The sequence below is a fragment of the Macaca thibetana genome, chromosome 19 (genome assembly GCF_024542745.1).
Source record: "Macaca thibetana thibetana isolate TM-01 chromosome 19, ASM2454274v1, whole genome shotgun sequence".
Classification (NCBI taxonomy): Eukaryota; Metazoa; Chordata; class Mammalia; order Primates; family Cercopithecidae; genus Macaca; species Macaca thibetana.
The window spans coordinates 34,778,299-34,919,331 of NC_065596.1; the positions used below are offsets into that span (position 1 = coordinate 34,778,299).

Below are 141,033 nucleotides of genomic sequence, written 5' to 3' on the forward strand. Positions count from 1 at the left end.
AGTCAGGGCATATATATTATTATATTAATGTATTAGGGTTCTCCAGGGGGACAGAACTAATGGTGTATACATATGTGTGTGTGTATATATATGTCTGTGAATATATATTATTATGTTAGTGTATCAGTCAGGGCATATATATTATTATATCAATGTATTAGGGTTCTCCAGGGGGACAGAACTAATGGTGTATACATATGTGTGTATGTATATATATGTCTGTGAATATATATTATTATGTTAGTGTATCAGTCAGGGCATATATATTATTATATCAATGTATTAGGGTTCTCCAGGGGGACAGAACTAATGGTGTATATATATGTGTGTATGTATATATATGTCTGTGAATATATATTATTATGTTAGTGTGTCAGTCAGGGCATATATATTATTATATCAATGTATTAGGGTTCTCCAGGGGGACAGAACTAATGGTGTATACATATGTGTGTGTGTGTATATATATGTCTGTGAATATATATTATTATGTTAGTGTGTCAGTCAGGGCATATATATTATTATATTAATGTATTAGGGTTCTCCAGGGGGACAGAACTAATGGTGTATACATATGTGTGTGTATGTATATATATGTCTGTGAATATATATTATTATGTTAGTGTGTCAGTCAGGGCATATATATTATTATATCAATGTATTAGGGTTCTCCAGGGGGACAGAACTAATGGTGTATATATATGTGTGTATGTATATATATGTCTGTGAATATATATTATTATGTTAGTGTATCAGTCAGGGCATATATATTATTATATTAATGTATTAGGGTTCTCCAGGGGGACAGAACTAATGGTGTATACATATGTGTGTGTATGTATATATATGTCTGTGAATATATATTATTATGTTAGTGTATCAGTCAGGGCATATATATTATTATATTAATGTATTAGGGTTCTCCAGGGGGACAGAACTAATGGTTGTATACATATGTGTGTGTATGTATATATATGTCTGTGAATATATATTATTATGTTAGTGTATCAGTCAGGGCATATATATTATTATATTAATGTATTAGGGTTCTCCAGGGGGACAGAACTAATGGTGTATATATATGTGTGTGTGTATATACATGTCTGTGAATATATATTATTATGTTAGTGTATCAGTCAGGGCATATATATTATTATATTAATGTATTAGAGTTCTCCAGGGGGACAGAACTAATGGTGTATATATATGTGTGTGTGTATATACATGTCTGTGAATATATATTATTATGTTAGTGTATCAGTCAGGGCATATATATTATTATATTAATGTATTAGGGTTCTCCAGGGGGACAGAACTAATGGTGTATATATATGTGTGTGTGTATATACATGTCTGTGAATATATATTATTATGTTAGTGTGTCAGTCAGGGCATATATATTATTATATTAATGTATTAGGGTTCTCCAGGGGGACAGAACTAATGGTGTATATATATGTGTGTGTATGTGTATATATATGTCTGTGAATATGTATTATTATATTAGTGTGTTAGGGCATATATATTATTATATCAATGTATTAGGGTTCTCCAGGGGGACAGAACTAATGGTGTATATATATGTGTGTGTGTGTGTATATATATATATGTCTGTGAATATATATTATTATATTAGTGTATTGGTCAAGGCATATATATTATATTAACAGAACTAATGGTGTATATATATGTGTGTGTGTGTGTGTGTATATATGTCTGTGAATATATATTATTACATTAGTGTATTAGTCAGGGCATATATATTATTATATTAATGTATTAGGGTTCTCCAGAGGGACAGAACTAATGGTGTATATATATGTGTGTGTGTGTATATATGTATAAAATCATATGTATGTATACATATGTGTGTATATATACACATATGTGTGTATTATGTGTATATATATACACACATATGTGTATATATATACACACAGAGTATATATACTATTATATTAATGTATTAGGGTTCTCTAGAGGGACAGAACTAATGGTATATATGTATATATATAGATATGTGTGTGCATATATCATATATGTATATTATATATACTGTATATATGTGTGTGTGTATACCATACCATACATATATATACACCATACATATATATGTATATACACCATATATATATGGATGTTTATTAAGTATTAACTCACACTGTTTTACAAAATTAGCCAGGCATGGTGGGGTGCACCTGTGGTCCCAGTTACTCGTGAGGCTGAGGCAGAAGAATCAGTCGAACCCGGGAAGCGAGGTTGTAGTGAGCCATGATTGTGCCACTGTACTCCAGCCTGGCGACAGAGTAAGACTCCATCTCAAAAAAAAGTTAAAATTAAAAAATAACTCACACTATCACAGCATCCCACAATGGGCTGTCTGCAGGCTGAGGAGCAAGGAGAGTGAGTCCGAGTTCCAAAACTGAAGAACTTGGAGTCTGATGTCCAAGGGCAGGAAGCATCCAGCACAGGGGAAAGATGTAGGCTGGGAGGTTAGACCAGTTTCATTTATTCACGTTTTTCTGCCCGCTTTGTATTTGCTGGCAGCTAACTAGATGGTGCCCACCCAGGTAAAGGGTGGGTCTGCCTTCCCCAGCCCACTGACTCAAATGTTAATCTCCTTCTGCAACACCCTCGCAGACACATCCAGGATCAATACTTTGCATCCTCCAATCCAATCACGTTGACACTCAGTATGAACCATCGCACCCTGCATCCTGGTGGAACAATGCCCTGGCCTCCGAAATCAGCCATGTCTTCCATGCCTGAGCTAAAGTGACACCCTGCCTCTGGACAAAGTGGTGTCATGGCTGAGCTGAGCATCCCCGGGGTGATCTGACGTGTTACCCCATTTCCCAGGGAAATAGAGTATTGACTGAGCAGAGATACATGGCCCTGTAGACTGAACAGCTGTGGTAGTCCGCTTCCCTAGAATTAGACCAGCCCCCTTGAGTCCGCGCTGCAGATACGCCTCTCTTCCCAGGCAGTGAAGTAATCCTTATAACACTCCCTATTTCCCAGGGCCCAATAAGCACCTCCATTTGTCTATTCTGGGGTCCCTGCTGCTGCTGAACCTGGCCTCATATGCTGTAGGAGATTTATTTACTTTTATTTTATTTTTTTGAGACAGAGTCTTGCTCTGTTGCCCAGGCTGGAGTGCAATGGCTCAATCTTGGCTCATTACAACCTTTGCCTCCCGGGTTCAAGCGATTCTCATGCCTCATCCTCCCGAGTAGCTGGGATTACAGGTGAACAGCACCACGCCCGGCTAATTTTTGTATTTTTAGTAGAGACAGCGTTTCACCATGTCAGTCAGGCTGGTCTCGAACTCCTGAACTCAGGCGATCCACCTGCTTCGGCCTCCCAAAGTGCTGGGATTACAGGCATGGGACACCGGGCCTGGCCCATTTATTGTCTTTATAGCTATACCTATTATGTATATCATCTACAGCTTTCTATATCCCTGTTTACATCTACAGTAGCAGAACCCCCAAACTGCAGAGTCTCATTCACAAACTGTTCAATACATCCAATTTTAAGAGGCCATTTCAATGTTCTTTTGGTACCAGTAAAATCAAGCCACTGCATGGTACATATTTCAGGTCTTCCCCAGAATATCCTGTGGCCATGTTCTCATTCCCTCCACTGATTTTGTGGGCATCTGCATTTCCATTCTGAGAATAAGTCTTGGGCTATTTCGTTTAAACACGTCAGACATTCGGAGTCCTCACAGACTCCTTCCATGAGCTCCGACAAACCCATTTTCAGCACAAGTATCCACTGGACTAAGGGAGGTTTGCTGCCCCCTCCTGGGTCGAATGTGTTCCATGTCATCAAGTCGTTACCAGGTGGATTGCTGGTCCCTTCTATGGATGGCATCACATCCAGACCTCTCTACTGGTCACAGGTGAGACTTTCAGCTACAGTGGTGGCTACATGGTCCTTGGTGAGAGGGAGTCACTGGTGTTGGGTCCATGCATGTCCTCCTTTCTTGCCCCATGGCTATCCCATTCATGGGCCCCTCCTGCTTGCACTGGTACTGCTGACCCCACAGCTGGATGGACTCCACTGCATCCATCCTGTACTCCACCTGGTGCCTCCCCTCGCTGTGGACTGCTCTTGCTTGCTTCTCAGGGGTAGGCGCACGGTGGGGAGTAGAAATTTCTCCCGTCCTCACCCAGCCTCAGTCTTGGGCAATTTCTTTCTTTTTTTTTTTTTTTTTTTAATTATACTTTAAGTTCTAGGGCACATGTGCACAATGTACAGGTTTGTTACATATGTATACATGTGCCATGTTGGTGTGCTGCACCCATAACTCATCATTTACATTAGGTGTATCTCCTGATGCTATCCCTTCCCCCTCCCCCTACCCCACGACAGGCTCCAGTGTGTGATGTTCCCCTTCCTGTGTCCAAATGTTCTCATTGTTCGATTCCCACCTATGAGTGAGAACATGCAGTGTTTGGTTTTCTGTCCTTGCAATAGTTTGCTGAGAATGATGGTTTCCAGCTTCATCCATGTCCCTACAAGAGACATGAATTTGTCCTTCTTTATGGCTGCATATTATTCCATGGTGTATATGTGTGACATTTTCTTAATCCAGTCTATCATTGATGGGCATTTGAGTTGGTTCCGAGTCTTTGCTATTGTGAATAGTGCCGCAGTAAACATACGTGTGCATGTGTCTTTATAGCAGCATGATTTATAATCCTTTGGGTATATACCCAGTAATGGGATGGCTGGGTCAAATGGTATTTCTAGTTCTAAATCCTTGAGGAATCGCCACACTGTCTTCCACAATGGTTGAACTAGTTTACAGTCCCACCAACAGTGTAAAAGTGTTGCTATTTCTCCACATCCTCTCCAGCACCTGTTGTTTCCTGACATTTTAATGATCACCATTCTAACTGGTGTGAGACGGTATCTCATTGTGGTTTTGATTTGCATTTCTCTGATGGCCAGTGATGATGAGCATTTTTTCACATGTCTGTTGGCTGCATAAATGTCTTCTTTTGAGAAGTGTCTGTTCATATCCTTTGCCCACTTTTTGATGGGGTTGTTTGATTTATTCTTGTAAATTTGTTTAAGTTCTTTGTAGATTCTGGATATCAGCCCTTTGTCAGATGGGTAAATTGCAAAAATGTTCTCCCATTCTGTAGGTTGCCTGTTCACTCTGATGGTAGTTTCTTTTGTGGTGCAGAAGCTCTTTCATTTAATGAGATCCCGTTTGTCAATTTTGGCTTTTGTTGTCATTGCTTTTGGTGTTTTAGTCATGAAGTCCTTGCCAGTCTTGGGCAATTTCTATGTCTGTGGGCCTCGGGGGTGGGGCTCTTTCAGTGTTCGTGTCCTCCTTCCCCTTGGCAGCTGGATTGTACCTGGTAGCTTTGGTTGATTAGGGCAGGAATTTCCTGGCCTTCCCCTGACATTTGTATATCTGGGATTATGGTTTCAGAAATTTTCCACAGTACTCCTAGTGATAGACTCTTAAATCTACCTTGTTACATCCACAATGGGTTGTTTCCTGTATTGTGAGATTGGCAGGTTTTGCCCATCCTCTCCCGATGACTTAAGTCTTTTTCTACTTAAGTGGGAGAAGTATCTACACATGGGAGAAGTTTCAGGCCACGCACAGTGGAAGGTAATCATGTCTGACCACAAATTTCGGGTCTCCACCTTACTTCCAATCTATGTTGTGAACGTCCAGTTGAGATCCACGGAAAAGAGCTCGTGGCTGAATGTGAAGTGCTCCTCCGTCTTAAGTTCCCAGAGATCCTCGTCTCTTGGAGGCCAGCAAACACCGACTCTTGAATTCCTGACGATTTCATCTGATTTCTCTTTCCCAGCTTGTATGGGAGCCTCCCACCCTCTTGTGTTCTGCCTCTGTAGAGGCTGTCATGGCATCCTACTCCTCCTTGGAATTCAGGTTACCCCGTTGCTCCCAGAGCTCGGATTTCTGATGGTCTCAGGTGAAATATACATTATGGAGTTGATCTGAGTTTTACTCGTGGTTAGGATGGCAGTGAAGCTCTTTTTTTGGGGGGGGGATGGGGAGGCATGGAGTTTCACTCTTGTTGCCCAGGCTAGAGTACCATGACATGATCTCTTGGCTCACTGCAACCTCTGTCTCCCGGGTTCAAGTGATTCTCCTACCTCAGCCTCCCTAGTAGCTGGGATTACAGGCATGCGCCACCACACCCAGCTATTTTTTTTGTATTTTTAGTAGAGATGGGGTTTCACTATGTTTGCCAGGCTGGTCTCAAACTTCTGACCTCAGGCGATCCACCTGCCTCAGCCTCCCAAAGTGCTGGGATTATAGGTGTGAGCCACTGTGCCCAGCTAGTGAAACTCTTTCCAGCTTCCCAAACCCTGGGCAGAAGCCTGGATATACATCATTTATTTATTTACTTAGTTATGTGACATAACTCACACCATATGAAATGCACCATTTTTTAGTGTACAAATAAATGGATTTTAGTGTCTTCATTATGCTGTGCAATCACCATCCCTACCTCATCCCACAGCATTTCCATCACTTCAGAAAGAACCTCTTAAGTACTCAGTCCTAATTCTCCCCTTCCCTCAGCCTTAAATCACTAGTCTACTTTCTGTTTCTATGGCTTTGTCTATTCTGGACATTTCATATGAATGAAATCACACCAAATATACATCCTTTTGTAGCTGTTGATGGAAAAGAAGTGGTTACCATGAAGGAACTGAAGTTTTCCAAAGACAAAATTATAATGTGGCCTGACAGAAGCAGCATAGAAATTGATAACAAAAGCAAATCCATCGCAACGTATCATGAATCTGGTCATGCCATTATTGCATATTACCCAAAAGATGCAATGTCTATCAACAAAGCTACAATCATGCCACAAGGGCCAATATTTGGACATGTGTCCCTGTTACTTGGTGATGACAGATGTAATGAAACAAGCCCAGCTGCTTGCACAAATGGACATTAATATGGGAGCAAGAGTGGCAGGGGAGCTTATATTTGGAACTGACCATATTACAACAGGTGCTTCCAGTGATTTTGCTAATGTCACTAAAATAGCAAAGCAGATCGTTATAAAATTTGGAATTAGTGAAAATCTTGGAGTTATGACTTACAGTGATACCGGGAAACTAAGTCCAGAAACTCAATCTGCCATTGAACATGAGATAAGAACCCTTCTAAGGGACTCATATAAATGAGCGAAACTTATCTTGAAAACTCATGCAGAGGAGCATAAGAATCTAGCAGAAGCTTTATTGACCTGTGAGACTTTGGGTGCCAAAGAGATTCAAATTGTTTTTGAGGGGAAAAAGTTGGAAGTGAGAGGAGAACTCTCTTGATATGGATGCTTTACCGGTTTTATTGCAAGAATGTAAGTAGCATTGCAGTAGTCTCCTTTTTGCAATGCTTTCTCCTCATTCTCGACGTGGTGTAATTTAAGGGTGTGAAACATTTTGTCAATCTTTTGTCACATTTACTCAATTTTGGTTATTCCCATCGTGACTCCTATTGCAAATCAGCATCCTGTGGCAAATATATTTAAAAAAAATAAAGAATTATCAGGATTAAGGTCAGCTCATTTGGGAAATGTCAATTAGTTATTAAGTTGAAAGTAACTAATGATTTTATGGTTGATTACTCTACTAGATGTGAATAAAAATTCTCCTTTTTTGATGGGCGCAGTGGCTCATGCCTGTAATCCCAGCACTTTGGGAGGCCGAGACGGGCGGATCACGAGGTCAGGAGATCAAGACCATCCTGGTTAACATGGTGAAACCCTGTCTCTACTAAAAATACAAAAAATTAGCCGGGTATGGTGGTGCACGCCTGTAGTCCCAGCTACTCGGGAGGCTGAGGCAGGAGAATGGTGTAAACCCGGGAGGCGGAGCTTGCAGTGAGCTGAGATCCAGCCACTGCACTCCAGCCTGGGCGACAGAGCAAGACTCTGTCTCAAAAAAAAAAAAAAAAATTCTCCTTTTAGCCTTCTATATACATCAGTGGCAACTTAATTAAGATGCATTATGTTCCAGATTGACCATAATCTAAATGTAGAGAATTGTAAGCATACAGTTGCAACTTGAATTTAAATGATTATAACCTTTTGGCACGGTGTGGTGGCTCACACCTATAATCCCAGCACTTTGGGAGGCTGAGGCGAATGGAAGGCTTGAGGCTAGGAGTTTGAGACCAGCCTGACCAACACAGTGAAACCCTGTCTCTACTAAAATACAAAAAAAATAGACACCTGTGGTGGCGCACGCCTGTAATCCCAGCTACTTGGGAGGCTGAGGCACAAAAATTGCTGAAACCCAGGAGGCAGAGGTTGCAGTGAGCTGAGATCACACCACTGCACTCTAGCCTGGGCAACAGAGTGAGACTCTGTCTCAAAATAAAATAAAATAAAATAAAATAAATAATTATAACCTTTCAAAAATGAAAAAAAAACAACAAATGTATGTCCTTTTGTGTCATTATTCATGATAGCTAAATAGTGAAAGCAACTCAAATGTCCATCAATAGGTGAATGCATAAACAAAATGTGATACAGCTGTAGAATGGAATATTCTTCAGTCACATAAGGGAACAAAGACCAGTGACATGTTATAACATGCATAGACCATGAAAACATGATTCTACGTGAAATTGGGTTTTTGTCATTGTTGTTGTTAATGTGATAAATTTATTTTTATTTATTGGTTTTTTAAAAAAATTCAATAGTTTTTGGGGAATAGGTGGTGTTTGGTTACAGGAATAAGTTCTTTAGTGGTGATTTTTGAGATTTTGGTGCATTCATCACCCGAGCAGTGTACACTGTACCCAGTGTGTGGTCTTTTATCCGTCATCCCCCTCCCATTGTTCCCTGTGAGTCCCCGGAGTCCATTATATCATTCTTGTGCCTTTACATCCTCATAGCTTAGCTCCCACTTATGAGAAGAGACGATGTTTGGTTTTCCATTCCTGAATTACTCCACTTAGAATAATGGTCTCCAACGTCATCTAGGTTGCTGCGAATGCCATTATTTTGTTCCTTTTTATGGCTGAGTAGTATTCCATGCACACACACACACACACGCACACACACACGTTTTTCATATGTTTGTGGACCGTTAGTGTATCTTCTTTTGAGACTTGTCATAAAGGGAACTGGACTTGGAGGGAACAATTTTATGGCTATTTTTCAGTATAATCATCAGGTGAATATAGTGTCTCTTCAGCCAGTGTTACTTTAACCCATTGCCTGTAGCCAGGAAGGGAGACATTTATCACAGAGACAGGCACCAACCTGGGATGCTTTTCCCCGAAGGTGAGTGACTGTAGTGTGAGCCCTAAATTTCACCACAGGTAGGTCCTGATTTGGCACAAGATATGCTTTATCCACTGACGTGAAGTGTCCAGGTGTTTTTCGTATGGTTTTGTTGCTGAAAGACACAACTCCCTCTAATCTAAGGCATCCTCTCCAAATCCCACTGAGGCACAGGAGCAACACTAGGGAGGGGGTCCCGGAACTTACTGCGAGAGATTCGCCTCCTGAACCCTGGGCGGATCCTCCCCACCCTGGGATCTCTGCGAACCTCTGGGGTCTCCTATTCAATCAGGACCAAGTTGTGAGGTGGGATTCCCCCCAGGCTACAGTCTCCCCGCTCCCTCTTTCAATTTCATCAAGACAGATCAGGAGCGTGAGTGTGGGAGTCATGGCGTCTCCTCCCACAGCCCCTGGCTGTGGAGATGGACGAGGCCACAGTTCCTGGATGGAGTAAATCTACTGGAAGCCTGTGTTCTCCATCACGAGGCTGTCCCATCAGCAGCCCCACAGGAAGGGGAACTGCCCTCTCCGGGAGGCTGGCTTCCATTTCCCCAAGGCTGGGGCTGGGGCAGGCACCAGGCTCTCTTCAGATACTTCGTACAGAGATGGTATCTCCCTGACCCTTTTCTGCTATTTGCCCCATCGGTCCTCATCTCACCAAGGGTCAGGACATAGGAGCCAATAGACCCAGCACCTTTCTGAGTCTGTCCTGTCCAAGTGAGGGTCACTGGGGGCTTGTTCTTCTCCTTAGAGCCTCCCCGTGGGGTCTCCTTCCTTTCTTCAGCCCGTCCATCAACACAGCATTGTGGGATCCTTACCATGGCGGCCCAGCCCTGGGGATGCTTCAGGGAAGCTGCAGGTCCCTGCTGCAGGGTGGACTCAGATCAGCAGAGACGCGTCGCACACCTGGCTGTGAACTTCAAGTCGAGCTGCAAATGGCAATGAGAAAAAAGGAGAAATAAAGAAGGAGAAATAAAGAAAGAAAGAAAGAGGAATAAAGAAATAAAGAAAGAGACTCTTCTTTTGTCGTTGGAATATGGGTTTTATTTCTTCCCAACAGTTTCCTTCTTAGACTTTCCTCCTCCCTTTTTTCTATTTTTTAATAGTGTTCACCTCCCCCTCCCTTAAAAGTAACCTCTGAGTCATTCCCGCCTCCTCGGTGTCCCTCCCACCCTCAACCCCGCTTCCTTGGGCATTCCCCTGCATCTCAGTCTGCCTTCAAGGGTTTGGAAACAAGTACTTAGTCTTGAGTTCTGATTTCGGGTTGGGATAGGGAGTTAATTTTTTCTGAATTGCTGACCTTCACCCCTGCCTGCATGACCTTGGGCAGTAAGTCCCATCTCTGAGCCTCGGTTTCCTCATTTGGGGCCTGTTGTCATGAACTCCCCTCCTGAGCGGTTCGGGGGCCAGTTGTGCCTGGGTCATGGGAGGGCCTCGGTCATGGCACATTTCCAGACCGGGTTAAGACTTGAGGGGTGGACACATGCGTGGATCCTGGTGTTGGACTGTACAGTCACGGTGAGCGACTGACGTGCTCAACAGCCCACATCTGCTCCCAACACTGGGAAAACCTACTTACAATGTGTCTGAAATATGTAGGCACAGTCCTACGAAGAAAATGAGAAATGAAACTTCCTGTCATAGGCAGGAAACCTTAAGAAGCAGAAGAGGTCGGGGCTGAGCGGCTGCTGGTGACTTGCAATGTCAGGCGGTCACTAAGTGGGAGGTTTCCACCTCTGTATGAGACAGAGGAGAACCCCTGGGCCCTCACACTCAGGGAGGGGTCATGGTTTTGGACGGAAGTGGGGAGTTGTGGCTCCTCCTCCCCTGTGTTTGTGGATGGCACTGGGGTATCTCTGCCCATTGACTCAGGTCCATGGTCACCCCTGAGCCGCCTCCTCCATGTGTGCGAAACAGATTCACTGTAGCGTTATCACACATGGGCGTCTGTCCCGCATGTGAGCCTGAGGCTCACATTGGCCCCTCCCCTGCTGGTGACAGCCCTGAGCAGACTCGTGTGGCACTGGCGGGTGGCACCATCTCCCCTTTTCCAGCCTTAACTACCAGCACAGCCCTGGTAGAAACCCTCTCTGGAAGAGGAGGCATGTGGGAAGCATGTGTCCAAGAATGACAAGAAGGAGGAATTATCCTCATGATCAAAAGTGCTATGATGGGCCGGGCACCGTGGCTCATGCTTGCAGTCCCAGCACTTTGGGAGGTCAAGGCGGGCCGGTCACTTGGGCCCAGGAGTTCAAGACCAGCCTGGGCCACACAGCAAAACCTCTTCTCTACAAAAAATACAAAAATTAGCTGGATGTGGTGTCATGAATAATGGCCTCCAGCTCATCCAAGTTGCTGCAAAACTCAATCCCTTGTACAACTGTTGCAAAAAATTAAAAATACCTAAGCAGATACCTAACTAAGGAGGTGAAAGATCTCTACAAGAACAGTAAAATGCTGCTGAAAGAAATCGTAGATGGCACAGCAAAACAGAAATAAATCCCATGCTCATGGATTGGAAGAATCAGTATTGTGAAAATGATCATACTGCCCAAAGCAATCTTCATATTCAATGCAATTCCCATCAAAATGCCAATATCATTTTTCACAGAATTAGAAAAAACAATCCTAAAATTCATATGGAACCAAAAAAGAGCATGAATACCAAGCCAATCCTAAGAAAAAGATCGAATGTAAATTTAATACACATATCCTAGGCTGAATTGCGGGGCTTTTTTTATTTTTTCTTTTTGACAGAGTCTCACTCTGTTGCCCAGGCTAGAATGCAGTGGCATAATCTCCTCTCACTGCAACCTCTGCCTCCTGGGTTCAAGCAATTCTCCTGTCTCAGCCTCCTGAGTAGCTGGGATTACAGGTGTGCGACACCATGCCTGGCTAATTTTTGTACTTTTAGTAGAGACAGGGTTTCACCATGTTGTCCAGGCTGGTCTCAAACTCCTGACCTCAAGTGATCCACCTGCCTCAGCCTCCCAAAGTGCTGGGATTACAGGCATGAGCCCCTGCGCCTGGTCTGAATTGTGGGTTTTAAAATGTTATTTTTATATTACATAATTTTCAACTCATTAAAAAAATACAAAGAGGTCTGGCCTGGAAACAACAACAACAACACCACCACCACCACAAATCCTAAAATTATTTCTTGGTAAAAATGCAAATTATTTCCAATGGATTTGCATGCTCATTGGGATTGGAACTTCCAACACCAAATTCAGCACCAGGAGATACGAAAGAAATGCCTTCAGAAATTCATGGTGAGCGAAGAATTCTATGTTAACCCAAATTACTAAAGACAAAGGTAAACGACCTGTTGGCAGCTTGTCTCACACATTAAACCCAACACGTCAGGCTTCATCTTGAGAAACGGGGACGGGTTGGCCGTAGTCACCTTAACCATTACATGTACTTTCCCTTCTACATCTTTTTCCTTATGCTTTATTTAATATAATTCAGGACATAGGCACGGGCAAAGATTTCATGGCAAAATCACCAAAAGCAATTGCAACGAAAACTAAAATTGACAAATGGGATCAAATTAAACTAAAGAGCTTCTGCACAGCAAGAGAAACCCTTATCAGAGCAAGTAGACAAGCTACAGAATGGGAGACACTTTTTGCAATCTGTCCACCTAACAAAGGTCTAACATCCAGAATCTACAAGGAACTTAAACACATTTACAAGAATGAAACAAACTCATTAATAAATGGGCAAAGGACATGAACAAACACTTGTCAAAAGAAGACATTTATGCAGCCAATAAACATGAAAAAAAGCTCCACATCACTGATCATTAGAGAAATGCAAGTCAAAACCAACCACAATGGGATACCATCTCACACCAGTTGGAATGGCGATTATGAAAAAGTCAAGGAGAAACAGATGGTGGTGAGGTTGCAGAGAAATAGAAACACTTTTACACTGTTGGTGGGAATGTAATTAGTTCAACCAGTGTGGAAGATGGTGTGGCGATTCCTCAAAGATCTGGAACCAGAAATACCATTTGGCCCAGCAGTCCCTGGGTATGTACCCAAAGGAATGTAAATGATTCTATTACAAAGATACATGTACCTGTATGTTTATTGGAGCACTATTCATAGTAGCAAAGACATGGAATCAACCCAAATGCCCATCAACGATAGACTGGATAAAGAAAACGTGGCACATATACACCATGGAATACTATGCAGCCATAAAAAGGAACAAAATCATGTCCTTGTCAGGGACATGGATGGAGCTGGAAGCCATTATCCTAGCAAACTAACGCAGGAACAAAAAACCAGACACTGCATGTTCTCACTTACAAGTGGGAGCTGAACAAGGAGATCACGTGGACACAGGGAGGGGGACAACACACACTGGGGCCTGCTGGAGGAGGGGGGGTTGGGAAAGGGAGAGGATTAGGAAAAATAGCTGATGCATGCTGGGCTATACCTAGGTGATGGGTTGGTAGGTGCAGCAAACCACCATGGCACACGTTTACCTGTGTAAAAAACCTGCAGACCCTGCACATACACCCCAGAACTTAAAATAAGAATAAATAAATAAAAAATTTCACAAATCTTGATAGAGAGTGAAAGGGAAAGGAAGCTATTTCCAGAGCTACATTTAAATTTTTTTTACTGTTTTCACACTCAGTGAAAGCAATTCTAAATGATGAAACTTAGTTGGAAGATCACAGGGTTCAAAATGTGTAATGTGATACCCTCGAGGGAGGAAAAATGGGAAAAACCACACACGAAAACACACACACACACACGTGCACATGCACCCTCAGAGACACACACGTGGGTGAGTACTCAGACTGGGAAAACCACACACTGAAACACACACACACACACGTGCACATGCACTCTCAGAGACACACACGTGGGTGAGTACTCAGACTGGGAAAACCACATACCGAAACACACACACACACGTGAACATGCACCCTCACAGATACATACATGGGTGAGTACTCAGAGTTCAGCTAATGTGTAATTAGAGCCCGTTTTCTCTATAGGGAGAGCAGAAATGAATCCTTATTCAAAAATATAGAATTGTTTGTGAAACTTGGCAATTGTGAATCGTGCTGAACTTAGGAGTGTGGACATCTCTTCTGTGTGTCAATATCATTTCCTCTGGGTTTGCTGGATTACACGGTGGTTGCACGTTTAGTTTTTTGAGAAGCTTCCATACTGTTTTCTAAAATGGCTGTATTAATTTACACATCCACCAATGGTGTGTAAGGATTTTCTTTTCTCCCCATGCTCACCAATCTGATCTTCTACCATTTCGATAACAGGCAATGTGATAGCTGTGAGGTGATATCTCACTGCAAAATTTCACTTTTTACACATACATGTGTATACATATGTGTATATATATACATACACATGCATATATGTACATACGCATCTGCACATATGTGCATATGTATGTATGTATGGATCCATATGAATACATACTTTTTCATATATAAATATACATATATACATATAAACTTCAATAAGCTATAACCTCACGTCTGTTAGGATGGTTACTATGAAAAAGAATAGGCCGGGCGCGGTGGCTCACGCCTGTAATCTCAGCACTTTGGGAGGCTCAGACGGGTGGATCACCTGAGGTCAGGAGTTCAAGACCAGCCTAACCAACAAGGTGAAACTCTGTCTCTACTAAAAATACAAAAAAATTAGCTGGGCATAGTGGCAGGCATCTGTAGTCGCAGCTACTCGGGAGGCTGAGACAGGAGAATTGCTTGAACCCGGGAGGCGGAGGTTGCAGTGAGCCAAGATCACGCCACTGCACTCTAGCCTGGGCCATGGAACATGGGTCCATCTAAAAAAAAAAAAAAAGTAGAGTAGCAAGTGTTGGCGAAAAAGTGGAAAAATGGAACCCTGCACTCTGCTAGTGGTAATGTAAATGAGTACAATGACCGCAAAAATACCATAGATGTTTTTCAGAAGTTAACAGTCAGAACTGCCCCTGTGCTGTAACAATTTCACTGCCGGGTGCGTATCTAAAGGAAACGACATCAGTACGTTGAAGAGATGCCCGCCCTCCCATATTCATGACAGCTTTAGTCACCATAACCAAGACACGGAACCCGCCCAAGTGTCCACCAGCAGGCGAGTGGATACAGAAAAGGAAATGCTCAGTGTATGCACAGCGAAAAACTACTCAGCTTTCTAGAAGAAGGAAATCGTTTCATTTGTGACATGGATGAGCCTCGAGGACATCACGCTACGTGGAGTAAAGAAGACACAGGAAGACCCCTGCTGCCTGATCTCACTTATGTGTGGATTGCCCCAGTTCAGCTCATGGAAGTAGAGTTGAAGGTGGTTCCTGGGAGCTGAGGGGGCGGGGGTGGAATCAGAGAGCTGCATCGAAGGATACCGTGTTTCAGTTAGACAGGAGGAGTGAGTTTAGCAGATCTGTTGTACAATACAGTGACTACAGTTGCTCACAATGGATTGTATACGCGAACACTGGTAAGAAAGTAGATTTTAGGGCCGAGTGCAGTGGCTCACACCTATAATCCTAGCACTCTGGGAGGCCAAGGTGAGTGAATCACGAGGTCAGGAGTTCAAGACCAGCCTGACCAACATGGACAAACCCTGTCTCTACTAAAAATACAAAATTAGCCGGGTGTGATGGTGCATGCCTGTAATTCCAGCTACTCGGGGGGCTGGGGCAGGAGAATCGCTTGAACCTGGGAGGTGGAGGTTGCGGTGAGCTGAGATTGCACCATTGCCTGGGCAACAAGAGTGAAACTTCGTCTCAAATAAAAAAAAAAAAGTAGATTTTAAATATTCTCTTAACAAAAAGATAACTATGTGATATTACAGATACGTTAATTAGCTTGACCTACTGATTTCACAGGGTATTCATATATACTAAAATATCATGTTGTACACCCTCAATATGTAGACTTTTAAATTGCCAAATAAAATAAAGTAAAACATTAAAATAAAATAAAAAATATTATTTTGAAGCAAAAAAAAAACCTGTAGAGTTTAAAACGTGCCTTTTATAGAATGGAAAATTCCATTTTATATGTGATGACTTTTTTATTTTTTTAATTTTTTGAGACAGAGTCTGGCTCTATGGACCAGGCTGGAGTGCAGGAGTGGGATCTGAGCTCACTGCAAACTCCACCTCCTGGGATCAAATGATTCTCCTGCCTCTGCCTCCCCAGTAGCTGGGATTGCAGCGTGCACCACCATGTCTGGCTAATTTTTGTATTTTTAGTAAGAGATGGGGTTTTACCATGTTGGCCAGGCTGGTCTTGAACTCCCGGCCTCAAGTAATCTGCCACCTCTGCCTCCCTATGTGTTGAGATTTCAGGCGTGAGCCACCGCACCCAGGCACATTGCCTCTTTTTCTATTCTCAAGAAACATTTGTGACGCTCTGGGTGTGTTTGTGCATTTCATTAGTGTGTCAATATTTGTAAAAAAATCACCAATGAAGCTTCGTGAACTGGAGTTTATACCATGGGAACATTTTTATTAGTCAGTATATTTCACACACACACACACACACATCTAAAATGAGTCAGATTCTCTGATCACTCTTACGTTCATTAAGTAAACTCCAGTTTTGAATATTTCATCTATTTAATCTGCATTTTCTAGTATATTGGCATAGGTTTGCACCCTGTTCTGTTGTTAGTTTTTGAAAATGTGTGTAGGGTCTGCCGGGCTGTCTGCTTCTTCGCGCCCACATGGAAATGCGTGCCTGCTCTTTCTTTTTCTTGCTCAATGTAGTTAGGATTTATGAGTGTAATTAATATTTTCAAGAATCAGCTTCACTGGCTTTGTGGAATTTTCACGTTTTGGTGTTTCCTCATGAGCAACTCTGCTTTTTCTTATTATTCCCTTTCTCACACCTTCATTTGGGATAATTTGTTATTCTTTTTCTAAATTCCTGATACGAAAGCCAACGTCGTTCATTTCCTAGTGTTTTGTTTTGTTTTGTTTTTTCTTTTCTACTTTTTTCATTTGTGGTTTGTAGTTTTTCCATTTCATTGTGTGGTGTGTAATATTTATATTGTGATTCAGTTTCAAGCACATTCTTACTTCTGATTTTAGTTTTCTCAGTTAACTCATTGATTATTGAGAAGTCTGTTGTTTAATTTAAAAATGTAGGGATATTAGTTATTTAGACTACAGAATCAAGCGATTCCCAAAGTTCCCAGAGGTCCAGGCTGACTGAGGTTCATTGCTGTCCACTGGGGGCAGCTCCCGTGCCTTCAGCAGTCCCGAGTCTCCTTCTGCTGAGTGTGGGGTCTGGGTCCCCTCCAGGTTAGTGGATGGCCAGAGTGGCGTAGACGCTGGGCTCAGCTGGAGGTTCCCTTTCCTGGGTTGGAGGAGGCTCAGTTGCCTCCCGTCTGAGGGTCAAGCTCTGCAGCTGGGCATAGGTCACATCCTGGGGGTCTTCAGATGCAGCAGCCTGCAGTGGGGGAGAGTGAGAGGGAAGGAACGTGGTGGGGGTGGGGGAGGCCTGGGGGCCTGGAGAGGAAAGGACTCACCTCAGTGTCCATCTGCCTGTCCTCTTCCGCCTGTGTGTCCTTTGTGTCCAGGAATTCCTCGGACAGTGGGGAGGGAGGGGAGGCCATTTCTCTCCTAGGTCCGGAGTGTTTCACCCGGGCGTATGTCACTGCCTGGGGGTCTTCATCGTGTGGGCTCTGCTGGAGAAAGACACTGGTGGGGGGTGTCCTTGAGTCCCCCTGACCCCCTGGAGTCAATTTTCTTCACTGTTCCCAGGATGATTCGACTACATCCCTTTCCTGATGGAATCTCAGGGACGCCCTAAGGCCGTGGGAGCTCTGGCCGCTCCCTCGCTGTGGTTCTGGCCTCTCCTCCTCACTCTGACCTTGCCCATTTGGCTGCAGCCTCACACGGCCTTCCTGCAAGAGCTCGCTGCTGCCTCGGGGCCTTTGCACGGCTGTTTCTTCTGCCTGCAGGGGCTCGTCCATTAGAGGATCCTGTGGCCCTCTCTGTCCAGGCTTCTCAGATGACAGCTGAGCAGACAGCCCTCCCCTTACATTCAGACTGGCCCCACTGCCCCACACTCTCTGCCCTTTCCCTGGTTTATGTTTCTTACAGCACGCTGCACTGCTGGACACTGCATTTATTTGCATTTTGTTTCCCACCATGAGGTGAGCTCCAGAGGCAGGGGTGGCTCTGCTCCCTGCTGTGTCTGCAGCTCCCACAGGGAGCCTGATCCACAGTGAGCTCCCTGGGAACACTCGCTGGATGAATGAATGAAGGGAGCCCAGGGGACCGGGGTGGTTCATCTATTCCTCATCCTCCTGAGGCCTGGGGAGCGCTCTAACAACCAGACGGCCAAACAGAGGAGGAGGAGCGGGAAGGGGACCCAGAAGGAGGCCCGTGAGGTCCCAGGACAGCAGGAGAGAGTGAGGTCACAGCAGGCGGGAGGCAGCGTGCTGGACAAGGAGGGGTCCACCCCTGACGATGCTGAGAGCCAGGGGAAGGAGGACGGAGAAGTCCTGCAGGATTAGATCTGGCACCAGGAGGCCTTTGGTGCCCGGGACAGGGGCGGGGTCTCACCCGACTGTCCAGCTCCACCCTGTCCTCAGGCTGTGTGTCCTTCACGGCAGCATCTGCTGGGACACAGCAAGGGGTTTGTCTCCTCGGAAGGTTCCCTGAGACCTCTCAGTCCTGCGGGCCCCTGCCCAGCTCCCACACGGGGCCACTGTGATGCAGGGAGGGGCTGCGATGTCCCCGAGGTCCCACAGTGTGGGGTGAGATCATTTCACCCTGAGCCCCAGACCCTTTCCAGCCTGTTCCCCTTTCCCCATTGCTATGGAAACTTTGGGGCCCCCATCTCCTCCTGGCTGGTCGCCTCCCCCATCTCCTCCTGGCTGGTCGCCTCTTCCTGTCACTCACAGAGGTTTTCTTCCTGGGTGTCGGCAGCTGGACTGGACCTGGGGGAGGAAAGGGAGCTTTAGGGGCAGTGTACGGGGGCCCAGTGGGAGTCTCGGGTCTTCGGGCAGAATTACCTCCTCTGAAAGCCTCTGTCTCTGGGCTCTGGCTCCACAGCCCCTGCAGGATGTTGGAAATCAGCCTTTCTCTGGGCGGGGGGAAGAAGGACAGAGCCTCAGCCCTGGGAACATCGGAGCCCCCTGCCCCCCACACACAGCTCGAAGGTAAGGAAGGAAACCTGAAAACACTCCTGCCTCCATGTTCCAAACGCCCCATGAGATGGACAGAGCCCGAAGGACACTTTACATTTGTAGATGGGACTGACATTAAGTGCTTTCTCCATTCGCCTGGTGAGAAATGCTGGAACAGTTCCTCAAAGCTGCATTTGCCCAGTGGTTTGGATTCCCTTTGGCTGGTGCCCTGAGCCCACCCTTGGTCGGCCCATGGGGTGCCCCCTTCCCTACTCACCCGATGTCCAATGTTTGCCCTGACGTCGATGTCGGAGGACAAGGAAGAGGAGGAGGAGGAGGAAGAGCAGCAGGACGAAGGCCACCAAGATGCCAGTCACAACCCCCAGGTGCCTTCCCAGACCTTGAGCATGATGACATCAGAAATGGGGGTGATGTCATTGACATGAGCTCCTACTGTGTGCCGGACCTTCTGTTCACCACCTCCAACCCCCACAACAGTCGTACAGCACGGAATGGAAACACCCACCCACCTTACAGATGGAAAACTGAGGCTCAGAGAGGGGAATCGCCTGCCCCAGGACCCCCAGCCGGGAAGCGGCAGAGCTGGGAAGGGAATCCAGGAGTCTGAACTGCAGCCCTTGTTCCCTGCACCAGAGCTGAGCCCTGGAGCTGCAGGGAAAGAACCTGACCGTCCTGAACCACAGCCCTGCTCCCCTCCCCTGCCCCAGGTCACCGTCACTGCTGCAGGAGGGACAGGACAGGCCCCTGCGGAATCGGGTCTGGGAGGCTTCCCTGGGAGGCCTCCTCTCCCAGGAGGTCACAGCTGGGAGTCAGAGCTGAAAGGAACGTTCCCACCCGCAGGCCTCTCTCCTTTACACCTGGAGAAACTGAGGCCCAGGCAGGGGAGGGGCCTGTCCACGTCACCATCTTCAGAGGAGGCTGAACCTAGGACAGAATCCACCTCTGCCTCCCCGGACCCCGCCCACCTTCCTCTCAGAGCCCCCACTCACCACTCTGGGGGGCCGACCCCGTGGGGGTGAGGGGCTGGTCCTCAGGGCCTGCTGGGTCAGGATGGGAAGGTGAGGGCTGGGGCTGCCCTGCCCCCCACGTCAGCCCGGCTGCTCCTCCCCCAGGCTGGGCCCCAACACCTCCCTCTGCCTCGACCCCGCCCCTCACCGGCCCAGCCTGAGCCCCTGGGAGCCTGTGGCCCCTCCTCTGGCTCTGCCCAGCTCCCTGGAGGGAAGCCTGAGCTTGAGTCCCCGAGGGGAATGGGACTCTGGGAAATGTGGGGGAGGCCGTGATCCCTCCAAGCCCAGAGGCCTCAGGGACTCACCAGGTGTGGGGGTGGGACCAGTGAGTGGGAGGCTGGGACTCCCAGAGGGTCCTGGGTTAAAGAATGAGAGGAAGCTGAGGAGCGGGGCTTCCTTGCAGTCCCCACCTCAAACCAAATTTCTCTACACGGGCCATGTGGCCTCCTCAGGCCGCTCCCTCCACCCACTTCTCCTCTTCATGATGCTGGTGACGCCGCTGAGGGTGGGCATGCCTGGGAGGGCACTGTTGTCCTCCTTCCCTCTGAGGTGAGTGCCCTTCTGGCTAAGCCCCGCTTAGATCCCTGCTCACTCCATCCCAGCCCAGAGCTCTCCTGGGGCAGGACCTGAGCTGAGCCTTTGAGTTCAGAGAGGACAGGGTCAGGGCCCTCACCTGAGACCACGAGCTCCAGGGGCTCACTGGGGTGAGTCAGCAGGTAGGGGTTGGAGCTGAATGAGCCGTAGCACCTGTAGGTCCCCGCGTGGGCTGAGGTCACAGGACTCATGGGAAATTCAGCCTGGTATATGTAAGACCGGCGCTTTGATTTCAGACGCAGGGGGGCATCAGCTGCTCCCTCCTTGGTCAGAAGGAAAGTGTCCATCCATCCCTGTGACTGACACAGCAGGGTCACGTTCTCTCCTGAGGCCACCATGGGGCCCGGCTGCACTGAGAGGGAGGGTCTGGCCTGGGTCTGTCCTGGAAAGAAGACGGATGGCTGAGGGGCTGCCCCACCTTGTTCTGAGCTGAGACCTCCCCAGGCCTCTCTCTGGGGCCCTCAGTCTCTCTGTCTCTGTTTTCTCTGAGTCTCCCCCTCCCCACCCATCCCTGTCTCTGTCTGTCTCTCCCTCCCTTGGGACCCCCACCCCTCATCCCGGCCATCACCACATGGGATCCCCTGGCAGGGCCTGAGCAGAGCCTGGGTCCCTGACTGAACCCGCTGGGCTCCTCACTTGAGATCAGGATGTCCAGGGGGTCACTGGGGGCCGACCACTCGGAGGAGAGGTTGTGTGCACCGGAGCATCTGTACTGGCCCCCGTGGGAGCCCCACACAGGGCCCAGGGAGAAGTTGGCCTGGGAGAGCCCAGCCTGGGGTTGCTGACCAGAGCGCTGGAGGAGGTCACGTTCTCCCTCCTTGTACAGAACGAATCTGTCATAGCCGACATCAGAGCCACACTGGAGGGTCAGCTTCTCCCCAGGGGCCACGACAGGACCCGGCTGCACTGACAGTGACGGCTTCTTAGAAACGCCTGGGAAAAGGTGGTCACGGTTTCCAGGAGCGACCCTCAGGCTTCCCCACAAACCCTCCCTCTCCCCCTGGGCCTCACCACTGCTGATCTTCCTGTGTCTCTGGCCCCAGGAGCCCTGAGCCCTCTCGTCCCAACATCATCCCACCTGGCGCTGCCCTGAGATGCGGCTCCTCCCCACCTGCCTGGAGACTCAGGGAACTCCGGACAATGCTGTGAATTTCTCACCTGGGACCAGGAGCTCCAGGAGATCACTGGGTAAAGACCACACATAGGGAGAGCGTGAGTCATAACCATAGCACCGGTACGACCACCTGCGACTCGGGCTCACGGGGCCCACGGAGAAGACGGCCCGGGATGACCCACGGGTACTGGGCTGAGAGTTCAGGCATTGTGGGTGTTCATCTCCTTCCTTACACAGAATGAAGCCGCCAAATGCCAGCTGTGAGTCACACTGGAGAGTCACATTCCCTCCTGAGGCCACCACAGGGCTGGGCAGGGCTGAGAGGGTGGGTTTGCTGTAGACTCCTAGGAGAGAAGGAGGCACCGTGTTAAATGGGACTCACACCTCCCACATTATCCCCAGGGCTGGGCTGTGAGAGGGAGACGCCCCTGAGAGCCGACTCCCTTCCTGAGGACAGAGCCTGCGGCTGGGACCCCTGAGTGTCCTCTCACCTGTCACCACCAGCTCCAGGGGGTCACTGGGCTCTGACCACCAACTGTGACTGTAATACAGACAGCGATACCGCCCTGCGTCTTCCCAGGTGGTGGATGGGATGGGGAACTGGCCCTTCTTCACAAGCTCTGGTCGTACCAATGTAATCCAGGATGCTGATTTTTTCTCCCTATATAGATGGTACTCCCGGGCTTCAAGGTTTCCCTGACACCTGAGGGTCACGGGACTCCCCTGGGTGATCACACGGTCTGGCTCAGCCCAGAGGGTGGGCTTGGGGAGGATTCCTAAAAGGAAATCAGAGATCAGATTCTAAGTCATTTCCCACCCAACAGATCTCAGCTCTTGGCTGCAGGACCCTCCAGACGCCCCCATCAGTCAGCCCAGGTCTGCTATTCTCCATCCCCAGCTGCACAGGGGTGGCCCCTTGTCCCCAGTGAGGAGGAGGGACCTGGGACAGCTGGGGACAGACTCACCTGCCTGCACGCGGGTCCTGGAGCCCAGACTCAGCCCTGGAAGAGAGTTCCCTGTGAGAGATTTGCCCCTGAAGCCTGAGCAGGTCCTCCCCTCCCTGGGATCTTTGTGAGCCCCTGGGGTCTCCTTATGCACTAGAGTTTGGCTGTGGGGTGAGGTCCCTCCTAGATTAGAATCTCCCCTCCCTCTTCAAATCTCACCGAGACAGATCAGCACCGTGAGGATGGGTATCATGGCGTCTCCTCCCAACACCCTGCTCTGCAGATGGATGAGCCCTCGGTGCTGGCAGGACAGAGACACACAGAGAAAAATAGCCTCTCCTCCTTCCCACCCTGTGTGGACACTCGGAGGCTGGGTCCTCCTGGGGTGTTGTCATCTGCAGCCACACAGAAAGCAGAACTGACCTCCCAGGATCCTGACTCTCATTCTCTTGGGGCTGAGGTTGGGGCAGGCACCGGGCCCTCTGCAGACATTTCAGACTGTAATGGGGTCTTTCCTGACCCCCAGCCACTGTCTGTCTGGTTTATCCTCGTCTCACGGAGAGCCGGGATGTAGCGGCAAATAGAACTGGTGCTTCCTGTGTCTGTCCTTCCAGATGAGGGTAGCGGAGGCTTCCCCTTCCTTCTCACAGCTTCCCGCAAGGTCTCCTTCCCTCCTTCAGCCCGTCCATCAGCACACGTTGTGTGGTCCTTACCATGGCAGTGGTGTCTCCAGCCCTGGAGATGCTTCAGGGAAGACGCAGGTCCATGCTGCAGGCAGACTCAGATCAGGAGAGACGCATCTCACAACTGACTGTGCCGTCCAGGCTGAGCTGCATGTGGCAGTGAGGACAGAAGAGAAATGCAGGGAAATAGGGGAAGAAAAGTTGACTTCTTTCTTGGCACTGTACTGTGGGTTTTCTTTCAATAGTTCCCTCTCAACTTCCCCTTTTTATTTTTTTTTTTTTTTTTTTTTTTTTGCTACAGCGTCCACCCCCTCCCCCCTGGAACAAACCTCTGAGTCTTTCCTGCCTCCTCAGTGCCCCTTGCGTCCTTGGCCGTCCCTCTGCACCTCAATTCCTGGTCAACATTTTGGGAACAATGGCTTATGTTCGCGCTTTGATTTGAGGAGTTGAGGAGGGAGTTGATACTTATTTGATGACTGGTTGTCATCCACTGCCTATGTGACCTTGGTCTGTAGTGTCCCATCTCTGAGCCTCAGCTTCTTCCTTTGCAGGCTGTTGTCATGAATCCCACTCGTCACCGTGGTTGTGGGGTCAGTGGTGCCTGGACATTGGGAGGGGCTCATTTGTGCTTGATTTCCAGACCAGGGTAAGACCTGAGGTGTTTGGGACATGAGAGGATCTTGGTGTTGGACTCCACAGTCTGTGAAGGTGATTGATGTGTCCACTTGAGATGTCACATCTGACCCTAATGGAGAAATGTACATCAGGCATTTCTGAAATACCCAGAGCATCAATGTCATGAGCAGAAAAAGATGTGTGGAAGCACCAAGTGTAGAAGGATCCACAAGAAAGAACAGAGGCCAGAGGTGTGATGCCACAGGATCCCGGGACCATCAAGGGCTCATTAGGGTGTAGGTTTCCGCCACTGAGTGGAGCGGGGAGAGGAACCTCGGGATCTGCAATGACAGAGAGGGGCTCAGGGCTCCAGACCAAGGTGGGAGGCTGCGTCTTCCAGCCACACCTGAGGCTCGAGTGGACCCCAAGCAGCCCAGAGGAGTTCCCTCAAAGGAGTGCACCAAACCGTCCAGTGATAGAGCTGCTGGGATTTCATAGAAAGAAGCACTAAACACCAGGGTGTTCATAGAGCATTTATTAGGGGGACTGCCATAGAATGAGGCATCCTTGTCTCCTTGCCCAGTGTCTCCTTGTGGATCTCAAGGATGTGCTTCCACATAGCAGCATGTTCTTCAGATGGACAAGGAGACACTGGGTGTTCTATCCAAAGCTTTAACCTAAAATAAAAATAAACACAAAAATAAACCCCTAGAGAATATGATCTCTCAGTACAGTTGTTTCTTGGGATACACAGGCAATTCATTTCAGTACCCGCTACACTTAACAAAACTCACTGGTACTCCAGCCCTGACATTGTCTGTGCTGGACCTGCATATAGGAAAAGCCCGCTGTTCATATACACAAGTTTTGCTTCTCACAAATGCAATAGTTCTGATCCCCATTTGTTTGAAAAACGTGTGCACATAAGAGATCCCAGGAATTCAAGGTTGCCTTGCTCCAGGGTTGCCTGGATTTTGAGTATATTTGGGAATGAGAAGCAAGGATTACAATCTGGAGTGCATGGCATGGCAAGCCACAGTGCATCCAGGGAGGAAAGTGCGATGTTGGGATATATGCTGGTTTTCACCCGCGGTTCCTGGTTCATAACTCCCATAACGCTTGTTACAGTCTTTCGTTAGAATGTTGGCTGTGTTGGGCCTAGGGGAGGCCTCTGACCTCCTCCTGCCCTTCCTTCACCTGCCCAAGGCAAGACTCGAATGTTCCCTGCCTTTCTGATGATGGCTCTTAAGACCCATCTAGAAGATGGTCTCACCCTGTTCCTTGTGGGAGGAAATGCTGACATCATGAAGCTTCCATAAAAGCCCAAGAGGACTGGGTTTCATGAGTTTCTGGATGGCTGAGCTGTGGAAGCTCCTGGAGGGTGGCGCCCAGGGAGGGCATGGAAGCCCCGTGCCCCTTCCCCCATGCCTCCTCCTATGTGTCTCTTCATCTGTGTCCTCTGCAGTGTGCTTTGTATTCAACCAGGAAATGTCAGTGTTTCTCTGAGTTCTGTGAGCTGCTACAGGAAATTAATCAAACCCAAAGAGGAGGTCATGGGATCCCCATCTTGAAGCCAGTCGATCAGAAGTTCTGGAAGTCTGCGCTTGGGAATGGTGTGGGGGACAGTCTTGGGGACTTAGCCTTTAATCTGTGGGATGTGGGACTGTCTCTGGGTAGACAGCATCAGAGTTGACTTAGAGGACACCCAGCTACTGTTCGCTACTGGGTCTGGGGAAAAAAAAATCCCACACATCTGGTCCTAGAAGTCTTCTGTGTTGATGATTCCTGTGATGTGAGAGTAGAGGAAGAGCACTGTAGAGAGAGCTCTCTGTACCTAGAGAGGTAAAGGAAGTTCTTATCAGCAACAAGGGAGAGGCTGACAGAGCTGCCTAGAAACAGAGTTCCCTGGTTCCAGAGGTTCAAAGCCAGAGTTGCCGTCAGTCCTTTGGAGGAAATGGCATTGCTGAGCAAGTGTTCTCTCAAGAGCATCTTATCTGAATTCCTGACGTCCTAAAGAATAGCTAGTGATAAACCTTGTCAAAACAGGAGGAGGGTGAAGGACATGGAAGAGGGACAGAATTAACCTTAAACCTTTTGATTTATGATACTGGGATGACGTTTTCCTCATTTAGGTCTTTTGTTATTTCTTTGAGCAGTAGTTTTAAATTGTCAATGTGAACGTATTGCATCTCTTTGGTTAAATGTATTTCTCTTTTTTTTTTTTTTTTTTTGAGACAGAGTCTCACTCTGTTGCCCAGGCTGGAGTGCCAAGGCACCATCTCAGCTCACTGCAACCTTTGCCTCCTGGGTTGAAGCGATTCTGCTGCCTCATACTCCTGAGTAGCTGCGTTTACAGGCGTGTACCACCACGCCCAGCTACTTTTTGTATTTGGATAAATGTATTTCTATGCGTACTTTTCTTGTAGACACTGGTATAAATTGACTTGTTCCTCTAATATACATGTTGAAATGCTGAGCTCCATTAGCTATAAATGTGAACATAGTTGGAAATAGTCTTTGCAAATGCATTTAAGTCATGATCAAGAGATCATAATGAATTAGAATGGGTCCTAATTTGATCTGAGTGATATCATAATCTGAAGAAGAGAAGAGACACACAGAGAAGAATGGGTGTAAAGACAGAGGTACCCAGGTAGACGTAGGCACTGAGAAGATGGAGGCAGAAATTGGCGCAACACTACCCCAAGCCAAGGAGTGTCTGAACCAGCAGAAAGTAGGACAAGTCATTTAAGAATTCTTCCATCGGCCAGGTGCAGTGGCGTACACCTGTAATCCCAGCACTTTGGGAGGCCGAGGCGGGTGGATCACCTGAGGTCAGGAGTTCAAGACCAGCCCGACTAACATGGTGAGACCCCCCCGTCTCTACTAAAAATACAAAGATTAGCCGGGAATAATGGTGCACAGCTGTAGTCCAATTACTCGAGAGGCAGAGGCAGGAGAATTGCTTGAACCTGGGAGGGGGGATGTTTCAGTGAGCCGAGAGCGCGCCTTTGCTCTCCAGCCTGGGTGACAGCGAAACTCCATCTCAAAAACAAAACAACACAAAACAAAAGAACAAAACATTCTTTCATTGAACCTGCACAATTATGTCAACATCTTTCTTATGTTGTACTTAGATTTTTAAGTGAGCCGTGTTATCTCTCACATCAGATATTAATATGTCTGTCTTTTGTGGATATACTAGGATAGCAGTGTCAGAGTTTAATTTGGCCTGTGCCATAACACTGAAGCCGAAGTGATCATTGCCCCTGAATTAGAAAGGACTGTAGGTAGATGGGTGAGCTCTCAGTGGGATGTGCCACAGGCGCCTGGTGCTCATTAGTGAAGACACCTGTGTCACTCACTTCCCAACCCTACATTCCGTGAGAACCTATTGGCACCTTGATTTGGGCCATGAAAAGAAATATTTATGTCACAGAAACTGGTAGATACCACCAATAATAGCATTTGAAAGATGTCTTTTTTCAGAATCAGCATAGCTGTGGTGTCACTTGAAATGTGTGAGTGATGATTCCAAGTGGTGATATTTCAGGAAAAGTTGCACACAGAGCATCTGAGAAGGAGGGAAGAGCTCGAAGGGTGCAGAGAGGCTGTCAGGGTCTCAGGGTGGATTTATCTTTACCTGGTTGGAATTTGATCTGTCGTTGACTTAGTTGGTGGTTCAGGTTTGGATCTCTGAACTGAGGAGATGGCGGCTCAGTAAGGGACATCAAGGAGTGTGACAATGAGGAATAAGGAAGACTGTGTTACATGCCGTGGACCAGAGCACGCAGGTGTGTGGAGGTGTGGACCCAACGCTGCCATGTGGGATGGAGCCTCATGTCTGGGGATGGTATAAAAGGGGGATCCATTCGAGGAAAGTCAACATTCATAGTTAAAAAAATGTATCACAGTTTAATGATCTTCTAGGAATCACCACAGACAGTTTCCCTGCACACAAATATGGATTCCTGTCTCTAGAAGTGACCAGCAGAGAGTTCAGATAACGTAGGTCCTAGATTGTCCTCCAGAACTTCCTGGGATCATCAGATCTGTCCCTGAGGCTCCACCACTCTGATGGGAGCATTGTCATCTCTGCTGTTCACCGGCCGGCTGCATCTTGGGGGCTTTTCTGGCTGTGCTGAGCCTCAAATAGCAGAATCCCGAGGACCACCAGGACCAAGCCAGCCACGCCCATGCGGATGAGATTCTCCACTGTGTAATCCTGTGGGTGTTGGCCTAGGGGTGGTGGACAAAGAGGTCACAGAGGTCACGGCAGGTCAGAATCACCCCGGGACCCCTGGATGTCCACCCAGGGCACCCACCTCCCCTGGACAGTCCCTGGCCCTCTGTGCCAGCCCCATAACTGAGAGCATCTCCTCACTCACGAGTCTTGGAGTCTGTCTGGTTTTGTGACGGGTTGAGGGTCTCAGCTGCTCCTGAGAATCAAAACAGTGGAGAAGAGCCCTGAGGCCAGCCTCGCTCCTGGGTTCGCTGCATTCTTCTCTTCCCTTGTGTCTCTTGACATGAGTTTTATGGAGTTCCTCAGAAACCCTTCCTCTGCTGTAGCAGGGTTCCCTCCAGTCTCCTCATTAATTATGTCAGACTTCCTGTGCCCTACAAATCCAAGCTCGGCTCCCGAGTCATTCGGGAGAGTTTTCCTGCACTCCAGGAACTCAGCATCTATCAGGAAAGTGGTCCCTAGTCCAGAAATAACCGAGACCTTGTGTGCTCTCTGTATGCTCTCTGAGCCCTAACAGGCTGCAGGGAGCAGGTGCAGGACCACAGCAGTCAGTTTCCCTGGAGATGAGAGTCTCACGTATCCACCAGCTGAAGACGCAGGCTCCATGGAGGAGGGGTTGGACCTCAGGGGCTCCTGAATGTCAGGAGCACAGAGGGGTGAAAGTCTGGGCCTGCCTCCCCTTCATGCCCTCAGCCACTTCACCTGGGGTTTCATCTTCCGTTTAATCCCTAGGTAACGAATTCCTCATACAGGCAGGAACCCCTAGAATGCAATACAGGTGCACACACACCCACACACACAGATAAGCATGTGCTAAGTGGTGGTGCTAACCGAGCTTCATAAATCAATATTTCTGCTTTCAGGAAGTGTGAAACTAGCTGAGAAAACCAATAACAAACATGTAAAGATCTGTCACGTCAAATATATTAAGCATATGGATGAATACACATAAAAATGTATTTAGATATACCTACACACATTCAGATGTAAGTATATAACTGTACATAAACATGTATATATATGTAAAACTTCAGATATATGCTTAATATGAAGTTATATACATGTTAGTATTTGAGAAATATTGCTATACAATTTAGAAATAAATCAAATTTCCATGTTTTATAATTTATATAAATTTTACCAGAAATTAAAAGAGATCTACTGAAAAGTAATTAGAAACGAGTAATTCTGTAGTGAGTGAATACGAATTTAAAAGAATATGCTCAAACCAGTCGCTTTCTCATGGATACCTATCTCTTATTTTAAAAAAGATAAATCAAATATCTCACCTAAAAATTGTTAAAGATGTTGAATAAGTCTTTAAGTTAAAATGAGCATACAATATTCTTATGAGCAAAATTTCAAAACACTTCTTAAATTCATTAAGAAAATTTCCATTTTGAATGTCTAAAGGAGGAAGATTTGATATTAATGAGAAATTTGTTCCTACATTGAATGTGTGAATTAAATCAAGACCCAATTAAAGGGGGAGTATCATTCATGATTTTTAAATAATAAATGCATACAACAAACACAATTATAAATTTATATATTCAAATATTGTTTTAAAAGTTTTAGAGAAAAAGGAACGATGGACACGTGCGTATAGAAAACGCAGAGTAGAAATGAGTTGTACAAAGGATGAGCTGTGAATAATTCCCTAACTCGTTCAGGGAGCAGGTGCACAGCCCCTCCTTATTCTCAGGGGTGCCCTGAGCACAGAAGCCTCCAGATGGGCACAGGAGGGGCAGTGTGAGGGGCACCCACAGCCGGGGTGCTTCTCTCTAAAGGAGCGGGTCTGGGGCACACTCCAGCCTCATCACAGTCAGATCCCACCGAGGCCTGAGCAGCTTCTTCTCCAGTCCTGAGACGGCCCAGGGACCCCGCAGGTGTGGGTGAGGGGCTCATTCTCAGGGGCCCTTGGAAATGAGAAATGAGAGCTGCCAAGGGAACGTCTGTCTGTCCTCTCTCCATCTCTCCTGCCTCTCTTCCTCCTCCATCAGTCCAGCATCTTCCCCGTGTCCAAGTCAGACTGGGCCCCAGATCCTGCTGACCCAGCCTGTTCTCCTTTCTCTACTCATCACACATCCTGCAGGACAAGGTCGGAGTCTGGGGGTCCTGCAGAGCTGTGCCAGGTGTTGCTTTTAGTAGAAAAATGGAGAGATTTTCTCTTATACATGAGACAGGGGAGATTGTCAACCAGTGGGGTTTGTAAACATTTGTTGTTTCCAAAATATTGTGGCTTTGTCTTACTAAGCTGAGATTCCAGGAGGGATGAGCAAAACTGCATGCACCTGCCCCCGTCTCTGTTGGTTTTTTTTTTTTTTTTTTTTTTTTTAAACCCTTACAGTTATTGGGACAATCACGACAGGGCCTCAGAGGGCTGCAGGCGGGAGCAGATCTAGGATGAGCCGCATCCCAGATGCCCCAGAAGGTCAGAAATGAAGGGGCTTTGGGGTGGTCACATCCAGGCAGCTCCCCGTTATTCAGATGGGGAGTCCTGGGTGCGAGGGGAACCAAATTTTTCAGAAGTTCCACCTCCCAAGGAGAGGTTGAGCCATCACAGACCCAGCCCCACCTCCCCGGGCTCCTCCCACCTGACTCCTAGAGCAAGCACCTGCCTATGATCTCCGCTGGCCCTCGCTCCCCATGAGAGGTGATGGCTCCTGGGAATCCTGCTTGGGGAGGGGGAAAGTCCCCGCTGCTCCACTCATCAATGCCGAACCTCAGACACCTCCCTCCCCTCTGACCACCACGGAGGGAACACCTGCCCCAACCCTGGAGCACCAGGAAGCCACGTGGACCACACCCTACTGTCCACCCTGCCCTCTGCTGCCCCGAATCAGATCCCGAATATTGGAGGTAGCAATGAGATGAGTCTAGAAACTTCTCTTGAGCTGGGAGTGGCTGTTTTTGTCACCCATGAGTCAGGACTTAGAGGTTGGGACCCCAGAGACTCTGATTCTGAAGTGGAGACATCAGGAGGGGAGCAGGTGGGGCCTCCGTCTTCCACCCTCAGTCGAATCTCATCTCTGAGCTTCACCGCCGTCTCCTCCCAGCACTCCCTGCTCTTTACCCTACTGAGACTTCAGGGATGGGAGCCAGGGGTGGGAGGTCCCGTCTATTTCCACCCTCTCATGGGCTGGGCCCTTCCCTGTGGACCCTCCCCCTTCACTGCCCTCAATCATTATTGTTTCAGAGCTCCCCTGGAGGCAGGGCCTGAGCTGAGCCTTTGAGCTCAGAGAGGACAGGGTCAGGGCCCTCACCTGAGACCACAAGCTCCAGGGGGTCACTGGGGGGGCCGACCACTCGGAAGAGAGGTTGTGTGCACCGGAGCATCTGTACTGGCCCCCATGGGAGCCCCTCACAGGGCCCAGGGTGAAGTTGGCCTGGGAGAGCCCAGCCTGGGGCTGCCGGCCAGGGCGCTGGAGGAAGTCACGTCCCCACTCCTTGTACAGAGCGAATGTGTCATAGCCGGCATCAGAGCCACACTGGAGGGCCAGTTTCTCCCCAGGGGCCACGACAGGACCCGGCTGCACTGAGAGTGATGGCTTCTTAGAAACACCTGGGAAAAGGTGGTCACGGTTTCCAGGAGCGACCCTCAGGCTTCCCCACAAACCCTCCCTCTCCCCCTGGGCCTCACCACTGCTGATCTTCCTGTGTCTCTGGCCCCTGGAGCCCTGAGCCCTCTCGTGAAAACATCATCCCACCTGGTGCTGCCCTGAGACGCGGCTCCTCCCCACCTGAGACCTCGAGCTCCAGGGGCTCACTGGGGTGAGTCAGCAGGTAGGGGTTGGAGCTCAATGAGGCGTAACACCTGTAGGTCCCCGCGTGGGCTGAGGTCACAGGACTCATGGGAAATTCAGCCTGGTACATATGAGACCGGCGCTTTGATTTCAGACGCAGGGGGGCATCAGCTGCTCCCTCCTTGGTCAGAAGGAAAGTGTCCGTCCATCCCTGTGACTGACACAGCAGGGTCACGTTCTCTCCTGAGGCCACTGTGGGGCCCAGCTGCACTGAGAGGGAGGGTCTGGCCTGGGTCTGTCCTGGAAAGAAGACGGATGGGTGAGAGGCTGCCCCACCTTGTTCTGAGCTGAGACCTCCCCAGGGCTCTCTCTGGGACCCTCAGTCTCTCTGTCTCTGGTTTCTCTGAGTCTCCCCCTCCCCACCCATCCCTGTCTCTGTCTGTCTCTCCCTCCCTTGGGACCCCCACCCCTCATCCCGGCCATCACCACCTGGGATCCCCCGGCAGGGCCTGTGCAGAGCCTGGGTCCCTGACTGAACCCACTGGGCTCCTCACCTGCGATCAGGATGTCCAGGGGGTCACTGGGGGCCGACCACTCGGAGGAGAGGTTGTGTGCACCGCAGCATCTGTACTGGCCCCCGTGGGACACCCTTACAGGGCCCAGGGTGAAGTTGGCCTGGGAGAGCCCAGCCTGGGGCTGCCGGCCAGGGCGCTGGAGGAAGTCACATTCCCCCTCCTTATACAGAGCGAATCTATCGTAGCCAGCATCAGAGCCACACTGGAGGGTCAGATTCTCCCCAGGGGCCACGACAGGACCCGGCTGCACTGACAGTGACGGCTTCTTAGAAACACCTGGGAAAAGGTGGTCACGGTTTCCAGGAGCGACCCTCAGGCTTCCCCACAAACCCTCCCTCTCCCCCTGGGCCTCACCACTGCTGATCTTCCTGTGTCTCTGGCCCCAGGAGCCCTGAGCCCTCTCGTGAAAACATCATCCCACCTGGCGCTGCCCTGAGACGCGGCTCCTCCCCACCTGCCTGGAGACTCAGGGAACTCCAGGCAATGCTGTGAATTTCTCACCTGGGACCAGGAGCTCCAGGAGATCACTGGGTAAAGACCACACATAGGGAGAGCGTGAGTCATAACCATAGCACCGGTACGACCACCTGCGACTCGGGCTCACGGGGTCCACGGAGAAGACGGCCCGGGATGCCCCACGGGTACCGGGCTGAGAGTTCAGGCATTGTGGGTGTTCATCTCCTTCCTTACACAGAATGAAGCCGCCAAATGCCAGCTGTGAGTCACACTGGAGAGTCACATTCCCTCCTGAGGCCACCACAGGGCTGGGCAGGGCTGAGAGGGTGGGTTTGCTGTAGACTCCTAGGAGAGAAGGAGGCACTGTGTTAAATGGGACTCACACCTCCCACATTATCCCCAGGGCTGGGCTGTGAGAGGGAGACGCCCCTGAGAGCCGACCCCCTTCCTGAGGACAGAGCCTGCAGCTGGGACACCTGAGTGTCCTCTCACCTGTCACCACCAGCTCCAGGGGGTCACTGGGCTCTGACCACCAACTGTGGCTGTAATACAGACAGCGATACCGCCCTGCGTCTTCCCGGGTGGTGGATGGCATGGGGAACTGGCCCTTCTTCACAAGCTCTGGTCGTACCAATGTAATCCAGGATGCTGATTTTTTCTCCCTATATAGATGGTACTCCCGGGCTTCAAGGTTTCCCTGACACCTGAGGGTCACGGGACTCCCCTGGGTGATCACAGGGTCTGGCTCAGCCCAGAGGGTGGGCTTGGGGAGGATTCCTAAAAGGAAATCAGAGATCAGATTCTAAGTCATTTCCCACCCAACAGATCTCAGCTCTTGGCTGCAGGACCCCCTCCAGACGCCCCCATCAGTCAGCCCAGGTCTGCTATTCTCCATCCCCAGCTGCACAGGGGTGGCCCCTTGTCCCCAGTGAGGAGGAGGGACCTGGGACAGCTGGGGACAGACTCACCTGCCTGCACGCGGGTCCTGGGGCCCAGACTCAGCCCTGGAAGAGAGTTCCCTGTGAGAGATTTGCCCCTGAAGCCTGAGCAGGTCCTCCCCTCCCTGGGATCTTTGTGAGCCCCTGGGGTCTCCTTATGCACTAGAGTTTGGCTGTGGGGTGAGGTCCCTCCTAGATTAGAATCTCCCCTCCCTCTTCAAATCTCACCGAGACAGATCAGCACCGTGAGGATGGGTATCATGGCGTCTCCTCCCAACACCCTGCTCTGCAGATGGATGAGCCCTCGGTGCTGGCAGGACAGAGACACACAGAGAAAAATAGCCTCTCCTCCTTCCCACCCTGTGTGGACACTCGGAGGCTGGGTCCTCCTGGGGTGTTGTCATCTGCAGCCACACAGAAAGCAGAACTGACCTCCCAGGATCCTGACTCTCATTCTCTTGGGGCTGAGGTTGGGGCAGGCACCGGGCCCTCTGCAGACATTTCAGACTGTAATGGGGTCTTTCCTGACCCCCAGCCACTGTCTGTCTGGTTTATCCTCGTCTCACTGAGAGCCGGGATGTAGCGGCAAATAGAACTGGTGCTTCCTGTGTCTGTCCTTCCAGATGAGGGTAGCGGAGGCTTCCCCTTCCTTCTCACAGCTTCCCCCAAGGTCTCCCTCCCTCCTTCAGCCCGTCCATCAGCACACGTTGTATGGTCCTTACCATGGCAGTGGTGTCTCCAGCCCTGGAGATGCTTCAGGGAAGACGCAGGTCCATGCTGCAGGCAGACTCAGATCAGGAGAGACGCATCTCACAACTGACTGTACCATCCAGGCTGAGCTGTGTGTGGCAGTGAGGACAGAAGAGAAATGCAGGGAAATAGGGGAAGAAAAGTTGACTTCTTTCTTGGCACTGGACTGTGGGTTTTCTTTCAATAGTTCCCTCTCAACTTCTCCTTTTTTTTTTTTTTTTTTTTTTTTTTTTTTTTTGCTACAGCGTCCACCCCCTCCCCCCAGGAACAAACCTCTGAGTCTTTCCTGCCTCCTCAGTGCCCCTTGCGTCCTTGGCCGTCCCTCTGCACCTCAATTCCTGGTCAACATTTTGGGAACAGTGACTTATGTTCGCGCTTTGATTTGAGGAGTTGAGGAGGGAGTTGATACTTATTTGATGACTGGTTGTCATCCACTGCCTATGTGACCTTGGTCTGTAGTGTCCCATCTCTGAGCCTCAGCTTCTTCCTTTGCAGACTGTTGTCATGAATCCCACTCGTCACCGTGGTTGTGGGGTCAGTGGTGCCTGGACATTGGGAGGGGCTCATTTGTGCTTGATTTCCAGACCAGGGTAAGACCTGAGGTGTTTGGGACATGAGAGGATCTTGGTGTTGGACTCCACAGTCTGTGAAGGTGATTGATGTGTCCACTTAAGATGTCACATCTGACCCTAATGGAGAAATGTACATCAGGCATTTCTGAAATACCCAGAGCATCAATGTCATGAGCAGAAAAAGATGTGTGGAAGCCCCGAGTGTAGAAGGATCCACAAGAAAGAACAGAAGTCAGAGGTGAGATGCCACAGGTTCCTGGGACCATCAAGGGCTCATTAGGGTGTAGGTTTCCGCCATTGAGTGGAGCCCGGAGAGGAGCCTCGGGATCTGTAACACAGTGAGGAGCTCAGGGCTCCAGACCAAGGTGGGAGGCTGCGTCTTCCAGCCACACCTGAGGCTCGAGTGGACCCCAAGCAGCCCAGAGGAGTTCCCTCAAAGGAGTGCACCAAACCGTCCAGTGATAGAGCTGCTGGGATTCCATAGAAAGAAGCACTAAACACCAGGGTGTTCATAGAGCATTTATTAGGGGGACTTCCATAGAGTGGGGCATCCTTGTCTCCTTGCCCAGTGTCTCCTTGTGGATCTCAAGGATGTGCTTCCACATAGCAGCATGTTCTTCAGATGGACAAGGAGACACTGGGTGTTCTATCCAAAGCTTCAACCTAAAATAAAAATAAACACAAAAATAAACCCCTAGAGAATATGATCTCTCAGTACAGTTGTTTCTTGGGATACACAGGCAATTCATTTCAGTACCCGCTACGTGTAACAAAACTTACTTGTACTCCAGCCCTGACATTGTCTGTGCTGGACCTGCATATAGGAAAAGCCCGCTGTTCATATACACAAGTCTTGCTTCTCACAAATGCAATAGTTCTGATCCCCATTTGTTTGAAAAACGTGTGCACATAAGAGACCCCAGGAATTCAAGGTTGCGTTGCTGCAGGGTTGCCTGGATTTTGAGTGTATTTGGGAATGAGAAGCAAGGATTACAATCTGGAGTGCATGTCATGGCAGGACACAGTGCATCCAGGGAGGGAAGTGTGATGTTGGGATATATGCTGGTTTTCACCCACGGTTCCTAGTTCATAACTCCCATAGCGCTTGTTACAGTCTTTTGTTAGAATGTTGGCTGTGTTGGGCCTAGGAGGGGCCTCTGACCTCCTCCTGCCCTTCCTTCACCTGCCCAAGGCACGACTCGAATGTTCCCTGTCTTTCTGATGGTGGCTCTTAAGACCCTCTCAAAAGATGGTCTCACCCTGTTCCTTGTGGAAGGAGATGCTGACATCAGGAAGCTTCCATAAAAGCCCAAGAGGACTGGGTTTCGTGAGTTTCTGGACGGCTGAGCATGTGGAAACTCCTGGAAGGTGGCGCCCAGGGAGGGCATGGAAGCCCCGCGCCCCTTCCTGCGTGCCTCCTGCTATGTGTCTCTTCATCTGTGTCCTCTGCAGTGTGCTTTGTATTCAACCAGGAAATGTCAGTGTTTCTGAGTTCTGTGAGCTGCTACAGGAAATTAATCAAACCCAAAGAGGGGGTCATGGGATCCCCAACTTGAAGCCAGTCGATCAGAAGTTCTGGAGGTCTGCACTTGGGAATGGTGTGGGGGACAGTCTTGGGGACTTAGCCTTTAATCTGTGGGATGTGGGACTGTGTCTGGGTAGACAGCATCAGAGCTGACTTAGAGGACACCCAGCTGCTGTTCGCTACTGGGTCTGGGGGAAAAAAAATCCCACACATCTGGTCCTAGAAGTCTTCTTCTGTGTTGATGATTCCTGTGATGTGAGAGTAGAGGAAGAGCACTGTAGAGAGAGCTCTCTGTACCTAGAGAGGTAGAGGAAGTTCTTATCAGCAACAAGGGAGAGGCTGGCAGAGCTGCCTAGAAACAGAGTTCCCTGGTTCCAGAGGTTCAAAGCCAGAGTTGCTGTCAGTCCTTTGGAGGAGATGCCATTGCTGGGCAAGTGTTCTCTCGAGAGCATCTTATCTGAATTCCTGACGTCCTAAAGAATAGCTAGTGATAAACCTTGTCAAAACAGGAGGAGGGTGAAGGACATGGAAGAGGGACAGAACTAACCTTAAACCTTTTGATTTATGATACTGGGATGACGTTTTCCTCATTTAGGTCTTTTGTTATTTCTTTGAGCAGTAGTTTTAAATTGTCAATGTGTACGTATTGCATCTCTTTGGTTAAATGTATTTCTCTTTTTTTTTTTTTTTTTTTTGAGACAGAGTCTCACTCTATTGCCCAGGCTGGAGTGCCATGGCACCATCTCAGCTCACTGCAACCTTTGCCTCCTGGGTTGAAGCGATTCTGCTGCCTCAGACTCCTGAGTAGCTGGGTTTGCAGGCGTGTGCCACCACGCCCAGCTACTTTTTGTATTTGGATAAATGTATTTCTGTGCGTACTTTTCTTGCAGACACTGCTGTAAATTGACTTGTTCCTCTAATATACATGTTGAAATGCTGAGCTCCATTAGCTATAAAAGTCAACATAGTTGGAAATAGAGTCTTTGCAAATGCATTTAAGTCATGATCAAGAGATCATAATGAATTAGAATGGGTCCTAATTTGATCTGAGTGATATCATAATCTGAAGAAGAGAAGAGACACACAGAGAAGAATGGGTGTAAATACAGAGGTACCCAGGTAGACGTAGGCTGAGAAGATGGAGGCAGAAATTGGCACAACACTGCCCCAAGCCAAGGAGTGTGTGAACCAGCAGAAAGTAGGACAAGTCATTTAAGAATTCTTCCATCGGCCAGGTGCAGTGGTGTACACCTGTATTCCCAGCACTTTGGGAGGCCGAGGCGAGCGGATCACCTGAGGTCAGGAGTTCAAGACCAGCCTGACTAACATGGTGAGCCTCCCGTCTCTACTAAAAATACAAAGATTAGCCGGGAATAATGGTGCACACCTGTAGTCCAATTCCTCGAGAGGCAGAGGCAGGAGAATCGCTTGAACCTGGGAGGGGGATGTTTCAGTGAGCCGAGATCGCGCCTTTGCTCTCCAGCCTGGGTGACAGAGCGAAACTCCATCTCAAAAACAAAACAAGGCCGGGCGCGGTGGCTCACGCCTGTAATCCCAGCACTTTGGGAGGCTGAGACGGGCGGATAACGAGGTCAGGAGATCGAGACCATCCTGGCTAACACGGTGAAACCCCGTCTCTACTAAAAAAAAATACAAAAAACTAGCCGGGCGAGGCGGCGGGCGCCTGTAGTCCCAGCTACTCGGGAGGCTGAGGCAGGAGAATGGCGTGAACCCGGGAGGCGGAGCTTGCAGTGAGCCGAGATCCGGCCACTGCACTCCAGCCTGGGTGACAGAGCGAGACTCCGTCTGAAAAAAACAAACAAACAAACAAACAAAAAACAAAAGAAGAAAACATTCTTTCATTGAACCTGCACAATTATGTTAACATCTTTCTTATGTTGTACTTAGATTTTTAAGTGAGCCGTGTTATCCCTCACATCAGATATTAATATGTTTGTCTTTTGTGGATATACTAGGATAGCAGTGTCAGAGTTTCATTTGGCCTGTGCCATAACACTGAAGCCGAAGTGATCATTGCCTCTGAATTAGAAAGGACTGTAGGTAGATGGGTGAGCTCTCAGTGGGATGTGCCACAGGCGCCTGGTGCTCGTTAGTGAAGACAGCTCTGTCCCTCGCTTCCCAACCCTACATTCAGTGACAATGGCACCTTGATTTGGGCCATGAAAAGAAATATTTATGTCACAGAAATTGGTAGATACCACCAATAATAGCATTTGAAAGATGTCTTTTTCAGAATCAGCATAGCTGTGGTGTCACTTGAAATGTGTGAGTGATGATTCCAAGAGGTGATATTTCAGGAAAAGTTGCACACAGAGCATCTGAGAAGGAGGGAAGGGCTCCAAGGGTGCAGAGAGGCTGTCAGGGTCTCAGGGTGGATTTATCTTTACCTGGTTGGAATTTGGTCTGTCGTTGACTTAGTTGGTGGTTCAGGTTTGGATCTCTGAACTGAAGAGATGGGGACTCCGTAAGGGACATCAAGGAGTGTGACAATGAGGAATAAGGAAGACGGTGTTACATGCTGTGGACCAGAGCACGCAGGTGTGCAGAGGTGTGGACCCAACGCTGCCTTGTGGGATGGAGCCTCATGTCTGGGGATGGGAAAAAAGGGGGATCCATTCGAGGAAAGTCAACATTCATAGCTAAAAAAATGTATCACAGTTTAATGATCTTCTAGGAATCACCGCAGACAGTTTCCCTGCACTCAGATATGGATTCCTGTCTCTAGAAGTGACCAGCAGACAGTTCAGAAAATGTAGGTCCTAGATTGTCCTCCAGAACTTCCTGGGATCATCAGATCTGTCCCTGAGGCTCCACCACTCTGAAGGGAGCATTGTCCTCTCTGCTGTTCACCGGCCGGCTGCATCTTGGGGGCTTCTCTGGCTGTGCTGAGCCTCAAATAGCAGAATCCCGAGGACCACCAGGACCAAGCCAGCCACGCCCATGCGGATGAGATTCTCCACTGTGTAATCCTGTGGGTGTTGGCCTAGGGATGGTAGACAAAGAGGCCACAGAGGTCAGGGCACGTCAGAATCACCCTGGGACCCCTGGATGTCCACCCAGGGCACCCACCTCCCCTGGACAGTCCCTGACCCTCTGTGCCAGCCCCATAACCGAGAGCATCTCCTCACTCACCAGTCTTGGAGTCTGTCTGGTTTTGTGACGGGCTGAGGGTCTCAGCTGCTCCTGAGAATCAAAACAGTGGAGAAGAGCCCTGAGGCCAGCCTCGCTCCTGGGCTCTGCATTCTTCTCTTCCCCTGTGTCTCTTGACATGAGTTTTATGGAGTTCCTCAGAAACCCTTCCTCTGCTGTAGCAGGGTTCCCTCCAGTCTCCTCATTAATTATGTCAGACTTCCTGTGCGCTACAAATCCAAGCTCAGCTCCTGAGTCATTTGGGAGAGTTTTCCTGCACCCCGGGAGCTCAGCGTCTATAAGGAAAGTGGTCCCCAGTCCAGAAATAACCGAGACCTTGGGTGCTCTCTGTGCATCCTGGGACCTTGTGTGCTCTCTGAGCCCTAACAGGCTGCAAGGAGCAGGTGCAGGACCACAGCAGTCAATTTCCCTGGAGATGAGAGTCTCACGTATTCACCAGCTGAAGACGTAGGCTCCATGGAGGAGGGGTTGGACCTCAGGGGCTCCTGAATTTCAGGAGCACAGAGGGCTGAAAGTCTGGGCCTGCCTCCCCTTCATGCCCTCAGCCACTTCACCTGGGGTTTCATCTTCCATTTAATCCCTAGGTAACGAATTCCTCGTGCAGGCAGGAACCCCTAGAATGCAATACAGGTGAGCACACACCCACACACACAGATAAGCATGTGCTAAGTGGTGGTGCTATCCGAGCTTCATAAATCAATATTTCTGCTTTCAGGAAGTGTGAATCTAGCTGAGAAAACCAGCAACAAACATGTAAAGACCTGTCACATCAAATATATTAAGCATATGGATGAATACACATAAACATGTACTTAGATATACCTACACACATTCAGATGTAAGTATATAACTGTACATAAACGTGTATATATGTAAAACTTCAGATATATGCTTAATATGAAGTTATATACATGTTAGTATTTGAGTGAGAAATATTACTGTGCAATTTAGAAATAAATCAAATTTCCATGTTTTATAATTTATATAAATTTTACCAGAAATTAAAAGTGATCTACTGAAAAGTAATTAGAAAGGAGCGATTCTGTAGTGAGTGAACCCGAATTTAAAAGAATATGCTCAAACCAGTCACTTTCTCATGGATACCTATCTCTTATTTTAAAAAAGATAAATCAAATATCTCACCTAAAAATTGTTAAAGATGTTGAATAAGTCTTTAAGTTAAAATGAGCATACAATATGCTTATGAGTAAAATTTCAAAACACTTCTTAAATTCATTAAGAAAATTTCCATTTTGAATGTCTAAAGGAGGAAGATTTGATATTAATGAGAAATTTGTTTCTACATTGAATGTGTAAATTAAATCAAGACCCAATTAAAGGGGGAGTATCATTAATGACTTTTAAATAATAAATGCATACGACAAATAAAATCATACATTTATATATTCAAATATTGTTTTAAAAGTTTTAGAGAAAAAGGAACGATGGACACATGCGTATAGAAAACGCAGAGTAGAAATGAATTGTACAAAAGATGGGCTGTGAATAATTCCCTAACTCGTTCAGGGAGCAGGTGCACAGCCCCTCCTTATTCTCAGGGGTGCCCTGAGCACAGAAGCCTTCAGATGGGCACAAGAGAGGCAGTGTGGGGGCACCCACAGCCGGGGTGCTTCTCTCTAAAGGAGCGGGTCTGGGGCACACTCCAGCCTCATCACAGTCAGATCCCACAGAGGCCCGAGCAGCTTCTTCTCCGGTCCTGAGATGTCCCAGGGACCCCGCAGGTGTGGGTGAGGGGTTCATTCTCAGGGACCCTTGGAAATGAGAAATGAGAGCTGCCAAGGGAACGTCTGTCTGTCCTCTCTCCATCTCGCCTGCCTCTCTTCCTCCTCCATCAGTCCAGCATCTTCCCCGTGTCCAAGTCAGACTGGGCCCCAGATCCTGCTGACCCAGCCTGTTCTCCTTTCTCTACTCATCAGACATCCTGCAGGACAAGGTCGGAGTCTGGGGGTCCTGCAGAGCTGTGTCAGGTGTTGCTTTTAGTAGAAAATTGGAGAGATTTTCTCTTACACATGGGGCAGGGGAGATTGTCAATCAGTGGGGTTTGTAAACTTTTGTTCTCTCCAAAATATTGTGGCTTTGTCTTACTAAGCTGAGATTCCAGGAGGGATGAGCAAAACTGCATGCACCTGCCCCCATCTCCGTTGTTTTTTGTTTGTAAACCCTTACAGTTATTGGGACAATCAGGACAAGGCCAGAGAGGGCTGCAGGTGGGAGCAGATCTAGGATGAGCCGCATCCCAGATGCCCCAGAAGGTCAGAAATGAAGGGGCCTTCGGGTGTTCACATCCAGGCAGTTCCCCGTTATTCAGATGGGGAGTCCTGGGTGCGAGGAGAACCAGCTTTGTCAGAAGTTCCACCTCCCAAGGAGAGGTTGAGCCATCACAGCCCCAGCCCCACCTCCCCGGGCTCCTCCCACCTGACTCCTAGAGCAAGCACCTGCCTGTGATCTCCGCTGGCCCTGGCTCCCCATGAGAGGTGATGGCTCCTGGGAATCCTGCTCGGGGAGGGGGAAAGTCCCCGCTGCTCCACTCATCAATGCCGAACCTCAGACACCTCCCTCCCCTCTGACCACCACGGAGGGAGCACCTGCCCCATCCCTGGAGCACCAGGAAGCCACGCGGACCACACCCTTACTGTCCACCCTGCCCTCTGCTGCCCTGAATGAGATCCCGAATATTGGAGGTAGCAGTGAGATGAATCTAGAAAGTTCTCTTGAGCTGGGAATGGCTGTTTCTTTGTCACCCATGAGTTAGGACTTAGAGGTTGGGACCCCCAGAGACTCTGATTCTGAAGTGGAGACATCAGGAGGGGAGCAGGTGGGGCCTCCGTCTTCCACCCTCAGTTGAATCTCATCTCTGAGGTTCACCCCCATCTCCTCCCAGCCCTCCCTGCTCTTTACCCTACTGAGACTTCAGGGGTGGGAGGCGGGGGTGGGAGGTCCCGTCTATATCCACCTTTTCATGGGCTGAGCCCTTCCCCGTGGACCCTCCCCCTTCACTGCCCTCAATCATTATTGTTCCAGAGCTCCCCTGGAGGCATGGCCTGAGCTGAGCCTTTGAGCTCAGAGAGGACAGGGTCAGGGCCCTCACCTGAGACCACAAGCTCCAGGGGATCACTGGGGGCCGACCACTCGGAGGAGAGGTTGTGTGCACCGTAGCATCCGTACTGGCCCCCATGGGAGCCCCTCACAGGGCCCAGGGGGAAGTTGGCCTGGGAAAGCCCAGCCTGGGGTTGCCGGCCAGGGCGCTGGAGGAAGTCACATCCCCCCTCCTTGTATAGAGCGAATCTGTCGTAGCCGACATCAGAGCCACACTGGAGGATCAGCTTATCCCCAGGGGCCACGACAGGACCCGGCTGCTCTGAGAGTGACAGCTTCTTAGAAACACCTGGGAAAAGGTGGTCACGGTTTCCAGGAGCGACCCTCAGGCTTCCCCACAAACCCTCCCTCTCCCCCTGGGCCTCACCGCTGCTGATCTTCCTGTGTCTCTGGCCCCAGGAGCCCTGAGCCCTCTCGTCCCAACATCATCCCACCTGGCGCTGCCCTGAGACGTGGCTCCTCCCCACCTGAGACCTCGAGCTCCAGGGGCTCACTGGGGTGAGTCAGCAGGTAGGGGTTGGAGCTGAATGAGGCGTAACACCTGTAGGTCCCCGCGTGGGCTGAGGTCACAGGACTCATGGGAAATTCAGCCTGGTATATGTAAGACCGGCGCTTTGATTTCAGACGCAGGGGGGCATCAGCTGCTCCCTCCTTGGTCAGAAGGAAAGTGTCCATCCATCCCTGTGACTGACACAGCAGGGTCACGTTCTCTCCTGAGGCCACGGTGGGGCCAGGATGCACTGAGAGGGAGGGTCTGGCCTGGTTCTGTCCTGGAAAGAAAAAACATGGGTGAGGGGCTGCCTCACCTTGTTCTGAGCTGACACCTCTCCAGGCCTCTCTCTGGGACCCTCAGTCTCTGTCTCTGTTTTCTCTGAGTCTCCCCCTCCCCACCCATCCCTGTGTCTGTCTGTCTCTCTCTCCCTTGGGACCCCCACCCCTCATCCCGGCCATCACCACATGGGATCCCCCGTCAGGGCCTGAGCAGAGCCTGGGTCCCTGACTGAACCCGCTGGGCTCCTCACCTGAGATCAGGATGTCCAGGGGGTCACTGGGGGCCGACCACTCGGAGGAGAGGTTGTGTGCACCGGAGCATCTGTACTGGCCCCCGTGGGACACCCTTACAGGGCCCAGGGGGAAGTTGGCCTGGGAGAGCCCAGCCTGGGGTTGCTGACCAGGGCGCTGGAGGAGGTCACGTTCTCCCTCCTTGTATAGAACAAATCTGTCGTAGCCAGCATCAGAGCCACACTGGAGGGTCAGCTTCTCCCCAGGGGCCACGACAGGACCCGGCTGCACTGACAGTGACGGCTTCTTAGAAACGCCTGGGAAAAGGTGGTCACGGTTTCCAGGAGCGACCCTCAGGCTTCCCCACAAACCCTCCCTCTCCCCCTGGGCCTCACCACTGCTGATCTTCCTGTGTCTCTGGCCCCAGGAGCCCTGAGCCCTCTCGTCCCAACATCATCCCACCTGGCGCTGCCCTGAGACGCGGCTCCTCCCCACCTGCCTGGAGACTCAGGGAACTCCGGACAATGCTGTGAATTTCTCACCTGGGACCAGGAGCTCCAGGAGATCACTGGGTAAAGACCACACATAGGGAGAGCGTGAGTCATAACCATAGCACCGGTACGACCACCTGCGACTCGGGCTCACGGGGCCCACGGAGAAGACGGCCCGGGATGACCCACGGGTACTGGGCTGAGAGTTCAGGCATTGTGGGTGTTCATCTCCTTCCTTACACAGAATGAAGCCGCCAAATGCCAGCTGTGAGTCACACTGGAGAGTCACATTCCCTCCTGAGGCCACCACAGGGCTGGGCAGGGCTGAGAGGGTGGGTTTGCTGTAGACTCCTAGGAGAGAAGGAGGCACCGTGTTAAATGGGACTCACACCTCCCACATTATCCCCAGGGCTGGGCTGTGAGAGGGAGACGCCCCTGAGAGCCGACTCCCTTCCTGAGGACAGAGCCTGCGGCTGGGACCCCTGAGTGTCCTCTCACCTGTCACCACCAGCTCCAGGGGGTCACTGGGCTCTGACCACCAACTGTGACTGTAATACAGACAGCGATACCGCCCTGCGTCTTCCCAGGTGGTGGATGGGATGGGGAACTGGCCCTTCTTCACAAGCTCTGGTCGTACCAATGTAATCCAGGATGCTGATTTTTTCTCCCTATATAGATGGTACTCCCGGGCTTCAAGGTTTCCCTGACACCTGAGGGTCACGGGACTCCCCTGGGTGATCACACGGTCTGGCTCAGCCCAGAGGGTGGGCTTGGGGAGGATTCCTAAAAGGAAATCAGAGATCAGATTCTAAGTCATTTCCCACCCAACAGATCTCAGCTCTTGGCTGCAGGACCCTCCAGACGCCCCCATCAGTCAGCCCAGGTCTGCTATTCTCCATCCCCAGCTGCACAGGGGTGGCCCCTTGTCCCCAGTGAGGAGGAGGGACCTGGGACAGCTGGGGACAGACTCACCTGCCTGCACGCGGGTCCTGGAGCCCAGACTCAGCCCTGGAAGAGAGTTCCCTGTGAGAGATTTGCCCCTGAAGCCTGAGCAGGTCCTCCCCTCCCTGGGATCTTTGTGAGCCCCTGGGGTCTCCTTATGCACTAGAGTTTGGCTGTGGGGTGAGGTCCCTCCTAGATTAGAATCTCCCCTCCCTCTTCAAATCTCACCGAGACAGATCAGCACCGTGAGGATGGGTATCATGGCGTCTCCTCCCAACACCCTGCTCTGCAGATGGATGAGCCCTCGGTGCTGGCAGGACAGAGACACACAGAGAAAAATAGCCTCTCCTCCTTCCCACCCTGTGTGGACACTCGGAGGCTGGGTGCTTCTCCTGGGGTGTTGTCATCTGCAGCCACACAGAAAGCAGAACTGACCTCCCAGGATCCTGACTCTCATTCTCTTGGGGCTGAGGTTGGGGCAGGCACCGGGCCCTCTGCAGACATTTCAGACTGTAATGGGGTCTTTCCTGACCCCCAGCCACTGTCTGTCTGGTTTATCCTCGTCTCACGGAGAGCCGGGATGTAGCGGCAAATAGAACTGGTGCTTCCTGTGTCTGTCCTTCCAGATGAGGGTAGCGGAGGCTTCCCCTTCCTTCTCACAGCTTCCCGCAAGGTCTCCTTCCCTCCTTCAGCCCGTCCATCAGCACACGTTGTATGGTCCTTACCATGGCAGTGGTGTCTCCAGCCCTGGAGATGCTTCAGGGAAGACGCAGGTCCATGCTGCAGGCAGACTCAGATCAGGAGAGACGCATCTCACAACTGACTGTGCCGTCCAGGCTGAGCTGCGTGTGGCAGTGAGGACAGAAGAGAAATGTAGGGAAATAGGGGAAGAAAAGTTGACTTCTTTCTTGGCACTGTACTGTGGGTTTTCTTTCAATAGTTCCCTCTCAACTTCCCCTTTTTAATTTTTTTTTTTTTTTTTTTTTTTTTTGCTACAGCGTCCACCCCCTCCCCCCAGGAACAAACCTCTGAGTCTTTCCTGCCTCCTCGGTGCCCCTTGCGTCCTTGGCCGTCCCTCTGCACCTCAATTCCTGGTCAACATTTTGGGAACAATGGCTTATGTTCGCGCTTTGATTTGAGGAGTTGAGGAGGGAGTTGATACTTATTTGATGACTGGTTGTCATCCACTGCCTATGTGACCTTGGTCTGTAGTGTCCCATCTCTGAGCCTCAGCTTCTTCCTTTGCAGGCTGTTGTCATGAATCCCACTCGTCACCGTGGTTGTGGGGTGAGTGGTGCCTGTACATTGGGAGGGGCTCATTTGTGCTTGATTTCCAGACCAGGGTAAGACCTGAGGTGTTTGGGACATGAGAGGATCTTGGTGTTGGACTCCACAGTCTGTGAAGGTGATTGATGTGTCCACTTGAGATGTCACATCTGACCCTAATGGAGAAATGTACATCAGGCATTTCTGAAATACCCAGAGCATCAATGTCATGAGCAGAAAAAGATGTGTGGAAGCACCAAGTGTAGAAGGATCCACAAGAAAGAACAGAGGCCAGAGGTGTGATGCCACAGGATCCCGGGACCATCAAGGGCTCATTAGGGTGTAGGTTTCCGCCACTGAGTGGAGCGGGGAGAGGAACCTCGGGATCTGCAATGACAGAGAGGGGCTCAGGGCTCCAGACCAAGGTGGGAGGCTGCGTCTTCCAGCCACACCTGAGGCTCGAGTGGACCCCAAGCAGCCCAGAGGAGTTCCCTCAAAGGAGTGCACCAAACCGTCCAGTGATAGAGCTGCTGGGATTTCAAAGAAAGAAGCACTAAACACCAGGGTGTCCATAGAGCATTTATTAGGGGGACTGCCATAGAATGAGGCATCCTTGTCTCCTTGCCCAGTGTCTCCTTGTGGATCTCAAGGATGTGCTTCCACATAGCAGCATGTTCTTCAGATGGACAAGGAGACACTGGGTGTATTCTATCCAAAGCTTTAACCTAAAATAAAAATAAACACAAAAATAAACCCCTAGAGAATATGATCTCTCAGTACAGTTGTTTCTTGGGATACACAGGCAATTCATTTCAGTACCCGCTACACTTAACAAAACTCACTGGTACTCCAGCCCTGACATTGTCTGTGCTGGACCTGCATAGAGGAAAAGCCCGCTGTTCATATACACAAGTTTTGCTTCTCACAAATGCAATAGTTCTGATCCCCATTTGTTTGAAAAACGTGTGCACATAAGAGACCCCAGGAATTCAAGGTTGCGTTGCTCCAGGGTTGCCTGGATTTTGAGTGTATTTGGGAATGAGAAGCAAGGATTACAATCTGGAGTGCATGGCATGGCAGGACACAGTGCATCCGGGGAGGGAAGTGTGATGTTGGGATATATGCTGGTTTTCACCCGCGGTTCCTGGTTCATAACTCCCATAACGCTTGTTACAGTCTTTCGTTAGAATGTTGGCTGTGTTGGGCCTAGGGGAGGCCTCTGACCTCCTCCTGCCCTTCCTTCACCTGCCCAAGGCAAGAGTCGAATGTTCCCTGTCTTTCTGATGGTGGCTCTTAAGACCCATCTAGAAGATGGTCTCACCCTGTTCCTTGTGGGAGGAAATGCTGACATCATGAAGCTTCCATAAAAGCCCAAGAGGACTGGGTTTCATGAGTTTCTGGATGGCTGAGCTGTGGAAGCTCCTGGAGGGTGGCGCCCAGGGAGGGCATGGAAGCCCCGTGCCCCTTCCCCCATGCCTCCTCCTATGTGTCTCTTCATCTGTGTCCTCTGCAGTGTGCTTTGTATTCAACCAGGAAATGTCAGTGTTTCTCTGAGTTCTGTGAGCTGCTACAGGAAATTAATCAAACCCAAAGAGGAGGTCATGGGATCCCCATCTTGAAGCCAGTCGATCAGAAGTTCTGGAAGTCTGCGCTTGGGAATGGTGTGGGGGACAGTCTTGGGGACTTAGCCTTTAATCTGTGGGATGTGGGACTGTCTCTGGGTAGACAGCATCAGAGTTGACTTAGAGGACACCCAGCTACTGTTCGCTACTGGGTCTGGGGAAAAAAAAAATCCCACACATCTGGTCCTAGAAGTCTTCTGTGTTGATGATTCCTGTGATGTGAGAGTAGAGGAAGAGCACTGTAGAGAGAGCTCTCTGTACCTAGAGAGGTAGAGGAAGTTCTTATCAGCAACAAGGGAGAGGCTGGCAGAGCTGCCTAGAAACAGAGTTCCCTGGTTCCAGAGGTTCAAAGCCAGAGTTGCCGTCAGTCCTTTGGAGGAAATGGCATTGCTGAGCAAGTGTTCTCTCAAGAGCATCTTATCTGAATTCCTGATGTCCTAAAGAATAGCTAGTGATAAACCTTGTCAAAACAGGAGGAGGGTGAAGGACATGGAAGAGGGACAGAATTAACCTTAAACCTTTTGATTTATGATACTGGGATGACGTTTTCCTCATTTAGGTCTTTTGTTATTTCTTTGAGCAGTAGTTTTAAATTGTCAATGTGTACGTATTGCATCTCTTTGGTTAAATGTATTTCTCTTTTTTTTTTTTTTTTTTTTTTGAGACAGAGTCTCACTCTGTTGCCCAGGCTGGAGTGCCAAGGCACCATCTCAGCTCACTGCAACCTTTGCCTCCTGGGTTGAAGCGATTCTGCTGCCTCATACTCCTGAGTAGCTGCGTTTACAGGCGTGTACCACCACCCCCAGCTACTTTTTGTATTTGGATAAATGTATTTCTATGCGTACTTTTCTTGTAGACACTGTTATAAATTGACTTGTTCCTCTAATATACATGTTGAAATGCTGAGCTCCATTAGCTATAAATGTGAACATAGTTGGAAATAGTCTTTGCAAATGCATTTAAGTCATGATCAAGAGATCATAATGAATTAGAATGGGTCCTAATTTGATCTGAGTGATATCATAATCTGAAGAAGAGAAGAGACACACAGAGAAGAATGGGTGTAAAGACAGAGGTACCCAGGTAGACGTAGGCACTGAGAAGATGGAGGCAGAAATTGGCGCAACACTACCCCAAGCCAAGGAGTGTCTGAACCAGCAGAAAGTAGGACAAGTCATTTAAGAATTCTTCCATCGGCCAGGTGCAGTGGCGTACACCTGTAATCCCAGCACTTTGGGAGGCCGAGGCGGGTGGATCACCTGAGGTCAGGAGTTCAAGACCAGCCCGACTAACATGGTGAGACCCCCGTCTCTACTAAAAATACAAAGATTAGCCGGGAATAATGGTGCACAGCTGTAGTCCAATTACTCGAGAGGCAGAGGCAGGAGAATTGCTTGAACCTGGGAGGGGGGATGTTTCAGTGAGCCGAGAGCGCGCCTTTGCTCTCCAGCCTGGGTGACAGCGAAACTCCATCTCAAAAACAAAACAACACAAAACAAAAGAACAAAACATTCTTTCATTGAACCTGCACAATTATGTCAACATCTTTCTTATGTTGTACTTAGATTTTTAAGTGAGCCGTGTTATCTCTCACATCAGATATTAATATGTCTGTCTTTTGTGGATATACTAGGATAGCAGTGTCAGAGTTTCATTTGGCCTGTGCCATAACACTGAAGCCGAAGTGATCATTGCCCCTGAATTAGAAAGGACTGTAGGTAGATGAGTGAGCTCTCAGTGGGATGTGCCACAGGTGCCTGGTGCTCATTAGTGAAGACACCTGTGTCACTCACTTCCCAACCCTACATTCCGTGACAATGGCACCTTGATTTGGGCCATGAAAAGAAATATTTATGTCACAGAAACTGGTAGATACCACCAATAATAGCATTTGAAAGATGTCTTTTTTCAGAATCAGCATAGCTGTGGTGTCACTTGAAATGTGTGAGTGATGATTCCAAGTGGTGATATTTCAGGAAAAGTTGCACACAGAGCATCTGAGAAGGAGGGAAGAGCTCGAAGGGTGCAGAGAGGCTGTCAGGGTCTCAGGGTGGATTTATCTTTACCTGGTTGGAATTTGATCTGTCGTTGACTTAGTTGGTGGTTCAGGTTTGGATCTCTGAACTGAGGAGATGGCGGCTCAGTAAGGGACATCAAGGAGTGTGACAATGAGGAATAAGGAAGACTGTGTTACATGCCGTGGACCAGAGCACGCAGGTGTGTGGAGGTGTGGACCCAACGCTGCCATGTGGGATGGAGCCTCATGTCTGGGGATGGTATAAAAGGGGGATCCATTCGAGGAAAGTCAACATTCATAGTTAAAAAAATGTATCACAGTTTAATGATCTTCTAGGAATCACCACAGACAGTTTCCCTGCACACAAATATGGATTCCTGTCTCTAGAAGTGACCAGCAGAGAGTTCAGATAACGTAGGTCCTAGATTGTCCTCCAGAACTTCCTGGGATCATCAGATCTGTCCCTGAGGCTCCACCACTCTGATGGGAGCATTGTCATCTCTGCTGTTCACCGGCCGGCTGCATCTTGGGGGCTTCTCTGGCTGTGCTGAGCCTCAAATAGCAGAATCCCGAGGACCACCAGGACCAAGCCAGCCACGCCCATGCGGATGAGATTCTCCACTGTGTAATCCTGTGGGTGTTGGCCTAGGGGTGGTGGACAAAGAGGTCACAGAGGTCACGGCAGGTCAGAATCACCCCGGGACCCCTGGATGTCCACCCAGGGCACCCACCTCCCCTGGACAGTCCCTGGCCCTCTGTGCCAGTCCCATAACCGAGAGCATCTCCTCACTCACGAGTCTTGGAGTCTGTCTGGTTTTGTGACGGGTTGAGGGTCTCAGCTGCTCCTGAGAATCAAAACAGTGGAGAAGAGCCCTGAGGCCAGCCTCGCTCCTGGGTTCTGCATTCTTCTCTTCCCTTGTGTCTCTTGACATGAGTTTTATGGAGTTCCTCAGAAACCCTTCCTCTGCTGTAGCAGGGTTCCCTCCAGTCTCCTCATTAATTATGTCAGACTTCCTGTGCCCTACAAATCCAAGCTCGGCTCCCGAGTCATTCGGGAGAGTTTTCCTGCACTCCAGGAACTCAGCATCTATCAGGAAAGTGGTCCCCAGTCCAGAAATAACCAAGACCTTGTGTGCTCTCTGTATGCTCTCTGAGCCCTAACAGGCTGCAGGGAGCAGGTGCAGGACCACAGCAGTCAGTTTCCCTGGAGATGAGAGTCTCACGTATCCACCAGCTGAAGACGCAGGCTCCATGGAGGAGGGGTTGGACCTCAGGGGCTCCTGAATGTCAGGAGCACAGAGGGGTGAAAGTCTGGGCCTGCCTCCCCTTCATGCCCTCAGCCACTTCACCTGGGGTTTCATCTTCCGTTTAATCCCTAGGTAACTAATTCCTCATACAGGCAGGAACCCCTAGAATGCAATACAGGTGCACACACACCCACACACACAGATAAGCATGTGCTAAGTGGTGGTGCTAACCGAGCTTCATAAATCAATATTTCTGCTTTCAGGAAGTGTGAAACTAGCTGAGAAAACCAATAACAAACATGTAAAGATCTGTCACGTCAAATATATTAAGCATATGGATGAATACACATAAAAATGTATTTAGATATACCTACACACATTCAGATGTAAGTATATAACTGTACATAAACATGTGTATATATGTAAAACTTCAGATATATGCTTAATATGAAGTTATATACATGTTAGTATTTGAGAAATATTGCTATACAATTTAGAAATAAATCAAATTTCCATGTTTTATAATTTATATAAATTTTACCAGAAATTAAAAGAGATCTACTGAAAAGTAATTAGAAACGAGTAATTCTGTAGTGAGTGAATACGAATTTAAAAGAATATGCTCAAACCAGTCGCTTTCTCATGGATACCTATCTCTTATTTTAAAAAAGATAAATCAAATATCTCACCTAAAAATTGTTAAAGATGTTGAATAAGTCTTTAAGTTAAAATGAGCATACAATATTCTTATGAGCAAAATTTCAAAGCACTTCTTAAATTCATTAAGAAAATTTCCATTTTGAATGTCTAAAGGAGGAAGATTTGATATTAATGAGAAATTTGTTCCTACATTGAATGTGTGAATTAAATCAAGACCCAATTAAAGGGGGAGTATCATTCATGATTTTTAAATAATAAATGCATACAACAAACACAATTATAAATTTATATATTCAAATATTGTTTTAAAAGTTTTAGAGAAAAAGGAACGATGGACACGTGCGTATAGAAAACGCAGAGTAGAAATGAGTTGTACAAAGGATGAGCTGTGAATAATTCCCTAACTCGTTCAGGGAGCAGGTGCACAGCCCCTCCTTATTCTCAGGGGTGCCCTGAGCACAGAAGCCTCCAGATGGGCACAGGAGGGGCAGTGTGAGGGGCACCCACAGCCGGGGTGCTTCTCTCTAAAGGAGCGGGTCTGGGGCACACTCCAGCCTCATCACAGTCAGATCCCACCGAGGCCTGAGCAGCTTCTTCTCCAGTCCTGAGACGGCCCAGGGACCCCGCAGGTGTGGGTGAGGGGCTCATTCTCAGGGGCCCTTGGAAATGAGAAATGAGAGCTGCCAAGGGAACGTCTGTCTGTCCTCTCTCCATCTCTCCTGCCTCTCTTCCTCCTCCATCAGTCCAGCATCTTCCCCGTGTCCAAGTCAGACTGGGCCCCAGATCCTGCTGACCCAGCCTGTTCTCCTTTCTCTACTCATCACACATCCTGCAGGACAAGGTCGGAGTCTGGGGGTCCTGCAGAGCTGTGCCAGGTGTTGCTTTTAGTAGAAAAATGGAGAGATTTTCTCTTATACATGAGACAGGGGAGATTGTCAACCAGTGGGGTTTGTAAACATTTGTTGTTTCCAAAATATTGTGGCTTTGTCTTACTAAGCTGAGATTCCAGGAGGGATGAGCAAAACTGCATGCACCACCTGCCCCCGTCTCTGTTGGTTTTTTTTTTTTTTTTTTTTTTTTTTTAAACCCTTACAGTTATTGGGACAATCAGGACAGGGCCTGAGAGGGCTGCAGGCGGGAGCAGATCTAGGATGACGCATCCCAGATGCCCCAGAAGGTCAGAAATGAAGGGGCTTTGGGGTGGTCACATCCAGGGGGTTCCCCGTTATTCAGATGGGGAGTCCTGGGTGCGAGGGGAACCAAATTTTTCAGAAGTTCCACCTCCCAAGGAGAGGTTGAGCCATCACAGTCCCAGCCCCACCTCCCCGGGCTCCTCCCACCTGACTCCTAGAGCAAGCACCTGCCTGTGATCTCCGCTGGCCCTGGCTCCCCATGAGAGGTGATGGCTCCTGGGAGTCCTGCTTGGGGAGGGGGAAAGTCCCCGCTGCTCCACTCATCAATGCCGAACCTCAGACACCTCCCTCCCCTCTGACCACCACGGAGGGAACACCTGCCCCAACCCTGGAGCACCAGGAAGCCACGTGGACCACACCCTACTGTCCACCCTGCCCTCTGCTGCCCCGAATCAGATCCCGAATATTGGAGGTAGCAATGAGATGAGCCTAGAAACTTCTCTTGAGCTAGGAGTGGCTGTTTTTTGTCACCCATGAGTCAGGACTTAGAGGTTGGGACCCCAGAGACTCTGATTCTGAGGTGGAGACATCAGGAGTGGAGTGTGTGGGGCCTCCGTCTTCCACCCTGAGTCGAATCTCATCTCTGAGCTTCACCGCCGTCTCCTCCCAGCACTCCCTGCTCTTTACCCTACTGAGACTTCAGGGATGGGAGCCAGGGGTGGGAGGTCCCGTCTATTTCCACCCTCTCATGGGCTGGGCCCTTCCCTGCAGACCCTCCCCCTTCACTGCCCTCAATCATTATTGTTTCAGAGCTCCCCTGGAGGCAGGGCCTGAGCTGAGCCTTTGAGCTCAGAGAGGACAGGGTCAGGGCCCTCACCTGAGACCACAAGCTCCAGGGGGTCACTGGGGGGGCCGACCACTCGGAGGAGAGGTTGTGTGCACCGGAGCATCTGTACTGGCCCCCATGGGAGCCCCTCACAGGGCCCAGGGGGAAGTTGGCCTGGGAGAGCCCAGCCTGGGGCTCCGGCCAGGACGCTGGAGGAAGTCACGTCCCCCCTCCTTGTACAGAGCGAATCTGTCATAGCCGGCATCAGAGCCACACTGGAGGGTCAGTTTCTCCCCAGGGGCCATGACAGGACCCGGCTGCACTGAGAGTGACGGCTTCTTACAAACACCTGGGAAAAGGTGGTCACGGTTTCCAGGAGCGACACTCAGGCTTCCCCACAAACCCTCCCTCTCCCCCTGGGCCTCACCGCTGCTGATCTTCCTGTGTCTCTGGCCCCTGGAGCCCTGAGCCCTCTCGTGAAAACATCATCCCACCTGGTGCTGCCCTGAGACGCGGCTCCTCCCCACCTGAGACCTCGAGCTCCAGGGGCTCACTGGGGTGAGTCAGCAGGTAGGGGTTGGAGCTCAATGAGCCGTAGCACCTGTAGGTCCCCGCGTGGGCTGAGGTCACAGGACTCATGGGAAATTCAGCCTGGTACATATGAGACCGGTGCTTTGATTTCAGACGCAGGGGGGCATCAGCTGCTCCCTCCTTGGTCAGAAGGAAAGTGTCCGTCCATCCCTGTGACTGACACAGCAGGGTCACGTTCTCTCCTGAGGCCACTGTGGGGCCCGGCTGCACTGAGAGGGAGGGTCTGGCCTGGGTCTGTCCTGGAAAGAAGACGGATGGGTGAGAGGCTGCCCCACCTTGTTCTGAGCTGAGACCTCCCCAGGGCTCTCTCTGGGACCCTCAGTCTCTCTGTCTGTTTTCTCTGAGTCTCCCCCTCCCCGCCCATCCCCTGTCTCTGTCTGTCTCTCCCTCTCTTGGGACCCCCACCCCTCATCCTGGCCATCACCTCCTGGGCTCTCCCGGCAGGGCCTGTGCAGAGCCTGGGTCCCTGACTGAACCCACAGGGCTCCTCACCTGCGATCAGGATGTCCAGGGGGTCACTGGGGGCCGACCACTCGGAGGAGAGGTTGTGTGCACTGTAGCATCTGTACTGGCCCCCGTGGGACACCCTTATAGGGCCCAGGGTGAAGTTGGCCTGGGAGAGCCCAGCCTGGGGCTGCCGGCCAGGGCGCTGGAGGAAGTCACGTTCCCCCTCCTTGTACAGAGCAAATCTGTCGTAGCCGGCATCAGAGCCACACTGGAGGGTCAGCTTCTCCCCAGGGGCCACGACAGGACCCGGCTGCACTGACAGTGACGGCTTCTTAGAAACGCCTGGGAAAAGGTGGTCACGGTTTCCAGGAGCGACCCTCAGGCTTCCCCACAAACCCTCCCTCTCCCCCTGGGCCTCACCACTGCTGATCTTCCTGTGTCTCTGGCCCCAGGAGCCCTGAGCCCTCTCGTCCCAACATCATCCCACCTGGCGCTGCCCTGAGACGCGGCTCCTCCCCACCTGCCCGGAGACTCAGGGAACTCCAGGCAATGCTGTGAATTTCTCACCTGGGACCAGGAGCTCCAGGAGATCACTGGGTAAAGACCACACATAGGGAGAGCGTGAGTCATAACCATAGCACCGGTACGACCACCTGCGACTCGGGCTCACGGGGCCCACGGAGAAGACGGCCCGGGATGCCCCACGGGTACGGGCTGGAGTTCAGGCATTGTGGGTGTTCATCTTCTCCTTCCTTACACAGAATGAAGCCGCCAAATGGCACCTGTGAGTCACACTGGAGGGTCACGTTCCCTCCTGAGGCCACCACAGGGCTGGGCAGGGCTGAGAGGGTGGGTTTTCTGTAGGTTCCTAGGAGAGAAGGAGGCACAGTGTAAATGGGTCTCACACCTCCCACATCATCCCCAGGGCTGGGCTGGAGAGGGAGACGCCCCTGAGAGCCGACCCCCTTCCTGAGGACAGAGCCTGGGGCTGGGACCCCTGAGTGTCCTCTCACCTGTCACCACCAGCTCCAGGGGGTCACTGGGCTCTGACCACCAACTGTGGCTGTAATACTGACAGCGATACCGCCCTGCATGTTCCCAGGTGATGGATGGGATGGGGAACTGGCCCTTCTTCACAAGCTCTGGTCGTATCAATGTAATCCAGGATGCTGATTTTCTCTCCCTATATAGACGGTACTCCCGGGCTTCAAGGTTTCCCTGACACCTGAGGGTCACGGGACTCCCCTGGGTGATCACACGGTCTGGCTCAGCCCAGAGTGTGGGCTTGGGGAGGAGGATTCCTAAAAGGAAATCAGAGGTCGGATTCTAAGTCATTTCCCACCCAACAGATCTCAGCTCTTGGCTGCAGGACCCTCCACACGCCCCCATCAGTCAGCCCAGATCTGCTATTCCCCGTCCCCAGCTGCACAGGGGTGGCCCCTTGTCCCCAGTGAGGAGGAGGGACCTGGGACAGCTGGGGACAGACTCACCTGCCTGCACGTGGGTCCTGGAGCCCAGACTCAGCCCTGGAAGAGAGTTCCCTGTGAGAGATTTGCCCCTGAAGCCTGAGCAGGTCCTCCCCTCCCTGGGATCTTTGTGAGCCCCTGGGGTCTCCTTATGCACTAGAGTTTGGCTGTGGGGTAAGGTCCCTCCTAGATTAGAATCTCCCCTCCCTCTTCAAATCTCACCGAGACAGATCAGGACCATGAGGATGGGGGTCATGGCGTCATCTCCCAACGCCCTGCTGTGCGGATGGATGAGCCCTTGGTGCTGGCAGGACAGAGACAAACAGAGAGAAATAGCCTCCCCTCCTTCCCACCCTGTGCGGACGCTCGGAGGCTGGGTCCTTCCCCTGGGGTGTTGTCATCTGCAGCCACACAGGAAGCGGACCTGACCTCCCAGGATCCTGACTCTCATTCTCTTAGGGCTGAGGTTGGGGCAGGCACCGGGCCCTCTGCAGACATTTCAGACTGTAATGGGGTGTTTCCTGACCCCCAGCCACTGTCTGTCTGGTTTATCCTCGTCTCACTAAGAGCCGGGATGTAGCGGCAAACAGAACTCGTGCTTCCTGTGTCTGCCCTTCCAGATGAGGGTAGCAGAGGCTTCCCCTTCCTTCTCACAGCCTCCCGCAAGGTCTCCCTCCCTCCTTCAGCCCGTCCATCAGCACACGTTGTGTGGTCCTTACCATGGCAGTGGTGTCTCCAGCCCTGGAGATGCTTCAGGGAAGATGCAGGTCCATGCTGCAGGCAGACTCAGATCAGGAGAGACGCATCTCACAACTGACTGTGCCATCCAGGCTGAGCTGTGTGTGGCAGTGAGGACAGAAGAGAAATGCAGGGAAATAGGGGAAGAAAAGTTGACCTCTTTCTTGGCACTGGACTGTGGGTTTTCTTTCAATAGTTCCCTCTCAACTTCTCCTTTTTTTTTTTTTTTTTTTTTTTTTTTTTTTTGCTACAGCGTCCACCCCCTCCCCCCAGGAACAAACCTCTGAGTCTTTCCTGCCTCCTCGGTGCCCCTTGCGTCCTTGGCCGTCCCTCTGCACCTCAATTCCTGGTCAACATTTTGGGAACAATGGCTTATGTTTGCGCTTTGATTTGAGGTGCTGAGGAGGGAGTTGATACTTATTTGATGACTGGTTTTCATCCACTGCCTATGTGACCTTGGTCTGTAGTGTCCCATCTCTGAGCCTCAGCTTCTTCCTTTGCAGACTGTTGTCATGAATCCCACTCGTCACTGTGGTTGTGGGGTGAGTGGTGCCTGGACATTGGGAGGGGCTCATTTCTGCCTGATTTCCAGACCAGGGTAAGACCTGAGGTGTTTGGGACATGAGAGGGTCTTGGTGTTGGACTCCACAGTCTACGTAGGTGATTGATGTGTCCACTTAAGATGTCACATCTGACCCTAATGGAGAAATGTACATCAGGCATTTCTGAAATACCCAGAGCATCAATGTCATGAGCAGAAAAAGATGTGTGGAAGCCCCGAGTGTAGAAGGATCCACAAGAAAGAACAGAAGTCAGAGGTGAGATGCCACAGGTTCCTGGGACCATCAAGGGCTCATTAGGGTGTAGGTTTCCGCCATTGAGTGGAGCCCGGAGAGGAGCCTCAGGATCTGTAACACAGTGAGGAGCTCAGGGCTCCAGACCAAGGTGGGAGGCTGCGTCTTCCAGCCACACCTGAGGCTCGAGTGGACCCCAAGCAGCCCAGAGGAGTTCCCTCAAAGGAGTGCACCAAACCGTCCAGTGATAGAGCTGCTGGGATTCCATAGAAAGAAGCACTAAACACCAGGGTGTTCATAGAGCATTTATTAGGGGGACTTCCATAGAGTGGGGCATCCTTGTCTCCTTGCCCAGTGTCTCCTTGTGGATCTCAAGGATGTGCTTCCACATAGCAGCATGTTCTTCAGATGGACAAGGAGACACTGGGTGTTCTATCCAAAGCTTTAACCTAAAATAAAAATAAACACAAAAATAAACCCCTAGAGAATATGATCTCTCAGTACAGTTGTTTCTTGGGATACACAGGCAATTCGTTTCAGTACCCGCTACGTGTAACAAAACTTGCTGGTACTCCAGCCCTGACATTGTCTCTGCTGGACCTGCATATAGGAAAAGCCCGCTGTTCATATACACAAGTCTTGCTTCTCACAAATGCAATAGTTCTGATCCCCATTTGTTTGAAAAACGTGTGCACATAAGAGACCCCAGGAATTCAAGGTTGCGTTGCTCCAGGGTCGCCTGGATTTTGAGTGTATTTGGGAATGAGAAACAAGGATTACAATCTGGAGTGCATGGCATGGCAAGCCACAGTGCATCCGGGGAGGAAAGTGTGATGTTGGGATATATGCTGGTTTTCACCCACGGTTCCTGGTTCATAACTCTCATAACGCTTGTTACAGTCTTTTGTTAGAATGTTGGCTGTTTTGGGCCTAGGGGGGCCTCTGACCTCCTGCCCTTCCTTCACCTGCCCAAGGCAAGACTTGAATGTTCCCTGCCTTTCTGATGGTAGCTCTTGAGACCCATCTAGAAGATGGTCTCACCCTGTTCCTTGTGGGAGGAAATGCTGACATCATGAAGCTTCCATAAAAGCCCAAGAGGACTGGGTTTCATGAGTTTCTGGATGGCTGAGCTGTGGAAGCTCCTGGAGGGTGGCGTCCAGGGAGGGCATGGAAGCCCCGCGCCCCTTCCCCCGTGCCTCCTGCTATGTGTCTCTTCATCTGTGTCCTCTGCAGTGTGCTTTGTATTCAACCAGGAAATGTCAGTCTTTCCCTGAGTTCTGTGAGCTGCTACAGCAAATTATTCAAGCCCAAAGAGGGGGTCATGGGATCCCCAACTTGAAGCCAGTCGATCAGAAGTTCTGGAGGTCTGCACTTGGGAATGGTGTGGGGGACAGTCTTGGGGACTTAGCCTTTAATCTGTGAGATGTGGGACTGTCTCTGGGTAGACAGCGTCAGAGTTGACTTAGAGGACACCCAGCTACAGTTCGCTACTGGGTCTGGGGGAAAAAAAATCCCACACATCTGGTCCTAGAAGTCTTCTTCTGTGTTGATGATTCCTGTGATGTGAGAGTAGAGGAAAAGCACTGTAGAGAGAGCTCTCTGTACCTAGAGAGGTAAAGGAAGTTCTTATCAGCAACAAGGGAGAGGCTGACAGCTGCCTAGAAACAGAGTTCTCTGGTTCCAGAGGTTCAAAGCCAGAGTTGCTGTCAGTCCATTGGAGGAGATGCCATTGCTGGGCAAGTGTTCTCTCGAGAGCATCTTACCTGAATTCCTGACATCCTAAAGAATAGCTAGTGATAAACCTTGTCAAAGCAGGAGAGGGGTGAAGGACATGGAAGTGTTTCTTGTGGGTTTTTTTTTTTAAGTCCTTAGAAACAGTTCTTATCTGAGACCTGGAAGCATGAGCGTCTTCTCCTTCAGGCCTTTCTGGCCCTGTGGGGTGTGAGTTTGACCAAAGTCATCTCATCCTTGCACCTGTGACTTTCCTATTGGGTGTCTGCAGTGAAGGCACTGGGTTACGAAGTTTAACCTGAGAGTTTCAGGAATTTGGTTGAGGGGAGGGCTCGTTTCTATATTTTTAGCAAAAGGGTTAATTTTTCAGTGTTTTCTAGAAACAACCTAAAGTGCTTTATGAGTACTTGGGGATGCTCAAGACCTCCGCTTGGGTTCCAGCCTGCAGGTGGAAACAGGCATCTGTCCAACCCACAGAGCAGTCGTGGCACTTTCTCTCTCTCTCAGAACAAGGAAAAAAGTGGAGGAAACTGTGGGACCTTAGAGACTGTGGCTCTCCGTCTTTTGTGTTTGTGGACAGACCCTGGGATAACTCAGTGACCCAGGCCACACTCAACACTGAGCCACCTTCCTGGGTGCACACGACACAGACTTGCTTTATCATTGTTGGACCGGGCGTATCTGGCACTTGAGTGTGAAGGTCACATGGACCTCGCCATGCTGGGCATAACACGGAACTGATTCAAAACTTGGGAGTGTGGACACTGCAGGGCAGGAGTGGCTACAGGAATGCCCTCATCAGTTTTCATTCCTGAGTCAGTCCTGGGAGAAACCCTGTATGGAAGATCATGTGTGTTGGGAGAAAAACCCACCCCCGAGGAATAAAAATCAAACAGTCCATTAGAGAAAAAACAGGCAACTATAGAAATGAATTAGGAAGCTATTGTGATGTGAAAAATAGTAAATTATATTAACACAGTTAGAAATAATTTCATCAAGAATGAGACACAGCTGAAACAATAAACATTGTATTGGTGTAGAATATTTATTAAAATTTTTCATTAGTCATCAGAGAAAAACTAGAAATAAAAAAATAGAAAAGATAATTAATGCACACAAGAAATGGAATGAGAAGAGGAAACAGATATCTCTCTATAGATCACACTTTCAGAATGAGGGAAATAAGGAATATGTTAGTAAATACTTGCAAAGAAATAAGTTGACATTTTTACAGAAATGAAGAAAGAACATGAGTTTAATGTGCATAAACTCATAAATAACATTAATGTCTTAACTATGATAGAGCAAACAATACCTAGAATAGATACAAAGTAATTTTAAAATTACTGGAGAAAATGAAAATTATTCTCAAATGAAAGACAAGCACGTTGGGACTGGATTTCCCAAGAGTAAAAAGTGACAAGAAAATGACTGGGGGTTGAAGTTCCAGTTGGCTGAATGGAAAGGGCTGGAGTCTGCCTGCTCACCAAGAGGACCCAAAATGGCAAGTAAATAACAACAGGTCAAGTGGATCTTCCAAGAGGATGCTGGGGTTCACCTGAGAACCATGAGGACACGTAGAGAAGAGAAGAGAAAAGGTGGGAGCCAGGAGAGGCTCCTAACATGGGGAAGGGGTGAGAGAGTGAGAGATTCCCTAACACGGGGAAAGGGTGAGTGAGTGAGAGATTCTCTAGCATGGGGAAGGGGTGAGTGAGTGAGAGGCCTCCTAACAAGGGGAAGGGGTGAGTGAGAGGCTCCTTAACAAAGGGAAAGGGTGAGTGGGTATGAGGCCCCTGGGATCCACACCCCTGCCTTGGCCCTTTACAATTCTGGTCACAGGAGAGCCCCTGACCCCCCTTGGCCTGCAGAGGCACACAGGGAGTTCCTGGAGATGGTGCAGAGGCACCTCTGGAGCCCACGTGGAGTCCCACAGGCTTCTGATCCCTGAGCAGCCTGGGTCCAGCTGCCACTGCCTTAGCAAGGAGGGAGGAGGCCAGGCACCTCTGTGGGCCCCAGAATCAATATGACAGCTGGGGCACAGGAACAGCGAAGCTGAGCACCACACAGCTCCCCACCTCTGTTGTGTCCTGCTAAATTGGGCTTCCTTCCTGTTAAATTGGGCGTCCTTCCTGTTAAATGGGGCTTCCTTCCTGCTAAATGGGGCTTCCTTCCTGTTAAATGGGGCTTCCTTCCTGCTAAATGGGGCTTCCTTCCTGCTAAATGGGGCTTCCTTCCTGCTAAGGGGGCTTCCTTCCTGATAAGTGGGGCTTCCTTCCTGCTAAGTGGGGCTTCCTTCCTGCTAAATCGGGCTTGCCAGCTGCAGGGCCCCAGTGCACCCGTCCTACCCCCACCTGAATACCGTGGCCCCGGCTTGGTGCCCTCTGAAAGCCCAATGCTCAGAGACCCCTGACAAGCCCTTTGCAGTCACTGCCACCTCTGCCTCTGCCCCTAGGCTGCCCCAGGCTCAGGGAGGGTGTGGGGAGGCCTGGCACTTTTGCATGTCCCCAACAGCAAAACCGAGTGCCACTTTTTCAGGTGGGCAGTGTGAGCGGGCCCTGTGCCCCACAGCTGCCAGTCTCCAGTGCCCCAGCCAAGGGGCCCTGCCCTCCCTAGTGACAGGCCCACAGCACAGCCACCCTGCCCCCACCTGGACATTTCAGCTGCAGCCTCCAGCCCTTCTGAGAGCCCAGTCCCCACAGGCCTGTGATCTGCCCACGGGCTCTACCACCTCAGCCTTCTGCCTGTCCCGCCTGAGAATTCTGCCTGTGACCTGGGGACCAGCCCAGCCCTCCCCATCACAGCCAGCACCTGAAGCCTGGAACAGCCGAAACCCAGTCAAGCTCCTACAGGACTCGCACACACTGTCCAGCCGGCCACCTAGGGGCCTGCAATCCGGGAACTGCCTGCCCTTTCCTACTCTGCTGGCACCTGACCAGTCACCCCAGGGCCTGAGGTCGGGCCCACCCAGCCGGTAACACCACCACAACTGACGTCCACTCTCCCATCCAGAGACGCAGAACCCCCCACATCCCACCTACATGAAGCAGCTGCCACGTCGGACAACAGACAGCCGTTCAGGGTCTGCACTGGGCTGAGGGAGGAGGCTCTGCCTTGGAACCATGTCTGCAGAGAGTGGCAAGGCAGGTGTTTCCCATGGCTCCCAGCCACACCGTGGCCTGGGGAGTGACAACAGTGTGTGTCTGAACTGAGACTCACGAGCCCTGGAGCAGGGGTGTGATAGGGAAACAGACAATATTCCTCCCTATGGGACTGGAAGCAGATGTAGCTCCTTTATCCCCCGCAGAGACCTCAGGGCATTTCACCAGGCGCTGCCCCAGCCACGTCCATCAGGACTGGTGCCTGCACTCATCGTTAGGACATTTGTGGGCAAGCCAGGGGTTCCAGCTCTGCCCCGCTGTGTTCCCTCACCCCATTGGAACAGGAAGCTCCGGGCTCCAGACACTCCACGGTCCAGCCCTTCCCCTGAAATGACAGACAGCACCTCACAGGAAACACGCCAGGTCCATATGCACCTGCTTGTGCTGAGGGTGGCTCTTACCCTTAAGCACCAGCTCCCGGCCTGCGATTTGAACTGAACAGCCCAACACAAACCGTGCTGCAGAAGCGCCCAAGGCTATGGGAAAAAGCCAAAAGACTCTTCCCAGCATGCTCTGCAGTCACGCTCCCCGCGGGGCCGGGGGGAAAATGCGCAAAAGAAATCCCATCCAGATGAAAATAAATTCAAAGAGAGTAAGTGGCAGCCTCTCCAGATGAGAAGGAATCCGTGCAAGGATTCTGACGCCGTGAAAAATCTGAATATTGTGGCACCACCAAAGGATCGCACTAGCTCTCTAGCGATGGACGCTGAAAATAATGGAAACTCAGACAGGACAGGTAAAGAATGAGACGGAGACAAAAACATCACAAAGAATCAGTGAAAGAATGTTGGTTTTTTAAAAGTCTAAATAAAATTGAGAGATGGCTGACTACACTAACCAAAAAAAGGAGATTTAAATAAGTACAATCAGAAATGATCAAGTTGACAGTACAACCAACACCACAGAAATACAAACGATCATCAGAGACTACTAGGAACAGCTTTATGCACATAAACTAGAAAACCTAGAGAAATGGATGAATTCCTAGACACATATAGCTTCCCAAGATCGCACAGGCAAAAAATAGAAACCCTAAACAGACCAATAACGACCAATGAAAAAGGATCAGTACTAAAAAGTCTTCCAGCAAAAAGGCCCAGGAACAGATGGATTCACGGTTGAACTTTGCCATATGTACGAAGAAGAGCTGGTGCCAATCATACCGAAAGTATTTCAAAAAGCTTGTGGCATTCTTTGCTAGTTCATTCTACAAAATCAGTATCATCTGGATAGCAAAATCACACAAGGATCCAACAGAAAAATAATAGGCCAAGAAACCTGAGGAACACAGATGCAAAAATCCTCAAGAAAATACTAGCAAACGGAATCTAACAGTGTATCAAAAACATAATTCATCATGCTCAAGTTGGCTTGATTCCAGGGATGAAAGGATGGCTCAATATATGCAAGTCAATAAAGATGACTCATGAAATAAACTAAGAACAGAAAGCATATGATCATCTCAATAGATGCAGATAAAGCATTCAAGAAAGTCCAACATCCCTTCATTATAAAATCACTCAACAGACAAGGCGTGAAAGAAACATACCTCAAAATAATAAGAGCCCTGGCATGACAAACCCACAGTCAATATCAAATTGAATAGGGAGAAATGAAAACTTTTTCCCAGGAAAATGGGAATGGGATCCTCCGTAATTCCCTGGGGTCTCCTACTGGCCTACCTGTGGGGCAAGGTCCCTCTCATACTGGAATCTCCCATTCCCCTCGTCAAATCTCAGTGAAGTGAACCATGGCCATGGGCGTGAGAGTCATGGCGTCTCCTCCTACTGGCCCTGGCTGTGCGGGTGGATAAGACCACGGTGCCCACTGGACAGAGACACACAGGGCCTGGGCACATAGAAGCAATGTTCTCCCACTTACTGGATTTTCCCACCAGCATCTCCACGGGTGGTGAACTGTCCCGGACCCCACCACAAGCCTGGCTCTTGTTTTCCCAGGGCTTGGACTTTCTTGAAGGCTTTATCTGCCTCTATTGAGATGATCGTATGTTTTTTGTTCTTAGTTTATGTCGTGAGTCACGTATATTGAACCATCCTTTGAGACAGGCACCGGGCTTTCTGCTGATATTTCAGACACACAAGGCATCTCTCCTGATCTCCGTTCGCTGTCTGCCCGACCGGTCCTCATCTCACTGAGGGCCAGGATGTAGCTGCAAATGGACATGGTGCCTTCCTGAGTTGGTCCCTTCGAGGTGAAGGCAACGGAGGGTTCTTCCTTCCTCTCAGAGCCTCTCCGTGGGGTCCCACTCTCTCCTTCAGGTCACCTGTAAACACACCCTTGTGGGGAACTTACCGCGGCCAGTCTTCTCACCAGTCCTGGGGAAGCTTCAGGGAAGATGCAAATTCAGGCTGCAGGGCAGACTCAGATCAGCAGAGACTCCTCTCACATCTGGCTGTGCAGTTCCAGTTGAGTTTCACTGTGGCAATGAGCAGAAAGCGGAAATACAGGGACACAAGGGAAGGAATCGTGACCCTTTTCCCAGAACTGGAGTGTGGGTTTTCTCTATGCAAAAAAGTTCCCTTCACGAACTTCTCATTTACTCATCGCAACGGTCATCCGCCCCCGTCTCCCTGGAAACATTGGCCTGACTCTGCCTTCTTGGTGCCCCCCTTTCTTTCAAACACTCCTGTTCCCATCCTGCGCTCCTGCGTTCAAGGTTGTGGGACAATACATAGGGTTAGCACTCTGATTTGAGGGGAAATCTCGTCTTTATTTAAATATTCATGTGTTACCCCTTGCCTGTGTGACCTTGGGCAGTAACTTCCCATCTCTGAGCCTCAGTTTCCTCATTTGGAGCCTGTCATGAACTCCATTCCTCACAGGGGAGCTGGGTCATTGGTGCCTGGGGACTGCAGGGGGCTCAGCCATGGGTAATTTCCAGAGCAGGTGAAGACAGGAGAGGTGGGGGCGTGAGGGGATGCTGGCGCCCACCATCAAGGCCTGTGATTGAGGTTTGCACTCAGGAGTGCCCGTTTGTTCCTGCCCTTGAGAGATGCTTCTCATAATATTTCATCAACACCCCAATTATCACAGTCATGTGCAGAAAATGGGAAATGAAAGCTGGTCAGAAGGAGAAGACCTACGTTAAAGAGAAAATTAAAACTGACAGAGCATTTGTGTCTGGTGCCATTAGGGGTCATTAGGGAGGAAGCAATTAAGTCACCAGGGTGCATGCATTTAAGCATGAAATGCAAATCATTTCTGAGATGGAGTCTCATTCTGTCCCCCAGGCTGGAGTGCAGTGGCGCAATCTTGGCTGATGGCAACCTGCGCCTCCCGGGTTCAAGCGATTCTCCTGCCTCAGCCTCCCGAGTAGCTGGGACTACAAGCACGCACCACCACACCCGGCTAATTTTTGTATTATAGTAGAGACGGGGTTTCGCCATGTTGGCCAGGCTGGTCTTGAACTCCTGACCTCAGGTGATCCACCTGCCTCAGCCTCCCAAAGTGCTGGGATTACAGGCGTGAGCCACCGCGCCCGGCCAAAATGCAAATCTTGACCTATCATGAGAAACTGAAAAATAGGAGTAAATTAAAAAATATAGGCCGGGCGCGGTGGCTCACGCCTGTAATCCTAGCACTTTGGGAGGCCAAGGCGGGTGGATCACAAGGTCAGGAGATGGAGACCATCCTGGCTAACACGGTGAAACCCCGTCTCTACTAAAAATAGAAAAAATTAGCTGGGCGTGGTGGCGGGCGCCTGTAGTCCCAGCTACTCGGAGGCTGAGGCAGGAGAACGGTGTGAACCCGGGAGGAGGAGCTTGCAGTGAGCCGAGATCGCGCCGCTCACTCCAGCCTGGGCGACAGAGCGAGACTCCGTCTCAAAAAAAAAAAAAAAAAAAAGGTCAATGACTCCAAAACGTAGAATATGAGATGCCACAGTGATGAAAGTGGGAAACAGTCTAGTATTTGAAAATCACACACACACACACACATGCACACACGAATGCAACCACACGGGAGCACACACGTATGAGTACATGTGCATGTACACATATCAGTACTCAGAGTTCGGCTACGGGGGAATTAGAACCTGTCTTCTCTAAAGGCGAGGATAAATGAATCTTCATTCGAAAATATATAATTGAATGAATACTTAACTAAATAGGCGAAGTTATTCCAAACTATTCATTTTTTTACCCTGTACGTAAAAGAGTAATTCACCCACTGAAGGATGAGTTAAATAGCTCAGTACCCCCAATAACACCTAGGCATGAAACACAACAGTACCATCCAAAATAAAATGATAATTTACAATCGGTAAGTGAAGAAAGGTATGCTATTAAAATATCTATTGGAAATATTAATACCCAATAAAATGTAACATGATACAAAAACTTTCAGAAATAAAAACTAAAATTTTGTGTTTTAATGAAGATGTAAGAGCTGGGCATGAAGGGTTTTTGCAGGCTGAGGTGGGAGGATCACTTGAGCCCAGGAGTTCAAGACCGGCCAGGGCAACATAGTGAGACTAATCTTCATTTATTTTTTTAAAGAAGGTATTAAAGATGACAAAAGGCATGTAAACTTTTTTTTTTTTTTTTTGAGACGGAGTCTCACTCTGTTGCCCAGGCTGGAGTGCAGCTTCGAGATCTTGGCTCACCGCAAGCTCTGCCTCCCACGTTCACGCCATTCTCCCGCCTCAGCCTCCCGAGTAGCTGGGACTACAGGTTCCTGTCACCATGCCTGGCTGATTTTTTGTATTTTTTTGTAGAGACGGGATTTCACCATGTTAGCCAGGATGGTCTCGAACTCCTGACCTCGTGATCTGCCCTCCTCGGCCTCCCAAAGTGCTGGGATTACAGGCGTGAGCCGCCGCACCTGGCCAAAGGTATGTAAACCTTCATTCATCTAACCATAGGTTCTTGAAATTATACAACATAAAGTTATATTTATTTGGTGATTCAAACAAATGTTTATCAAGACCTGATAGGTTAAGAGAAAAAATTAATGAGTAAAGTGTACACATTAATGTTCAATCTCAATTACATACATATGGTAAAACATTCTAGTTACACATGTTATGGGACTTGTATAGACGAATTCTGATTCTGATATGTGTGTATACATATATATGTTAATATGTGTATATATTTACCTATCATGTACATATACTATATATAGTACAAATACTATATATACACACATTATATATGTGTGTAGATGTATAGAGAAATATTATAAAGTTTGTATAGAACAAAGAATCCACATATATTTGGATATATAGGATACATACACTTAGTCTAAGTGTTATGTGTGTATTACTCACATATCACATAAAAACACACTATGTGTGTATACACCGTATGTGTAGATGCTACTGTACAGTATATACATGTGTGTGTGAGTGTATATATGTGTGTACATTTATGAACACATATCTCAAAGGAGGAAATGCCCATATTTAAGGCAGGCATTGCACATAAAATATTAAGTATTTAGTAGACAAAAAAGGAAAAAAACTCTTTCTACATGGCTGTCTTACACATTATATTCCCAGACACAATTGTTATTCAATTTGCAGTCAACAATCAAAAGATACTATGAGAAAACCTCACTATTGCTCAAAATTAATAAAATCCTCAGTCATTTTGTATGATATGTATTTGAATTCACGATGTACTAAGAAATATTTTGCTAGATGGATGTTTGTATTTTATAGTGTTTGGATGATTATTTTCCTTTTTGTGGTATATGAAGAATTCCGTTTCCATTTTATGAAATGGAAGCCCTGAGGAGATTGCCGTGGAACCAGTGAGGAATTTCTGGCAGAGGAAAGTAGACGGCAGTCCTGGGAAAAATTACTGTGTGAAAAACTGAGGAAGAAGGAATTAGGGCTCCTGGATGGGGTGAAGACCCACATACAGAGTATCTCCGAGCCCTGAGAGTAGAGCAGTGTGTTCAGGGCCCTGAGCCTGTTCAGGGCCCGGAAGGAATCTTCTCTGAGATGTGAGTCTGTGGAATGTGTGTTGTAAGACCTGCCTTTTACTAGTATAATCCAGCAAAAGCCCTTGGGTGAGGACCCAGTTTTATTTTAGGGAATGTGGGGACAGTATATTTCTTATTCATATTTGTGCAGATTTCATAGTGCTGGTCAGTCATGTAGAAGGCGGAGGTCAGTGTGTTCACAGGATTCGCACCCGAGAGTCAGGAGGCACACGCGGGGGTCCATGGAAAAGGCTGGCGGCCTGGTATGGTGGGAAGGTCATCAGCGATAGACGCTAGAGTCTCTTGCTTGATCTTGCTGAAATCTGGCTCAAATGTTTGGCCTGGCACAACCAAACTAGAACTTGGAAGATGCTGTATAGATAAAACCTAATATTGTAACCATTCATATTGTTATGGATATGAACATAACGTTGAAAATGTCCTTAATAAGATTTCTTTATTCTAGAAGGTAGATGGTGAATGATGAGATTTCTTTATTCTAGAGGGTAGATGGTGAATGATGAGATTTCTTTGTTCTAGAGGGTAGATGGCGAATGATAAGATTTCTTTATTCTAGAGGGTAGATGGCAAATGATAAGATTTCTTTACTCTAGAAGGTAGATGGCAAATGATAACATTTATTTACTCTAGAGGGTAGATGGTGAATGATGAGATTTCTTTATTCTAGAGGGTAGATGGCAAATGATAAGATTTCTTTATTCTAGAGGATAGATGGTGAATGATAAGATTTCTTTATTCTAGAGGGTAGATGGTGAATGATAAGATTTCTTTATTCTAGAGGGTAGATGGTGAATGATAAGATTTCTCTATTCTAGAGGGTAGATGGTGAATGATAAGATTTCTTTATTCTAGAGGGTAGATGGTGAATGATGAGATTTCTTTATTCTAGAGGGTAGATGGTGAATGATAAGATTTCTTTATTCTAGAGGGTAGATGGTGAATGATAACATTTGTTTATTCTAGAGGGTAGATGGCGAATGATAAGTTTTCTTCTAGAGGGTAGGTGGCGAATGGTAAGATTTGTTTATTCTAGAGGGCAGGTGGCAAATGATAAGATTTCTTTACTCTAGAAGGTAGATGGTGAATGACAAGGTTTCTTTACTCTAGAGGGTTGATGGTGAATGATAAGATTTCTTTGCTCTAGAGGGTAGGTGGCGAATGATAAGATTTCTTTATTCTAGAGGGTAGATGGGGAATATTCGGTCCCTCATGTTTCTCACGTTCCTCCCTCCAAACATTCTATTCTATGCAGCAGAGTTTTACATCCTTCAAACACAACAGTGGTCTTTGACCTAGACATGTTGACTCTTTAGTGCTAGGACTCAAGTTCTCTTGCTGTTTTGGGACAATTCAGAAAAGAATCAGCCCCAGTCCTTTTGCATACTTCTGTCTGACTGTCCTAGGTGAGTAGAAAGAAACAGTTCAACTGCTTGACAAGATTCATTGACCTGAGGTCTTGTCTGCAGCTGGATTTCTATTCTACTTCTGTGATTTTCCTTTCGTGGATCACCAACGCACTGCAAACGCCTATCATTGCTTTTGACATGGGGTACTTTGGTTCTTCCTGGAAAGGCAGGGAGTCTCGGAGTGAGGAGCTCACAGATCATAGGCAGATTGAAATGTTTTCAGCAAGAATAGGCAAAGCCATAGAGACAGAAAGCACACTCGTGGTTAGCAGGTGCTGGAGGGAGGAAGGAATGGGGGATGGCTGCTGACTCGGTGTAGGGTGATGACAATGTGTGGAACAGGATGGCAGTGATGGTTACACAATGATCTGAGGAGAAGCTGCACAGGTAGCATCTGAGAAGGAGGGAAGGGCTCACAGGGTTCAGAGAGGGTGTCAGGGCATCAGGGTGGATTTATCTTTTCCTGGTGGAAATCCGATATTTCCCCCATTGATTTAGTTACTGAAGCGTGTTTGGAACTCTAAACTGAAGAGATGGAGGCTCAGTAAAGCACACCAGGGAGTGTGGCAATGAGGAATAAAGAAGACTGTGTTATGCGCCATGGACCAGAGCACGCAGGTGTGCAGAGCTGTGGACCCAACGCTGCCGTGTGGGATGTAGCCTCATGTCTGGGGGTGGGAAAAGAAGGGGATCCAACCAAGGGAAGTCAACATTAATAGAGAGGAAAGGTATCACATGTTAGACGCCGGAAAATGTCTCTGCAATCCAACACTGATTCCTCCTTCTGGAAATGATCGGCAGACAGTCCAGATAGCATTGGCCCTAAATTGTCTCCCGGAACCTCCTGGGATCACCAGATCTATTCCCAAGGCTCCCACTCTGAGGGGTGCATTGTCCTCTCTGCTGTTCACCTCCCGGCTGCATTTTAGGGGCTTCTCTGGCTGTGCTGAGCCTCAAATAACAGAATCCCGAGGACCACCAGGATCAAGCCAGCCATGCCCATGCGGATGAGATTCTCCAGTGTGTAATCCTGGGGGAATGAGGTGGGAGATGGTGGACAAAGAGGCCGCAGAGGTCAGGGCAGATCAGCAACGCCCAGTACCTCTGGATGTCCACCCAGGGCACCCACCTCCCCTTCACAGGACCTGACCCTCTGTGCCAGCCCCATAACTGAAAGCATCTCCTCACTCACCAGTCTTGGGGTCTGAATTGTTTTGTGATGGGCTGAGGGTCTCAGCTGCTCCTGAGGATCAAAACAAAGGAGAAGTACCCTGAGCCAGCCTCTCTCCTAGGCTCTGCATTCTTATCTTCCCCTGTCTTCTGACACGAGTTCTAGTGAGTTCCTCAGTAAACCCTTCCTCTGTAGCAGGGTTTCCTCCAGTCTCCTCATGGAACTATTTCAGCTTTCCTGTGTTCTACAAATCCAAACATTGCTCTTGAGTCATTTGGGAGAGTTTTCCTGTACCCCAAGGGCTCAGGATCTGCAAGGAAAGTGTCCCCAGTACAGAAATCACTGAGCCCTGTGTGCTGTCGGTGCAGCCTGGGACACAGGAGCACATGAGCCAGTTCCCCCGGAGATGAGAGTTTCACGGATCCACCAGCTGAGGACCCAGGCTCCGTGCATGAGGGGTTGGTCCTCAGGGGCACCTCAATGTCAGAAGCAGAAAGGGGTGAAAGTCTGGGGCTGCCTTCCCTTCATGCCCTCAGCCACTTCACCTGGGTTTTCAATGTCCAATTAATCTAACTAATTCTTCATATAGTCAGGAAAACCTAGAATGATACCTTCCCCTCCATCCCCATGCACAAACATCTGTCTGCTAAATAGTGGTGCTATTAGAGGTTCATAAATCAGTATTTCTGCTTTTACAAAGTGCGAATCTAGGTGAATCTAGACCAGTAACAAACATGTAAACTCCCACCACACAAAATATCTTTTTATTTATTTACTTACTTATTTATTGAGATGGAGTCCCTCTCTGTTTCCCAGGCTGGAGTGCAGTGGCATGATCTCAGCTCACTGCAACCTCCGCCTCCCAGGTTCAAGCAATTCTCCTGCCCCCAGCGTCCCAAGTAGCTGGGATGACAGGTGCGTGCCACCACCCACAGCTAATTTTTTGTATCTTTAGTAGAGATGGAGTTTCACCATGTTGGCCAGGCTGGCCTCGAACTCTTGACCTCATGATCCTTCTGCCTCAGCCTCCCAAAGTGCTGGGATTATAGGTGTGAGCCACCGCACCAGGCCTATTTTTATTTTTATTGAGATGGAATCTCACTCAGTCGCACAGGCTGGAGTGCAGTGGCGCTCTCTTTGCTCATTGCAACCTCTGCCGCCTGGGTTCATGAGGTGATTCTCATGGTTCAGCCTCCTGAGTAGCTGGCACTACAGGGGTGTGCCACCATGCCCAGCTATTTTTTTTTTTGTATTTTTAGTAGAGACAAGCTTTTACCAGGCTGGTATCAAACTCCTGACCTCAGGTCATCTGCCCGCCTTGGCCTCCCAAAGTGCTGGGATTACAGGCGTGAGTCACCGTGCCCGGCCATCAAATATATTAAGAATATGGATGAATATATATCAGATGAACTTGGATATGCCTACACACATACTCAAATGTAACTTATATAACCACACATAAATACGTATAGATATAAAGCTTTAGATATTTATTTAAGATGTAGTTACATACATGTTGATATTTAAAGTGAGAAAAATTGGCACACAATATAGAAATAAAGAAGTAAAATTTCCATTGTCTCGTGGTTTGTATAAATTTTATCAGGAAATTAGAGGAGATCCATAGAAAAGCAGTGAGAATGGGGTCATTTGATAGTGAGTTAGCACGAAACACAATGAATATACTCAAACTCAGCTTTCTCATGGATAATTACCTTTTATTTCTAAAATATGAAAGAATAAAGTACTTCACTTATAAGTTGTTAAAGGTGTTGAATAATTCTTTAAGTTGGAATGAATATAATTCTTCAAATGTCCACCCAGGACACCCAGCTCCCCTTGACAGGACCTGACCCTCTGCGCCCAGCGTCTTCACCGCGAGCATCTCCTCACTCGCCGGCCTTGGAGTCGGACTTGGTTTGTGGTGGGCTGAAGGTCTCAGCTGCTCCTGAGAATCAAAACAGAGGAGAAGAGACATTCAGATGTAACTTATATAACAAATTCTGCCTAAGGTTATATACAACTTACATAACCTCCCTGTCAAGGGGAGGTGGGGGTCTTGGGTAGACGTTTAAAAAATTATGTCCACTTTAATTTAAAGAATTATTCAACACCTTTGACAATTTATAAGTGAAGTATTTGATTCTTTCATATTTTTTAAACAAGAGGTAAGTACCCATGAGAAAGCTACTGGTTTGGGTATATTCATTGTATTTCATATTAACTCACTACCAAATTGCCCTCTTCTAATTTAAATTTAAATTATCAAATTTAAAGCACCTCCTTTTCCTATAAAAGAGGTTTATTTAGATGTTAGAATCATGCAGTGATTGGACAAGATTGGACATGAACCCACCCGGGCCCAGGGCTGAGCTGCACTGCAGCCCCCGCTGACCTCCCGCGGGTTTCACGAGCCACACGGAGCCCCCCGGTCAGTTTCCCTCGGGCCACTGTGCTTTGAAACATCCAAACACTTCTGAAGCTCATTAAGGAAACCTCAATTTTTAATATGTAGGGGAGGAAGACTTGAGGTTAATGAAAAATGGATGTCTACATTGAATATATAAATTAAATCACAGCCCAATGAAAGAAGTATGATAATTTTTAAATAATAGGTTCACATAACTGAAATAAAAATTATAAATTTACATATTCAAGTATTGCTTTAAAAGGTTTAGAAAAGAAGAGAGTAACAATGGGCAAGTGCATATAGAAAACTCAGAGTAGAAATGAGTTACACACAAGATGCATTGTGAATAATTGCCTAACTCATCCAGGGAGCAGGTGCACGGCCCCTCCTTAATCTCAGGGTGCCCTGAGCACAGAGGCCTCCAGGTGAGCACAGGAGGGGCCGTGTGAGGGGCACCCACAGCTGGGGTGCTTCTCTCGAAAGGAGCGGGTCCAGGGCGGACTCCAGCCTCATCACAGTCAGATCCCACTGAGGCCCGAGCAGCCTCCTCTCCCGTCCTAAGACGGCCCAGGGACCCCGCAGGTGTGAGTGAGGGGCTCCATCCTCAGGGACCCTTGGAAATGAGAAATGAGAACGGCCAAGGGAGCATCAGTCTGTCCTCTCTCCATCTCGCCTGCCTCTCTTCCTCCTCCATCAGCTCAGTATCTTCCCCGTGTCCAAGTCAGGCCTGGACCCCAAATCCTCCTGACCCAGCCTGTGCTCCTTCCTCTACTCATCTCGCATCCTGTAGGACAGGGTAGGGGCCTGGGATCATGCAGAGCTGTGACAGGAGTGGCTTTCAGTATAAAATTGGGGGGATTTTGTCTTTTACATGAGAGAGGGGAGATTCTAAAACAGTGGGGCTTTGTAAACCTTTGTTGTTTCAAAATAGTGTGGCTTTGTCTTACTAAGCTGAGATTCCAGGAGGGATGAGTAAAACTGCATGCACCTGCCCCCATCTCCGTTGGCTTTTTAACCCTTACAAGCCTCCGTTATTGGGAGAATTAGGACAAGGCCAGAGAGGGCTGGAGATGGGAGCAGGTCTAGGAGGAGCCACATCCCAGATGCCCCAGAAGGTCAGAAATGAAGGGGCTTTGGGGTGGTCACATCCAGGCAGCTCCCCGTTATTCAGATGGGGAGTCCAGGGTGCGAGGAGAACCAGCTTTTTCAGAAGTTCCACCTCCCAAGGAGAGGCTGAGCCATCACAGTCCCAGCCCCACCTCCCCGGGCTCCTCCCACCTGACTCCTAGAGCAAGCACCTGCCTATGATCGCCCCTGGCCCTGGCTCCCCATGAGAGGTGATGGCTCCTGGGAATCCTGCTCGGGGAGGGGGAAAGTGCCCGCTGCTCCACTCATCAATGCCGAACGTCAGACACCTCCCTCCCCTCTGACCACCACGGAGGGAGCACCTGCCCCAACCCTGGAACACCAGGAAGCCACGCGGACCACACCCTTACTGTCCACCCTGCCCTCTGCTGCCCTGGAAATCAGACCCTGCTTATTGGAGGTAGCATTGAGATGAGTCTAGAAACTTCTCTTGACTTGGGAGTGGCTGGTTTTTTTTGTCACCCATGAGTCAGGACTTAGAGGTTGGGACCCCCAGAGGCTCTGATTCTGAGGTGGAGACATCAGGAGGGGTGCGGGTGGGGCCTCCGTCTTCCACAGTCATTCTAATCTCGTCTCCTCTGAGGTTCACCCCCGTCTCCTCCCAGCCCTCCCGACTCTTCACTCCACTGAGACTTCAGGGGTGGGAGCCAGGGGTGGGAGGTTGCATCTATTTCCACCCTCTCATGGGCTGGATCCTCCCCTGCAGACCCTGCTCCTTCACTCCCCTCCTTCATTATTGTTCCAGAGCTCTGCTGGGAGCAGGGCCTGAGCTGAGCCTTTGAGTTCAGAGAGGACAGGGTCAGGGCCCTCACCTGAGACCAGGAGCTCCAGGGGGTCACTGGGGTGAGTCAGCAGGTAGGGGTTAGAGCTGAGTGAGCCGTAGCACCTGTAGGTCCCCGCATGGGCTGAGGTCACAGGACTTATGGGAAATTCAGCCTGGTACTTATGAGATTGGCGCTTTGATTTTAGACGCAGGGGGGGATCAGCTGCTCCCTCCTTGGTCAGAAGGAAAGTGTGCATCCATCCCTGTGACTGACACAGCAGGGTCACGTTCTCTCCTGAGGCCACCGTGGAGCCCGGCTGCACTGAGAGGAAGGGTCTGGCACGGATCTGTCCTGGAGAGAAGGATGGATGAGGGGCTGCCCCACCTTGTTCTGAGCTGATACCTCCCAGGCCTCTCTCTGGAACCCTTAATCTCTCTGTCTGTTTTCTCTGAGTCTTCCCCTCCTGGCCCATCCCCTGTCTCTGTCTGTCTCTCTCTCCCTTGGTGCCCCCCCACCTCGTCCCGGCCATCACCATCTTGGCTCCCCCAGCAGGGCCTGTGCAGAGCCTGGGTCTCTGACTGAACCCACAGGGCTCCTCACCTGCGATCAGGATGTCCAGGGAGTCACTGGGGGCCGACCACTCGGAGGAGAGGTTGTGTGCACCGGAGCATCTGTACTGGCCCCCGTAGGAGCGGCTCACAGGGCCCAGGGGGAAGTTGGCCTGAGAGAGCCCAGCCTGGGGCTGCCGGCCAGGGCGCTGGAGGAAGTCACGTCCCCACTCCTTGTACAGAGCAAATCTATTGTAGCCGGCATCAGAGCCACACTGGAGGATCAGCTTCTCCCCGGGGGCCATGACAGGACCCGGCTGCACTGACAGTGACGGCTTCTTAGAAACACCTGGGAAAAGGTGGTCACGGTTTCCAGGAGCGACCCTCAGGCTTCCCCACAAACCCTCCCTCTCCCCCTGGGCCTCACCACTGCTGATCTTCCTGTGTCTCTGGCCCCAGGAGCCCTGAGCCCTCTCGTCCCAACATCATCCCACCTGGCGCTGCCCTGAGATGCGGCTCCTCCCCACCTGCCTGGAGACTCAGGGAACTCCAGGCAATGCTGTGAATTTCTCACCTGGGACCAGGAGCTCCAGGAGATCACTGGGTAAAGACCACACATAGGGAGAGCGTGAGTCATAACCATAGCACCGGTATGACCACCTGCGACTCGGGCTCACGGGGCCCACGGAGAAGACGGCCTGGAATGACCCACGGGTACGGGGCTGGGAGTTCAGGCATTGTGGGTGTTCATCTTCTCCTTCCTTACACAGAATGAAGCCGTCAAATGCCACCCGTGAGACACACTGGAGGGTCACGTTCCCTCCTGAGGCCACCACAGGGCTGGGCAGGGCTGAGAGGGTGGGTTTTCTGTAGGCTCCTAGGAGAGAAGGAGGCACCGTGTTAAATGGGACTCACACCTCCCGCATCATCCCCAGGGCTGGGCTGTGAGAGGGAGACACCCCTGAGAGCCGGCCCCCTTCCTGAGGGCAGAGCCTGGGGCTGGGACCCCTGAGTGTCCTCTCACCTGTCACCACCAGCTCCAGGGGGTCACTGGGCTCTGACCAGCCTGCCGTGGGGTTACTATAGATACAGCGATACCACCCTGTGTGCTCCCAGGTGGTGGATGGGATGGGGAACTGGCCCTTCTTCACAAGCTCCTGTGGGATCCGTGTAATCCAGGGTGCTGTTTTTTCTTCTCTATATAGACGGTACTCCTGGGTCTCCAGGCTCCCCTGACACCTGAGGGTCATGGGACTCCCCTGGGTGATCACAGAGTCTGGCTCAGCCCAGAGGGTGGGTTTGGGGAGGGTGCCTGGAAGGAAATCAGAGTTCAGATTCTAAGTCATTTCCTACCCAACCCAACAGATTCCAGCTCCCAGTCCAGGACCCTCCAGATGCCCCCATCAGTCAGGCCAGATCTGCTATTCCCTGTCCCCAGCTGCACGGGGGTGGCCCCTTGTCCCCAGTGAGGAGAAGGGACCTGGGACATCTGGGGACAGACTCACCTGCCTGCACACAGGTCCTCTGGCCCAGACTCAGCCCTGGAAGAGAGTTCCCTGTGAGAGATTTGCCCCTGAAACCTGAGCAGGTCCTCCCCTCCCTGGGATCTTTGTGAGCCCCTGGGGTCTCCTTATGCACCAGAGTTTGGCTGTGCAGTGAGGTCCCTCCTAGGTTAGAATCTCCCCTCCCTCTTCAAATCTCACCGAGACAGATCAGGAGCGTGAGGATGGGGGTCATGGCGTCTCGTCCCACTGCCCTGCTCTGCAGATGGATGAGCCCTCGGTGCTGGCAGGACAGAGACATGGGGTGTGGCCACTCGGAGGCTGGGTCCTTCTTATGGGGTTTTGTCATCTGCAGCCACACAGGAAGTGGAACTGCCCTCCCCTGGAACCTGGCTGTCATTTCTTTAGGTCTGAGGTAGGGGCAGGCCCAACCCCTTTGTAGACATTTCAGACAGAAATGGGGTCTTTCCTGACCCCCAGCCACCGTCTGTCTGGCTTGCCTTCATCTCGCTAAGACCTGGGATGTAGCAGGAGAAAGAACTGATGCCTTCTTGAGTCAGCCCCTTTCAGGCGAGGGCGACCGTGGGCTCCTCTTCCCTCTCAGAGCCTCCCCATGGGGTCTCCCTCCCTCCTTCAGCCCGTCCATCGGTTCAGCGTTGCGGGGTTCTTACCATGGCAGTCGTCTCTCCGGCCCTGGAGATGCTTCAGGGAAGATGCAGGTCCACGCTGCAGGCAGACCCAGGTCAGCAGAGACGCACCTGACACCGGGCTCTGCAGCCCAGGCTGAGCTGCGTGTGGCAGTGAGCACAGAGGAGAAACGCAGGGAATAAAGAGAGGAAGTCGTGACCCTCTTTGTGGCCTTGGACTATAGATTTTCTTTCTAATCAATAGTAATCCCCCCCTTTTGTTAACTTCCTCCCTTTTTGTTTTCTACAACGTCCACCCCTGACCTCCCTGGGAACAAACCTCTGAGTCTTTCCGGCCTCCTCGGTGCCCCTGGCGTCCTTGGCTCTCCCTCTGCACCTCAATCCCTGTTCAACGTTTTGGGAACAATGACTTATGTTTGAGCTTTGATTTGGGGAGTGGGGGAGGGAGCTGATATTTATTCAATGACCGGTTATCATCCACTGCCTACGTGACCTCGGGCGGTAATGAACCATCTCTGAGCCTCAGTTTCTTCCCTTGCAGCTTGTTGTCGCAAATCCCACTCGTCACCATGGTTGTGGGGTCAGTGGTTCCTGGGACGTGGGAGAGGCTCCTTGGTGCTTCATTTCCAGACCAGGTGAGGACATGAGGTGTTTGGGATATGATAGGATCAGAGCGTTGGATGATTGATGTGTTCACTCGAGATCTCACATCTGAGATCCCTAATGGAGAAATCTACAGGCAGCATTTCTGAAATACGCAGAACATAACTGTCAAGAGGCATGGAAGTCCCCAAGTGTAGATGTCATGAGGCATGGAAGTCCCCAAGTGTAGATGGATCCACATTAAATAACGGAGGTCAGAGGTGGGTCGCCACAGGTGCCCAGGACCCTCACGAGGTCATTAAGGTGGAGGTTTCCACCAAAGGTGGCCCAAAGTGATTAGACTCAAAATGCCAGACCTGCCTTGGTTTATTTACTATAGAGAAACGGATTCAAATGTTTAGGAAGATTGAAATGTTAGAGAGGAGTTGTCATTCAAAACTCCTCATCTAAATTGGAAGAGTCTAGAAGATGTATCTTTCTTTTTTCTTTTTCTTTTTTTTTTTTTTTTTTTTGAGACGGAGTCTCACTCTGTTGCCCAGGCTGGAGCGCAGTGGTGTGATCTCAGCTCACTGCAACCTCCATCTCCTGGGTTCAAGCGATTCTCCTGCCTCAGTCTCCTGAGTAGCTGGAATTACAGGCGTGCGCCACCACACCCAGCTAATTTTTGTATTTTTGGTAGAGACAGGATCTCACCGTGTTGGCCAAGCTGGTCTCGAACTCCTGACCTGAAATGATCCACCAGCCTCGGCCTCTGAAAGGCGTGAGCCACCGTGCCCAGCCGAAAATGTATCTTTCAACAATCTTGTGAGAAATAAATGTGTGAGGGAAGACCCAGAATTGTGGAAGAGCTCTGTGATGATTTTTCTTTTTAGATTAAAACTTCAGGCGAGAGCTGCTGAATCGAGAAACATAAATGTAACTAGAGTCATTGGATCCCAGAGTGGCAGGGGCCATGCGGCGAAACTCCACTAACAAAGGCGAGATTGGTGTGACCACAGTAATGCAAAGCAGACTCAAAGCAGCAATTGAAATCATGTGACTTATGCGACCATGTGGTGCTTGCTAGTTTGTCATGGTGTTCCCATAAGTGAAATAGATAAGAAACCTACTTAATTTTAATCTGTGTCATCAGAAAATGGCTGGGTAAAGTAAGCAAAAGTTTAACCTGAATCATAAAAGCATACACAGCAGTCCCTTAATCAATTCCTGGAATGGAGCCAGTTTATAGGCCCAGAACCCCTTGAATTATGATGAAGGCCACATTTCCTTGACATTGCCTCTGCTACACTGCCATTTACACTGTTAATCTCCCTCCCAGCCTTCCTGAAGGAGACCTATGACCTTTTGTCAGGGCAACTGTGCACTAGAGAAAAACACAGTTACCAGACATCTTGGGTGCTACTGGACACTGATTCTGAGCTGATACTGATTCCAGGAGACCCAAAATATCAGTGACCCTCCAGTCAGAAGGGGTTTGTGGAGATCATATGATCAACATAGTCTGAGCTCACGTCTTTCTCAGTGTAAATTCAGTGAGTCTCAGACCTATCCTGTTGACCATATCCACAGATCTGGTATGAACAATTGGAATAGACAACTATTCAATTTTCTTTCTTTTTCTTTCTTTCTTCTCTCTTCTTTCTTAGTCCTCCTCTCCCTCCCCCTCCTCCCCTCCCCCTTCTCCCCTCCCCCTCCTCCCCCCTCCTCCCCATCCTCCCATCCCCCTCCCCCCTCCTCCCATTCCCCTCCCCTCTCCCCTCCCCTCTCCTCCTCCTCCTCCTCCTCTTCCTCCTCCTCCTTCTTCCTCTTCCTCTTCCTCTTCCTCTTCCCCTTCTTCTTCTTCTCCTTCCTCCTCTTCTTCTTCTTCTTCTTCTTCTTCTTCTTCTTCTTCTTCTTTTTTGAGATGGAGTCTTGCTCTGTCGCCCAGGCTGGAGTGCAGTGGCACAATCTCAGCTCACTGCAACCTCTGCCTCCCAGGTTCAAGCAATTCTCCTGTCTCAGCCTCCAGAGTAGCTGGGACTATAGGCACGTGCCACCATGACCGACTAATTTTTGCATTTTTAGTAGAGACGGGGCTTCACCTTGTTGGTCAGGCTGGTCTCGAACTCCTGACCTCAGGTGATCCACCCACCTTGGCCTCCCAAAGTGCTGGGGCCCCACACCTGGACCTCTCTTGCCTTCTCATGGGAGAATTGTGTAACAGTCCTTGCTAACCTCAACTTCCACCTCAGACGGAGCACTGTATGATTTCCTTCCTCAAATTTGTTCCAGTTCTTGGGCCTCATTGAGGTCACCACCAACCTCTCGGTTTGGGGGATAGTAAGAGTTTAGTTTTGCAACCACAACTCAGTGACAGAAAAAAGGATTTCAAAGACACAGCAGTGCTTAACTATGCTCCTTTCTCATCTCAAATTTCTTCCCAAATTAGCTAAACCCATGCTTAACCCCTTAAGGTAAATACCTCTCGTAACTCTTCACCTGTCCATACAGAATTCATGTGTGTGTGACTCTAGGTTGTACCAGAGCCCAGCATACAACAGAGCCAAAGGCTGTCACTGCCTTTTCTATTGTTCTGCCTCATCCAATTATCTCTGTGGTCCAGTGCAGCTTAATACTACTACTACTAAAAGTAATAATCACTGACTCACTTTTAATGATTGGGTCCACCCATCTGTCCTGTTCTGCAATGAATGACTATAGCATCCAAACCTTTTTTTTTTTTTTTTTTTTTTTTTTTTTTTGAGGCAGAGTTTTGCTCTTGTTGCCCAGGCTGGAGTGCAATGGTGAGATCTTGGCTCACGGCAACCTCTGCCTCCCAGATTCAACCGATTCGCCTCCCTCAGTCTCCTGAGTAGCTGGGATTACAGACATGCGCAACTATGCCTGTCTAATTTTGTATTTTTAATAGAGACAGGGTTTCTCCATGTTGGTCAGGCTGGTCCCGAACTCCTGACCTCAGATGATCTGCCCACCTTGGCCTCCCAAAGTGCTGGGATTACAGGTGTGAGCCACCATGCCAGGCCGCATCCAAGCTTCTTTTTCAGGAGCAAGAAACACTACAGTGAACAAAATCTCCCATTGTTAATTCAATGTATAAACTCATGAGAAAAAAGCAAAAAATTTTTAAGGAGATAAATTAGAAAAAAAAAAACCATGTGCAGACGGATACATGGACAAAAAATTAAGCTACCTAGAGATCTCAAATATGTGTTAACCTAATACAAGGACTATTAGAGAATATAGGTGAGCAAGAATCACTTAACCTACTTTGTCATGGAAAATGTCTTTGCGGATGTGACAGGTTTGGTAAGAACCAAACAATGAGAAGGTGGTCACTATATAAAGATCCAGAAAAATAATATTATTCAATATAAGATCAGCTGATTGAAGTATTTTGTGAACCAATATGCAGAAAGTTTCCTAGTGTGGACAATACTTATTTAATTATGAGCAAATTTAATAAGTGATGTGAAGTAACATAGATCTGTATTTACAGATGTGCAATAAATTGTTAAGTAAAAATCAATGAAGAAATAAAATGAGAAAAAACCTATCTACAATAAAACCATGAATCTCAAATCATTGGATGGAGAGAAATATACATATGCAGAATACTCTCTGAGAAGAACTAGAATAAGGAGATATGTGGCCGGGTGCAGTGGCTCACACCTGTAATCCCAGCACTTCATGAGGTCGAGGTGGGTGGATCACTTGAGGTCAGGAGTTCGAGACCAGCCTGACCAACATGGTGAAACCCCATCTCTATCAAAAATACAAAATTAGCCGGAAATGGTGGTGCACGCCTGTAGTCCCAGCTGCTCGAGAGGCTTAGGCAGGAGAATCACTTGAGCCCAGAAGGTAGAGGTTGCAGTGAGCCAAGATCGTGCCATTGTACAGGAAGTTTCAAACCCAGGAGAGATTATCTTTCAAGTACTCAGTGTTGTGGTTTCCCCTGCCAGGGTGACAACCTGATGATTATGGAAATCTAATCAGAAAACTGCTATCTTGCTTTTGTTCCTGCCTCCACACGATGAAAACAGTTACTGGTGGAGACAAAATATGTCCAGAGTAGACAGAGGTCACAGAAAAAGTGAATTCTGACACGTTCTTTCCCAGGAAGTTACTGGTACAGAAGTTTAGAGCTGAGAGACCTTTTGGAAATAAGGATGGCATTCTGCCTTTGATGGATGGAAGAGTACCATCCCAGATTTAGATAGAGTTTGCTAAAGGCATCTATCTTAGAGTGGCTGAGCCATCTCCACTTCAAGCTATCACTCTCTGTGAATTACCCACCCACTTGTCCTACAGAATATGAGGGACCTTTTAGTCTGCTCTTCCGGTTGCGGACCTGATTCCACAGGTGCCTGGGGCATCTTTGCCATCCCTAGGAATCAGCACCATGGACAGGGACAAGGACTTGTGTCCACTCCTCTCTCCACTTCAGCTGGACCTCTCCTTCCTTCCTTCCTTCCTTCCTTCCTTCCTTCCTTCCTTCCTTCCTTCCTTCTTTCCTTCCTTCCTTCTTTCCTTCCTTCCTTCCTTCTTTCTCTCTCTTTCCTTCCTTCCTTCCTTTTTCTTCCTCTTTCATTATTTCTCTCTTTTTCTCTTTCTCCCCTTCCTTCCTTCTTTTCCTTCCTTCCTTCCTTAGTTTCTTTCTTTCTTTCTCTTTCTTTCTTTCTTTTTTTTTTCTTTCTTTCTTTTCTTTCTTTCTTTTCCTCTCTTTCTTCCCTTCCTTCCTTCCTTCTTTCCCTTTCTTTCTCTCTCTTTCTCTCTCTTTCCTTCCTTCCTACCTTCCTTCCTTCCTGCCAACTTTTATTTCAGATACAGGGGGTACAAGTACAAATTTCTTACATGGGAATATTGCTTGATGCTGAGGTTTAGAGTACGGATCACATCACTCAGTTAGTGAGCATAGTGCCCAATAAGTAGTTTTCTAACCCTCCTACACCCTCTAGTAGTCCACAGTGTCTATTGTTCCCATCCTTATGCTCATCTTTTTCTTTACATATTTCATCTCATGCAGCTAATTTTTGTATTTTTAGTAGGGACGGGGTTTCACCATGTTGGCCAGGATGGTCCTGATCTCTTGACCTCATGATCCACTCTCCTCGGCCTTCCAAAGTGCTGGGAATATAGGCGGGAGCCACTGCTCTCGGCCCAAAAATATTTAACATTGATAAATATATGTTGTCAGGATTTTAACATTTTTTTTCCTGAAGAAATGGTTGAAGCTACCTTAGGACAGAAACTATAGGAGATGAACTCAGAACCCCTTATTGTTCAAAAGAGCAAAGGAGTCACCAAGTACCCTCAGACTCATGTGACCAGAAGAAAAAGGGTTCCCAATAGAGGATTCTTATTGGCAAAGTGTGGGACATTTATAGCATCAAATAATATTTGTAATGGATAAAAAATAAATAGATACAAACTCTATGTGTTTAATACCACTATAAACAAAATACAACATACAACACTTCACATTTGGGATATGGTAAAGAACCAAATCACTACATTGCAAAGTTGCAAATGGAGGCAAGACCCAAGTGCTCTCTTTTCTCTATGAAGTACTTCACAGGAAACATTCTTTTTCTCTGTAGAATTTTCCACCTAATAATGTCAAAGAGTGGACATACTTGGGTAATCTGTGTATTGCATGTATAGGCAATAAAGACCAATGGCTGCCCCAACCCTGAGGTTACAGGTCAATGCTAAATATAAAAATGGGTGGATCCAGTTGAAGATACAGCCATAGGGGCAGAATTGCAAAATGGAGAATGCAAGACACAAGCAAATGAGTTACTGTGTCTCAGTTCTGACATTAAGAAAATAAAAAAAATAAGCAGGGTGCAGTGGCTCATGCCTGTAATCCCAGCACTTTGGGAGGCTGAGGTGGGTGGATCATCTGAGGTCGGGAGTTTGAGACCAACCTGACCAACATGGAGAAATCCCATCTCTACTCCAGCCTGGGCAACAAGAGTGAAACTCCATCTAAAAACAAACAAACAAACAAAGTCAAAAACCTGTGTTATGCTTTCAAATCCATATTGTTTTCAAAATCTTTAATTTTTACAAGAAACTTACAATTAAATCCCAAGATAGAAGGAGTGGTATTATTAACATGGTGGAATAGACAAGCCTTGCCCTCAGACCCTCTAGGAGCATCCATTTTGACTCCCGTCCATGAACAGAAATATTTCTGCGAGAATTCAGAAGTCCAGTGCAGCATCTTCAGAACCAGATTAAGGGAAAAAAAAAAAAAAAAAAAAAAAAGGAGAAATGATTCTTGAAGAGTGTAGGAAGAAACGTTACCGTGTTTCTGCATTACCCCTCCTCCAAGGTGGCACAGCTCAGTGCCAAGCAAGCTCCCACGGCGTGCAATTCCTACCAGAGGGCTAAGTGGGAGCAGAGTGAGCACACAGCCTCCCAGCCTCAGGGAAAATTGCCCAAGAAGCCCAATCCACCCTGCACCCACCCAGATCACTCAGGAAATTGGTACGGCCGAATAGTCTAGCCATTCCAAAGGAGCTAGCACCAGGGAAAGACGAAAGACATCACAGTAACCAACACAGAGATCTCAAAAACTGCTACAGAGCCTAATAACTGACTTGTGGGGCCCATCAAGAGACCCGGGCATGAACCATGGGAGATGCCTCACCTGTGGCCCTCACAAGTGGCTAATGTGTTCCCCAGGAATCTGCATGTACGCCCAAGATGGCTCACATGAGCCTTCACAGACAATGAGCACACACCTCTTCAAAGGGCAGTCCCAGATCCCTATAGACAGCACATGGATATCAGCAGCCAGGTAACCGGGTACAGGGAGAAGGCTGGGAAAATATCGCCAGACCAACACAAAATCACAGTTTCCAGAGCTTATATACCTTCTAAGTTATATGTCTATGCGTTAAGTGTGCATTCACCTAAAGACATAAGTGGTTAACTTCTTCTTTTTTTTGTTTTTTGAGATGGAGTCTTGCTCTGTCATCCAGTCTGGAGTGCAGTGGCCTGATCTCGGCTCACTGCAAGCTCCGCCTCCTGGGTTCCCGCCATTCTCCTGCCTCAGCCTCCCAAGTAGCTGGGACTACAGGTGCCTGCGACCACACCCGGCTATTTTTTTGTATTTTTAGTTGAGATGGTGTTTCACCGTGTTAGCCAGGATGGTCTCGATCTCCTGACCTTGTGATCTGCCCACCTCAGCCTCCCAAAATGCTGGGATTACAGGCATGAGCCACCACGCCCAGCCATAAGTGGCTAACTTATTTTAATCTATAACTAAGATCTGAGTCCTGAAGACCTTCCTCTGAAGCCTCAGTAAATTTACTTAATCTAAATGGGTCCAGGTGCTGGGGTGATTCCCTCTGCTTACCAGGAGGGGCCACGGTGGAGAGGGGACCCGGATCCTCCCTCCTACCTGTCACTGCCGGGGGCAGGGGGTGACATCATTTTTACCAGACATTCCAGCTGTGATACACACAGACGTACCACCTGCAGTGTGTGAGCTCTTGTAAGCTATGCAGAGAGGCGCCTTGTTGATGAAGTCCTGCAGGGCCTGTGTATCTGAGAATTGAGAGACCCTCACTTTATATAGATGGCAGGTGCCAGCCTGCAGAGACCTCTGACAACAGATGGTTGTAGGAAGCTCCGTGATGATCAAGGAAGCTGGGTCAGCCCAGGTGGAGGATCTGTGGAGGGTTTCTGGGAAGGAATTGGAGCTGAAGTTCCTAGGGGGTGCTCTACTCCCTCAATTTCCCCGGCTGTCACTCCAAGTCACTACCCAGCCTAGTCCTCATAACACCAGGTTCTCTGTGCACCCAGGCCGCCTGCAAAACTACTCTCATGGCTCCATTGGGTTGAACCAGGAAGTCTGGGGAGGATGCACCTGCTTGTGCTGGTCCCATGGATCTTAACACAGCTCTGGAGGAGGGACCCCTATGAGAGCTCATCCTGACCCACACATAGAAGCTGCTCCAGGCCCGTTCTGGGCCCCTGAGAGCTGGCATCACAGATGGAGCTGAGCACATTCTCTCCTTCCTCAAGGACTCAAGCCCCTGAGCCTCTGGGGTCTCCCAAGGGGCCATCAGCTGGAAGTGGGAAGGGAACTCTGTTGCAGGAAAGATGAGTCCCCAAATCGGGGCTTAGCCTGGGAGGGTGCTTGGCTTCACCCAGGATTCACAGGTAAACCAATAGTGTGAAACAGGAATCTTTTTTTGAATAAGGCTGATCCTTGCAGAGAAGGGCTCACTCACAGTCAGTGCGCCCAAGTTCTACTACATTTGAGCTCTTGGCAACTGTATTTATACTCACGTAAACCTACCTTATATTATATGCAAATTAAGGAGCAAGTCAATGCAGATTGAGGGGAGAGTTATTTAGAACTTTCTAGGAAATGGGCAGTAGCTTCTGAGTCATTGCAATGAAAGGTGGTGGTAACTTTTGGGTCTTTGCCATGGCATTTGTAAACTGTCATGGTACTGGTGGGAATGTCTTATGCCAGTGAGCCACGAGGACAGCTAGGGATCTCTTTTGTCACCTTTTGCTGGTTCCTGCTGGTTTCTTCATTTCATCATGTCTGGATCAGATCCTGTTTTGGTTGGCAGGGTGACCAGAACACAAGTACTGCTGGTCTTTCTACCTCAGCTCCATTCCTCCTCTCTCCCCAAAGCTCCCAGAGACAGAGAAGGGCAATGAGGGTCAAGATCTGGTACTACCTTCCATTGGCCCTCAAAGGTACAAATTATAAAGACCACAAAGCCCAGCAGGGCAGATGGACACACAGGTGTCACAAGCCCTAAGCGCTGTGTCACAGGGCATGGGTTCCTCATAAAGGGCGTCTTAGGAAGGGGAACAGCCTCCCCTGAAGGATGAGGCAGAGGAGACAGCAGGCTCCAGGGATCTTTCAGACAAGATCTGAGTCTCACCTGACTCCCCACATTCTGCCTGACCAGCCTGCCTCCACCTCATGCCAAACCCACACCCAAGGAGTGACCTTGTCCCAGAACATGCAGCTGGAGAAGGCAGGAGAGAAGCCAACTCAACTGCAACTGCAGCGTTAACTCTGCATTTCATCCAGGCTGTGTAACATGGGCCAAGTAACTTCCTTTTCCTGAGTTTCCACGAATGAAAAATATCTTCCTTCCTGCCGTCTGCCTGACGGTGCAATGTATTGAGCAATGACCGTGTGTCAGGAAGGTACTAGGATGTGAAGATCTATTGGTGTGATGGATACTTTTATGTCAACTTGATTGATTCACAGGGTGCCCAGGTATTTGGTTAAACACTATTCTGGGTGTGTCTTTGAGGGCATTTCTGGGTAAGAATTGAATCAGTGGGCTGAGTAAAGAAGTTTGTCGGGCCGGGCGCAGTGGCTCAAGCCTGTAATCCCAGCACTTTGGGAGGCCGAGGTGGGCAGATCACAAGGTCAGGAGATCGAGACCATCCTGGCCAACATGGTGAAACCCTGTCACTACTAAAAATACAAAAATTAGCCGGGCATGGTGGCAGGTGCCTGTAGCTCCAGCTACCCGGGAGGCTAAGCCAGGAGAATGGTGTGAATCTGGGAGGCGGAGCTTGCAGTGAGCCAAATTGGCACCATGTCACTCCAGCCTGGGCAACAGAGCGAGGCTCCGTCTCAAAAAAAAAAAAAAAAAAAAAAAAAAAAAAAAAAAAAAAAAAAAAAAGAGTGAAGAGGCTTGAAGGCTACAGACAGGAGGTTAGGATGCCCTCTGGATTTATCTTTTCCTGGTGGGGATCTGACCTTCTCCCATGGATTTAGTTACTGGGTCAGGTGTGGAACTCTGAACTGAAGAGATGGAGGCTCAGTAAAGCACACAGGGAGTGTGGTAATGAGAAATGAAGAAGACTGGCTGACACGCCATGGACCACAGTACACAGGCGTGCGGAGATGTGGACCCAACGCTGCCATGTGGGATGTAGCCTCATGTCTCGGGCTGGGAAGAGAAGGGAATCCAACCAAGGGAAGTCAACATTAATAGAAAGGAAAGGTATCATATTTTTATGGTCCTCTACAGATCACCCCAGACTAGTGTCCCTGCACTCAAACATCCATTCCTCCCTCCAGAAATTGCCAGAGGCTGAGGCAGGAGAATCACTTGAACCCAAGAGGCGGAGGTTGCAGTGAGCCCAGATTCCACCACTGCATTCCAGCCTGGCAACAGAGCGAGACTCCGTCTCAAAAAAAAAAAAAAGAAAGAAAGAAAGAAAGAAAAAAGAAAAACAAACAACAAAAAAAGAAATTGCTAGCAGACAGTCCAGATAGCATAGGCCTCAGATTGTCTTCCAGAACCTCCTGGGACTTTCAGATTCTCTTCCAAGGCTCCAATGCACCCAATGGTGCATTGTCCTCTCTTCTGTTCACCTCCCAGCTGCATCCTGGGGGCTTCTCTGGCTGTGCCAATCCTGAAATATCAGAATCCCAAGGACCACCAGGATCAAGCCGGCCACGCCCATGCGGATGAGATTCTCCACAGTGTAATCCTGGGGGTGTGAGGCTGGGGATGGTGGACAAAGAGGTCACAGAGGTCAGGGCAGATCAGTATCACCCAGGACCCCTAGATGACCCCCAGGGCACCCACATCATCTTAACAGGACCTGACCCTCTGTGCCAGTTCCATAACTGAGAGCATCTCCTCACTCACCAGTCCCAGAGTCAGACTTGTTTTGTGACGGACTGAGGTTATCAGCTGCTCCTGAAAATCAAAACAGGGGAAGGGGAAGGGGAAGGAGAAGTTCTTGAAGAGATCTCAGCCCAGCCTCTCCCCTGGGCTCTGCATTCTCCTAGTTCCCTATGCCTCTCGACATGACTTCTATGGAGTTCCTCGATAAGCCCTCCCTCTGCTGGAGCAGGGTTCCCTCCAGTCTCCTCACTGAATTATTTCACCTTTCCTTTGTTTTTGCTCCTGAGTCATTTGGGAAAGAGTTTTCCTGCACCGTGAAAGACCAGGATCTGGTCCCCGGTACAGAGGTCACTGAGCCCTGGGTGCTGTCTGTGCAGCCTGGGACACAGGAGCACATGAGCCAATTCCCCTGGAGATAAGAGTTTCACGGATCCACCAGCTGAGGACTCAGGCTCCGTGCATGAGGGGTGGGTCCTCAAGGGCTCCTGAATGTCAGAAACACAAACAGCTGCCTCCCCTTCACGCCACCTCAACCACCTCACCTGGTGTTTCATCATACAATAAGTATCTAGTTAGCTGATTATTCATGTAGTCAGTCATATATATATGTATGTATATAAATGTGTGTGGGGGGTGTGTGTGTGTGTGTGTGTGTGTATATATATATGACGTTATCAGAGGCCATAAAACAATTTCTGCTTTTAGGGCTAGGCACGGTGGCTCATGCCTGTAATTCCAGCACTTTGGGAGGAGGGCAGATCACGAGGTCAGGAGTTTGAGACCAGCCTGGCCAACGTGGTGAAACCCTGTCTCTACTAAAGATAAAAAAAATTAGTTGGGCGTGGTGGTACATGCTTATAATCCCAGCTACTCGGGCGTCTGAAACAGGAGAATCGCTTGAGACTGGGAGGCGGAGGTTGCAGTGAGCCCAGGTCGTGCCACTGCACTCCAGCTTGGGCGACAGGGCAAGATTCCGTCTCAAACAAACAAACAAAAAACAATTTCTGATTTTATAAAGTGCAAATCTAAGTGAGAAGACCAATAACAAACGTGTAAAAGCCCGTGATGTGAAATACATTAAGCATGTAGATATACATATAAAAAATATATGCAGATATACCTACACTTATATTCAGATGTAACTTATATAACCATACATAAGTATGTATATATGTTAAACTTTAGATATTTATTTAAGATGCAATTACATGCATATTAATACTTGAAGTGACAAAAATTGATATGCAGTTTAGAAATAAAAAAAATTTTCAATTTTCTTATAGTTAATATAAATTTTATCAGTAAATTTGGGGAGATCAGTTGAAAGATAATGGAAAGGGAAAAATGTCATAGCAAGCTAATATGAAATTAAATGAATATACTCAAACTAAAAGCTTTCTCATGTGTATATCTTACTTAGAAATATAAATTAATCAGGCTGGGCACGGTGGCTCACACCTGTAATCCCAGCACTTTGGGAGGCTGAGGCGGGTGGATCACGAGGTCAGGAGATCGAGACCATCCTGGCTAACACGGTGAAACCCTGTCTCTACTGAAAATACTAGCCAGGCATGGTGGCGGGCACCTGTAGTCCCAGCTACTTGGGAGGCTGAGGCAGGAGAATGGGGTGAACCCAGGAAGCAGAGCTTGCAATGAGCTGAGACTGCACCACTGCACTCCAGCCTGGGTGACAGAGCAAGACTCCATCTCAAAAAAAAAAAAAAAAAAGAAATATAAATGAATCAAATATTTCACTTAAAAATAATTAAAGTAGTTGAAGAATTCTTTAGACTAAATGTACACATTCTTATGAACAGAACTTCAAAACACTTATTAACTTCATTCATAAACTTCAATTTTATATATTAATAATAGAAATACTTGTCGTTAACAACTAATTTTATAAAGCAAATGTAAATATTGAATTACACCCCACAACAATGGGAGTGGAATTACTGGTTTTTAAATCATAAATCCACATATCTTAAAGAGACAAATTTAAATATTCAAATATTGTTTTAAAAGATTCAGAAGAAGAGAGAGAAAATAGACAAGCATGTCCAGCAAATGCAGAGTAGCAATGAACAGCAGACAAGATGTGCCGTGAATAAGTTCCTAAGTTACTGCTGGGAGCAGGTGCACGGCCCCTCCTTCGTCTCAGGGGTGCCCTGAGCAAAGAGGCCTCCGGTTGAAGACAGGAGGGGCCATGAGAGTGGCACCCACAGCTGGGGTGCTTCTCTTTAAAGGAGCAGGTCTGGGGTGGGTTCCACCCTCATCACAGTCAGATCCCACCGAGGCCGGAGCAGCGTCCTCCCCTGTCCTGAGTGGGCCCAGGGACCCTGCAGGTGTGGGTGAGGGGCTCCATCTTCAGGATCTCATGGAAACAAGAAGTGAGAGCTGCCAAGGGAGGGTCCATCTGTCCTCTCTCCAACTTGCCTGCCTCTCTTCCTCCTCCACCAGCCCCAGCATCTTCCCCATGTTCCAAGTCAGGCCTGGACCCCAAATCCTGCTCACCAGGTCTGTTCTCCTTCCTCTGCTCATCGCTCATCCTGCAGGATAGGGTGGGGGCCTGGGAGTCTTGTAGAGCTGCATGGTTTTTAGTAGAAAATCTGAAACAACTTCGTGTGATGTGTGAGAGAGGGGAGATTCTAAACAGTGGGTTTTTTTGTAACTCTTCCTTTCTCGTAATTTTGTGGCTTCATCTCACAAATCTCAGACCCCAGGACGGATGGATACGATTACATGTACCTGCAGCTGCCCCTCTTGGCTTTCTAACCCTTGCGAGGTGTCGCTATTGGCAAGAGCAGACCAGGTCTTAGGGTTACTGATAGGAGCTGCTTTTCTAGGTCTGGGATGAGCCACATCTCAGATGCCCCAGAAGGTCAGAAATGAGGGGGTTTTGGGGGTCACTTCCAAGCCCAGGGGGAAGTCATCCTGGGAGAGCCCCGCCTGGGGCTGCTGGCCAGGGTGCTGGAGGAGGTCATGTCTGTCCTCCATGTATAGTGAACCTGTCATAGCCTACATCAGAGTGACACTGGAGGGTCAGGTTCTCTCCAGGGACCACAACAGGGCCCTGTGGGGTCAGGAGGAAGGGCATTCTAGACACACCTGCAGGGGAAAGGAGCCGGGAGTGCAGGGGCTGTTTCCTTCTGTAAACCTCCGTCTGGAGTCTTCCTTGCTCTGTTTTTCTTTTTCTTTTCCTCTTTTTTTTTTTTTTTTTTTTTTTTTGAGATGGAGTCAGACTGGAGTGCAGTGGCACGATCTCGGCTCACTGCAACTTCTGCCTCCTGGGTTCACGCCGTTCTCCTGCCTCAGCCTCCCGAGTGGCTGGGACTACAGGCGCCCGCCACCTCGCCCGGCTAATTCTTTGTGTTTTTAGTAGAGACGGGGTTTCACCGTGTTAGCCAGGATGGTCTCGATCTCCTGACCTCGTGATCCGCCCACCTCAGCCTCCGAAAGTGCTGGGATTACAGGCGTGAGCCACTGCGCCTGGCCTTTTTTTTTTTTTTTTTGAGATGGAATCTCGCTCTGTCACCCAGGTTGGAGTGCAATGACACAATCTTGGCTCACTGCAACCTCTGCCTCCCAGATTCAAGCGATTCTCCTGCCTCAGCCTCCCAAATAGCTGGGATTACAAGTGTGTATCACCACACGCAGCTATTTTTATATTTTTAATAGAGATGGGGTTTCACCGTGTTGGCCAGGCTGTTCTTGAACTCCTGACATCAGGTGATCCACCCGCCTCAGCCTCCCAAAGTGCTGGGATTACAGGCGTGAGCCACCACGCCTGGCCTTTGCTCTGTTTTTCTCACTCTGAACTTGTATCCCTAGGATTTCTGTATTCTCCTTCCCCTTTTTTTCTTTCTTAGCAGGGGCTGCCCTGCAGGTAAGAGTCTCCACAACCTGCCTGGCTCCCCTAAATTGTACTAGAGAAGGCTGTGGCTTCCTCACCTGAGACCGGAATCTCCAGGAGGTCACTGGGTTCTGACCACACCTGTAGGATATGCCTGCGAGAGCCATAGCATCTGAACGTCCACCTGTGGCTGGGGGTCACGGGGCCCACAGGGAACAGGGCCTGGAACTGCCCACTAAGAGACAGCTGTGAGTTTGAGGTCCAGGAGAGATTGTGGTCTCCTTCCTCAGTCAGAATGAACCTGTCGAATCTTAGCCGTGAGCCACACAGGAGGGTCACGTTCCCTCCTGAGGCCACCACAGGGCTGGGCAGGACTGAGAGGGTGGGTTTGCTGTAGAATCCTAGGAGAGAAGGAGGCACCGTGTTTAATGGGCTCCCACCTCCCACATCATCCCCCAGGGCTGGGCTGTGAGAGGGAGACGCCCCTGAGAGCCGACCCCCTTCCTGAGGACAGAGCCTGGGGCTGGGACCCCCGAGTGTCCTCTCACCTGTCACCACCAGCTCCAGGGGGTCACTGGGCTCTGACCAGCCTTCAGGGCTGAGATAGTAACAGCGAAATCTCCCTGCATGGTGCTCTGTCATGTATGGGATGGAGAATCTGGCCTTGTTCCTGGGCTCCAGTGGGTTCTGTGTGTTCCAGGGCGCTGTCCTTCCCTCTTTATCCAGACGGTACTCCTGGGCCTCCAGGGTCCCCCGACACCAGATGGTCACGGGGTTCCCCCGGATGATCACAGAGCCTGGCTCAGCCCAGAGGGCGGGTTTGGGGAGGGGCCCTGGAAGGAAATCAGAGGCTGCATCCCAAGACGTCCCTCAGCCTTCAGATCCCAGCTCCCAGTCCCAGGACCCTTCAGATGTCGCCATCAGTCACCCAGAACTGCTGTCTCCTCCCCCAGCTGCCCATGGGTGGCCCTTTGTCCCCAGTGAGGAGGAGGGACCTAGGACAGCTGGGGACAGACTCACCTGCCTGCACACAGGTCCTGGGGCCCAGACTCAGCCCTGGAAGAGAGTTCCCTATGAGGGATTTGCCCCTGAAGCCTGAGCAGACCCTCCCCGCCCTGGGAACCTGCTAACACCCTGGAGTTTCCTGATAGACAAGGCCCTGGTTATGGAGTGGGGTCCCTCCCAGACTAGGGTGCCCCTTCCCTGCTTCCAATCTCACCGAGGCAGAGCAGAGCCACGAGGGCAGGGGTCACAGCGTCTCCTCCCACTGGCTGCAGCTGTGCAGATGGATGAGACCATGGTGCCTGGCAGGACAGAGACACACACAGGGTGTGGCCGCTCGGAGGCTGGGTCCTTCTTGTCATAGGGTTGTCTCATCCTCAGCCCACAGGAAGGGGAACCGCCCTCCCCCCGAGCCTGGCTCTCATTTCCCCAGGGCTGAGGTGGGGGCGGGCATCAGGCTCTCTGCAGACATTTCAGAGAGAAATGGGGTCTCCCTGTCCCTGGGTCACTGTCTGCCTGATTTATCTTTATCTCACTGAGGGCCGGGACACAGCAGCAAATAGACCCGGTGACTTCCTCAGTCAGCCCCTTTCAGGCGAGGATGACCGTGGGCTCCTCTTCCCTCTCAGAGCCTCCCCATGGGTCTCCCTCCCTCCTTCAGCCCGTCCATCAGCTCAGCGTCACGGGGTCCTTACCATGGCAGTCGTCTCTCCAGCCCTGGAGATGCTTCAGGGAAGATGCAGGTCCATGCTGCAGGCAGACCCAGGTCAGCAGAGACGCACCTGACACCGGGCTGTGCAGCCCAGGCTGAGCTGTGAGTGGCAATGAGCACAGAAGAGAAATGCAGGGAAATAGGGGAAGAAATCATGACCCTTTCGTGGCCCTGGAGTGTTTCTTTTCTAACCAATAGTACTCTTTTTCTTTTACTTCTCTTAATTTTTTTTTTGTTTTTTTGCAACAGAGTCTACTTCCACCCCACCTCCGGAACAAACCTCTGAATCATTTCTGCCTCCACTGTGCCTTTTGTTTCTTTGGGTTTCCCTCCACACCTCAATCCAAGTTCAACATTTTCAGAGTAATTACTTAGGCTTTGTTTTGAAATTTTTATTCTTATGTATCTATTTATTTTTTAATTTTTGTGGGTACATTACTTAGATTTGGGCTCTGGTTTGCGGAGAGGGGACAACTCTCTCAACAATTTCTTTCTTTCTTTTTTTTTTTTTTTTTTTCTGAGATGGAATCTTGACCTGTCACCCAGGCTAGAGTGCAGTGGCACAATCTTGGCACACTGCAAGCTCCACCTCCCGGGTTCACGCCATTCTCCTGCCTCAGCTTCCCGAGCAGCTGGGACTACAGGTGCCCACCACCACGCCCGGCTACTTTTTTTGTATTTTTATTAGAGACGGGGTTTCACCGTGTTAGCTAGGATGGTCTTGATCTCCTGACCTCATGATCCGTCCGCCTCGGCCTCCCAAAGTGCTGGGATTACAGGCGTGAGCCACCACACCCAGCCAGTGGGGAATTGATTTCTATGTAATTCCTGATTATTATCTATGGCCTGCGTGATCTTGGGCAGTACTACCTCGTCTCTGAGCCTCAGTTTCCCTGTGTGGAGCCTGCTGTCATGAACCTCACTCATCACAGCGGATGTGAGGGCCAGCGGCACTTGGCTCATGGCAGAGACTCAATCACAGTTAATTTCTAGACTAGATTAAGACATGAGGGGTGGGGACATGAGAGGACTCCGGTTTCAGTCTCTATGATTATGTCATAGAGATGCAGAAAAAGCATTTGGTAAAATCCTGCATCCCTTCAGGATAAAAATTCTCAACAAACAAGGCATAGAAGGACATACCTCAAAATACTAAAGACCATAGGCGACGAAATCACAGCCAATAGAGCAAACAGGGAAAAGCAGAAAGCTTTCCCCCTAAGAACTGGAGTAAGACAAAGATGTCCGCTCTCACCACTCGGATTCGACGTAGTGCTGGAGGTCCTTGCCGGAGCAATCAGGCAAGACAAAGAAATAACACTTACCCCCAGTGTATGTTTTTGTCAGTTTTGTCAAAGATCAGCTGGCTGTAGATACGTGCCTTCATTTTTGGGTCCTTTATTCTGTTTCATTGGTTTATATGTCTTTTTTTTTTTTCACCTGAGTTGGAGTCTCACTGTTACCCAGGCTGGAGTGCAGCGGTGTGATCTCAGCTCACTGCAACCTCTGACGCGTGGGTTCAAGCAATTCTCCTGCCTCAGCCTCCCGAGTAGCTGGGATTACAGGCACCCATCACCACGCCCGGCTCTTTTTGTATTTTTAGCAGAGTCGGGGTTTCACCATGTTGGTCAAGCTGGTCTTGAACTTCTGACCTCATGATTCATCCACCTCAGCCTCCCAAAGTGCTGAGATTACAGGCGTGAGCCACTGCGCTTGGCCCAAAGTGATTTTTATGAAGGCACAATTAGGGATTACATGAGACATATCTTACATTCTGAGCTAGTGACAGAAAAATCCCCATCCCATAGCATTTGTGGCTGGGATCTCAGCAGTCAGAACAGACCAAATTCTTACTGCTTCAGGACTGACTGGAGCAATGACTTTTGGAATCTTTAACTTTAGGTCCCAATGGATCTGAAATACGTGCAAAAGTCTGTGGAATATCAAAACATTTAAAAATCTGATAACTGTCAGCATTGCATTTGGACCCCAGCACATTGATAGTCCCTGGTTATTCTTGCTCCCTAAGCCTTGAACACTCAGTCTCTCTTTTTGTAAAAAGATTTCTAATTCTTCAAATAGGATATAGAGTTTACCTTCTTCACACTAATCCCAGAAATGTTCTGTGAACGTAAGATTATCCGTGCACTAAAGTGCACCCTGCTCCCAGAAAGGAGATCCAAGTATAGGATTTTGCACTTACCAGGTTTCCACAGACGTACATCCGTCTCCAACCAAAGCACAACGTGCTATCGCAGATCCTTTCGAATGTCCTAGGTAGCTGTTGCCATCAGAAAACAGATGTGTAAACAGGGGCCAAGGGCTAAATACACTCATACTCCTTGTACAAGCAGGAGAGTGAAGGCTGGGAAGTTTGGCGTGTTCAGAGAATGTTTCAGACAGGGCTACAACAGAGAAGGTAAACAAGAGATGCCAGATAGCCCTGGAAGCAGAAGTTTAGGATGATTCTACATTTAAGGAACTCTCAGAAAATACTTGTACTTCATTTTTTTTTTTGTTCTATTTTTGACCCTCGAGGGAAAAAGAGAATTGTATGCCCATTCCATATTATTATTTTATGACCGGCATTCTATGTCTCTAAGAATATGGCTCTCTATGTACACAGAAAATCCGCTTACCAAATGCCATTTCTCACTGGGAAAGTAACTGCCAGGGATTCAGTCTGAGCATGTGGGCAGAAGGGGACATCTTATCTCTGAGGTAAAGTTTGGGACACCATGAGGTCATTTTCTTGCTGACAGGTAATTATCATATTACCTACAAGTGTAGTGACAGTGTGTGCATGGGGATTTGAGATGATCTCAGAAAAATACCTGTGAGACGTTCAAATCACTGAGCGCTAATATCAGCTCTAAGTTTAGGTCAACTGAGAAGAGAAGAAGAGAGAGAGACAGAGACAAAAAGAGACATTGATACAGAACAGAGAAAGAAATAATGAAACAGACAGGAGAAGGGAACACATAGATATAGAGACAGAGAGAAGCAAATACAGAGTTGGGGGAGAAATAATCAGGGGGAAACGTATGTGAGATGTTTGGAGAAATCAGAAATGTTTTGTGTCAGACGGAGGGTATCAGCTACTTCTGAGAATCCAAGGGGAAGGAGAAGGAGAGGTTCTTGAAGAGATCTCAGCCCAGCCTCTCCCCCTGGGCTCTGCATTGTTATAGTTCCCTATGTCTCTCAACATGACTTTTATGGAGTTCCTCAATCAACCCTCCCTCGGCTGCGTCCTCACTAAGTTATTTCAGCCTTCTTGTGTTCTTTGAATTTAAATTTTGCTCCGGAGTCATTTTTTGACAAGAGTTTTGCTGTACCTCAGAGTTCAGGATCTGCAAGAAAAATCATCTTCTGCAACAGAAATAACTGATCCTTCAACTACTCTCTGTTCAGTGTACAACACGGACCACATGACCTAATTCCTCCATAGATGTGTCTTTCCGCTTATTCACCAGCTGAAGACCCAGGCTCCACGGATGAGGAAGCTCAGGGGCTCCTGAATATCAGGAATCCAAAGAGTGAAGGCCTGGGGCTGCCTCTCCTTCACTCCAGCTCAGCCAGTTCACCTAGGGTTTCTTCTTCCATTTAGTCTCTCATTAACTAATTCTTCATATAGGCAAGGACACCTAACATGTGACGTACACACATGCACATGTACAAATGTATATATTCTAAATGGTGGTGGTGTACTCTCACCAATGCACCAAGATGGAACAGTCTCTCGTTGTCTGAGATAATACCTGGAGTTCTTTTTTTTGCTTTTTTTTTTTTTTTTCCTGAGACAAAATCTCACTCTGTTGCCAAGGCTGGAGTACAGTAGCGCGATCTCGGCTCACTGCAACCTCCACCTCCCAGGTTCATGCCATTCTCCTGCCTCAGCCTCCCGAGTAGCTGGGACTACAGGCGCCTGCCACCACACCCGGCTAATTTTTGTTATTGTTGTATTTTTAGTAGAGACAAGGTTTCACCGTGTTAGCCAGGATGGTCTTGATCTCCTGACCGCGTGATCCACCTGCCTCGGCCTCCCAAAGTGCTGGGATTACAGGCATAAGCCACACGCCCGGCCTATTTCTGCTTGTATGAAGTGTGAATGTAGGTGGGAAGATGAATAACAAGCAGGTAAAGACCCACACTACGTCAAACATACTAAGCACATGGACAAGTATACATATGTAGATAAAAACACAAATACATTCAGATGCAACTTACATAATCATTTATAGATACATCTATATAATACTTTAGATTTTTAATATGTAGTTATATATTAATATTTGACATGAGAAATATTGCCATGCAATTTAGAAATAAAGTGAAATTTCAACTTTCTTGTGAGTTATATATATTTTATTAGTAAATTAGAGGGGATCAATTGAAAATAATTGGAATTAAGAAATTCTGTAGTAAGTGGTATAAAATAAAATAAATGTACTCAAACCATTTACTGTATCATGTGTACCTAGCTTTTATTTATAAGGAATCAAAGGCCTCATTTACAGATTATTAAAGTGATTGAATAATTGCTTACATTGAAATAAATATATAAAAGTCATAAATAAAATTTCAAGACACTTCTTAAGTTCATCAATAAACCTCAATTTTAAAAGTTTAGGATAGGAAAACTTAACGTAAATAAGAAACTATTTTCTAAAGCAAATATATAAATGAAATCAAGTCCCAAATTAAAATGATAAGTTTATATATTCATGTATTGCTTTAAATGTTTCAGAAGAACAGAGAGGAACAATAGACAAGTGTGCACGGAAAAGGCAGGGTAGAAATGAATGACACACAAGCCGTGCTGTGACTAATTCCCTAACTCATCCAGGGAGCAGGTGCACGGCCCCTCCTTAGTCTCAGGAGTTCCCTGAGCACAGAGGCCTCCAGGTGAGCACAGGAGGGACCGTGTGAGCGGCACCCACAGCTGGGGTGCTTCTCTCTAAAGGAGCAGGTCTTTGGTGGACTCCAGCCTCATCACAGTCAGATCCCACCGAGGCCTGAGCAGCCTCCTTTCCTGTCCTCAGAGGACTCAGGGACCCTGCAGGTGTGGGTGAGGGGTTCACCCTCAGGAGCTCTTGGAAATGAGAAATAACTGCCAAGGGAGCGTCCGTCTTTCCTCTCTCCAACTTGCCTGCCTCTCTTCCTCCTCCATCAGCCCCAGCATCTTCCCCGTGTCCAAGTCAGGCTGGACCCCAACTCCTCCTGACCCAGCCTGTGCTCCTTCCTCTACTCATCACCCATCTTGCAGGACAGGGTCGGGGCCTGGGAGTCATGCATAGCTGTGCTGGGTGTTGCTTTTAGTAGAAAATCTGAACCACTTTGTGTGATACATGAGAGAGGGGAGATTCTAAACCAGTGGGGTTTTTACAAATCTTCGCTTTCTCCTAATATTGTGGCTTCATCTCACGAATCTCAGACCCCAGCACTGATGGATACAATTACACGTACCTGCGGCTGCCTCTCCTGGCTTTGTAACCCTTGCAACACATAGTTATTGGTAGGAGCCGACCAGGCCCAGGGAGGGTTGGAGACTGGGGCAGGTCTAGGATGAGCCACAACCCAGATGCCGCAGGAAGTCAGAAATGAAAGGGCTTTGGGGGTCACTTCCAGGCAGCTCCTTCTTATTCGGATGGGAAAACCCAGGGTGGGAGGGGAAAAAGCTTTCTCAGAAGTTCTGAGGTAGGATGTGGGACTTTGGAGGCGGGGACTCAGACGCCACCCCAGATTGACACCTAGTTAATATAGGGCGGGAGGAGGGGTAGAAGCCGCTGTTCTTAAGACACGCCCACCAGCGTGGCATCTCAGTTTACCATTGCCATGGCAACGCCCGGAAGTTACCGCCCTTTTCCAAGGCGAAGACCCACTGACCGGAAGTTACGACCCTTTCCTAGGAATTTCTGCATACGTGCCCTTTAATTTGCCTATAATTAAAAGCAGGTACAAGAGTGACTGCAGCTGTGTTTCTTTTCTTTTTTTTTTTTTTTTGAGACAGAGTCTCGCTCTGTCGCCCAGGCTGGAGTGCTGTGGCCGGATCTCAGCTCACTGCAAGCTCCGCCTCCCGGGTTCCCGCCATTCTCCTGCCTCAGCCTCCCGAGTAGCTGGGACTACAGGCGCCCGCCACCTCGCCCGGCTAGTTTTTTGTATTTTTTAGTAGAGACGGGGTTTCACCGTGTTAGCCAGGATGGTCTCGATCTCCTGACCTCCTGATCCGCCCGTCTCGGCCTCCCAAAGTGCTGGGATTACAGGCTTGAGCCACCGCGCCCGGCCTGCAGCTGTGTTTCTAGGCTGCTGTTCTGGGCACCCTGCCTGCGGGGCAGCCCTGCTACCTGAGGCGGAGTACCTCTGCTGCTGCTGCTGCTGTGCATGGCCGCTTGACGAGAGGTTGGCGTAACCCTTAAGGGGTTAGGTAACACTAGCTCACCCTTAAATTTTGTTTTATTTTATTTATTTATTATTTTTTTATTTTTTTTGAGACGGAGTTTGGGTGTGTTGCCCAGGCTGAAGTGCAATGGCGCCATCTCGGCTCACTGCAACCTCCGCCTCAAGCTCCTAAGTGGCTGGGATTACAGGCGCCCACCACCACGCCCTGCTAGTTTTTGTAGTTTTTTTTTTTTTTTTTTTTTTTTTTTGAGACGGAGTCTCACGCTGTTGCCCAGGCTGGAGTGCAGTGGCGCGATCTCGGCTCACTGCAAGCTCCGCCTCCTGGGTTCATGCCATTCTCCTGCCTCAGCCTCCTGAGTAGCTAGGACTACAGGCGCCCGCCACCGCGCCCGGCTAATTTTTTGTATTTTTAGTAGAGACGGGGTTTCACTGTGGTCTCGATCTCCTGACCTTGTGATCCGCCCGCCTCGGCCTCCCAAAGTGCTGGGATTACAGGCTTGAGCCACCGCGCCCGGCCTTTTGTAGTTTTTTAGTAGAGAGGGGGTTTTACCGTGTTGGCCAGGCTGGTCTCGGACTCCTGACCTCAAGTGATCCACCCACCTGAGCCTCCCACAGTGCTGGGATGACAGGTGTGAGCCACCGCGCCCGGCCTAAATTCTTTCTTAGGCAAAGCCAAGAACTGTCCTGGGCTATGCCCCAATCTGGGAGCTCACCTTGCCCGCATCATCTAGTGACCAGGAAAGGATGATGAGGACAGCGAGTGAGAGGCACAGACTTTCAGCCGAGGCAGGGACAATTAGCAGAGAGGCCAGATGGCTGGACAGCAGAGATGGTGACAGTCAGCGATCCGCGGAGGGGTGGCAATGGGTGAGAGACACGGAGAGGTGGCACTGGGCAAGACAGCGAGAGGTTGCTGAGACAGGTGGAGAGGCAGCGAGGACAGGGCAGTCTGTGATCAGGGCTCCAAGAGCGGTCACACTGAGGCCGTAACGATAAACAGCTGCTAATGCTGCAGAGCTGTCATACTAACCAGAGGCTTTGCCCTTGGCGCCTTCATCTTTCCCTGGCTGGTGGTGGAGCTCAGCGACGGGCAAGCAGGTGAGACCCCCGCTCCAACCGGCAGGCCCATGGGTTACCAGTCCCCGCACTGGACCCCTGGGTGACAGCTGAGCCCACCCAAGCGGGGGGATCCTGCAGAGACCTTCACCTGGGCCCCATGTGGAAATGTTATTTAGGCTCTTGGGGATGGAGAAGTATCCCCTTTGCCTCCCCGCTAATATCTGGTGAGCTATATGGGTAATGCGTGCCCTAGACACCTAAACCTCACCAGAACACAATGCATCCATGTAAGGAACCTGCGTGTGTAGCACCTGAATCTAAAAAAATAGAGTAACATTAAAACAACAACAACAACGGCATCCAAAAGCCGGGTGAGGTGGCTCACGCCTGTAATCCTAGAAGAGATATTTAATTTGATGGAAAATTTTATAATTCTCTAAAATGTAGATATTGTCTAAATAATTTAATTAGATTTATCAAAGCAAGAACTGTCTTTACTTTGAAAAATATTGTATTTATTTACTCAAACAATGAAGAAGTTAGTGGATTATAATGTGATTTAACTAGTACTAAAATTTGGGAACTATTAGAATGCTGGTAAAGTACAGATTAGTTAAAAGAAATAGGTGCTTTAGAAAATCAAGGTAATTTCTGAAAGAATATATAATAATCAGTAACAGTTTGGTTCCAGAGTTATAAAGAATGGGGAGAAAAGTGGGAGAGCAAGAAAAGAACACTAAGTTATGCACACAAACAGGTTCAAACTTCTTAGGAAGGAAATGTTTTGTCACAACAAATAGCATAAATTTAGCAAATTTGTATTAGAGACCAATAAACAAATCCAAAAAAGAAGAAGAGGGGAGTGGTCTACGGAATTAGAGAAGAATCTTACAGATGAATTTATATTATACTAAATAAATGTAGAAGGGGAATAATAAAGAGATTCACGAGAAAATATCTGTGAATTTTAGATCAGCTGGGATTATAGATTCCATACGCCCTTAAAAAACAAGAATTCATAAAAAAGAAAAGACGTTCTCCTTTTCTTTATCAAAGTGATCTTGATGGAGGCACAATTAGAGAATAAACAAGGCATATTTTACTTCCTGGGGGAGTAACAGGAAAATTCCCATCCCACAGCTCTTACGACTTAGATCTTAGCAGTCAGAACAGAACAAGCTTTCACTGCTGATGAACCAAGTGCAATGACAACTCTGAGAAGCTTTAGCTCTACATCATGATGGATTGGGAGCAGGTGCAAAGCCTGTGGGCTATCAAAGCACTTTGACCTCTGGTAAGAGTCAGAGTCATATTTAGACTTTAAAATACTTATATTCTCTAATTATTTCTACTCCCTAATCCTTAAAAATGTAGCCACTTAGTATCAAAAAGATATTTTTATTTCTCTGGATGGAAGAGAGAGTTTCCATTCTTCACGCTTAATCCAGAAATTCTCTATAGACGTAAAATCATCGGTGGAATAAAGTGCATACTGCTCCCCAGGACCTATCAAAAAAGTGATGAAGGTTCATGGTTTTGTACTCATCACAGAAAGTTTTCGGAAACTCACTGGCATCACCAACCAAAGCACAACATGCTGCCACCACAGATATTTCTAAATGTCCGAAGTAGCAGCTTCCGTTAGACAACAGGAGTGTAAGCAGGAGCCAAGAGTGAAACATGCTCTTCACCCTCTTACAAAGACTGTGAGGTTTGGTGTATTCGTCCAGAGAGACTTCAAATGCAGCTATGACAGAGAAGGTAGACAAGACATGTCAGGCATCCCTGGGGTGAGAAAGTTTGGGTGATTCTGTCTCAGAGAAAATATCCCTGCTTCTTGTTTTTTTTTGTTTTGTTTTGTTTTTTGTTGTTTTTGTTCAGTTTTTACTCTGAGGGATAAAACGAATTATATGTCCACACCATATTTTTATGATAAACATTTCATTCCTCTAAGAATGAGCATCTGAACCTAAAAAATTAGGTCCACGGCCGGGCGCGGTGGCTCAAGCCTGTAATCCCAGCACTTTGGGAGGCCGAGTCGGGCGGATCACGAGGTCAGGAGATCGAGACCATCCTGGCTAACACGGTGAAACCCCGTCTCTACTAAAAAAAATACAAAAAACTAGCCGGGCGCGGTGGCGGGCGCCTGTAGTCCCAGCTACTCGGGAGGCTGAGGCAGGAGAATGGCGTAAACCCGGGAGGCGGAGCTTGCAGTGAGCTGAGATCCGGCCACAGCACTCCAGCCTGGGCCACAGAGCGAGACTCCGTCTCAAAAAAAAAAAAAAAAAAATTAGGTCCACTTACCAAATGCCATTTTTTTGCTGCAGAAGTAGCTGCTGCCATCATCACAGTCTGTGCGTCTGTCCAAAAGCGGCATCTTATCCCAGAGATAAAGTTTTGGGACACCATGAGGTCATCTCCTTGCTGACAGGTAATTACCATTTTATCTGTAGGTACAGTGACAGCGTTCACATGGGGATTTGAGGTGATCTCAGAAAAACACTTGTGAAATGTTTAAATTACCGTAAGTTACTAATAGCTATTAGTTGTGATCAATTGGAGTTAGTTTGGCAGAATATGAAAATCTTAGTTGTAATTTCTTTTTTTTTTTTTGAGACAGATTCTCATTCTGTCGCCCAGGCTGGAGTGCAGTGGAGTGATCTCGGCTCACTGCAACCTCCACCTCCTGGATTCAAGTGATTCTTCTGCCTCAGCCTCCTGAGTAGCTGGGACTACAGGCACGTGCCACCATGCCCGGCTATTTTTTTTTTTTTTTTGTATTTATAGTAGAGATGGGGATTCACCACATTGGCCAGGCTGGTCTCAAACTCTTGACCTCGTGATCCACCTGCCTCGGCCTCCCAAAGTGTGATCCTCCTGCCTCGGCCTCCCAAAGTGATGGGATTAGAAGCATGAGCCACCACCCCCGGTTATGTAATTACTTTTTTAAGGACACTGAAAATAGGGCCTCCAATCTCTTCTGGCTTCTAAGATTTCTATTGAGAAGTCTGCTTCTCACCTGATGGGGCTCCTCTTGTAGGTGACCTGTCCTTTTTTTCTAGCTGCCTTTAGGTCTTTTTCGTTTGCATTTACACTGATAAATCTGAGGACTGTGTACCTTGGGGATGGTCATCTTATATATAGTATCTGGCTGGACGTCTCTGTGTTTCTTGGATTTGTGTGTCAAACTCTAGCGAGTTTAGGAAAATATTCATGGACTATATCCTCAAATATATTTTCCAAGTTGCTTATTCTCTCTCCTCTTTCAGGAATGCTGACAAGTCATATATTTGGTCTCTTTAGATAATGTATTTCTCAGAGATTTTGTTCATTTTTAAAAGTATTTTTTCTTTATATTTGACTGATTTGATTCAAACAAGTCTTCAAGCTTTGACATTCTTTTCCTCAGCTTGGTCTATTCTGCTGTTAATGCTTCTCCACGTATTATGAAATTCGCGTCGTGAATTTTTCAACTCAAGTAGTTCAGTTTGGGTCTTTCTTAAAATTTAATCGTTCATGTCATTAATCACGTTACTAGATTGCTTGGGTTCCTTGGATTGAGTTTCAACTTTGTTCTTGATTTGAATGACCTTCCTTGCGATCCAGATTCCAAATTCTACGTTTGTCATTTGAGACAATTCATACTGATTAAGGACAATTTCTGGGGAGTTCGTGGGCTGGTTTGGAGATACTAGGAGTCATTTCCCTGATTTTTTTCTCATCTGGGAGGGTTGCTATTCCTTTCATTGCAAGGGTATAAGTTGAGTATAGTCTGTTGACTTTATTTCTGGAAGTTTTCAGACAACTAAGGCATTGATGAATTCTTGCTCTTGGTTTCTTCCAGGCGGTAGAATTGAGTAGTGATTCTTGGTGTTGTCGTTTGGCTGCGATTCAGTAGATGGCGCTTGAGAGCAACAGGCAACAGACAGGCTCGCACTCCACTACGTGGTGCCTTTGCTGAACTTTGTTCTCGACCTTGATACTTTTGAAAAGGTCAGAGCCGTTTTTTTTGTTTTTGTTTTCTGAGACAGGGTCTCACTTTGTCCCCCAGGCTGCAGTGCAGTGGCACGATCTTGGATCACTGCAGCCTCAACCTTCCCAGGCTCAGGTGGGTGACCCCCCCACCTCAGCCCCTGAAGTAGCTGGGACTCTAGGCGTGCGCCACCACACTCCGCTAATTTTTGTATTTTCAGTAGAGAGGACGTCTCACCATGTTGCCCAGGCTGGTCTCGAACTCCTGGGCTTAAGCAGTCCTCCCGCCTCGGCCTCCTCAAGTGCTGGGATTACAGGTGTGAACCACCGTGCTCTGATGTTTCTTCATGTGTAGCAGGAAGAGCCGCGGACAAAACCCCTCAGACACCGAGACAGTGAAGGGAGTGGCTTTAATCAGCTGGGAGCCTCCGCAGGCTAGCGTCTTAAAATCGGAGCTGGTCAGGTGCTCAACTTCTGTCCCTTTGAAGGGCTCACGACTCTAAGGGAGTCTGCGTGAGAAGGTCGTGATCTGATTGACCAAGCCAGGGGGTAGGTGACAGGGGCTGCGAGCAGAGCACCGGTGGTCAGAATGACAGAACAGAACGGGAGGTTTCACAATGTCCTTCCAGACAATGTCTGGAATCTACAGATAACAACAGTTGCTAGGTCAGGGGTCGAATTTTAACTACCAGGCTTAGGTCAGGCAGGCCCAGGCCTGGTTTCGGGTCTGGTTCCTAGGCGCCGGGCTACCTGCCTTTAGTTTAGTTTTTAGTCAAATACATCCCTTGTCCTCCTCTGGCTCTGCAGATCTCACTGCCACTTACACTCTACGTCTCTGGCCCCAGAAGCCCTTGTTCCCCTCATTCCACCCTCACACTTGGGGCTTGCCTGGGAGTGAGATCCACAGCAACCTGTCTGATGCCTCAAAGAACGTTTGGGGTTAAGACAGGACTTCCTCACCTAAGAACAGGAGCCTCAGGGAGTCGCTGGGTTCTGATCACACCTGAAGGGTGTTCCGACTTCCTCACCTGAGAACAGGAGCCCCAGGGAGTCGCTGGGGTCCGACCGCACCTGAAGGGTGTTCCGACTTCCTCACCTGAGAACAGGAGCCCCAGGGAGTTGCCGGGGTCCGACCGCACCTGAAGGGTGTTCCTGTTACTGCCATAGCATCCGAACACCCACCTGCGGCTGAGGGTCATGGGGCCCACAGGGAACAGGGCTTGGGACTGTCCACTAGGGTGTTGCTGAGAGTCTAGGGTGCAGGGGAGACTGAGTTCTCCTTCCTCAGTCAGAATGAATCTGTCCAGTTGCAGCCGTGAGCCACACTGGAGGGTCCTCTCTTAAAGTCACAACAGGCTCAGGGGGGCTGAGAAGGTAGATTGGCTGTAGAATCCTAGGAGAGAAGGAGGCAGTGTGATCTCTGAGGCTCAAGCCTCCCACCTTATCCCTTAGGGCTGGGCTGTGAGAGAGAGACGCCCCTGAGAGCAGACCCCTTTCCTGAGGGCAGAGCCTGGGGCTGGGACCCCAAGCTGTCCTTCCACCTGTCACCACCAGCTCCAGGGGGTCAGTGAGCTCTGACAAGTCACTGGGGCTGAAATAGTGACAGTAATGTCATCCTACATATTCATTTGTTATGGACGTGATAGGAGAACTCAGCCTGTCTCCAGGCTGCACTGGGCTCTGTCTGTCCCAGGGCACTGGGCTTCCCTCTTTTTTTTTTTAATTTTATGTTTTGTAGATGGAGTCTTGCTCTGTCACCAGGCTAGAGTGCAGTGGCACAATCTCGGCTCAGTGAAACTTCCGCCTCCCAGGTTCAAGCGATTCTCCTGCCTCAGCCTCCCAAGTAGTTGGGACTACAGGTGCCCGCCACCACGCCCAGCTAATTTTTGTATTTTTAGTAGAGACGGGATTTCACCATGTTGGCCAGGCTGGTCTCGATCTCTTGACCTCATGATCCGCCCGCTTTGGCCTCTCAAAGTGCTGGGATTACAGGCGTGAGCCACCGCACCCGGCCCTGGGCTTCCCTCTTTATCCAGTCGGTACTCCTGGGCCTCCAGGTTCCCCTGACACCAGACACACAGGCCTCTCCCAGGTGATCACAGAGCCTGTCTCAGCCCATGGGGAGGGTCTGGGGAAGGAATGGTTCCTGAAATGGAACCAGAGACTGGATCCCAAGATCTCTTTCACTCCCGGTTCTCCAGCTTAGTCCAAAACCCCTCTCTGTTTTATCACCCTCAGCCCAGAACGACTGTGCCCCCCCAACCCTGAGAGCCCAGGGGCTGGAGTAAGAGAGAGGCTCATGGAGAACCTGGTAGCCCCTTCTCCCTCCATCACTGACTGAGGCAGAGAAGCACAAACATCGTGATGCCTGCTCTGGGGGCTCCAGCTGTGGGAGAGGAGACCACAGGGCCCTCCAAGACAGAGAGATACACGGATGTGGTCACTCAGAGCCTGCTGCTGCCCGTCCAGGTCCCCACAGCTGTGGACCCACAGGAAGGGAAACTGCTTTTCTCTGGGTTTGGCTCTGGTTTTCCCTGGGTGGGGAGGGGGATGGCTTGGGAGGACCCCAGACCCTCTGGACACATGAGCCTCTGCTCTCCTCCCCTGCCCCAGGTCACCGTCACTGCTGCAGGTGGGAAAGGACAGGCCCCTATGGAATCGGGTCCTGGGAGGCTTCCCTGGGAGGTCTCCTTTCCCAGGAGGTCCCAGCTGGGAGTCAGAGCTGAAAGGAACGTTCCCACCCGCAGGCCTCTTGCCTTTACACCTGGAGAAACTGAGGCCCAGGCAGGGGAGGGGCCTGTCCATGTCACCATCACCAGAGGAGCCTCAAACTGATGACGGAACTCAGCCCTTCCTCCCCTGGACCTCGCCCACCTCCCACTCAAAGCCCTGCACTGACCCCATGGGGGTGAGGGGCTGGTCCTCATGGCCTGTTAGGTCAGGACAGGCAGGGGAGGGCTGGGACTGCCCTGCTCCCCACGTCAGCCAGGCTGCTCCTTCCCCAGGCTGGGCCCCAACATCTCCCTCTGCCTCGACCCCACCCCTCACCAGCCCAGCCTGAGCCCCTGGGAGCCTGTGGCCCCTCCTCTGGCTCTGGAGGGAAGCCGGTACTTGAGTCCTTGAGGGGAATGGGATCCTCTGGGAGACTCAGGACTGCCCTGCGGGAGGCCGCCCTCTCTCCGAGCCCAGAGGCCTCAATGACTCACCCGGTGTGGAGGAGGAGCCTGTGGGTTGGGGGCTGGGATCCCTGGAGGGTCCTGGGAATGGGCACAGAAAGGGACTGAGGAATTGGAGCTATCCTGCAGTCCCCACCTCCACTCAAAGCTCTCCCCTCCGTCTGCCCGGTGGCCTCTCCAAGACCCTCCCTCTTCCCACCTAGGACCTTCTGGACTCCAGGTGAAGGAGAAGAGGGAGAACCCCTGTTGGCCTCCTCTCCTCTGAGGGGCGAATTCCTCTGTGGCCGAGCCTCCCTCAGAGCCCCCTTCACTCCATCTCTGCCCAGAGCGCTCCTGGGGGCAGGGCCTGAGCCGAACCTTCGAACTTAGAGAGGGCAGGGTCAGGACCTTTCACCCAAGACCAACCCAAGACCACCAGCTCCGACTGGGGTGTGACAGCAGGTCGGGGAAGGTGCAGTCATGTGAGAATCTTGAAGCTGCCCATGAAGGGAGTGTTTATACCACAGTCATCAACAAATTCCACAAATAAATGCTTTTTAGAAAACGTTTTTGTTGTCGTTCAGGAAGCCAGTCTATGGGCACAACAGCAGGCTTTTCCATCAGACACCTCTCTTTTGATTCCTAGTGACTGTATTTCTAGAGAAACAACAGATGGAGAGTGACAGGTGGTAGGGCATCACTTTGAACTTAAATTTTGCAAATGCAAATCTGATTTTTGTACATGGATTTAATTATCAAAAGCAAATTCCATGTTATGAGCGGAAAAGATAGTCCCAGTAATACACATCAGAAAATGCACTAGCTAGAAATAAAGAAAGATGTATTACCTGAAAGTGGAGCAGAGTATGAGGTCACAGTGGGGCGGACCCAAACTCACCATAGGGGCAAAGCCTTTCATCATAGGGAAGAAAAAGGAAGGGAGGGGCAGTCAAAGAGAGTCAACAATGAGGAGGAAAGCACCACAGTTTAATGGAGGAAGCATCTTCTACAGACACCCAGACACCTTCCTGCACCTGACCCATGCTTCTTCCCCTTGATATTCTCAGCAGACACTTCCCCAACTGCTGCCCCAGTCTTGCAGAACCTCCTGGGATCATCAGATCTGTTCCCAGGGCTCCACCACTCTGAAGGGTGCATTGTCTTCTCTGCTGTTCACCTCCTGGCTGCGCCTTGTGGGGCTTCTCTGGCTCTGCTGAGCCTCAAATAACAGAATCCCAAGGAACACCAGGACCAAGCCAGCTATACCCATGCGGATGAGATTCTCCACTGTGTAATCCTGGAGGTGTGGGGCTAGGGATGGTGGACAAAGAGGTCACAGAGGTCAGGGCAGATCATGATTACCCAGGACCCCTGGATGTCCACCCAGGGTACCCACCTCCCCTTGACAGGACCTGACCCTCTGTGCCCAGCCCCATAACTGGGAGCATCTCCTCACTCACCAGTCTTGGAATCTGACTTATTTTGTGCTGGATTGAGGGTCTCAGTTGCTTCTAAAAATCAAAGAACAAGGATGTTGGTGAGAAGCTGAAGAGCCTCTCCCCCAGGCTCTGCTTTCTTATATTCCTCCATCTCTCATGGTGTGGCTTTATGTAGATCCTTAGTGAACACATTCTCTGCTCTAGCAGGCCTCCCCTGGTACGTCATTGGGGTTTTCAACCTCTCTCTGCTCTGGGAATTCAGATCTTGTGTCTGAGTCACTTTGGAACAACGTTTCCTTGAGCCCAAGAGCTCAGGACTAGTGAGAAGAATGATCTCCCAACTAGAAAGAATTGAGCTCTTGTGTGCTGTCTTGGATGTGCAATCTTGTGCAACAAGAACATAAAAACTAATTCCCCCAGAGACAGAAATTTCCATTTTTCAGTGGATGAGGACCCAGTCTCTGTGGATGAGGAGTTGGTCCTCGGTAGCTCTTGAAAGTCAGGAGTACAAGGACTGAAGGCTGCGATGGCCCCCGCTGCGTGCTGCCTCAGCCAGCTCCCCTGCGGTTTCATCATTCGTTTACTGTCTTGTTAACTAATTCTTCATACAGTTAGGAACACCAACAATGTGATATACTTAAATATGAAAATGTATTGTTTTCTAAATGATAATGACTGAGCGGGACAGAAAAACATCATTTCTGCGTTTTTGAAGTATGAACCTAGATTGGAAGGTGAAAGCAAATATTTAAAAACATACCCAAACTTGAAGTAAAATAAAAAATAAAAACAAATAAATATAAAAAAATGATGAAAAATATTAAGCATAGGAATGAATACTTGAATGTATGTTTGTGTCTATATATGTACATAGTACATATATTCACATAAAATATATGTGATTAACATGGCTTATAAAATACATGTGATTAACATGGTTTGCATTTGTGTCCCTTTGAAATCTCATGTTGAATTTTAATCCCCAGTGTCGGAGGAGAGGCCCAGTGGGAGGTAACTGGTTCGTGGGAGCCGACTTCCCCCTTGCTGCTCTCATGATAGTGAGTTGTCATGAGATCTTGTTATTTAAAAGTGGGCAACACCTCCCCGTTCTCTCTCTTCCTCCTATTCCAGCCTTAGAAGACGTTCCTGCTTTCCCTCCACCTTCCGCCATGATTGTGTTTCCTGAGGCCTCCCCAGCCATGCTTCCTGTATGGCCTGTGGAAACGTGAGTCAGTTAAACCTCTTTCCTTTATAAATTACCCAATCTCAGGTAGGTTTTTGTTTGTTTGTTTGTTTTTGAGACAGAGTCTTTGTCTGTCCCCCAGGCTGGAGAGCAATGGTGCGATCTCAGCTCACTGCAGCCTCTGCCTCCCAGGTTCCAGAGATTCTCCTACCTCAGCCTCCTGGGTAGTTGGGATTACAGGCACCTGCCACCACGACCAGCTAATTTTTCTATTTTTAGTAGAGACAGGGTTTTGCCATGTTGGCCAGGCTGGTCTTTAACTCCTGACCTCAGGTGATCCGCCTGCCTTGGCCTCCCAAAGTGCTGGGATTACAGGTGTGAGCCATCGTGCCCAGCCTCAGGTAGTTTTTTTTTTTTTTTTTTTTTTTTTTTGAGGCGGAGTCTCGCTCTATCACCCAGGCTGGAGTGCAGTGGTGCAATCTCAGCTCACTGCAAGCTCCGCTTCCCAGGTTCACACCATTCTGCTGCCTCAGCCTCCCAAGTAGCTGGGACTACAGGCACCCACCACCATACCCGGCTAATTTTTTCATATGTTTAGTAGAGATGGGGTTTCACTGTGTTAACCAGGATGGTCTCCATCTCCTGACCTCATGATCCACCTGCCTCGGCCTCCCAAAGTGCTGGGATTACAGGCGTGAGCCACCGCACCCGGCCCATCAGGTAGTTCTTTATAGCAGTGTGAGAACTGATTAATACAATGATTGTAGATACATATGTATATGTGGCTTTAGATATTTGTCCTAAAAAATATAATGTAGGCCGGGCACGGTGGCTCAAGCCTGTAATCCCAGCACTCTGGGAGGCTGAGGCGGGTGGATCACAAGGTCAGGAGATCGAGACCATCCTGGCTAACACGGTGAAACCCCGTCTCTACTAAAAAATACCAAAAACTAGCAGGGCGAGGTGGCGGGCGCCTGTAGTCCCAGCTACTCGGGAGGCTGAGGCAGGAGAATGGCGTGAACCGGGGAGGCGGAGCTTGCAGTGAGCTGAGATCCGGCCACTGTACTCCAGCCTGGGCGGCAGAGCGAGACTCCGTCTCAAAAAAAAAAAAAAAAAAAAAAAAAAAAAAAAAAAAATATATATATATATATATATATATATATATAATGTAACTACATATATATTCATAGTTGAGGTGAGAAAGAGGGGCTTACAATTTGGAAATATAAAAGTGAAATTTCCAGTTTTTTATGGTTGATATAAACAGCCTCAGCGTCTTCCCCTTGTCCATGTCAGGCCTGGACCCCGGGACCCCAAATCCTGCTCAGATAGGGGAGGACAGACCTAGCTCCTCTGCCCATCATCGCTGCTCCCTCCTTCCTGCCTGGTCCTAGGACACCTCCCTCCCCTCTGACCACCACAGAGGGAACACCTGCCCCATCCTCGGGGCCCCAGGAAGCCACGTGGACCATGCCCCTTTTGTCCACTCTCCCCTCTGCTCCCTTTCCTGAATATTGGAGATAAGGTTGAGACGAGTCTAGAATATTATACTGGGTCAGAGTAACTGCGTTTTCATCTCCCATGGGGTCAGGATTTAGAGGTTGGGACACCCAGACGTTGATTCTGAGATGGAGACATCAGGAGCAGAGCGTGTGGGGCCTCCGTCTTCCACCCTCAGTCTAATCTCATCTCCTCCGAGGCTCACCCCCACCTCCTTCCAGTCCTCTCCACTCTTTACCCTACTGAGACTTCAGGGCTGGGAGCCCCGGGTGGGAAGTCCCCATCTATTTCCACACTCCCCTGGCTAGACCTTCCCCTGGGTGGGAGGTTCCTGTGTGTTTCCACCCTCCCATGGGCTGGGCCCTCCCCCGTGGACCCTCCCCCTTCACGCTCCTGTTTTTCTAGTGTCCTGAGCTCTCTTGGGGGCAGGGCCTGCGCTGAGAGAGGCTCAGGACTCAGAGAGGCTGGTGCTGATGGAGGAAGAAGAGGAGTGGGCAAGTGAGACAAACGGATGGACATTCCCTTGGAAGCTCTCCTTTTTCATTTCCAAGAACCTCTTCGAGCTCAGAGAGGACAGAGTCAGGGCCCTCACCTGAAACCACAAGCTCCAGGGGCTCACTGGAGTGAGACAGCAGGTAGGGGTCGGAGCTGCGTGAGCCGTAGCACCTGTAGGTCCCCGCGTGGGCCGAGGTCACAGGACTCATGGGGAATTCAGCCTGGTACTGCTGAGCTCTGTAAGTGGATCTTAGACGCAGCGGGGGATGGGCTGCCCCCTCCTTGGCCAGAAGGAAAGTGAACATCGGACCCCATGACTGACACAACAGGGTCACCTTCTCTCCTGAGGCCACCGTGGGGCCCAGCTGCACTGAGAGGGAGGGTCTGTCAGGGATCTGTCCTAGAGACAAGAAGGATGGGTGAAGGGTTGCCCCACCTTGTTCTGAGCTGAGCCACCCCCAGGCCTCTCTCTGGGACCCTCAGTCTGAGTCTCCCCTCCCCGCCCATCCCCTGTCTCTGTCTGTCTTTCCTTCCCTTGGGAACTCCCCACCCCCATCCCGGCCATCACCACCTGGGCTCCCCCCGGCAGGGCCTGTGCAGAGCCTGGGTCCCTGACTGAACCCGCTGGGCTCCTCACCTGCGATCAGGATGTCCAGGGGGTCGCTGGGGGCCGACCACTTGGAGGAGACATTGTGTGCACCGTAGCATCTGTACTGGCCCCCGTGGGAGCCCCTCACAGGGTTCAGGGTGAAGCTGGCCTGGGAGAGCCCAGCCTGGGACTGCTGTCCAGGGCGCTGGGGGAGGCCATCGCCCCCCTCCTTGTACAGAGCGTATCTGATGTAGCCGACATCAGAGCCACACTGGAGGGTCAGGTTCTCTCCGGGGGCCACGACAGGGCCCTGCAGGGTCAGGAGGGAGGGCTTCCTAGACACACCTGGAGGGAAAGTCGAGTCGGGACTCGGAGGGGCTGGTTCCTCCCGCACCCCTTCCTTCTGGAGCCTTCCTCACTAGGGTTTCCAGTGTCCTTGTTTTTTTCTCATCCTGTATTTGTGTCCCCAGGACCCCCATCTTCCCCTCATCTTTTCTTTTTTTTTTTTTTTTTTTTTTTTTTTTTGAGACGGAGTCTCGCTCTGTCGCCCAGGCTGGAGTGCAGTGGCTGGATCTCCGCTCACTGCAAGCTCCGCCTCCCGGGTTCCCGCCATTCTCCTGCCTCAGCCTCCCGAGTAGCTGGGACTACAGGCGCCCACCACGTCGCCCGGCTAGTTTTTTGTATTTCTTAATAGAGACGGGGTTTCACCGTGTTAGCCAGGATGGTCTCGATCTCCTGACCTCGTGATCCGCCCGTCTCGGCCTCCCAAAGTGCTGGGATTACAGGCTTGAGCCACCGCGCCCGGCCCATCTTTTCTTCTTCGTGGGCTAGCCTGAGGGTAAGGCTCCCAACAGCTCAGCCGCTGCCCTGACTTTGTGTAAAAGGAAAAGCTACGGCTTCTTACCTGACACCAGTAGCTGCAGGGGGTCACTGGGTTCCGACCACACGTACGGGGTGTTGTTTTCATAGCCGTAGCATCTGAACGTACCCCTGTTGCTGAAGGTCAGGGGACCCACGGGGAACAGGGCCTGGAACTTTCCATGGTTGTGTTGGTGTGAGTCCAGGGTCCAGGAGAGCCTGTGGTCTCCTTCCTCGATCAGAGTGAACCTGCCCAGTCCCAGCCGTGAGGCACACCGGAGGGTCACGTTCACTCCTGAGGTCACCACAGGGCTCGGCAGGGCGGACAGGCTGGGTCTGCTGTAGGCTTTCAGGAGAGCAAAGGGCAGCTGTGTTTACGTGGGGCTCACACCTCCCACTTTATCCCGCAAGGCTGGGCTGTGAGAGGGGAGACCCCTTGAGAGCTGAGAGCTGACCCCCTTCCCGAGGGCAGAGCCTGGGGCTGGGACCCCTGAGTGTCCTCTCACCTGTCACCACCAGCTCCAGGGGGTCGCTGGGCTCTGACCAGCCTGCAGGGCTCTGATAGTAACAGTGGTATCGCCCTGCGTGTTCCCACATCATGGATGGGATGGAGAATTTGACCTTGTTTTCAGACTCCAGTGTTTTTAACATGTGCCTCGATATAGAGTTTCCCTCTTTATCCAGACGGTACTCCTGGGCCTCCAGGGTGCCCTGACACCAGATGGTCACGGGCTTTTTCCAGATGATCACGGGACCTGGCTCGGCCCACAGGATGGGTTTGAGTAGGTTCTCTGGAAGGAAACCACAGGTTAGGTCTGAAGATGTCCCCAACCCTCAGATTCCGGCTCTCAGCCCCAGGACCCCCCGTCATCCCCATCAGTCAGCCCAGAACTGCTGTCCCCACCCCCAGCTGCCCAGGGGTGGTCCCTTGTCCCCAGAGAGGAGGAGGGACCTGGGACAGCTGGGGACAGACTCACCTGCCTCCAGGCAGGTCCTGGGGCCCAGGCTCAGCCCTGGAAGAGAGTTCCCTGTGAGAGATTTGCCCCCAAAGCCTGAGCAGGTCTTCTTTTCCTTGAGCCCCTGGGGTGTCCTAATTGACCAGGGCCTGGCTATGGATTGGGGTCTCTCTCCTAGACTAGGGTCTCTCCTCCCCCTCTTAAGATCTCACCAAAGCAGAGCAGGGTTGTGAGAATGGGGGTCATGGCATTTCCTCCTCCTCCTGGCCCTGGCTGTGCAGGCAGGTGTGAGCACGGTGCCCGTAGACAGACAGACACATGGTGTGTAGGCACACGGAGGCTGGGTCCTCCCCATCACGAGGTCATCCCATCAGCAGCCCCACAGAAAGAGGAACTGCCCCTCCCCAGGAGCCTGGCTCTCATTTCCCAGGGCTTGCTCTGAGGGTGAGCACCAGACTCTCTGGAGATATTTCAGACACAAATGGGGACTCACAAGGGGGTCATTAAGAAGGACGTTTTTGGCCGGGCGCGGTGGCTCAAGCCTGTAATCCCAGCACTTTGGGAGGCCGAGGAGGGCGGATCATGAGGTCAGGAGATCGAGACCATCCTGGCTAACACGGTGAAACCCCGTCTCTACTAAAAAATACAAAAAATTAGCCGGGCGAGGTGGCTGACGCCTGTAGTCCCAGCTACTTGGGAGGCTGAGGCAGGAGAATGGCGTGAATCCGGGAGGCAGAGCTTGCAGTGAGCTGAGATCCGGCCACTGCACTCCAGCCTCGGCGACAGAGCAAGACTCCATCTCAAAAAAAAAAAAAAAAAAAAAAAAAAAGAAAAAAGAAGGACGTTTTTGGCTGGGTGTTGTGGCTCACACCTGTAATCCCAGCACTTTGGGAGGCCAAGGTGGGTGGACCACTTGAGGTCAGGAGTTCGAGACCAGCCTGGCCAACATGGCACAACCCCGTCTCTACTAAAAATACAAAAATGAGCCAGGCGTGGTGGCACAAGCCTGTAATCCTAGCTATTCGGGAGGCTGAGGCAGGAGAACCACTAGAACTCGGGAGGCAGAGGTGGCAGTGAGCCAAGATCACGCCATTGCACTCCAGCCTGGGCAACAAGAACAAAACTCCATCTCAAAAAAAAAAGGACATTTCCACCTCTATGTGGCACAGCACAGGAAGTCCAGGTTCCTCACAGACAGGGAGGAACCAGGGATCCAGGAGAAGGTGGGACGCTGTGGTTCCCCCTCTTCCATGTTTGTAGATCGGCACTGCCATATCTCTGCTTCCTGGTGGGAGCCCATGAGGGGCAGAAAGAGGAACTACCCCTCCCCAGGAGCCCAGCTCTCATTTCCCCAGGGCTTGTCCTGGGGGTGAACACCAGGCTCTCTGGAGATATTACAGACAGAAATGAGCTCTCCCCTCACTTTGGCTGCGTCTATCTAATCTGTCCTTGTCTCACCAAGGGCCAGGATGTAGCAGCAAATGGACCCGGAGTCTTCCTGATTCAGCCCCTTCCAGGGGAGAGGGACTGACGGCTCCTCCTTCCCTCTCAGAGCCTCCCCATGGAAGAGGCTGCATCTCCCCTGTGTGTGTGTGTGTGTGTGAAAAACAGGCTGTCTGTGGTATTGCCACACCTGGACATCTGTCCCACGTGTGAGTGGGAGGTCACATTGGACTCCGCCTTGCCAGCCACAACCTTGGGCAGATGCTAAGTCTGGAAGAGTTGATGCTCCTGGACAGCAGGAGCTGCAACCATCCCCTCGGGACAGGCCTGATTTCTGAGCCATCTCTGGGAGAAGTGTTCTTTGTAAGATCTTGTGCATGGGGGAGACGGACAGCATGCACTATATTTGAGAAGAGATAGCCGACTAGAAATTACATAGGCAGATGTTGCTGTGGTGAAAAGTAGTGGGTAGAATTAACACACTTAAAAATCAATTCTATGGCCGGGCACGGTGGCTCACGCCTGTAATCCCAGCACTTTGGGAGGCCCAGGCAGGTCAATCACCTGAGATCAGGAATTCAAGACCAGCCTGGCCAACATGATGAAACCCCATCTCTATACTAAAAATAACAAAAATTAGCCTCATTTTTGAATCCCCTTAAACATTACCAGCCTGTAAATGTCTGCCCTTTGGATTATTCTTTGAATTCAGTATTAATATTTCTCCCATTCCCTTGTTAATAGTAAGCTAAATAAAAACTTGTGCCCATTTTATCCTTCTAGAAGAGTAATTTTTTTTTTTACCTTTTTGGAAAAAAAAAAAAAAAAGAAAGAAACTTTACCAGAATATATTTAAGATCAAGAATGCTGGTCGTAAGCTGTGAAAATCTGTGTCTTGTCTTAATCATTCCATCAGCATAAAAAATGTAGCAACACATGTGAAGTGTTGGTTCCAGGCAAACCTGCTTAAGACTCAATGTTCAAGGTTGTTATTAGGTGGGGGACCATATAGGCATAAGGGTCAGTCACAGGGAAACCAGGGAAAAGCTGGTGTCCGCCAGCTTTTTTTTTTTTATTTTTTTTTTTAACTAGCTCATCAACAGTGAGCTACACTGTTTGCAGAAACAGCCTAGTCAAGACACAGCAGAATTCAATGCTGCAGTCACACAACCCCAGTTTATCTCTTAGGAACGTAGGGAACATTCCAGGAGCCATGTTTAGGAACTAGACGCCAGCTCAGGACCACCTTTACAAGCAAACCCTCCCAACGTTATCCCCCTTGGAGCTGTGAGATTAACTCCTTCTTGCACAACCTGCACCTGAAAAAAATAACAGTCCTCTTGAATGCAGCAGCACGCTGTTCACCCAGAACATGCCTCCAGCTCCTCCAGATTCTTCCGGCCCTATCTCAGTTTTTTTCTGCAGATTCTCCAAAGTTCTGCAAACTGTAAGTAGTAAATCCATACTCATCTTGAGTTTTCATGAGGGAAGCCATCTGGGGCCTTCTCTGGCCGTACTGAGCCTGAAGGAGCATCCCCCAGAGACCACCAGGATCAAGGCAGCATGGTCATTGGGATGAGATTCTCCATGGCAGAGTCTAGAGGGGCGTGGTCAGTAGACAGAATGGAGCATTTGGTGAGGGCTTAGACAGATCACACTCACCTTGGAAGCCCTGGATGGGTGTTTACACATCTACACTCTGGAAAGGGGAGTTCCAGTTATTCCTCACTGTGGGTCTATACTTGGTGGAGGATGGTTGAGAGGATCCACCACTCTGTATGAGTCTGTTCTCACTCTGCTAGGAAGAACTATCCGAGACTGGGTAATTTACAAGAAAAGTGGTTTAATTGACTCACAGTTCTACATGTCTGGGGAGCCTCATGAAACTGACAATCATGGTGGATGGCACCTCTTCACAGGGCGGCAGGAGAGAGAATGAGAGTGGAGCGAAGGGGGAAGCCCCTTATAAAACCATCAGATCTCGTGAGAACTCACTCACTATCAGTACAGGGAAAACTGCCCCCATGATTCAGTAATCTCCATCTGGTCCCACCCTTGACAGGTGGTGATTATTACAATTCAAGGTGGGATTTGGGTGGGGACACAGAGCCAAATTTCTCCACCTGGTTTCATGATTGATACATGGGGATTATTACAATTCAAGGTGAGATTTGGGTGGGGACACAGAGCTAAACCATATTAGACTCCTATGAATAAGAATGAGGCAGGGCATGAGTAGCCAGGCCACCATTGTATCACCCCACCAGGGCATGTAACCCACCATTGTATCCCCCCACCAGGGCGTGTAACCCACCACTGTATCCCCCACCAGGGCGTGTAACCCACCACTGTATCCCCCCACCAGGGCATGTAACCCACCATTGTATCCCCCCCACCAGGGTGTGTAACCCACCATTGTATCCCCCCCACCAGGGCGTGTAACCCAGCATTGTATCCCTGCCGCCGCCCAGGGTGTGTAACTCACCATCAGTCCCCCACCAGCGTGTGTAACCCACTATGCCCTGGCTCCTTCACACTCTCCTCCCTTCTCATGGGGGAATTGTATGAGATCCTTGCTGAACTCAACTCCCAGCTCAGGCTTAGAACCCTATGGTCCCCTCCTCAAATGTGTTCAGGTTCCTGGGCCTTGTTGAGGTCACAAACAACTTCTCAGCTGCAGAGATATTGCGGGTTTGGTTTTTACAACAACTCAGGGACAGAGGACAACAATCTCCAGCCTCTGGGACGCTTAACTCTGCTCTTCTCTGGTCTCAGATTAGTCTCAAAATTAGCTAAACCCAAGCCTCACCCTTTGACCTCCAGTAATGCATCACCTGTCAGTATGGAATCCATAGATCTGCATGTAGGACTCCTGGTGTCCCAGGGCCAGGACTATGAATCGGCCAAAGGCTGTGACTGCCTTTCCTTTTCTTTCTTTTTTTTTTTTTTTGACACAAAGTCTCGCTCTGTCGCTCAGGCTGGAGTGCAGTGGCGTGATCTTGGCTCACTGCAACCTCTGCCTCCCAGGTTCAAGCAATTCTCCTGCCTCAGCCTCCTGAGTAGCTGGGACTACAGGCACGTGCCACCACGCCTGGGTAATTTTTTGTATTTTTAGTAGAGACAGGGCTTCACCGTGTTAGCCAGGATGGTCTCGATCTCCTGACCTGGTGATCTGCCCACCGCAGCCTCCTAAAATGCTGTGATTACAGGCATAAGCCACCGCGCCCAGCTTCCTTTTCTTTTTTTGTAGCTCACTCAGCTCTCCGTGTTCTCTGGTTCAACTTAATAGTACTACTAATAATCCAAGTAATAATCTCACTATCTATTCTTCTGTCCATTTATCTGTTTTGTTTTACAATTAATGAGAGACTAGTCATAGATTCCAAGTAACTTTCTCAGGAATAAGAAACACTACAGTGAACAAAACCTCCCATTGTTCATTCAATTTATGGTAGAAATGGAGAAAGTCAGATGAATTAAGCAAAAATACAAAAGAGCTGAACTGTTATTTAAAAACAACACACAGAGGGATAAATGGACAAAATTTAAGCTACCTAGAGGTCTTGGAATGTGTGTTGTCCTTTTTTTTTTTTTTTTTTTTTTTGAGACGGAGTCTTGCTCTGTCGCCCAGGCTGGACCGCAGTGACCAGATCTCGGCTCACTGCAAGCTCCGCCTCCCGGGTTCCCGCCATTCTCCTGCCTCAGCCTCCCGAGTAGCTGGGACTACAGGCGCCCACCACCTCGCCCGGCTAGTTTTTTGTATTTTTTAGTAGAGACGGGGTTTCACCGTGTTAGCCAGGATGGTCTCGATCTCCTGACCTCGTGATCCACCCGTCTCGGCCTCCCAAAGTGCTGGGATTACAGGCTTGAGCCACCGCGCCCGGCCATGTGTTGTCCTTATTAAAAAAAAAAATACCAGTGCCAGCCTGGCCAACATGGTGAAACCCCGTCTCTACTAAAAATACAAAAATTAGCTGGGCGTGGTGGCGTGCACCTGTAATCCCAGCTACTCAGGAGGCTGAGGCAGGAGAATCACTTGAATCAAGGAGGGAGAGATTGCAGTGAGCCGAGATCTTGCCACTGCACTCCATCCTGGGTGACAGAGGGAGACTCTGTTAAAAAAAAAGAAAAAAGAAAAAAAAGAGCAGTGAGTACTAGGGGCAAAGATCACTTAACCCAGTTTATCATAAAAAGAAAAATGTTTGTGAGGATGTGACAGGTTAGGTAAAAACTGAACAAAGAGCAAGAGGAGGATCCAGAAAGGTAATATTACCCAACATAGGAGCAGATGATTAGGGTATTTTGATACCAAAAAATGCAGAAATGTTCCTAGTGTGTCTAAAATGTATTTGAGAATGAGGAAATGAAAAAAGTGGTATAGAGCTGTATTTCCAGGTGTGCAAACAGACATATGGACATCGACGTGTGCAATAAATTGTTCACTGAAAATCAATACATAAATAAAGTGAGAAATAAAAACACTTATGTGCAATACAGCCATGAGTCTCAGAGCACGGCATGTGGAGAAATGTACATACACGAGGTATCTCTGAGAGGAAACAGAATAAAGAGGTACTTGACTGCCTCTAGAGATGGAAATGGAGAAGATGGGAACAAGGATCACCTGTGTGCCCGTTGGTAAATATATTTGTGTGTGTGTGTGTGTTAAGATGAAGTCTGACTCTTGTTGCCCAGGCTGGCATGCAGTGGCACGATCTCAGCTCATTGCAACCTCCGCCTCCGCCTCCGCCTCCGCCTCCCAGGTTCAAGTGCTTCTCCTGCCTCAGCCTCCCGGGTAGCTGGGATTACAGGTGCATGCCACCAAGCCCGGCTAATTTTTTGTATTTTTAGTAGAGACAATTTTTTGTATTTTTAGTAGTAGACCACCATGTTGGTCAGGCTGGTCTCAAACTCTTGACCTCAGGTGATCCACCCACCTCAGCCTCCCAAAGTGCTGGGATTACAGGTGTCAGTGAGCCCATGCCTGGCCCATATTTTTTTTTTTTTTTTTTTTTTCAGGAGAGATGGGGTTTCACCACTTTGGCCAGGCTGGTCTTGAACTCCTGACCTCAGGTGATCCACCCACCTTGGCCTCCCAGAGTGCTGGGATTACAGGCATGAGCCACCGCGCCTGGCCCCAACTTTTTTTTTTAATGAAGTGAGAAGAAGATTCATCTTTTCTGCAAGCCTCAGAAATACGGGTGATGATTCTGGTTAGAAAGAGCTGTCCGTGGTCGGGCGCGGTGCCTCACGCCTGTAATCCCAGCACTTCGGGAGGCCGAGGCAGGTGGATCACGAGGTCAGAAGTTCAAGACCAGCCTAGCAAAGATGGTGAAACCCCATCTCTACTAAAAATATGAAAAGTAGCCAGGCATGGTGGCGGCGCCTGTCGTCCCAGCTACTCGGGAGGCTGAGGCAGGAGAATTGCTTGAACTCGGGAGGCGGAGCTTGGGAGGCGGAGCTTGCAATGAGCCGAGATCTCGCCACTGCACTCCAGCCTGGGTGACAGAGCGAGACTCCATCTCAAAAAAAACAAAAAAACAAAAAAACAAAGAGCTGTCTGGAGTTAAATTCAGACCAGCAGGCTGGGCCCAGTGGCTCACGCCTGTAATGCCAGCACTTTGGGAGGCCAAGGCGGGCGGATCACGAGGTCAGGAGATAGAGACCATCCTGGCTAACCCGGTGAAGCCCCATCTTTACTAAAAATACAAAAAATTAGCCGGGCGTGGTGGCGCCTGTAGTCTCAGCTACTCGGAACTCGGGAGGCTGAGGCAGGAGAATGGGTGGACCCGGGAGGCGGAGCTTGCAGTGAGCCGGGATCGCACCACTGTACTGTCCAGCCTGGGCGACGAGCGAGACTCCGTCTCAAAAAAGAAAAAATTCCAGACCAGCAGTGATTTTCCCTAAAACGAGATTCCTGAGATAGGAGCTTCCATACTCACCACAACTGGAGTCAACTTTACACACAGACCCCAAGGTGTCCAAGTACTTTCCATATAAGTGTTGCTGCTAAAAAAAATACAATACAATAATAATAATAATAAATAATAATACAAACTCCAGGCCTCTTGGATTCTAAAAATGGGACTTGTGTATCTCTTTTTTTCCAGATTTAGCCTGGCCTGTCTTTCTCGAGTTGGCTGCAGCAGGTTCCTTGAGTTCCCAGTGTGGTTGAAATCATAAATATTCCTTCTCTTTCATTTCCCTTTTTCACATCCCCAGACCCACGTGGTGGTTCATCTGGGGAGCCGTATTTCCTTGGGGAGGAAAGTGAGATTTTGAGGAAAGTAACAGTGGGTGTCATACCCAGGGGAGATTAACTTTCAGTTCCTGCAGTTGCCCCTACCGGGTGACAATCTGGTGCTCATAGAAACCTGCTCAGAGAATCTCTTTCTTGCTTTTGTTCCTTCCTCAACACAACGGCCACGGTTACCGGTGGAGACAAAATATGTCCGGAGTGGACTGGAGTCCAAGAAAAGGTACATCTGGCATTTCCTTGCCTAGGAAGTCGCTGGCACAGAAGTTCAGAAATGAGTGAGCTTTTGAAAACAAGAACGGGCCCGGCGCAATGGCTCACGCCTGGAATCCCAGCACTTTGGGAGGCCGAGGCAGGCAGATCACCTGAGGTCAGGAGTTCAAGACCAGCCTGGCCAATATGGGCAAAATATTTCAAAAATAAATTTGAAAGTGCAGTTGATTTTTATTTAAAATACATTCATTAGCCAAATGTTTAATTCAGGGTCACACCTTCAATTTGTATAATAATTGTTCTGATTCCAGCCTTGCTCTTTTAATTCTACACAGAAATAAATGAATTATGATTTCTCAATTTGCCAATAATTAAAGTAGAATGAAAAGAGAATCATTCTATATTTATATCATGCAAAGTAAAATATATGACTTTCTTAGTCATGTTTAATTTAACAGAAAATTTTATAAGTATCCAAAATGTAAATGGTTTTTAAATAATTCAAATTGGGATTCATCAAAAATAGGACTGTCTTTATTCTTGAAAAACACTGTATTTGTTTAATAATGAACAAGTTATTAAGTTACGATGTGATTTAACTGGTATGAGAATTTGGGAAATTAGAATCTTGGTAAAGTACAGATTAGTTAAAAGAAAGAGATGCTTTAGAAAATCAAAGACATTTCTGAAAGAATGTATAATAACCAATAACAGTTTGACCCCAGTGTTATAGAGGATGGGGAAAAGGTGGAAGAATGAGAAAATAATACACATTTCATGTAGTCTATGTGCACAAATCTTTTTCTTTTGTTGGGAAGAAAATGTTTTATCACAACAAAGATAAAAAATTTAGCAACTTTGTTCTAGAGATCAATCAATAAATCCAAATAGGAGAAAGAGGAGTGATCTATAAAAGCAGAAAGCAATCTCACAAATGAATAGATAGAGTGTACTAAATAAATTGAGCTGGGCTGGGCGCGGTGGAGTAATGGCTTTCTATCAAAAGGTCAGGAGAAACCACGGTGAAACCCCGTCTCTACAAATGAATAGTCCCAGCTATAGTGTACTAGGCGGAATGAAATCGCGCCACTGCACTCCAGCTGGAGCGAGTAACTAAAAAGCAACAAGAAAATATCTGTAAATCCTAGACCAGCTGTGATGATGGCTCCATATGCCCTTAAGGAACTGCAAAAATTCATGAAAAAGTAAAGACCTTCTCCTTTCTTTATCGAAGTGATTTTTATGGAGGTACAATGTAGGACCAAATGAGGCACGTTTTACTGCTTGGAACAGCAACAGGAAAATTCTCATCCCGCAGCTCTTACAGCTTAGATCTTAGCAATCGGAACAGAACAGGTTTTCACGGCTGAAGGACTGAGCAGAACAACAGTTTTTGGAAGCTTTAGCTCTAAATCCCAGTGGATCTGGAGCAGGTGCAGAGCTTTGGGGACTCTCAAAGCACTTTTAAATCTGGTTAAGTGTCAGAATTGCATGTAGACATCAACACACTTATATTCCTTGATTATTCCTCCTCCCTAAGCCTTAAACGTATAGCCACCTTTTATCAAAAAGATATTTTATTTGTTTAAGTGGAAGATATAGTTTACTTTCTTCACACGGATGCCAGAAATTTTCTATTGTTGGTGCAATCAAGTGCATACTGCGTCCCAGATCCTATAACAAAGGAGATGAAGGTGTATAATTTTATACTCATCACAGAAAGTTTTCAGAGACTAACTGGCATCACCAACCAAAATACAACGTGCTACCACCACAACTATTTTCAAATGTCCTCAGTAGTAGTTTCCACTGGACAGCAGGTGTGTAAGCAAGAGCCAAGAGTGAAACATGCTCTTCCTAGCAAGAGAGCAAAGACTGTGCGGTTTGGTGTATTCATCCAGAGAGAGTGTTTTAAATGGGGCTATGACAGAGAAGGTAACAAGAGGTGTCGGGCAGCCCTGGACACCCTCAGAAAATATCCCCGCTTCATGAATTTATTTTCTATGTTCAGTTTTGACACTAAAAGGTTATATATATATGTGTGTGTGTGTGTGTGTGTGTGTGTATATATATATGTGTGTGTATATATATACACATATCTCCACCCTATAGTTTATATGACAAACATTCTCACTTGTTCAAGCTGTATTCAATGTCAAGCCCATTTTATTTCCCCTACTACAAAATCCCACCGCTGTGGTCCTTGTACCTACGGTGATGGTTCTGAATAAAGCCCTCCCTACTTTGCTTTAATAAAGGTCACTGGGTAATCTTTCTCTCAACACCTTGCCCAGCTGGCCCAGGGCTCCAAGAAAGGGAAGGTCAGACCCCTGGCCTGTGCCCTGGATACTCACAGGGATGTCTGTGTGTATATGCTGCTGCCCCATCTGGCCCAGGTGAGGCCTGTCCCCCCTTCCACGTTGGGCCTCACTGCAGCCTCCTAGTGTTCACACCCCAGGGGAATTGGGGTGGGGTCACAAGCACAGGGTAGGCCCTCCCTCTCTGCCTGGCCACACTGCACTGCCCAGGTGGTGCTTGGGGGCCGTGCAGCACGAGGGACATCTCCACACAGCAATGTCCCCAGACCTCATCACCCTGAGTTCTGGCCCCAGCGTTGGGTGGGTTGGAGGGTGAAGAAGAAAAGACAGTCCCCTGCATCTGATTTTCTGTCTTCTCTCTGGACCCATCCTCCTCCCACTAATATTTCAAGAAATAACAGTGTGGTATTTTTGCTTAATTTCCCCTAAACTATATCTGTCCTGCTTTCCACTGTGACCTCACCGCCTGAACTTCCTGGACTTCCTTGCACTGGAGCAGACAGTGGCATCTGCTCGGCTCAGCTCTCCTGTGCTCTGCGAGGGGTAGAAAAGTTCACACATCCTCTCCTATGTCCAGACTGTCCGCCTTCTGCTAAAGAGTTCATTTACCCACCTGTCAACCTCAGAGTCAAACGAACAAGACGTTACGGGAGAAAACACCCGGCTGATGGTTGAAAAACAACCAGAAAAGAAAGACAGAGATACAGAAAAAGAGACAGAGATGGCTGGGCGCAGTGGCTCACGCCTGTAATCCCAGGACTTTGGGAGGCTGAGGTGGGTGGATCACCTGAGGTTGCGAGTTCGAGACCAGCCTGACCAACATGCAGAAATCCCGTCTCTAACAAAAATACAAAAAGTTAGCTGGGTGTGGTGGTGCATGCCTGTAATCCCAGCTACTCGGGAGGCTGAGGCAGGAGAATTGCTTGAATGTGGGAGGCAGAGGTTGTAGTGAGCCGAGATTGCACCATTACACTCCAGCCTGGGCAACAAGAGCGAAACTCTGTCCCAAAAAAAAAAAAGAGAGAGAGAGAGAGACAGAGACACATTGTGAGACAGAAAGACAGAAAGAGAGAGAGACAAAGACAGAGACAGATAGAGCAGGGAGAACGTGTCCCACGTGAAGAACAGGGAAAATCAGTCATGATATTCATGCAAGAAAGCAAAGATATAGAGTACAGCAATAGAAAGCAGATCACAGGAGGAAATTAAACCTGAGCACAAATAGAAAATTAAAGCTTAGTACAAATTAAAATTGGGTAGGCCAGCCAGGCACCCACCCTCTTTGAACCAGGACAGAAACCTCCCAGCAGACTGAGCTGCAGTCCGTCCCGGACTTCATAATATGGAATCAGGAGCCTCACCGGATCTGAAGCCCCTGCCTCTGAGACTTGGCCGACCTTGGACCAGTTACTTCATGTCTCGGTCCATAGTTTTTTTTTTTTTTTTTTTTTTTTTTAATGAGGAAAATAATAGAGCACGCTGTGAAGGGTTTGTAGAATAATTTAATGCGTCCATGTTTGCTTACAACTAAATTAGCAACTGCCCCATAGAAAAAGCTGGCTGAGTTTTTGCTGAATTCTTAAAAATCTTTCTCTCTCTCTATATATATAAAATAATATTTTAAAAATATTCTCTTTGTAGTGGGCATGCAGGCTTCTTTTCTAGGATTTTTCATTTGTTTGGTTTGTTTTTCCGGGATTTTTTTTGTATTCTTTTTTTCACTGACAGATAATAATGGCATATATGTACGGGGTACAATGTTGCATTACTCTGTTTTCACACGGCTACAAAGAACCTCCCGGGACTGGGTAATTTATAAAGGAAAGAGGTTTAATTGACTCACAGTTCAGCATGGCTCGGGAGGCCTCAGGAAACTTACAATCATGGCGGAAGGCAAAGGAGAAACAGGCACCTTCCTCACAAGCAGGCAGGAAGGAGAACGAATACAGGAGGAATTACCAAACACATATAAAACCATCAGCTGTCATGAAAACTCACTCACTGTCAAAAGAACAGCATGGGGAAAACTGCCCCGATGATTCAATTACCTCCACCTGGTCTCTCCCTTGACACGTGGGGATTGTAGGGCTTACAATTCAAGATGAGATGTGGGTGGGAACACAGAGCCAAACTGTCTTAAGTGTTGTGATGATTGGTTTACACGTGCAGTTCTTCTCAGGTGGGGTCTGAAGGGGTGGCCTGCCCCTCCACACCTGTGGGCGTTTCTCGTTAGGTGGAACAAGAGACTTGAGAAAAGAAATGAGACACAGAGACAAAGTATAGAGAAAGAAAAAGTGGGCCCAGGGGACCGGCGCTCAGCATACAGAGGACCCACGCCGGCACCGGTCTCTGAGTTCCCTTAGTATTTATTGATAATTATCTTTGCCATCTTAGAAAAAAGGGAAGTGGCAGGATAATGGGATCATCGTAGGGAGAAGGTCAGCAGTAAGACATATGATCAAAGATCTCTGTGACTTAAGTTTAAGGAAAAGTGCTGTGCCTTGATATGCATACGCAGACATCTCCATAAACCTTTTTAGTGCATAAAGAGCAGCATTGCGCTAGCAAGTCCCACCTTTCGCCCTAAGGCGGTTTTCTCCTTTCTCAGTAAACGGAACATACAATCGGGTTTTACACCGAGATGTTCCATTGCCCAGGGACGGGCAGGAGACAGATGCTTTTCTCCATCTCAACCGCCAACAACCGCCAAGAGGCCTTCTTTCCTCTTCTACTGGTCCTCCTCAGCACAGACCCTTCACGGGTGTCAGGCTGGGGGACGATAAGGTCTTTCCCTTCCCACGAGGCCATATTTCAGACTATCACATGGGGAGAAACCTTGGACAATACCTAGCTTTCCTAGGCAGAGGTCCCTGCGACCTTTGGCAGTGTACGTGTCCCTGGGTACTTGAGATTAAGAGAATGGTGATGACTTTTAACCAGCAAGCTGCCTTCAGGCACTTGTTTAACAAAGCACGCCCTGCACAGCCCAAAATCCTTTAAACCTTGAGTCACCACAGCACATGTCTCTTGCAAGGACAAGGTTGGGGGTAGGGTCACAGATTAACAGCATCTCAAATACAGAACAAAATGGAGTCTCTTAAGTCTACTTCTTTCTATATAGACACAGTAACAGTCTGATCTCTCTTTTCCCCACAGGGTCTCACGCAGAGCCATGCCCATTGGAGTCTCCACTTCAGGCTTGTGACTGTTTTGGGGTTTTTGTTTTGTTTTGTTTTGTTTTGAGACAGAGTCTCACTCTGTCGCCCAGGCTGGAGTGCAGTGACGTGATTTCGGCTCACTGCAAGCTCTCCCTCCCGGGTTCACGCTCTTCTCCTGCCTCAGCCTCCCTAGTAACTGGGACTACAGGCGCCCGCCACCACTCCCGGCTAATGTTTTGTATTTTTAGTAGAGACGGGGTTTCACCATGTTAGCCAGGATGGTCTCGATCTCCTGAGCTCGTGATCTGCCCGCCTCAGCCTCCCAGAGTGCTGGGATTACAGGCGTGAGCCACCGCGCCTGGCCTGCTTTTGTTTTTTAAAGACAAACACAGATTAACCCAAATGAGATTCTGTCACCTCCTAGTGCTGCATAGGGTAATTTTCTGTTTCAATCTGCATTTGAGAGAGTACCGTCTGACCCTACAGGTAGGGTGGATACTCAGATATGCCTCAACCAACAGCAGGCTCAGTGATTCCTTGGATGTCCTGAGGTGTGTGAGTGTGTGTGCATGTCTGTGTGTGTGTACGCATGTGTGTGAGAGCATGCATTCCTGTGCATGTATGCACAGATGTGGACCTGTAGGGTCAGCTCTCTGCCTTCACCCAGCCACACCTCCCTCATTCATTCCTGATACACGTGATTTGTCAGAAAACAGTGACACCAACGGGAAGTCCTAAGATGAGCAAATTCAGAATATCTAATGTATAATATCCGTGGTAGTGGGTGCGCTGATGAATTTGATTGTGGCTATCATTGCACAATGTATGCATATAACGAATTATCACGTTTTACGCCTTGAATATGTACAATCCTGATCAATTAAATTTTAAAAAGAAAACGCTGACACCTCCTTTGTAGGTCCTATTTCCCACACTCAGCTTTGAACAACTGTGAAGGCAGAGCCTGGGTCCGAGAGACCTATGCACCCAGGACCAGGCCTGAGGTTGCCAGATGTGAGGTATTCAACATTATTTATTGATGCACAGAGTAAAGCATGATCCAGAGAGCTGGGCTTGGCTCTCAGCTGTGTGTGTATAGTGCAGTCTCAAGGCTAGCTCTTGACTTCTAGGAAGGTCTTTAGGGTTAACAGGGCAGATAATTATAGCAAAGTCTCTGGGGTCATTGGAGGTTCACAGCAGACACCTAGGACAAGCTTGGAGGCGGCATCACTGCTCAGGAAATCAGCTGATTGGCTGTAGCGGGGTCTCTGGAAATAGCCTGACGGCTGTAGCTGGGCCTCTAGAACAGGCAGGTGACTTCGGCTGGGTCTCTGGAAACAGTCAGGTGAATAAAGCTGGGTCTCTAGAAACAGCCAGGGAACTGTAGCTGGGTCTCTGGAATCAACTGAGAAACTGTCCAAGGAGCTGCTCAATTGTAGAAGGGACTACCTGGCTAACGAACCTTCTGGATGCTGGTTAGAAATCTCCAGTCTCCAGCTCTTGTCTCCAGGTCAGCTGCCTGTCTGGCTTTCTAGACGAAGATGAGTCCAAGGGGAAGCCTTCCAAATGGCCACTTCAGCCTTTTCCTAGAGTGACTTTATATCCTCAGGTGCAGAGGTCAGGTGGGCCGGGGGTCAGTGTCTGGCAACAGCTGCATACGTGCTGGACTCAGCCATGGGCTCTGTGGACTGTGGAGACACAGCCTGGGCTGTCCTCCGTGTGAGGGCCCAGTGGTCCAGCTGCGCATACGTCACCTCCTGGGGGTCCCCTGCAGCCGGGGCCTGGGAGAGAGAGACCCAGGGTGAGGGAGTGCCTGGTGGAGGGTGAGGTGAGGGGCTGTGGGACTGGAGGGCTGTGGCGGCCATCTCCACGGGCCCCGAGGACCCCCTCCTGAAATTGCATCCGTGTGAAGAGCCCTCCCACAGGGTATTAGGGTTGGTCTATGTGACAATGAACAAGGCAGAAGGGAAGACTCCTGACTTCCAAGCTGAGGCAAAGACATCGAGCTTCCGCCCCTCCCCAACACCCATCCTTGGATCCCTCCCTCTGGGGGAATCCGCGGTGTGGAGAGGCCCCTGTGAGAGGAACAGAGGTTTCCTGTCCACAGCCGTGGGAGTGAGCGTCTTGGACGTGGATCCTCCAGCCCACGGGAGCCTTCAGATGCACACAGCCCTCGGCGACCTCTCGACAGCAACCTCAGGACAGGCCATGAGCCAGAACCGCCCAGCTGAGCCACTCCTGAATTCCTGACCCAAGGAGCTGAGATTTTTTTTAAGCTGCTAAATGTGGGGAACTTGAATAACTAGGAGGAAGGCTCACCGAGGTGTCCATCTCTCTGTCCTTCTCAGGAAGTCCATTGATTGTGGCCTTCTCAGGAAGTCCATTGACTGTGGCCTTGTCTGGGGGAGAAAATACATGGCCAGTTTTCTGGGAAGGATGTCACAAGGCAAATCTGCCTGAGACCCCCCAGCTTCAGTTGATATCCTGCACCCAATCGATAATACGACCTTCTAGAATGTTCCCAAAGATTCTTCCCCCCGCCCTCCACATTGCATCTGGATTGGCAAGAAGTTCCCACTTCCCCATCCCAGGCCTGTCCCTCCTCCTCCCCCTTTACCTGCTGTCCTCTCTAGAACATCAACAGCCAGGTCGGGCCTGAGAGGAAAAATAAAAGTGAACCTCAGGGGCAGCCTGGGGGCAGAGGACTGGGTGGAGGTCCAGGAGTCATTCCCAGGGGCCTCACCTCTGCTGTAACTTCTGCTCCTCGTCCTTGCTTCTGGGGGGCCCTGAGGACAGTCGGGGTATGAATTAAGGAGACCTTCTTCCTAGCCTCTCCTGACAGCTTCCCCGGGTCACTCCACCCTGCCCCTGAGACCTACCCTGCTTCATCTGATTCTGGCGATGGAGGAAAAAGAGGACCAGAAGGAGGAGACAAAAGAGGAAGACCACTGAGACCCCGATGAGAATATAAAGATGCTCAGCACTCAGGCCTTGGGAAGCAGGTGCATCTAAGAAAGACAGAAACAGGTTTTCAGCAGTGTGCATTTATTGAGTGCCTACTGTATACCACACATGTCACGTGCGTGTCATAGACTTACTAATATATAAAATCTCTCAGGTAAATAATAGTCCTGCAGCACAGGGATCGTTATCCCCTTCTTCCACCACCGGAGTCCTGAGTGCTGGGGCCCTCTGCACAGGGACACAGCCGAGGCCATTGGCAGAGTGGGAATCTGACCAACCCCAAAGCCCAACCTCTTTCTCCTTCCCCAGGAGGCACATGCCAGGCTCACGCTCCATAGTCCCCATCACTCACGCTCATTGTGACTGTTGTCTGATGGCCTCTGCGTGGGTCCTGGGAGGGAGGAATTAGAAGGAAGTGGAGTTAGTCCTGAGCTGGACAGAGAAGGCTCTGAGTCCTCCCATGTCCACTGTGGGGATCTCTCTTCGCTCCCCACGACCCTGACCACTCCTTCTAGACCAACACCGTCCAGCAGAGTCTTCTGTGATGATGGAAACTTTCTACATCTACTGTCCAGTATGAGAGTCACACGTAGCTACTGATATTTAAATTTATCCAAAGTTGAATGGTGTGAGAAGCCTGCTGCACTGTCTGCATCTCGAGGGCTCAGTGACCCCATGTGCCTGACGCCATCCCTACTGGATGGTGCAGATACAGCGCGTTTCCTGGGCATGAAGCTGTGGTAGACATCGCTGCTCTCTGCCCTCTGTGGATCTAGGCAGAGACCAACCACCAAGAAGAGGGAGGGAGACTTTCCCTCCCTGACCTCCTTCTGGGTTCCCACCAGAGTGCAAGAATCTCCCTGTCTGATTTTATCTGCCCTCGCGGCAACCCCCTGATGGGGATGTAACCCGCCCTCCTGTGGGAAGAATCCAAGCCCCGATGTGCTCCTGTTTCCTGAAGCCCTGCAGCTAGCGGGCGAGTGTGTGCGGCGCCGCCCAGGCTCCCTGCGCAGCGCATTCCGGGCCGGCCCGTCATCTCCTCGAACATTCATCCTCCTCTGCACAGTGCACGCCACTACCCAATTCACAGGTAACCAAATGGGGTCCTGCGGGGCTCCCCAAAACCCAGGGTCCGAGCCAAGCGTCTCTCTTCCAGGAACAGCGTCCCTCCCCTTCCCCGCTGCCTAGGTAGCATCTTCAATATCCTTCAAGAAAGGCAGACGTTCTCTCTTGGAGTGTGCTTTCTCTCATGCCTCGTCCACGTTCCAAGGTCCAGGACACCACCCGTTATTCTACACCATGACTTCCTGGGCTTGCTCTTCATAACATTTGCCACCATTTAAAATTGCATATGTATTATACATGTGCAATAGTATACATTTTATATTATTTATAGCCATATGTATCATGTATTATGTAAATGTATAATATATAACAAATATATTTTTAAATTATGTAATCTTGACATAGACATAATTTAATGTATATAGTGTTAATTGTGTATGATTTATAATAACTTATGTTACATATATTCACTATAATTCACTATAATATATAATGTACAATTTATATTAAATCTAAACCTGTAATTAAATATAAAATATTTTTTCTATTATAGTTATATATAATGTATACATAATAGATAGTATGTTTACATTAATACCTATATTTATTTATTAATTATAACAGTTGAAATTTATACTATATAGTAAATTATCTTTCATATAATATATAATATACATTATAGTCATATGTAGTGATGCACTAACATATTCTTATTATATAATTATCTTCCTTATATACATAATATGTGATGGAAAAATATTTATTATAATTTAAATTATAGATCTGAAATTCTCCATTGCAAATCATATATTTTTATCTGTATATGCATGTATGAGAATCTGTGCATTTCTATCACTCATTCTAATTGTTTCTCCCCATTGAAGTTCACAAGGTGGAAGGCCATTGCTCCTCATTCACGGTGCATCACACCCAGAGCCTTCAGTGCCTGTCACAGTCCCTGTGAGGACAAAATACTTCCTCAGTATTAATAGCAGCACCCCTCATTTGGGGTTTTCTAATCAGCACTGATGTCAGCGCCGTGTGTACTTGAACTCAAGTCTCCCCTAAACGATTCTACCGGGGCAGCTATTTTACTGCCTATGTTTCACATGAGGAATTTGGGACACAGGAGGTTTGGGTGAGTCACCCTCAGGCATGGAGCCGGGGGGGTGGCAGAACCACCGGGATTTGAACCATGAACCCAGCCATCTGGCTGCAGGAGGGTCTGTCCTCGTAACCTTTATATGTCACTGCATGAAAGATGAGAGAGGAGAGAGGGAAGGAGAAGCAGAGAGAGAGAGAAAGAGAGGGTAGATATTCCCACAGACAGAAGGCTAATAAAAACCAGACACTGGACTTGAACCAGGTCAGCTGGACTGAGGAGCACGTCCCATCCCTCTGTGCCCCGGCAGCCCAGGAGCCTCTGAGGGGGTCCAGATGGAGCACAGCATGGCTCCTCCCACCTCCCCATGTGGCTTCAGCCCCTGGTCCCACCTGCCTGAGCTCACAGCCTGAGCCTCACAGGCCGTCACTGGGTGACCAAGGACGACCACTCTGGTGATGGAAACCCAGGTGAAGAAGGGCTCGCAGATGTCTTACGACCCCGTGTCCTCCCCTGGGAGGTTCTAGTCACAGATCACAGGGGGAGATGGACAACTTGAGACCCAGGGACTTGGGGCAGCTTCTCTCCCATCACAGAGTCCAGGGGCAGAGCCAGATGGAAGGGAAGCCTCATGGCTTCATCCTGGTCACCATTCACAGGCTATGTCCCCTCCCTGTGGCACCCTCCTCCTCTTACAGGACCTTACTCCACTGTTCAGGCCTCCCCCGGAGATCACAGAGCCAATAGGAGCATCACCGTCCCTCTCTGGGTGTCCCAGGTTGGAAGGTGAGTTCTAAGTCCCTCCATCAGGTGCAGAGAGGGGTGAATAGTGAGGCCACGCCCACAAGGGGGCAGCATGGAGCTCGGGAGAACTCGAAAGTCTGGGGTGGGGCTGCCCGGGTGGGTGGCTCCTGCCCCTGCCCCTGCCCCTGCTCCTGCCCCTGCCCCTGCCCCTTCATAGCCTTGTGCCTTTAAGCAAGAAACTTTAGTTTATGTTTTGCATATTAGAGAGGAGGAGGAGTTAGAGAATCAGACTAGTACCTCCCCCGGAGAGTGGTGCTTGCACTAAGTGTTTTCCACAGTTCCTGGCATGGAACGAGGTTACAATCACGGTACCATTGTTGCTATGGTCTCTAGGAGCATTAGCCACCTCCCAGAGCTGGGCGGGTGTCAGTCCCTTCCCGTGGCCTCCCTAAACCTTGACTCCAAGCCCAGGGCCGAGGGCTGGACTCGGAGTTGCATCCCCAGCACAGATCCCTCTGCAATCCCTTCCGGCTGAGGACCCTGCTACTGACCAGCTGAGGAGTCGGGCTCTGTGACGGGGGAGTCCGTGTCTCCAGAGGTTTCTGTAAACAGGGGCAAGAGAAGGATGTAGAACCCGTCCCAACCAACCTGCCCTCCTCCACCCTGAGCCCCCATCCAAAGGCCGCATGGCCATCAGGCAATCCCAGACAATGTCCCGAGACTCCTGAGAAAACAGGGCAGGGGACAGGAGGCTGGGGAGAGCCCCGCTGCTTGCCCCATTCTCCCTGGGGCTGGTCACTCCCTCTGCTCCTCCCACCACAAGCTCTGCTTGACCTCAGGGGACCTTTGAGGTCCTGGGGGGACATGAAGGTGGGTTGGAGCCTCTCCAGTGGACTTTGACTCCAGGACATCTCAGGTTGAGCACACACAGGGGTGCGTGTGGTCACATACCAAAGGTTTTCCCAAAGCACTGTCCAGCCCTGACCAGGGGCCATCCCTGGGCCCTGTGCTCTGCCCAATGGGAGATGAACCACACCAGGAGAAGCACATTGCCTGGGGCAGGTTCTGGCTCAGTGGAAAGGAATAACAAGTGAGACCATCCATCCTGTGTGAAAAGACACTCATCCCCTTGTAGGGGGGTCGCCCCCTAATCTCTGGGAACCCACTCCCCACCCAGCCAAGCAGAGCCAGCTCTGAGCCCACCGGATGCTGGGGCTGAGCGTCCAGGCCATCCGTGGTGTCCGGAGGAGACCAGGGCTCCAGGGACCTAAGCAGGTGCGAGGGCAGAGGGGAGGTGTGTGCAGAGGGAGAGGGGGAGAGGAGGGCTTGGGGGTCAGGAGGAGGGCAAGGGTGGCCACAGAGAGAGGGCAGCAGCTGGGACAGGGTCCAGGGACCTGGGGATAAGCTCGAGGGCCGAGCTGAGACTGGGGCAGCGTCCAGGTGACGTCCTCACCTTTCACCACCAGGTCCAGGTAGTCACTGCGCTCAGACCATTCAGCGGACTTCCTATAGAGGCAGCAATAACGTCTGGTATTTCCTTCACTTACTGAGTCAATGCGGAATCTGGCCTCGGACTCAGATGGACTAGCTTGAGACACATCCTTAGTATCATTGAACTTGGATCTATCCTCCCTCTCCAGGCGGAATTGGTCAACCCCAACCGGGCCCCGGCACACGATAGTCACAGGCCTCCCCGGGGGGATCACGGTGCCTGGCTCAGCCGAGATGGAGGGTCTGGGCAAGGGCTCTAGGAGGGAAGCAGAGAAGGACCTCAGTGTCCACTGTAGGAAGTCACCATGCCACACATGTCATTTTAGCATCACACGTCAGGGATTTTAGCAATTTTGTAGAATTGTGCAGCCATGACCACAGCCCAACCTTAGAACATCGCCAGGCCTCCTGCACCTTCTACGTGCGCGGGAATCCTCATCGGTGCAGAGTTATTTTCCCAGTTGACAATAAGGACCCCGAGACTTGCTCACAACTTGGGCCTTGCTCAGGGTCACGTGGGAAGTGTCGGAGCAGCCTGGGGCCCCTCATGTCTGCCGAGAGCCCAGGGCCACTTTCCAGAGGGACAGAGGGCGGGAGGGGGCACAGGACGGGGATGACAGGGTCATTCGTGAAGGACAAGGGACAGGGGAGCGAGGGCTCTGGAGATGGCTCGTGCTGGGGCCTGAAGGGCACTGGCCGGTCCCCGGGTGGGACTGAGTGTGGGACGGGGGTTGCCAGGCTCCTGTGAGGGTCCGATGGGGTGAGGGTGAAGCCCCCAGCCCTGACCCAGCCCTGATCTGCTCACAGCAGATGCCCAGCCCGTGACAGGTCCCCATTGCTAATGCAGGTCTCTGTGGAAACACCACCTCTGGGTTTTCCTCTAGTTTCTACTTTCTCCTCAGCCGAATTTGCATTTCCTTGTTATTAAAGCTCTTGAAAAACCCCATTTATCCCAACTGGGCTTGGGGTGGGAGGAAGGGCAGGTTTGATGCCCTGAAACAGGAAGGTTGTGTCAAAATTAGCGAAATCCCTGAGCAGGGCAGAGAGCTGGCAGGGCTTCAGTTCGCTCATCCCGTCTTCATTCATTCTTTGTTATTGACAGATTAAAACTGCATATATTGAAGGTGTACAACATGGTGTGTTGGTACAGATACACACTGTGGACTCGCTGAATCAAGCTAATTCATATAACTTTACTTTGCATAGTTAATTTTTGTGGTGAGAACATTTAAAATCTGCCTCTTAGTGATTTTCAAGCATACAATACATTGTGATTAACTCTAATCCTTATGTTGCACAATCCTGAACTTACTCTTCCTGTCTAGATGAAATTTTCTATCCTTTGACCTGCATCTCCCCAAACCCACCCATTTGTTCATTTTTGTTTCTTTTAACCATATCTCAGTTACTTATCAATCCGTTTAAAGACGCTTTTCATGGGCTGCTAATTCCACAAATGTGAGAAACACACACGGGGTGCCTGCCCTTTGGAGGTGGACGTCTAGAAGGGAGGACAGATACTGCTCGGAGAATTGTCCAATCTGCAGCTGTGAACTGCGGTTAAGTTTCCTGTGGGTAAGCGCAGGAATCTAGGGGACAGGTGGGCGGTGGAGCTGACTTCCTCTGCAAAGTCCTCAGGGACAGGATGTGGCTGGGAAAATGGGCATGTCCAGACCTAAGAGAGGTACACAGGTCTGATTCTATCTGAAGATAAACAGGGGAAGGGCTCTGAGAAAAAAAAATTCATCTTACAATGAGATAGTAAATGAAAATTTTTGAATACAATTTAAAAACGGTGGAAAGTACAATGGTCATGTCTGTGCTTTCGCAAATCACAGCGTCCCTGGGGTCAGGAAGGGAGCAGGCAGCAGTGGTATGGACAGGCTGCGGCCGGCCTCAGGGAGCCACGGAGGGGAGAGCGGCCACCACTGGGGGGAGACACAGGAAAAGTCAATGAAGAGAGAGGGAAAGATGAGAAAAACTGAGAGTGAAATCACCAGGACTGGGTGACATGATGCATCTAGGAGGATGGAGAAGAGATGGAATGTTCAGAGTCTGCCCTTTGTGACTGTCGTGTTCCCCACCAAGAAGCTGCCGAGTGAAGTGTGGGCTGGTCTGGGGAAAACTGTCGGGCTCAGCCTTGGCCGTGTTGGGTTTGAATTCTCGTTGTAGAAATCGGTGTGTGGAGGTGACGCCTGCACTCCCAGGGTGACCGCAGAGCTACTCACAGCTGCCAAGACCTGGAAGTAACTTGAGTGTCCACTGCCAAATGAATGGATGAGGAAAATGTGGTGTGTCTATGCAATGGAATATTATTCAGCCCTAAAAAAGGAAGGATGTTGTATCATTTGCAACAACATGGATGAACCAGAGGACATTGTGTTAAGTGAAATAAGCCGGGCACAGAAAGACAATTATTACTGCATGATCTCACTTATCTGTGGAATCTAAGAAAAGTTGATCACACGGAAGTAGAGAGTAGAATGGTGGCTACTGGAGGCTGCAGGGCCTCCAGTAATATGGGAGAGACACTGATCAAATGATACAGAGTTTCAACTAGCCAGAAGGAGTGAGTTTTTCAGATCTGTTGCACAGCAGAACAATAGTTCATAATAATTTATTGTATATTTCAAAAGTACTAAAAGGAGATTTAAAATATTCTCATC

The 141,033-nt window shown here is 49.3% G+C and overlaps 6 protein-coding genes, 1 long non-coding RNA gene and 1 pseudogene across 17 annotated transcripts in view; 2 read left to right on the forward strand and 6 right to left on the reverse strand.

Annotated features, from left to right (window-relative positions):
- Positions 1-6,469: 6,469 nt before the first annotated feature.
- On the forward strand, positions 6,470-7,415 carry LOC126943342 (ATP-dependent zinc metalloprotease YME1L1-like; annotated as a pseudogene).
- A 9,846-nt stretch (positions 7,416-17,261) lies between these two features.
- Positions 17,262-35,566, reverse strand: LOC126943320 (leukocyte immunoglobulin-like receptor subfamily B member 1). The gene is given in 16 exon segments (XM_050771901.1): positions 17,262-17,826; positions 17,828-17,989; positions 18,873-18,925; positions 19,212-19,249; positions 19,325-19,400; positions 19,716-19,838; positions 20,449-20,499; positions 20,772-20,822; positions 21,140-21,213; positions 32,477-32,705; positions 32,960-33,256; positions 33,482-33,781; positions 33,929-34,213; positions 34,405-34,440; positions 34,603-34,684; positions 35,097-35,566. Coding segments are annotated over 16 exon segments (2,082 nt in total). The 5' UTR covers positions 35,100-35,566; the 3' UTR covers positions 17,262-17,604.
- LOC126943324 (leukocyte immunoglobulin-like receptor subfamily A member 3) lies at positions 24,938-79,354 on the reverse strand. 6 transcript variants are annotated; one of them, XR_007721737.1, is made up of 10 exons: positions 79,229-79,354; positions 78,759-78,840; positions 78,561-78,596; positions 78,080-78,367; positions 77,630-77,932; positions 77,108-77,404; positions 76,556-76,858; positions 40,375-40,425; positions 39,630-40,225; positions 24,938-25,093 (listed from the first exon to the last, which is right to left on the reverse strand). XR_007721737.1 is itself a non-coding variant. In XM_050771908.1 (9 exons), exons 1-9 carry the CDS (start codon positions 79,229-79,231, stop codon positions 28,519-28,521), a joined length of 1,500 nt encoding a protein of 499 aa, XP_050627865.1. In that variant the 5' UTR covers positions 79,232-79,354; the 3' UTR covers positions 27,334-28,518. The 6 variants fall into 6 exon arrangements, 3 of the variants coding, with proteins under 3 accessions (XP_050627865.1, XP_050627863.1, XP_050627866.1); XR_007721736.1 differs by lacking the exon at positions 24,938-25,093 and adding an exon at positions 27,337-27,513 and having other exon boundaries at positions 39,090-40,225; XM_050771908.1 differs by lacking the exons at positions 24,938-25,093; positions 39,630-40,225 and adding an exon at positions 27,334-28,655.
- On the forward strand, positions 28,029-51,140 carry LOC126943350 (uncharacterized). The gene is made up of 3 exons (XR_007721740.1): positions 28,029-28,102; positions 39,673-39,780; positions 51,050-51,140. It is a non-coding gene; the product is annotated as an uncharacterized LOC126943350 (long non-coding RNA).
- On the reverse strand, positions 43,398-57,614 carry LOC126943331 (leukocyte immunoglobulin-like receptor subfamily A member 3). Its single transcript, XM_050771926.1, is given in 8 exon segments — positions 43,398-43,798; positions 55,243-55,545; positions 55,799-56,095; positions 56,321-56,457; positions 56,459-56,621; positions 56,767-57,054; positions 57,244-57,279; positions 57,442-57,614. Coding segments are annotated over 8 exon segments (1,641 nt in total). The 5' UTR covers positions 57,476-57,614; the 3' UTR covers positions 43,398-43,415.
- A 10,093-nt stretch (positions 79,355-89,447) lies between the features above and the next one.
- On the reverse strand, positions 89,448-96,141 carry LILRA5 (leukocyte immunoglobulin like receptor A5). Its single transcript, XM_050771934.1, has 7 exons — positions 95,992-96,141; positions 95,514-95,598; positions 95,315-95,350; positions 94,843-95,127; positions 94,393-94,695; positions 90,463-90,513; positions 89,448-90,315 (listed from the first exon to the last, which is right to left on the reverse strand). The coding sequence occupies exons 1-7, from the start codon at positions 95,992-95,994 to the stop codon at positions 90,179-90,181; spliced, it is 900 nt and encodes a 299-aa protein (XP_050627891.1). The 5' UTR covers positions 95,995-96,141; the 3' UTR covers positions 89,448-90,178.
- Positions 96,142-111,559: 15,418 nt separating this feature from the next.
- LILRA4 (leukocyte immunoglobulin like receptor A4) lies at positions 111,560-118,112 on the reverse strand. 2 transcript variants are annotated; one of them, XM_050771910.1, is made up of 8 exons: positions 117,826-118,112; positions 117,635-117,670; positions 117,164-117,448; positions 116,704-117,003; positions 115,848-116,144; positions 115,308-115,610; positions 112,054-112,104; positions 111,560-111,904 (listed from the first exon to the last, which is right to left on the reverse strand). In XM_050771910.1, exons 1-8 carry the CDS (start codon positions 117,857-117,859, stop codon positions 111,711-111,713), a joined length of 1,500 nt encoding a protein of 499 aa, XP_050627867.1. In that variant the 5' UTR covers positions 117,860-118,112; the 3' UTR covers positions 111,560-111,710. The 2 variants fall into 2 exon arrangements, with proteins under 2 accessions (XP_050627867.1, XP_050627868.1); XM_050771911.1 differs by lacking the exon at positions 117,635-117,670.
- A 12,974-nt stretch (positions 118,113-131,086) lies between these two features.
- LOC126943335 (leukocyte-associated immunoglobulin-like receptor 1) overlaps positions 131,087-141,033 on the reverse strand; it is a 14,658-nt gene continuing 4,711 nt past the window's right edge. The window contains exons 3-10 of one of the 5 annotated variants that reach the window (XM_050771935.1): positions 138,330-138,623; positions 137,428-137,478; positions 134,318-134,356; positions 133,881-134,009; positions 133,745-133,787; positions 133,619-133,656; positions 133,321-133,400; positions 131,087-132,782 (exon numbers count right to left, since the gene is read on the reverse strand). In XM_050771935.1, coding sequence (XP_050627892.1) covers positions 132,636-132,782; positions 133,321-133,400; positions 133,619-133,656; positions 133,745-133,787; positions 133,881-134,009; positions 134,318-134,356; positions 137,428-137,478; positions 138,330-138,623 — 821 coding nt within the window. In that variant the 3' untranslated portion in view covers positions 131,087-132,635. Of the gene's footprint in view, positions 132,783-133,320; positions 133,401-133,618; positions 133,657-133,744; positions 133,788-133,880; positions 134,010-134,029; positions 134,357-135,785; positions 135,989-137,427; positions 137,479-138,329; positions 138,624-141,033 lie in introns of those variants that run through there. The other 4 variants (XM_050771936.1, XR_007721739.1, XM_050771937.1 and 1 more) reach the window with 4 other exon arrangements.

Bases quoted from the DNA above. Each gene is read 5' to 3' on its own strand.
- LILRA4 (XM_050771910.1), bottom strand. From the start codon at position 117,859: ATGACCCCCATTCTCACAACCCTGCTCTGCTTTG. The intron at 117,671-117,825 runs GTGAGATCTTAA...ACTCTCTTCCAG, and splicing joins CACAACCCTGCTCTGCTTTG to GGCTGAGCCTGGGCCCCAGG. The intron at 111,905-112,053 runs GTGAGTGAGGAG...CACCATCCCTAG, and splicing joins TAAGTCAGATTCCAAGACTG to CCCCACACCTCCAGGATTAC.
- LILRA5 (XM_050771934.1), bottom strand. The intron at 90,514-94,392 runs GTGAGGAAGCCA...TTTGATTTTCAG, and splicing joins CCTGGAGATTCCGGTCTCAG to GAGCAGCTGATAACCTCAGT. The intron at 90,316-90,462 runs GTGAGTGAGGAG...CACCATCCCCAG, and splicing joins CAAGTCTGACTCTGGGACTG to CCTCACACCCCCAGGATTAC.
- LOC126943324 (XM_050771908.1), bottom strand. The intron at 78,597-78,758 runs GTGAGATTTGAA...ACTCTCTTCCAG, and splicing joins CACGCTCCTGATCTGTCTCG to GGCTGAGTCTGGGCCAGAGG. The intron at 77,405-77,629 runs GTGAGAAATTCA...ACCTTTTCCCAG, and splicing joins CCTGGAGCTCCTGGTCCCAG to GTGTTTCTAAGAAGCCGTCA.